Source organism: Heloderma suspectum, chromosome 3, assembly GCF_057233095.1.
Source record: "Heloderma suspectum isolate Gila_16-S chromosome 3, 16-S_ref, whole genome shotgun sequence".
Taxonomy (NCBI): Eukaryota; Metazoa; Chordata; class Lepidosauria; order Squamata; family Helodermatidae; genus Heloderma; species Heloderma suspectum.
In genome coordinates this window covers 225,147,499-225,275,795 of record NC_139460.1, presented here as the reverse complement: position 1 = coordinate 225,275,795, position 128,297 = coordinate 225,147,499, and the positions used below count along the sequence as shown (strand labels likewise).

Here is a 128,297-nt window from a genome sequence, read left to right as displayed (position 1 = left end):
TGAGCTGGGATTCTTTCAAACCAAACTTCAAAAAGTTACAGCAGAAATAAATTTACCACCCTGCCTTTCTGCACAGCCTCTGAAAAAAAGGGCCACTGTCCCACCCCACCTTCAAACACCTTCAAACCATGCAGCACAGAACTGTATAGCTGACAGACACTTCATAGGGTTAGAATTCGCATGCGAACAGCGGTCAACTCCACCCTCTCAGACCCCAGCAATAGACAGGACATGTGGAGATAGGGATAGCAGAATTATATCTGAAGCAACAGGATTCCACAAACAAGCCGCTGTCAGCATTAAGAAGGCTGGTCCATGCTGACTATCTTCCTCTCCACAGGTTGGCACTGCTATTTCTATTAGATTACTCTCTTGGAATGTTGCAGGATGGGCCTCCAAGCTGGTAGATGAGAATTTTAAAAAATTTTGCAGTTTGAAGTTCTTTTTATTCAAGAAACCTGGGCTACCACTACGACTGTTCCCACTTTTTCAGGATACCTTGTGTATACCCAACCAGCTAGCAAATCAGATAGTAGAGGCCGTGCCCGGGGTGGTCTAGCGACTATGGTTTCAGTGGATAATAACCCAAATATTTTACAGCTTGATGTAAGCAATAGTAGTAACAACTTAATTCTTCAGGTGGATTGGCCTTCAGGTCTGACCTTTTTTTTAGTAAATGTATATTCTCCCCCGCAGAATTCAAAGTATGAAGATACCTCCATATGGAATGAACTTGATCGGGCCCTCTCCACCCTATTTGAAATACAGGCTGACCCCAAAATCTTGATAGCAGGTGATATGAATGCTAGAATAGGACAAAACAACTGTAAAATCGGTGAGAAAATGGGACTTACTCCAGACGATCTAGCTTCTCTCCCTACTAGAAATTCTAAGGATTTGGGGCTTAATAAAGCTGGTCAATTCCTCTTTGCTCTTGTTGTTAAGTTTCACTTATATATATGTACTAGGACAGATATAGACCCAGATTCGAACTTGTATACATATTTTTGGCCCAAGGGGCAGGAGTGTGATAGATTTTATGATCCTCTCACAATCGGCTCTATTCTTTTTCAACAATTTTAAAGTCCTTACTAGACCAGAGAGTGATCACATGCCAATTCAGATGTGTCTTTCGTTACCAAGTGGAAAAGTTCCCCTCGTTTTCGCTTCTGCAAATAATTTAATAACCCAGGGAGAAAAAAGACTGTGTTGGAATGGGAAGCTGCAAGAAGAAATAAATTTATTTCTAGCAACCCCCAAGATGTAATCTTTGAGAGAAGAATTTTTTACCTCCCTGGACCCCCTGGGAACTTATGGGAAAATAGTGAAAGAACTTAGACCATTTGTGGTCACTACTAAAGTTCCTTTTCCAGGCCTGCACACTAGTCAAGGCTGGTTTGATAAACGGTGCACTGCCCAGAAACACAGGCTGGCAGGAGCAATCAGGAGATTGAGGCAAGAAGACTCCTTAGAAAATTTTACTGTGTACATCAGCTTGCACGAAGAGTATAAAAATCTCCTGCGCCAGAAAAAGAACGAGTATGTACGACAATCCTGGATGGAGCTAGGGCTGGCAATTCTAGAAAGAGGTTCAACTAGATTCTGGATGTTAGTGACAAAAGGGACAAGGAGACATCATGGCTCTATTGATAATCAAATTACTTCCTCACAGTGGCAAGCTCACTTTTCAGCCCTGTTTAGACAATCTTTTGTTGGGACCCCATCTGATCCCCTTCATGACAGGGATTTTTTGTCTTTCTCTTCCTGCCCTGATTGGGAACCAGTAACCTAGGATGACCCCTTCATGGATCACTGCCTTGTTGTGGCGAAGGGGCTTGCGTAACTCAGTGAAGCCATAAGCTATGCCGTGCAGGGCCACCCAAGACGGACAGGTCATGGCAGAGAGTTCTGACAAAATGTGGTCCACTGGAGAAGGAAATGGCAACCCACTTCAGTATTCTTGCCAAGAAAACCCCATGGAACGTATCACAAGGCTAAAAGATATGACGCCGGAAGATGAGCCCCTCAGGTCGGAAGGTGTCCAATATATTACTGGGGAAGAGCAGAGGGTATTTCCAAGTAGCGCCAGAAAGAGTGAAGCGGCTGGGCCAAAGCCGAAAGGACACTCAGCTGTGGATGTGTCTGGTGGTGAAAAGAAAATCCGATGCTGTAAAGAACAATATTGTTTAGGAACCTGGAATGTCAGATCAATGAATCAAGGTAAGCTGGAGGTGGTCAAACATGAGATGGCAAGATTGAACATCGACATCTTGGGAATCAGCGAACTAAAATGGACAGGAATGGGCGAATTTAATTCAGGTGACCATTATATCTACTATTGTGGCCAAGAATCCCTTAGAAGAAATGGAGTAGCACTCATAGTCAACAAAAGGGTGGGAAAAGCAGTACTGGGGTACAATCTTAAAAATGATAGAATGATCTCAGTACGAATCCAAGGCAAACCATTCAACATCACAGTAATTCAAGTCTATGCCCCAACCACTGATGCTGAAGAAGCTGAGGTTGATCGGTTCTATGAAGACCTCCAACACCTTCTAGAACTAACACCAAAAAAAGATGCCCTCTTCATCATAGGGGACTGGAATGCTAAAGTAGGAAGTCAAGAAATCACCAGGATAACAGGCAGGCATGGCCTTGGTGTACAAAATGAAGCAGGACAAAAGCTAATAGAGTTTTGCCAAGAGAACACGCTGATCATAGCAAACACTCTTTTCCAACAGCACAAGAGACGACTCTACACATGGACATCACCAGATGGTCAATATCGAAATCAGATTGATTATGTCCTTTGCAACCAAAGATGGAGAAGCTCCATACAGTCAGTAAAAACAAGACCTGGAGCTGACTGTGGCTCAGATCATGAGCTGCTTCTTGCAAAATTTCAGCTGAAATTGAAGAACGTAGGGAAAACCACTAAACCATTCAGGTATGACCTAAATCATATCCCTTATGAATATACAGTGGAGGTGAGGAATAGATTTCAGGGATTAGACCTGATAGACAGAGTGCCTGAGGAATTAAGATTGCCGGGAGAATTATCAACAACCTCCGATATGCAGACGATACCACCCTAATGGCAGAAAGTGAAGAGGATCTAAAGAGCCTCTTGTTGAGGGTGAAAGAGGAGAGTGCAAAAGCTGGTTTGAAACTCAACATTACAAAAACGAAGATCATGGCATCTGGCCCTATCACGTCCTGGCATATAGAAGGGGAAGAAATGGAAGCAGTGACAGATTTTACTTTCTTGGGCTCCAAGATCACCGCAGACGGTGACTGTAGCCATGAAATTAAAAGACGCTTGCTCCTTGGGAGAAAGCTATGGCAAACCTAGACAGCATAGTAAGAAGCAGAGACATCACCTTGCCAACAAAGGTCCGTCTAATCAAAGCTATGGTTTTCCCAGTAGTAATGTATGGCTGTGAGAGCTGGACTATAAGGAAGGCTGAGCGCCGAAGAATGGATGCTTTCGAACTGTGGTGCTGGAGAAGACTCTTACGAGTCCCCTGGACTGCAAGGAGGTCAAATCAGTCCTTCCTAAAGGAAATCAACCTTGAGTGCTCATTGGAAGGACAGATACTGAAGCTGAAGCTCAAATATTTTGGCCACCTAATGCGAAGAGAAAACTCTCTGGAAAAGACCCTGATGCTGGGAAAGACTGAAGGCAAAAGGAGAAGGGGACGGCAGAGGATGAGATGGCTAGATAGCATCACCGATGCAATGAATATGAACCTGAGCACACTCCGGGAGAGTGCGCAGGACAGGAAGGCCTGGCGTGCTATGGTCCATGGGGTCACGAAGAGTCAGACACGACTGAACGACTGAACAACAAACCTAGGATGAAGTGCATGATTTGATTGCCTCCCTGCCTCCTAAAAAGGCCCCTGGAGAGGATATGCTTCCTGGTGAATTGTTTAGACCTAATTCTACTTGGTGATGCCCAATTCTTGCTAAAATGTTTACTTAAATAAACCAGCATGGAAAAATCCCCCAGGGCTGGTAAGTGAGCATTGTTGTTCCTATTCACAAAAGAGGCTCTAAAGCAGATCCAAATAATTTTAGACCAATCAGTCTGCTTAATGTTGTTTCAAAATTATATACTAAATATCTTTTACACAAATTAGAGTCATGGGCAGCTGAAAACTTGATTTTAGCTGAAGAACAGGCCAGGTTTGCAAAGGGGAAATCTACAGTAGACCAGTGTTTTGTTCTCCATCACCTAATACAGAAATATTCTCAGCATGATAGAAAAGAGTTATTTGTTACTTTTGTGGATTTTAGTTCAGCCTTTGACCTTGTAGATAGAGATCGTTTGTGGCAAAAGCTATCTGCCACAAACATTGATAGAAGGCTATTTCTTTTAATCCAAATGCTTCACTCTGACACTACTCTTAGAGTTAGGCTGGGGGCAAATGGATTGTTATCAGAAAGCATCCCAACCAATAAAGTGCGTCAGGGATGTTTATTGGCCCCTTTCCTTTTTCGTTTTTATATTAATAGCATTGTACAAGAACTGAGTGATTTGGAATGCTTCCCAACTTCTATTCAGGATGTTAAACTCTCAGTCCTCCTATATGCGGATGATATCGCAATGATTTCCACTACATTAATTGGTATGCGAAGGCTCTTGAGAAAGTTGAGTACATTTTGCACAAGAGAGCATTTGTCTATTAACTATGCTACGATTAAAATTGTAGTATTTGGGAAGAAAAGGAAAACACATATGTGGAAATTGGACAATGAATCCATTGAACAAATGAACAACTTTAGATATTTGGGCCTTAATTTCAACGCCCAACTTTCGTGGAGACAACGTCTAACTGTAATTAAGCTGAAATCATCCCAGTCTACTCAATTTCTCCTTCAGTTCTCTCAATCACAAGGGGGAAGTTTGGTTGCCCCTGCAGTTGAGATATTTCAGAAGAAGGTAGTTTCACAACTGAAGTATGGGGCTGAGGTATGGGGATACACGAATGCCTCTATTTTTGAGGTGGTTCAGAACTCTTTTACGAGATCTCTCTTAACTGTCCCCCGGAGTACACCTGGGGCCCTCCTAAGGGCAGAAGTAGGATTGATTTCAGTTAAAACATCTTTTTACGCTGCTCTCGCTTTGTATTGGCTCAAGTTGACCCATATGAGCGATTCCCACCTTCCAAAAAAATGCTTTCAAGAGCAACTTCATACCCCATCCCAAGTCTTGGGTAAACCTGACCAAACCTATGTTGCAAGCTTATGGAATTGATACCGAGTCCTTTCCTTCTTTCCCTTCTGAGAGAGTAAAGCAGAGGCTTAAAGAAAAAATTTATCTTTATTCTAAGTGGATGGATTTGGTTACAATCTCACAAATGCCTTATTCTTGCTGGTACCCATTATATAAGACATCATTTGGTCTGGAGAGTTACAACTCTGACTGTGCGTCACTTACGGAAATCATTTACAGCATTGCGTCTACAATGCATGCCTTCTGCCTTCTTGGAGGGAAGATTTGACAATACCCCAGTCCATCAAAGACTCTGTATCTGTGGGTCTGGGGACGTTGAGGATGTCTCTCATTACTTACTAAGATGCCCTCTCTATGGCCATCCTAGGCATACATTTCTTGCCATTATTTCCCAGAGCTTCCTAAATAGAACACCTTTAGAACAGATGTGTCCTTCTTTCTGGCACTGATGCTTTCACCACTGCCCAGGTAGCAAAATTTGCCTTGGCAGCAAGGAAAATACATGCCAAAGCCCAAACAGCCTACTAGGGATGATTCTGTTGGATATATGAATTTATGTATATACAAATATGTGACTGTACTGTTTTTTTTCTTTCTCTTTTTAATGTACATTGTGGTGACCTATGGCTTTAAGCAATGAAGTATCGCATCGTATCATACTGACTCATGAACTGTATAGAACTAAACGTTTACACTTCTGGACTAACAGAAGTTATTTAATTGGATTATAAGATTGCTGTATTAGTTTCAGAATACCAAGTAAACCGTTTGCTACCAGGTACCAAGCAGGTTTATTGATTTTGTCTGACTCTCCACACCTGCTTCCTTCAAAATACAGAACTAGGCAGGACATGGATTTGATGCAGCTCATATCCCCAAGCCAACATCCAGAAAAATGAGAGACCAAGCATGTGAAAGAGGTCTACTTCCTGCAGAGGCTATGTATTCTAGGCAGATAGCAGCATGGCAGAATTACTTGAGCACAAACAACACCCTGGCAGAAAGGGTGTGCTTAGAATTCAGATGATTATAAATGGAAGTTGGAAATTACCAATGGAAATTCCCTTGAATTTGTTCTGCTTATGCAACAAGTGACTTTAAAAAAAAAATTCAACCTGCTTCAGATGATTCTGTGGACCCAATAACCACAACTGCAGGACACTCAGCTTTGCAACTGATCCAATGCCATGAAGCCCAGATTGTGATAACTATGGGATAAAGAAACAGAAAATAGTCCGTGTGGGCATTTTTGAGTAGCCTATTCATTTGCAATGATATGGCCATTACACTTTGCACAGTGTTCTTAGTCTCTAGGACTCAAGTTTCTGCCAGGGGTGGGAACCTCTGGCTCTCCAGATGTTGTTGGGAGTCCAACTCCCATCACCACAGGCAATGGTGAGGTGAAGGATGCTGGGGTCTGCAGTCCAGAAACATCCCTGGTTTATGCAGAATCCCACCTTAAGGATAGGTACCTATAGGTATTTGTAGTTTCTCTGGCCCTGCCCCATTTCATATGCAATGGATAATGAACTATGCAGTCTGGGTTCTGCTTTTCTACCAAGACATTCCCTGGAACTATCATATCTGTTTAATTACTCTTTCTCAACTTAAGAGAAATAATTTTGCACAGACTCTGTCAAAATGAAAGAGATAATGTTGTGGGAGTGATTGTAATTTTCTGAGGAGTTTCAACCAACTGTACATTCTACTAAGAACTTAAATTTGGAGAAAACTTTAATGTTCACACCTGATGAGCTCATGAGTGACAGGCATCTGAAGCAAAATCCTTACAAGCTACTGAATACGGTGCAATTAGTATTCCTCTGTATATGATGGAGGGAAAAAATTAAAAGAAGACAGTACTCATTCTGCTTACAAGTTTTATTTACATAGGAACTGTTACTAGTGGTCTTGGATGAAGGCTAAATCCCTTCTATTTACAATTTATATACATGTGTATACTTGAAAAGTAAGAAAACTGTACAAGAGAACCCAAATAGAGGACATACACCGGAACCAAGTAAGTAAATACATAAGAAAAAAAGACATTTTAACTTCAAATTGTATGTTGTAAGTAATATTAAAGTGTAGTTTTAAATCTGATAGCAACATAAATATTACAACATACTGTAACCCAAATCTTTAAAACAGGTTCTGCAACTTCTTTTAACACTTGACAGCTGAAGCAGTCTCACTCTTTTTTTTTAAATGCAATGATAAATTTTTACTTCATTTGCACGTACAGGGACCAGGTACAAAAAAAAATCATAATGCAATTTTATTTACATTAATACTATCAAAATGGACTTAGAAAGAACAAGCATTAGCTGCTCAGAGAGTTTAAGACAGGGGTAGGTAACCTGGTACCCTCCACATGCTTTGGACTACAACTCCCATCAGCATGGCCAGCAGCCAGGAATTGTGAGAGTTGTAGTCCAAAATATCTGGAGGGCACCAGGTTGCCTATCTCTGGTTTAAGAGGTATTCTTTCCATCCCCTCCAATTCAAAAGCCATTTTAAAATGTTTTGGAGTGTGAAGGAAGTTGAGGAGCTTCCATATGTTACCTTTACAGTATGGTGCTGACATAAGATAATGAACTGACAGTACGTATTTGGAATATTCATTATTATACACACTGCCGGTCAAAACCATTCAACTTTGAATTTAAGTGGGGAAAATGTTTAATATCTGGGGACTCAAAACCTTTAACATAACATTGCTTAAAATGTGCAAAAGGACGGTCACTAGCTTATTAATTATACTAGTGTTTATCAAGTATAAGTCACTTTGATTTAAAAAAAAAAGAAAAAAATTCATCTGATTTTCATGGAATAGAAATCCAATTTTCTTGTAAGCAAGCCACCCACACCTAGCAAAACTCTGGAAACCCATCAGTTGCTTACAGAAGCACACTGTCCAAATAGTTTGCTTGGCAACTGCCACCTTTAGGTCAAAACACATTTTGCCAATGACTCCGTGACAAGACTTGGTGCAGCTTCCTCTGTTCTAGCTTACATACATTCAATTAGCTGAAGAGTGAAGCTACAGTTTAAAAGCTCAGTAAGACATACATAAATCCTCCTATTCTCTGGCAAGCATGTATACCCAAACAAAAAACTTATTTGGTCCTAAAGATTTCACTGGTTAATTTTGGAGGTATTTGTACCAAAATGTTTGGTTCAGGTAGCAGTTTTTGGGCCCTACTTTAAACACCAGCCCTCCTCCCAAAAGTGCCTTTGTGGTAATCATAAAAAAGGTATCCCTCAAAATTTTAAGTACCAACAAAAGTTATTACAAATTTTATTGCATTCAACTTTAAATATTAAATATGCATTAGCCACTTTCTCAGTTTCACAAGTTTTTTTTTTATTGTTCTGCTTCCTGGGAAAAGGAATCTTCCCACAAAAAGCTCTTTAATACTGACAGCAGGGTGAAGATTATCAAATTCCACCACTGCATTCAGTCAAATACTGTCTCTTTCTTAGGTCTCCCAAGACGTTTCTCCTTAGTGGTTTTCATTGAGAAGATGTTTAAACTCCTTGAACAACCAAGTGGTTTTTGTTATTCCCATTAAATTTGAAGTTAACTTTTTAGTGCTGGACTATGGTTCTTGTCTCCTTCTTTGCTATCCTTCATTAACGAGGCAAATACCTGCAAATTGATTTTAAGAGAAAGGTTAATGAGCCATACTTATAAACACTGTTCTCTTGCTGAAGATTCTTTTCATTCATCCATCATAAATCACAAGACCATTCCATTCCTCCCACCTCCAATCTCTTTTTCAGTAGCCCAACAACCTAAGTATCAATTCCAAAATGATTAATTGAAAACTACAGGGAACCAAAGCATCATGACTCTTGAAAATGGCTAGTCTCAGAAATGAATTATGCATGTGTTACTACCTTCTGGTCAATGCAATCAGCTCATTCACAATTTCAAACAAACGCAGGTAGTCTCCATTTTAGCCAGCAGAAAGGTCTAATATATCAGACATCACTCTTTTATTCCACCTGCTCTTTTTGGTCTTTTGGTAACTGGACAAAAGGCATCAGTCTGAATAACCAAACATGTATGTTTAAAACAAAGATAAGAATACAGCAACACATTGTTCAGTTGATCACACGTTAGCTCAAGAATTCCAAGTATCGGTGTATATTCTAACAGTATGATGGTTTATGGCAGAGAGAAATATAAGTGTTTTGAATTTAAGACATTGGGTGGGATCCAAATTTAGTCATACTTTGAAGTAAGTGTGACTTAAGTTAGTCATGACTATTTCAAGTCTAACTGAATTCAATGGTTCTACTCCAAGTATGACTAAATGCGGATCCCACCCAGTATACTTATCGTATAATTTAATAATATTTCTGTATACTATTTATAGAGTCTTATGGGTAATAGAACATTGGAAGAGCTTTGAAGGGTTTCTTATAACAGGATGTAGGTCAGACAAATGGAGTTATGTTGCCTCATCACCACCTTCTGTGGCTTATAGCTATGGAAACTCACAGCTTCCTTTACATCTATGGGATTGTCCAAGTTCATAACATTCCCATTCAAAAGGATTCCCAGATATGCACAGGCCCAGGGCTCTTGGGACCAGAGATGTCAAAAGCCAACCCTTTAATGTGTATCAACACATTAATGGTTCTTCAATGATGAATCCCAATAATAAAAACCCTTCAATAAAAACTAGGGCTGCTACCCAATTAAGGGAAGTTTAATTGGTCATATGAGTTAGTTGATCAATTAAATTTGCATAGGATTGCACGTGGGTAAAAATATTTCTGAAGCAAGAAGCATATATTGTTTTTAGATGCAACAAGTATTGTAGGAAGCATTTTAAAAGTGGTATTCCTCCTGTGAGAGGAAGAACGCCTCTTAAGATGATGCTTGCCATCTGCAGTTATGATAAGCGTATGCATTAAAAATAATTTAAACTGTTGCCTAGCTAATCAGGGGAACCTTTTAGTAAATTAGGTGTGTTTAAATTGATTAATCATCCATTTAAATTAAATAAGTTTGATAACCTTAACAATCAGACCTATATGGACCTCACTTTTGTGGAAAGGATATTAATCTTCCTTTCAGTAGTCATACTAATTGGATAAGACTGATTTTCTAGATCCATTTCAACTGGGCCTCAGGCTTCATTTTGGCACTGAAGCTACCTTGGTCACCCTGATGGATGGGAGAAAGACAGGAAGACTGTGACCCTCTTGATTCTCTTGGATCTCAGTGGCTTTCAATGGCTGGGGTCAGACAACACGATAACCCACACTCTAGAGTTGAATGTGAGTTGTCGTTGAACCGTGGGCTGTTATTGAGATGTGGGTTATCGTGTTGTCTGAACCCATCCACAATAACAAACCATAGTTTGTTAACAATGAACAACCCACAGTTCACATCCCAACAACAAACCAAGCGTTATCTTCATGGGTTGTTTGTTATTAACAAACCATGGTTTGTTAGCGTGGATGGGTTCAGACATGATAAACCACAGTTCAGCAACAACCCATGGTGTTATTGTGTTCTCTGAACCCAGTCAATATCATTGACCATAGAATCCTTTGGCATAGGCTGTCTGGGTTATGAATGAGTGCCGCTGTATTATAGGGTTCTGATCCTGCTTGGATGATTGAGTATAGAAGGTGGTACTTGGTGACTAGTGGACACCCTGGCATTTATGCTATCAAGCCTCTCAGAGCTCTCTTGTCTACCATGTTTTTTTTTACCATCTATATGAAATCACTGAATGAGGTCATCTGGAAATTTGGGATGAGACATGATCAAATGCAGATGACACCCTACTGTGTTTATCTTTTACATCTAATTCAGGTAAGGCAGTGGATGTGCTAAATCACTGCCTGGGCACAGTAATGGACTGGGATGAGGGCCAATTAATAAACTCAATCCAAACAAGAGAGAGGTACACTAGATGGGATTGCATTTCCCTTGAAGGAACAGGTCCACAGCCTGTGAGTGCTTCTCAATCCATCGTGTTCGTCACTGGAGGTACAAGTCACCTCTATGACACAAAGCTTAGTATGCTAGGTGCAACCCTAACTGGACAATGTTAGCCTAACCTCAGTTGTCCATCTTCTGGTAACCTGGAAACTGCAGCTAGTAATCCAGCAGCTGTATTTTGGATTAACTGGAACCATATTACACCAGAGTGTTATCAATTGCACTGGCTCAATTCAAAGTGCTAGTTTTAACCTTGAAAGTCCTTCATGGTTGGGACATGTACCTGAAATACCATCTCCACCTGTGCCTGCTAAGACAAAGGCTCTTCCCTGAGTGCACCTGCCATCGGATGCTTATGAAGTGGCTACTGTGGAGAGGGCTTTCTCAGTGGCTGTCTTCCAGTTATGGAATACTGTGTCCTTGGTGGGGCTATTTTTTCCTTTGGGCATCACATGAAGCCTTATTTTCACAGGCTTTGGTTAATCTGTTTTATCCCTGCTGATATTTTTATGCTTCTCTTTTAGAGTGTGGTGCTTTTAAATATGTTTGTATAGGTTGTTTTAATTGGCTTCCCCACCCACAGAAGCATTTCCTGAATGGAGTTCCACTCAGATTGCTCCCACTGGTGGAAAGGGGGTGGTACGGGAAGAGAGACTACTTTTGCTGATTCCTCCCCTCACCCTAAAGCCTCCAGTGCCAGCTCCCCCGCTGTTCCAGAGGGTCCTCCAAGTCTCTGTTGGGAGCAGATTTTCAGTCCCAGGGGGGACTGGGAACTGTAGGGGGAGGAGGGGATCAATGAAGACTGCCTTTTCCCTGGTTCCATCAACAGAAATGCTTCACTGGATTGGAAGATTTCCATGGACAGAATGAGCACTTCCATTCATGGAAGGATGACCATGGATCTAACCCACTGTATTTGATTCTTTGTAAGCTGCCCTGGGAACATGTTCAAAGGGCAAGATAGAAATCAATTGTTAATATATTAATATATCAGTTTATTTATGATAAAAATATATTCAAGCCACATATATTCACTTACCTGAGCCCACTTTTTGTTACTGTTCTGCATCTGAACAAATGTAATACAAGTGAAGAGCTTCTCTGACGTGATGTCTTCAGGTAGCTTTGTTAAAAACTGTGCTATATGAATGAAGTCCATCTGCAGGAGGATATCTTCATACAACCTAAGAATGCCTAATCCAGTTCTGAACAAAAATTCTTCTCCATCCCTACAAAAGACATCCCAGACTCGACAGGCCAGATCAAGGGGTAGTGACTTGCTGTACAAGGTGAAGATCCTGCATTTGAAATAAGCATCAGGCACAGGAGGCAAAGCACATGCCCTTGACTTTCTCCTCTGCTATGAGTGATCATTTTATTTAGAAGTCCAGCAATGCTTTTGATCTGGGAAACTGACACCAATAGACATCCCACTTACACAAGCAACTCCTGCCTAATTTTAGAGGATTCCCTTGTCTCACGGCAGCCAGCCCCTCACTACATTCCAGGCTTTTCCTGCAGGGGAGGGGGGGCACATGCATGGCACAGAAAGCTACAGTAGAGAGAGGGGTGGGAGGGGTGGGATTTCCACTTACATCAGCTTGGATACATCCCATTTATACAACCACATCACAACCAAATAAAAATTATTTTCCCAACTTGCCCACACTACTGGCCCTCAACCACACAGAAGGTGTGAGCCCATTAAGATCTTTCTGCATTTTCAAACTTCAGTTGCAAGTTTCTCAATTTACCATGTGACCATAAAGTAAAAAGGAAAGACTGAACTAATCTTTAAACTTACCAATCTATCAAATATATGTCAGGGGTAAGACTGTAGGATTTAAAATGATGAAACAATTTGGGGAGGTTTTCCTCAAAAAATACTTCAAATGCTGCAAAGTACTTCAGCATCTGTAAAGAAGAAGATAAAAAACCTGAGAATAGTCTGGTTCAGAAAAAAGAGAAATGCTTCAAGCACTGAAGCCTTCAGGGAACTATAACTAGTCTATACAACATATTCTGGTGGTTTAAATGAAGACAGAACATTATTATTGTCCTTAGCTAATGTCTACACTTCTCCAGCAATAAATATAAAAATTCAAAATCCAGCACTAATTTCTCCAGCTCCTAACTTCCCTTGCAGTGTAGACAGTTGCAACTATTTTATTATGCAGAAATTTATATTTTGCTCTTCTAGTGCCCATGCGCCACTCAAGAGTGGCTCACAAAAATTTTAAACTGCAATAAAATATAAAATATATTCACCAAAATAGACTAAAAATATAGAGGCAGAGACCATAGATAAAACAACCTTTAAATAGAAACATTTAGCAGGGAAAAGCCTGCCAAAATACTAATGTCTTTTGCCAATTGGTGAAGACATCCAGAGAGTGGGACATCAGTGCTTCACAGGGCAAATTGTTCTACAATTGGTGTAGCCACTGAGAAGGCCCTGTCTCTTGCCACTATCAACTGTGGCCCCACCCTAGGGGGATACAGAGAAGGGCCTCTCCTTCTGATCTTAGGGAATTGGCAGGTTGGTATGTGAGGAGGCAATCCTCCATATCCTGGACAAAAGCCATCAAAGGCTTTAAAGGTAATCACCAAAACTTTGAATTTGCCTGGAAGCAAACTGGTAACTAGTGCAGATGTTGAAGGATGAGCATGCACCCACTAACATCCTTGCTGCTGTATTCTGGACCAACTGCAGCTTCCGAAGACTCTTCAAAGGTAGCCCCATGTAAAGTGTATTACAGTCCATTCTTGATGTAACTAAAGCATGGGTTAGTGTGCCCTTTTCTCCTTGCTATCCCACTCTCACAAAAGCAAGAGATTGGGTGTGGGTATCCATTATCCCACAGAAAAAGAAAAACAGGAACAGAAACTTCAATAATTCAGTCATGAGTTCTGTAAAGAGATAGCAAAATTCTACCAATGTAATTTCTGCTGATAAAACTCTAGAAGTGAATATTTTGTATGAATGCAAAGCACTGATCTTTAGAAACATAGAAATTCCACTGATTAACACCATTTACCGCCCATTAAAATATGAAATACTAAAAGTTATAGCACTTCAGAATAGCTATATTTACCATGCTGTGATCCACGCGGAAAAAGGCCAGCTGGCATGGCTTATTCAGGAGGTTCGCAAAGGCAATGAAAGCATCTGCCTCTTCCAAATTGAGAATGAGGACTGCAGCAATGAAGGACATTCCCTGGACCTTCAAAACACAAAAATGTAAACACAGCCTCAGTTTTATGTTAGGACAAAGCTAATATATTACCAAGTTAGATACAATTATGACAAAAAGCAGGACAACAAGTTATTGAAATGTACAATTCAGTTTTGTACTGAGCAGGTATCATTCAAATCGTCAAAGCAGTTGAATGAAGGAAGGTAACTTAGGCCTGCTTCATTTGTTCAGGTTTCCATTCAAGGGTGTAGAGGGAAAAAGTGTACATCACCATGAGTGAAAATTGCTTACATCTTTTGTATAGCTCCGTTAGGAAGCTAGCACTAGCAGGTGGTTCCTCCAATGCATAGAGAGGTGACAGGTGCATGATCCCTTCACTTGTCTAGAGAGAACAACATTGTGAAGTAGTGCAATCCTATGCACATTTACTGGGAAATCACAATTAATTTGGTGGAGCTTAGTCCCAAGCAAATATGCATAGGTTTACAGCATTAGAGATTCACCCTTTAATATGGGATATCCCACAGTGCTATAGCTGAGCCACTAACACTAGATGCAGTAGTACAAATTTCCCTTTCTCCTGTCACACTGCCAAGCTATATTGAGATAGTTCATTCAGTCTATGAAAAAGTATTCTTATAAACATGTAGGTATTACACAGATATGAAATTATGGAAGCTCTACACCTATATTCCATCATCTTAAGGAAAGTACTGCAACATGGGGCAGATACTTACGTATCCTACATCAGGTCGGTAACATGTATATGCCCCCAGGACACTGTGCAAAAGATCATGATAAGGGCCACCCTAAATTGGAAACAGTGGATGCAAAATCGTGAGTGCTAGAAAAACAAAAAAGTTATTTTAAATTCAGAAGAACGTCTCCACATACAGATTACATGATGCAATCCTATCATAACTGCAAACCAATGTTACTTCACTTAGCTTTTATAATTACATCAGTGCTAGGTTTGGGAAGTTGTACCAAGTCCTTAATACAAATACTTGTTTCCATGAATTAATGGCCATAAAATTCAACTACAAATCCTTTTAAAAGAAAAGTTACACACTAGGTTCAATCCAGGCAAAATTATGCATCCCTAGTGGGTTTTCATATCTGACAGCACCGCTGAATTTCCTAAAAGTAGATGTATTCCTGGCTTCATGCAACTGTAGCTGTTCCAAAAGGCTCAAAAATCTCAGTGCTCACAAATATGTAAGAGCATGTGTATGTGTGTATGCATGAGAGAGAGAGGTTTGTGCACAGCCTGTAAGGCTTTTATTTCTCCCTCCACCCCAACCACAAATTGTATTTGAAGGCCTCTGAATTTAAAAAGCAGCCTATGGTTCAGCCTGTTAAAAGGGGTCACTATGAGAGGAATGAAGAAGAAAGAAACTACGATGTAATTTTCTGACAAACTAATTTGGGACAGAGCACTGATAATTACTAGTTTCCTTCTGTATTTACTAGTAAAATAGAAATGCTAGGTTATTATATTGATGAAAATTACCAACACATATTGCAATTCAGTAGTAATGATGCAGCCATATTGTCTGTTATTTTTAATAAAGAAAAAATGCTCAATTCTGAACATTTATGTTTCACCCTTGAGTGACTCAAATACAAACTAAAATTAACTTCAGAGTTTGTAAACTGTTCATTTAAGAATGTATTAGCTAAGCAACAAAGAAGGGAAGTACTCAGGCTCAGAGTTTCAGTTTCTGCTTGAGCAAGACTAACTACGTAGCCAGACAGCTCCCTGACTTAGTCTGTCTGGTTAGAGTGCAGTTCCTGGGAATTCACTATACAATGTTCAGCATTTTGAGTTTCATCATGAGCAGAAGGTGAAGACCACTTAGATTCTTCTGTAACCAGTCCCTATATTATTTAGGGTATCGTGTTTTGGGGATCATAAGCTCCTTCAGGGCAGGGACCTCCTGTCTTGTTTGTTACTCTGTAAAGCACCATGCACAGATATAGCACTACATAAATTCTATGTTTGAGGGCCACTTCTTGCATATTATGTACTGGTATGCCAATACCAGAGTTCAACTTTCACAAGTACACAAACATAAGAGGGGATGGATGCATGCATAACTGTGTTTTCCCCTCTGAAATATAAGGCAAGGGTCCAATCCTTTCCCTCACACAGATCTTGCACTGCCAAATAGTTCTTTATAATCTGTTTATACATGTCATACGATTTCAGCTTTTTTATGCTTTCTTTTAAAAAGCCAAATACCTAACCATTTGCAGATCTGTATAAAAGAATAAACTAGCCTTTCTGCTGAAGTTTTACTTGCTATTTGAACAACTTTAGAACTGGCTTACAGAAAGCCACTTTCCACTTGGCTGTGGTGAAGAACCAGGTGATTTCTGGCTGCAGTCACTGCTCCACCCACAGAAAGAAAGACTCGACTGCAAAACCTGCTGTGTTTGCTCAGTGAGGAATGCAATCAGGCTCGCTAGCTGCTTTATATTGCTATGCCTCTGCAGCAGGGAGACACAAATAAATCTCAATGCTCCAACAGCATTCGTCAGCCTGGAAAATGCATCACAGCTTACTAGCAGCTTTGACTCCCTCCCCGTCACCCGTCAGAGAGAAAGACAAAGCTAACTAATCGAGTGCAATGTCATCTGCATTGATAAGACATTTCAAGTGTTAAATTCCTTGAACTGGGGCAGTAAAACATTTCCCCATCATGATCGGTAATGTGTCATAGAAATGATTTCATCCAAACAGCAGGATAAGATGAAATTAAATAGTGTTTACACAGGTTATACAACTATATTTCCTAATTATTTTAAGCTAAACACTTATTAATTAAGCGCAGAATTTATTAACTACACAAAACCATGACAAAAAATCTTATTTCTATAAAAGCTTTCATGAATAGGTTTATTGTTTTTATCAACTTCAGTGGGCAAAATGATCTAACATTTTAAATATACTTATCTCTGAACATAGTAAAAAAAAAGTTTTACCTTCTGAAAAATATAGAGGGATGGAAATGTGCGTGATATATCCAATTTTATTAGCTCCAAACTAGCTTCCCGGTCAGCAACTGATACTCCAGCATCTACAGAGATTAAAGCATGCAGATGTTCTGTAGACCGATTTAACTAATAATGTAGGACTGTGAATGTCATATACAATTTGTCTATTACCTCAGATCAATCAAATATGTGTTTCAAAGGAAAGACCAATTTACTAAAAGCAAAAAAAAGGGTAGAAGGGAACTGGGCAACAATTTCATTTAATTCTCATTTCAACCTGCTACAGCATTCAAGCTGATATGCTCTAGAAATATTAGATCTACTCTAAACTTCTCTAATGATTGGTGTATCACTGCACAAAATAAATGGGATTGCAACAGTGATTAAAGCCATTTCCTTAATTCAAAATGTCATGTTGCCAGAGTGCTCCAGTTGTGACCCCACACCTCAATTTTGTCTGTTTCCATACATCTGTAGCTGGACATGAAGAAAGTATTCTAATTCGAAGTGCCCAGGGACTATGGATCTTTGGACTTACCAAACTCCCCTGCATCCTGATGTAATCAGGACACTTTACCACTCACTGATGATACTAAGTTCCCAACATCCTTTTGTGACCTTCTGCCTAGCACCAAATACACACCACTCCCCCATTCTTCCCCTTTCTTTTAGGATTCTTCTTCATTATCTGACTTATGATTTGTTATTATTGACTTTTAATAAAAAATTGATTTTCTGGGTTAAAAACTGAAGTCTTACCTTTTTTTTCCTTCTCAGGAACTGTATAGAGATGCCCTGTGACCCAAATCAAAAACTAAGTTACCCACATCAGGCTCTTGTTAATTCAGCAAATGTGCTAGTTTTGGAGCTAGCTCTACTGGAATGACAGCAACCTGTCATTCCAGTTTCAACATGCGTAGAGATGCGTGTCCCAAGTAAGCCTGGCAACAGATGATCTTGCCTAAAAATATTGGAAAATAACTATATATTGGAAAATATTGGAAAATAACTATATTGTTTTCTCCATTTTGTAATGCTCAGAAGATTGGATCAAAACCAGCCAGACTTACACTGAACTGTTCTGCCAAGTTTCATTTGTAACATATGAAAGCAACTAAAGTTTTTGAAGAACTAGGCACTATTCAACTTGTGACATGAAGAGTTAACCAGCTAGCTAGAAATAACGTCTTTCTAGCTTCATTATTTATGCCTAATCCACTGGCCCATGAACCATTTCAGAATACTATCACATTTTAAATTGGACTCTGGTGGGAAACCCACATCTCTACTGGCAGAAAATTATTTTACAATATAATACAAGCAAAATGAGATACTGGAGTAGACCTCTGAGCACAGAGCTGAAGACATCCAGAAGTTTCATATGACACAGACTGCTCAGAACTCCATTACTTCTGTCTGCAGATGGAAGACAGTCAAACATGATCCCATATGTAAAACCTACAGAACCCTTCTCCCTGATGTGCTAGTTTTCCATGAGCAGGCATCAAACACATGATCCTCCACTAACTGGTATAGTTCTGGGGGGGCGGCTATACTACATGATTACATTTCTAATGTAGCATTTGGCTCGTAGTCTCTTCTCAATATAATACATACTGTGAAATGCTGTTATAAACAGCAACTGGTACCATTTGGACATACCTTCTGTATCATTCTCAGCACCAGTCTCTCCAAAACTCTTCCAACGTTCCTTGGCTCTAGATAAGAAGATTTCATAGAGTTCTGCAAAACACAGCAAAATTTGTCCAAACGCAAATGTAAAGACAAAATACTGAAGAATTATATGATCTCACTGTAAGGCTGTTTTTATTGTATGTATTTCTGTTATAAACTTTAAAACCAGAAAATTCACATTTGGTGCAATTTTCAGACCTCTTATTGGGAATAGTGTTAACTATTGAAGTTAACAATATACTGAAGTTAAGTAGTTTTAGTTCTGATAATCTCCACTCCCAAAAGTGTAAAAAAAAGGTCAGGGGGAAGAGAAGAGAACAAGTGTGCTTTTGCTATATTTAGTGCATACACACAGTTCTAGACATGCTCCATATTTCACAAAATGTATACAAGTAATAGATGTATGAATTCATATGCTCTTAGAGTTCTTACACTAACAACACTAATCTTTACTGAAAGAGTTGGAATTCAAAACACAGTAGACTACTAGCCAAATGATCCCTTCATTAAAAAATTAGGTCTTAAAACTTACGTATGAAAACCAATAGAGTCGTTGAACTAAAATCTTTCATCAGCAACATGTTATTTAAAGGCAGTTACACACACCATCACCACCACCATTGACAAAATATTTTTTTAATGGCTTCATTTTAAAACTGGAATCAGAAAGTGCACCATTACTTCTTATAAGTGAAACAAAGATGCCATGTTAGTGAAATTTGGTAGCATAAAACAGTTCCTTTCCTCATCAGCAGAAAAGACTATCACAGACTCAGTGAAACCAATAATAGATTACTTCATGTTAGAGAATACCACTCTATTGAGATCAAATTTGCATGCTTTAACACTTGCCAGGAGTGATATTCAGTTCATTTCCTACAGCAAGACTCCAAACCTTCCCACGAACACTTGGAGGTAACCCTTGCCACCATAATTCTCGCACTCTCCTTGTAGAACGCCTATAAAGCAGGAGGAGGAAGAGGAGTGTAATTATTTTTGGAGCTTGGGCAGTTTAGTTGCCATTCCTAGCATTTCCAGGTTGTCCTAGAAACAAAGAACATCAGCAAGCTTTGGCTCCGTGTGATAAGAAGCCAGTGTCTTCTCTTATGGGACTGCCGGCAGTGCTTCCTATTGAGCCGAACTTGGCCTTATAATTTGACAGGGTGCCACACCCAGGCAAGACAGCAGCCCATGGAAGACTGTGACTGTCTACAGGGTAAGTATTTAGACAAACTGCTAATGACAACAGTGCCCCACTACATATTATTTCTGAATGATATTAGTAGATACTAGAAATGAAGTAATTCCTTAGCCCAAAGACACCGTTCAAAACAGAAAGGAAAATATCCAAACTTTTTGAGGGATCTGGAAATCTGTATCAAGCTTATATTACCAAGTCTTCTATACTTACATGCTCTCCCAGTTAGGCAGTATTTCACTGACCCAAATCACCATAGCACTAGCAATGTTCTCCTCTTGCTTGAAGCGTTCTTTCATTATTTTCTTCCTTCTATGTGCTTCCTTAATTTCTATTAAATCCAGAATTTTAAATGCAATGTGATTTTAAAAGCATTGTATTAAGACAATAAAGTTTAGATAATTAGAGTGTGGGTCCCTGAAATGTAAGTCACTTGCAAATTTTCTTACATCTCACCACTTGTATAGGTTAGCTCTCAATAGAAATACTGGGTTCCCCACTACAGCTATTTCTTCCTTTTGTATGCAAATAGTATCTTTGTTACGATCCTGTATCCTCTTTCTCTACCGTCTTTACAAGAAATCATAGACATTTGCAATTTTTAAGACCCAATAAACCATGTCAGATTCCCAGTTTCACTTTTCTAAGCAGACGTGAGAAATGCAGGACTGTTTCCTAAATTCCTAGAATTCTCCTGAAATCGTTTTTTGTTTGTTTGTTTTTTAGCAGAAGAGGTACACTGATTTAAATGTTTTTAAATAACCTCTTAATAAGCCAGTGACCAGGTGGTGGGCAGGTGCCGTGGCGTATCATGCTGTGCAAACTTCACAACAGTGGTTTATGTGAGGCTTAAACAACCCATTGGCTATTTTAGGGTTATGTGAGAGCTATTCAATCCTTGCACAAGCCAGCCTTGCTTGTGCACATGACACAATAAGCCAAGGTGACCACCTACCACAGTTTATTCAAAATGGCCACTGGTACAGCCTGAATTTGAATTATTTAATTGCCACAGACTGTATTTGCATTTCAATGCAATCTAATCCCACAGTTAACAGTTTTATTCTTCTAAGCCCATGTGGATGTGCACACCCATGTGTGTGAACACACACACATACACAGAGTCAACTACAGAATGTACATGTTTATAACCACCACCACTAGTTTGCCTCACACAATTCAAGAACAACAAATGGGGGAAAAGACCAAGTCATGAAGCAATTCAGTATCTACACCTACACTTCTACACCAACTGGCACAAGCTTTGGGGAGCAAATACATACTTTGTAATGTCTAGTTCTAATGTCTGTGAACAATCTCACAGTCTTGATGGCAGGAGGGGACTATTCTTATACTGAAGACAGAATCCACCAAATACTATTCTGAAGAAGGCTGCTGAAGGTTAGGAGCAAGTTATCACCTATATTTGCAGTTGCATCATATAATGATTTCAGAGTACAATACACAAGAACCATGCACACCTCTAAATTGTGACTCTTCCTAGCAAAATTCAAGTTAGCAGACCACTGCTTCAGTTTCTTCTGCCAGCATCAACAGAAAATATATGACACACATTTTTTTTAAGTACAGAGACACACATGTGTGCATACGTTAATGAGTAGCTATATTCAGGATCCAGGCTCTACATACAAACAATGTATGAAGTAATCATGAAGCAATCATGAAAGCTAATAGTTCTAGTTCCTCATTTTCCTTTTCAGTGCACATACTGTACTGAAGTATCAAAATTACAACAGTACTTTGGAACACCGAACTTAAACTTCACTTTAAAAATCTAAACAGGACTGTCTCTATGCGTTAAAAACTTTTAGCCCAGGATCATTCATATTTCATGTTCATCTTCTCATACATAAGCCCCCAAAATTATGCCTCAACCGTTTTTAAACAGGTAGCACTACTCTGACTGTTAAACTAGCCGTACCTCTCTTCTTTGCTTCTGCCACCATTTCATCATATTCTTGTCTGTGACGTAAAGCCTCTTCTACAGATTTGGCAGGAAGATTCCTAAAAAAAAGAATTAAGTAAATTTGATTCAGCCACTCCTATATCTCAGAGTACTGTCTTGTTTCATTTCCCACGCAAAACAAAGGAGTACTTGTACCCTGCTTATTCCCCTCAGGATCTTCCCTTCTGAGTCCTGCAGTGTACCATAACTCAATTAGGGACGGAAGAATTTATGCCTAATAATTCAGGAGACAGACAAATTGTGAACAGGGAAGAGATTATACATTGGCCCAAGTATATTTATACTACAAACCCTTATAATTTGTTTCTAGACACAATTCACGGTGCTAGTCTTGACCTATGAAGTCTGATATGGCTTGTGACAACGATATCTGAAGGACTACCTGAATGAATATGGTTTTATGTATTTAACTATTATGGCTTCCCCCTAAAGAATCCTAACAACTGTAGTTTGGTAAAGGTGCTGAGAATTATCTATTATTGCGTTGAGGAAATTACCATTAAAATAGTTTAAGTCTGTGATTAGATATGGTGCAAAAAACTACAGCACAACCAAGAACAAAGGGTTAGACCACTGTGGTACTAATACCACATCATCGACCTATATGAAGAACTATCACCATCTACAAGATAAAAACATCTTGGGACACAATCCAATGGGGATAGATGGACGCCTCCAAACTCAGAAGTGACCGACTATCCAATGCAGGACAGGTAGAGCATGGAGAAGATCTCCTCCTCCACGCTCCAGCCGCCCTGCATTAGTGGCTAGATGGCCAATTTTGGCTATCTAGCTGGGGCGGGGGAGGCCAGACAGCGCAAAGGAAGCGTCATAACGATGCTTCCACTATCCCCTTCCCGCCCCCCAGGACATCCCCTTTTCCCCTGCTCTGCACTGCTCTTACGACCACAGAGCCAGAGACAAACTGCACCTCTTATGAGGCAGCGGAGGCAGGGAGGCGGACCAAAACATCCTATGGCTGTCTAGCTGCTGTCTAGCGGCCATAGTGCCCTTAATTTTAATTGTTCAGCCAGCCAGCCACATTTGAGGTCTATGTCTTGTATATAACTTAGGGATGGCAGAGGATTCCGCTGAGGACCCAAATGAGGCCGTAAATGACTGCAATTAGGTTAAACTAAGCGCTTTACATCCACAAGTGGTATCCACTACACCATTTGCGGCTGTATTCCTCCCAGCGATACAGTAATGGTGGCTGCCATTACCGTATCACTAGCAATATGGAGCTGGTGTGCGGCTCCGCAGAATCCTCCCGACGCGGAGCCACTCCAGAGGATTCCAGGGGGAGGAGGAACGGATCACCTCCCCTCCTGGGCGGATTCCCCCACAGACCGGAAGGTAGGGAATCCGCCCATCCCTAATATAACTTCTTCAGCACTTAAAGACAAGGTAGCTTTGAGCAAGCAATCCCCTAAGGCAACCTTCCCCAACCTGGTACCCTCCAGATGTGGCTATGCTGGGTGGGAATTATGGGAGTTGTAGTCCAACACATCTGGAGGGCAACAGGCTGGGGAAGGCTGCTCTAAGGCTAGTAGAGTGATATATGAAGGTGCCATTACACTGTAACTTGCCACCCAGTAGCTTGCTTATTGGCAACTGCTACTTGTCTGTATGTGCTCTGTCTATGTAATACTTAGAAAGACTGCTTACCAGAATTAACACAGCAACAGCAAGCTTTAAGAACTGAATGCCTACATCTAGGTTGTAGAAGTATCGAGGTTCTAGTAAGGCTAGAAATCCCATTCCTATAACTCTGGGATGACTTCTTCCCCATTCACCCAGCTCCTCTATACCTCTCATCCCATTTCACCCATCAGGCTCCTAGACAGACCCTAAACCCAGCTGGGTCTAAAATTGTATCCATATTTAGGTGCATGCAACTGAGCTGGCTGAAGTGGATTTCCCCACCCCATCCTCCTCACAGCAACCCCACCAGCCCTCTGAAAATGCTACAAGAGGGCCAGGGAACCCTGTTGAATGGGGTGAACTGTGTGGCAGGGAAAAGAGGGATCCCCCAAAATTGGGCAGAGGTGCCTTTTGTGAGTAAAGTCCCTTCCATCTGCTAAGAGTCAAGCATAACTTACTTGGGATCTAGCTATCATGGGAATGTATTTGGGAATGTTAGCTTACTATTTGACATGAAAATGATGCCCTGCTTGTAAAAGAATCCATAATGACTTACGATGGTCGATCCTCCAGAATAAGAGCAGTAGTTGAAAGTGGCTCAAATTCAAAGTGTCTACGTCTTGCTGCTTGGGGTGCAGGTTTACACACTTTTGCTGTTCGTGCTTCATATTCCTAAACAAAAATTGAATGGTGTGCTTTTAGTAAATCTGTAGCTGTGACAAATTGCATAGTTCAGGCTATCAATGCAGCTACAAGGTGAGTCACTTAGGTAAAGTCAACCTCAGCTTCAGATAAATATTGCTAGCAACCATGCAGTGCCAGTTTTTGACATTCAGGTGGGAGAAACTTTGCATCTGATAATTTTGTGTACATGTGCCATGTACATGCAGCTGAAAGAATAACGTTACGTAAGTTAAGAGCTTGCGGGAAACCTACACAAAAAGGAAGGAAAGGCCCAAGGGAAATAACCTGCTACTTATTGAAAGAGAGTATTGCCTGGTTTCAATGCGATGATAAACAATGGTTTATTGTTACTTGAGGAATCTCAGGCTCCCTTTTCCACTTCTCCTCCAGCACAGTCAGAAGCTCTGAGGTCAGAAGGAGGTCAGAAGCTTTTACCTCCATTTTAGGCTAACAGCAGTTAAACACTGAATCCAGATCCATGGTAAAACTTAACTATGGTTAGTTGCAAGGCAATATCATAAACTATGGTTTGAGGTTGGCTTATTTCAACCATAGATAAAAAATAACTGCAGTTTGTCTGGGTTCAGACATAATGTTTAACTGCAGTTAGTCTAAAATGGAAGCAAATACTCCTAATGTCCTCCTGGCCACGCTGGAGGAGAGGGGAAAGCACAAACCGCACTGCAGCTCATTCCCATAATGATTAATCATAGTTCATCATTAAGTCTGAATGAGGCCACTGACTTTGGGATCTCAGTTGTCAGGAACACTGTAATCTCGAAGAATGCCAGGTCTAACCCTGCTACCAAAATTCAAAAATGTCTGATCAACTTGGGTGTGATGTAGTATGGTAGATTATATACAAAAACGAATGTTAAGCTAAGTGTTTTTACTCATCTATACAAACACACCATTGCTGAATATATAAAATGACGTTAATACTAGCTGTGGGCCAAAACCACACTTTGGAAGACTTGTCTCAAAAAACTGCATCCCAGTGGTTTTGCATTAAGTTCTGCACTTAATGTTTGGTCAATCTTTAGCATAAGGAGATCAGGGCACATTACTGCTGACTAATACACCTTTTACCCAAAGATACCTCAACTACACCAGTAAATTCCACATGCATATCCTATCTGAAATTGCAAAAAGCAACAAATTAGTTTATAACAAAAAGTATGCTTGCCTTTTTAAGGACTGGTTTACTACTACTATAGAATTAGAATCAGATGAACCCAGAAGTATAAATTCTCATAAAAAATTCCTCTGCTTTTAAATACATTGTTAAAGCTGACTTTACTTTGAAACACTTAAATGTAAAGGCCAAAGGCATGCCAACACTGTTTATTCAGAAATACTTTCTGCTGAATTACCACTACTGTATAAGAGGGCTACCAGAGAATGAATATTTCACAACATAATTAAACATTGGTGCCAATTTTTTAAATGGTCTCAGCTTAGCTAAGAGCTATTCTGGACATAACTTGTGGTCTGCTAACATTCAGGGAGTTCGAAAGAAGGTCTGTGGCTTTTTTTTCTCTCAAGCAAAGAATACTACATGTTGGTCCTGGAACAAGAAGACCACTTCATTTAATGTATCCATACATGGACTATCATTGTGGCATGAAATTCATCAGTTCTTATTCGACCAGCTAGCAGGAACAGAGGTTCCCTGCCTTCTGCAATGAGAGTAATATCGGGACTGCAGCAATGATTTGGCCTCAAGCCACAACAGCATTTCTATTGCTTTAGAGAAGGCTCCTCCCTACATTTACATCATAAATGCATATGCCTACGCTATGAACCATCTTACAAATGTTTTTGTTACCATCTTTTCCATATTTTTTGATACTAGGTTAATTCTATTTATGGCAACTGCACTGATAATTTTTCAGTTAAAACTAATATTCAGAAACATAATTCATGTATTTCATCTACACTAAATACCCAAACCTCAGTTATGTAGAATTTAATGACTCACTAGGATCAGTGAGATTTATTTCTATCAAACGTTTGGACTGAAATCTATATAAGACTATTTTATAAACTTTTACATCTCAAATCTATATTCGTAATTTTAGTACTTGGTTAACAGTAATCCAAGGTCTGCAAAGCATGCAAACTCTGCACTGAAATTTAAAATTTGTTTTATAGACCCATTAAAGGGAGTATCAGTCCCCCTGGCCATGAGAAAAGTAAAACAGATGCTTGGACGTTTTTCATAAGGATTAAATTAACAGGATATGAAACTTCATTCAGAGAATGTTAGAAGTAATCAATACATTTTTATTCAAATTGTGCAACAAGATGTGAGAGAAGATGAACACTGTGCCAGTGAATATGTCGAGTTAGAAGCTTGTCAAGTTTATTAGCTGTAGTCAGGGCTATATACACTTCATGCTGTTGGAAAAAAGCTTTTTGCCAGTGTAATTCAAGTTCTGCACCCTGCAGAAATTCCATTTGCTTACTGTGCTGGAGGGAGCAATCCTATGGCCACTAGACACTGTCTAGAGGACCATAGGATATGCTATTTTCTGGGAACCAACCTCAGAGCCCACGCTCCAAGGTCGGTTTCAGAGAAACTGACATCCCCCAATGTCCGCACTGCCTCAGATGCAGCGCAGAGAAGCCCCATCCTCCGCACTTGGAAGAGAAGCGTGGAGTGACTGAAAAGGGGCTGGGGCATTCCAGGGCAGGGAGAGCGGAGCTGCATGTACGACACATCCAATGTGTCGTACGGCAGCCTCCTCTCCCAGTTGGCCTCCCTGCAGCTAAACAGCCGAAAACAGCTGTCTAGCGGAAAATAGCAGGGCAGGAGAGACGCAGAGGGAATGATCCCCCCCGTGCCTCTCCTGCCTTGCTTTGGATAGGCAGTTGCCTCCGAGTTCAGAGGCAGCCGCCTATCTTGACAGATTGCACCCTAAGTGTATCTGCTAATCACAGATGGCAGTAGGGAGCTCTGCAACACAACGCCTCAGCCCATCACCATTAAAAGTCCTACCCAGCCCCACCCCTTTAAAAAAATATTTTATCAGGCACTGGCCATAATATTTCCAAGCTTGTCTTCACAGTCACAAGGATGAGAAGACACGTAAAAAAATTAATTCTGAAATTATCAGGCTACTGAATTCTGCAACCTGTAACCAAATTCTGTGCTTGCACAATGCAATCATTGACTCTACACATAGCTAGCCTTGAAGCATCTCTTTCATATTGATTTCAAGAAGGCTAAGACTGTATACACAGCAATTTCTTGACAACTGCTACTGTCTGCAAGACAGAAAATCAATTAAGAATGCCATTTTGGACACTGTTTCCCTGTGTCAGTACTAGAACACAAAAAGTGCAAGAGAGGGAAGCAAAATTCTGAACACTAAACTCTTTGTTTATTCTGTGGTACGTGTGATAAACTGAAAGCAACCTTGTTTAAATGCTCTGTAATTGTGTAGCAGTGTATATTTTAGACAACATAAAGCTTTAAGCTTATATTGTTGCCTTGTGATTTCTCTTCACTATAATACCAGCCAAGAAAATACTGAATGTTCATGAACTACAGCTGCCTGTGTTGCATAATTTCTAGAAGTACATAAACCAAAAGGAAAAATATAGATATTATTTGCCTCCAGACTGAATGACACACCGGTTTTCGGGGTTGCTAGTTGCTGAATCTTATTTGACATTATTTGAAGCGTGGGGGAAATGCCAGGCAGATGTAACTCAGTGTTTCTCATGAAAATGATATTCATACACGGCAAAAGATGGACTATATCCAACTTTAGGCATCCTTTAGGGCACCCTTTTCCAATCTGGTGCTCTCTAATTATCCCCAGCTGTGCTGGGTTGGGATTATGGGAGTTGTAGTCCAACACATTTGGAGGGCATCAAGATGGGGAAAGCTGCTTTAGGATAGCAGCTTTCCCCATCTTAATGGGCAAGCTGCTTCTTGCCCATTAAGACTGACTGAGAGGCCTGCTCTTTCTATATGTGCTAAAGCACACAATGTCCTTTCAATAGCAAGTGAGCCAACATTAGGATCCTCCCTATCCAAAGGAGCTCACTCCAAGCCCAAGCATAAAAACTTTTACCAAGTAATGCACGGCTGCACAGTGCTTCTTTATAAGCATAATTAAAAACTTGCTTAACACATGTCAGAAGTTAGAGGTGGGTTTATGTGCTCAAATTACATATGTACCTATACATATCAGATTTAACTTTTCTTTACCATAGTTTATGAAGAGACTGTGAGCTGACCTAAAATTTTCTAATAACTGATGGTTCTAAGTTAAATAGTAATAAATTAAGTGTAATTCATAGTGCAATCCTTTTGGAAACATTGTTGACACACAAAAAAAGAGACAGTTGTAAGACAGACTCTCTGACCAGTAGATTCCCTAAGGTTCAGTCTCCATGCTCTGAAAGATTCTGAGGGGGAGATTCCTTGGCCTTTCAGGACTGGGGAGCCAATAGCTTCCTGAAGAGAAATTTCCAAACAAGGCCCAGATATGCCACAGAGAAAGGAAGATATAACATTAATGCACCACATCAAACCAATATGCTGAAGCTCCTCACACCTATAATACAAGTGTTTTAAGTTGACATGCCTGTCTCCCAAACTTTACATATTTACGGGAGAAACACCAGTGCAACAATGGTGTAGTCAAAGCAAACACAATTAGTGTGTAAAGTGTGGAGCTGTTCTAAAATGTTCAGTTAAGAAACATGTAGCAGCATCCTAAGGCTCCCCAACTCCAATTCAGACCTATCTGAGTTGGACATGTTTCTTCATTAGAACTTAAACATCTGATAGTTCTATATACCCTTTCTTCCCCACTGCTTTTTTCCTGTTGTGTTGTGTCTATATTAGATTACACGAGCTGCCTTGTTTTGTTTTTTTAACCTTTATATGTACTTAGTACATTTTAGGCACTTGATAAATGATACATTCTGCAGACCCCTGCACTAGTATCAGATTGTAGATGCCCAGGCAACTAGACAGTTTTCCAACTCTGCCTGGTCTCATCAATAGCTTCACTTCTCTAATAAAACTATGTTACCATCCATAAGTGGATATCCCAAGATAACTGAGGGAAGCACAAAATGAAGAAGAACCTTTGTGCTATAGAAGTATTAACAAAAATGTAGTTCAAGAGATCTCTGGCACAGGAACTGTACCATTCCCTACATCACAGGCCACTTCTAATATCCTACCTTGAGAAACAGGAACATAAGTTAACTGGGAGACAGGAAACAAACAATATGGGTTTAGATATGGAGTGGTGAATCCACTAAGTGTTATATTCAAGATACCAAAATCAAGAGTATTTCATTATTCCTGAAATGGCAATCAGAAGGACAATTGTACTTGGCCATAAACAAATGAGAACTCCAAACCCAAAGATTAGCTCGTCATTTTTATAAGTTCAGGAATTTGCATCAGAGAGAGGAATTGCTGGCACATTAGGTATTAAAAAGCAAGCTTTATAATAAAAAATGGATCTGAAAAAGTAATGATTGAATTGCCATGGTTATGGTAACATACAATTCCCTCAAGAAAGGGAAGTCAAAGATAATTAAAGACAAAGTAGTAGAAGTCAAACTATCAAAATTTCCCACTTTCTCTGAAGAAATTATATCATTTCAACGCTACCAATGTTCAAGTTCCAAGAGATCCAAATGTTATGACCCTAAGGCACTGCAACTGAATGCCACTCTCACCCCAAATAGCAACAGAACACACACACACACACACACACACACACACACACCAAAATTAATTAAATGTCACCCTTGGTTTTTCCATGCTTGTTAGCTAGGACTATCATCTTGGATTGGGGGGGGGGGTTAACTCTTGCTGAAGGCCTTAACAAGACAAAAAATAAAGACAAAGCCAAGCAAATATTTGCAAGGCAGAAAAACAAGCTCAACATACAGAAGATAAACAGGGAGAAAAAGAGAATAACTGTAGCAAACTGAACTCCTGTACGATGTAAGATCTGCCAACATATTCCAATATTAACCCAGCATGTACCTAATTCTGTTACTAGGAGGAATCTAGCAGGGTATTTGATGAAGACAAAGGAACAGTAAGACTCCTACCTTATACTACTCCATTCAAATGCCAATTATTCTTACCCCATACTACTCTCTATTCAAAGCCGCTATCAGTAACTGAATAGTCAGAAGCTGGGAGTGTTAAATGGTTTAGGAGGAAATAAAGCCTAAATGATGCATTAGCTAAGGTGTCCTGAAAAGCTAGTTTCAAATGTATTCTAAGGTGCTGTTTGCATGTAATGACAACCCATTAGTTTAAAAACTGATGGGTTGTTGTGCACGAGCCCCGCTTTTACACAGCAACACACAGTTGGCTCCTTTGTAAGTTGCTGAGCATGTCTGAACCCAGATGTTGGGTTGTTTAGGGGCTAAACAAACCAACGGTTAACCTGACAACAAACTGTGGGTTACTGAGTAAAAGCAGGCAGTCTGCCCATTCTCTCTCACTCATATACAACAACCCACCAGTTTTTATACCAATGGGTTATCATTACATGCAAGCCAGGTCTAAGACTAAATTGGGAGTATAAAACCAGTATCTTGAGCTGACTTTGTTTAATAGACTAGTTAATAAGCACTGATATATAGACACCCAAGTGTTGCTACTACAACAGAAAGATGACGTATAAATTTTCTAACAGTATTATACTAAGCAGCTTGCATCCCTACTTTGGATATGTGTTTTATAACTTTATTAATTAGTTATCTATAAAACAACCCAAGGCATGTTATCTATAGGTAACTAACTAACATAATGATTTATTGTATGATAATTTAAACTTAAGAAGTTACCGCACTCAGCATTTGCTTAAGTCAGGGGTGCTGAACCTCTTTCAGCCCGAGGACCAAATTCAATTTCAAAGAAGCTCTTGGGAGCCACATTCCAGTAATAAGTGGGGCTGATGGGAGGGGGCAGGCCCAAAGGCAAAAGGGGGTGGGCCAAAATACTAGCATATTTTAGCTTAGTTCTTACTGCCAATAACTAAGCCATTTCAGCCTTTTAGAATGAAAAAAAACCAGGCAAAAGCTGGAAAAAACGCCAAACAATCAGGGGGGCATGGAGGAAAAGCAGGAACCCCCTCGTGATATGGGGAAGGGACCATCTGAGGAACCCCAGAGGCCCCAATTGCAACTGGGGGGGGATTTGGCCCCTGGGCTTTATGTTCAACACCCCTGGCTTAAATGATATGGCACTGCAAGTGGCAGAGACACAGACACAGACAGCAACTGGCCTTATAGCAGTGGGAAAATGTTGCATTAGGAGGAAATAATATTTATAATGGGCCCAGATGGTAAAAAAAGCACCTATTCTTGGCTTTCAGAGGTTCTCCTTATACTAGAATATAGTTACAGCCATTGCTAAGCTAAACTCCGTCACGATTTCCCTTCGCCAGCCTAACTGCATTCACCACCTGGAGATTTGGAAACTGCATTAAATTTATCTGATTTCACAATGTAGCCAAAGATAGTGAAGCCAATGAAAATGTGTGTACCCAAAGCCCTCAAGGTCTTAGATATTAAGGAAACACAAATGAATACTAAGTGGAAGCATATTTCATTTCACTACAACAGTAAATCTGAATAAATGTTAAAAGAAAATATAACAAGGCAATTCATATCAATATTTTAAACTGAACATGAGCAATGAGTAAAACTTGCTTTTCAATAATGGTATTCAATGACTTGATGAGTTAGTATTGTTAACTCATGCTACAATTATGTGATGTGCCATCTATTTCAATGACTGCTAAGAAGATCCCATGCATGGCATAGAATGTGATAGAAAAATATTAAATTCCATACCCCTGTGTTTAATAGATTGAGTGTAGATACTGATGCAACACTGCCAGAACTTTCTTCCTAATGAGAAAAACAGAAGTAAATCCTTAGAGAAACATTTGACAGTCATTAATATACAGCAATATTCATGCAGATTTTAGATTAACCTTTATAGTTTATATGTAGCACTGACATGTCTTGCTTATTCAAGCATGCTCATCTACAATTCAGATATGAGTTAAGGTTAGCCTGGACCAACCCCCCGCAAAATCAAATTATGTCAGATAGCAGCCTAAACTCTAAACCTAGAGTTAGAAAGCAAATTAAGCAAACAGAAAATGTAACAGTTGAAATCTTTTTCTTGATATTTTAGTTCAACAAGGTTCCGCTTGTATTTTTGAAGACTTTATGCCAGGGAGAATGCATGCCTAGAGAAGATGTATGCATGAACTTTAATACACAAGCTAGAAAAAAGACTCAGATGTGTAGTTTAATGGACTTCACAAATTTTTATATCTGTGCTTTGGAATCTGAAGGCTTTCCAGGCCCATGTATTATCCTTAATTCTTTCATGGATTTTGCTTCTGCAAAATCTTCTGTATAATCTTTCATCCTCACCCCTACCATTTACATTCTCTGATCAAAATCAGAAAGCTAATATAGCCTAAACTAGTAGCCAAGTGTGTAAATGATCTTTGCCACTGTTTAACAGTTATATTCAAACTTGGATAGGGATACCTTAACCACTGTCATGCACAGGTAATCTCAAGACTGAACTATTGTAATGTATTTTAGCTTCCTACTCTTTTAGCTCTGGTGTTTTAAATCTGTATTTTAAATATCTGCATTGCTGCTAGGTTTTATTCTGTTTGTACTGTTATATTGTGGTTTTATAACATAAAATCATAGGGTTGGAAGGGTCCTACAAGACCACTGAGGACAACCCCCTGCTCAATGCAGGCAGCCCGATTCCCAGGCGGTCTCCCATCTAAGTACTAACCACGGCTGACCCTGCTTAGCTTCCGAGATCAGACATTTTATATTGTTTTATGCTGCACTCTGTGGTTTTAATTTCTGAACCGCCCAGAAAGCTTCAGCTATTGCGCAGTACAGAAATTGAATGAATGAATGAATGAAGCTAGCTCTCTATGTAGGCCTGCCCTTGAGGCTGGTTCGGAAGATGCAGCTAGTGTAGAATGCTAAAATGAGGCTGTTGAATGGAGTGCCTTGCCATGCGCATGTAACATCTGTGCTGAAAGAGTTGCACTGGCTGCTAGTTTACTACCAAGCCAGGTTCAAGGTATTAGTATTGTAAAGCCCTAAACAACTTAGGACCAGGTTACCGGAAAGATGATCCCCCTCTATATAGACCTGTTAGACCACTATAATCTTCAGGGGAAGCCTTACTGTCCATGCCACATTCTGCAGAGTTCCATCTGGCAGCAACATGGCAATGGGACGTCTCTAAATGTTATGTGCTTTTTATAATGATGTATTGTTTTATAGGATACCCTGGATAAGGATACTCTGGATAAGGATACCCTGGAGAAGATGCTGATGCTAGGGAAAGTGGAAGGCAAAAGGAAGAGGGGCCGACCAAGGGCAAGATGGATGGATGATATTCTGGAGGTGATGGACTCAACCTTGGGGAAGCTGGGGGTGGCAACGGCTGACAGGAAGCTCTGGCGTGGGTTGGTCCATGAAGTCACAAAGAGTCAGAAGCGACTGACCAAATAAACAACAAATTGTTTTATAATCTGCTGTAAACCACCGCAGGATTTTTACAAATGGGAAGCGGTATATAAATATTCTAAAATAAATACATATTTAACAGTTGTTACAGACAACCACCTGTGCTTCCTATGTCAAAAGCTACTACTCAAAAGCTCTACTAAGCTCTACTTATCTTACCTCACTAAGCAAGTTGAAGGCACGAGCTGTTCAATATGCCTGTTCAATATGCCAACATAGAGTTCAAGAGGAGAATGATAGTTATGGAAAGAGATCACCATCAGTTCAGGCCTTCAGTCAAATCACTGCTAATCAATTGTCTTCAGATCTTTCCGAATGTAAAGTCTACTCTGAAATGTTTACATTTGTGAAAACATATATGGGGTTTCTCTGGGCAGAATCCAATGTTTCCGGGGCATCCCAAAATGAACAGAAACACTCATTTCTGGAAGAGGGCAAGTCAGCAGAGCTCGCATAAGGGAGCTCTGCTGACCTGCCCCCTTCCAGAAATGAGTGTTTCCACTTGTTTCAAGGCTTGCTCTTGGAAGCACTGAATTGTCGTTCTACAAGTGATAGGGGCTGCATGCATATCAAAATTGGCGGGACTGGCCACAAGCAGACCAGATGGGCAGCAATGGATTCTGCCTTCTGGTATTTATGACTGAAGTTCAGTTTGAAGTTCTACTTAATTACAATAACAAGTTAAGTATTTCTAAAGAGATCTTTACTTTACACACATTTCAGATAGCTAAGGAAGGTTCCTTGAGATGCAACTAGGGAAGAAAATCAACAGTAAATAATCAACATGTTTAAACTCAACTTTAGTGTAACATTAGCATTTTGTTGTTGCTGAAGTATTGCAGCAAAGATGCATCAATGCCACTGCTATCAGGGGCCAATATCCTGAAGTAATTGGCACAAATGCAAAGGAGTTGTGTCACAAATGAAGCAACTTGGACAACACAGGAAGTGGTACTGAAGAGGCTGTACAAACTGACGAAAGCCAAGTCTCCACATTATCAGGTAGATGGTAGAAAACACACAGGGAATACTGGTAACACGTTGATATAAATAATTCCAACCTTACAGTAAGGTGACTAGCCATATGGAAGTGGACAGTGCTTCAAGCCTAGGAAAGATCCCCCTACCACAGGCAGCCAATTCCCTAAATACCAGCCAGAACACTGGTTGGCAGACCACCAGAAACACACAAAGAAAAGACCAGGTTAGGCCTTGCAAAGCTCAACAATTGTTCTCTTTTGCTCTATTTTGTCCTTGGAAGTTTATTGAGACATTCTCCCAGAATATCTGTTTAACTAAGGTCTTTAACTAAAGTACCAGGATAGCCAAATCCTGATAGCCAAATTCCACTTGTGAATATTATCTAGGTAACTTTTGCCATAGCCCTTGGAAGCCCCTTTCTGTGGGGATAAACATTCCCCCTACATTTGTGTCAATGTGTTTACAGGGAATAGCCTCACTTATTTATGAGTAATGGGAGTTACAGAACACCAAGTCACAGGATCAATTGTAATGTTCAAAACAATTTAAATGGAAGATGTCAATTAGCTTCACCTTTGCTGAACTACAGCATCCCAGAGCTTGGGTAGAGGGACTTTTAACTTTTTCCTATGAACAGCAGATCATTGTGCTCTTATCACATTGATTTTGAAAGCCGCCCAGTTCCAGAAGTAGCTTCCTATGTAGCATGGAAGACATTCAAGGATCTCAAGCTTAAAGCCCCTTGGACACCCAGAATTCTTCTGTCCCATGTTCGCATGATGACTACTATTCAATTGCTTTTAAACTAGTTTCACAATATTAAGGAAGTCTGAAAACTATCTAGACATTGCCAAAGAACCTCAAATTACATATGCTTATAGAGAAATTGCCAGTGCATTAAGAGAAATAAAGAAGTGGTAAGAAAAAAAAAGCAAAGCAGATGTTTTTTTTTTAAAAAGGAAGTAGAATTGCTGATTTTAGGGACTGCAATAACTCCCACCCAGAAGGGAAAGTGTTAATACGAAGCTCTACAGAATGTACTCCACCACCTCAATTCTTATATTGGAAAAAAAAAACATGAAGTTTTGCTACTCAATCATATATTTCAGTTTGTACATGTACTTAGAAATGACTGATTATATTTTAAAGTAAAAAGCAGAATACTTCTAGATGACATTTTATGAAATATTTGTTTCCTTAGATATAGTTGAAGCCATATACTTAGTTAACAGCAAACTGTTGTTGCTTTTTTTTCTCCATTGATAACCACTCTACCAGGAAATCATACATATTCCACAGAGGCTTCTTGCTTTTTGAGTCACTACTTCCCAAACAAACTATGTTTAGATAACAGCTGAATGTAGCCACAGTCCTTTCCCCAGAAACTTCAGAAGACTAAAGAAGTCCATGCTGAAAGATAAGACAAGTTGGACAAGAGCAGTTTCTCTACCTCCATAAGCAAAATTTGAGTTCTCTGTCTTCTGGGTGAACCGTATCAAGTGGATGAGGCATAAAGTACATACGTGACACTTTAAAACATGCATTCAGAAGATGCATGACTCTCATGTCTGAAGATAAATGTTAGAACCAGCACAAAAAAGACAATACATAAAAAACCAGCATAAAAAGTTGCTACATAAGTACTATATACTGCAATTCTTATTTATGTTACATAAAAAACTTGCTGTTACTACTTTTAACCATTGTATCGATGACAGTATAAAGGCTACATGTAGCGGTCCAGAGATTAAAAATCCCCGTAACAAAGGGTTGGATCTTTTCTGCAAAGGGACTAAGATCCAGTGACGGCTCCCAATGGCGAAAGGGAGGGGAGGCAATTTTTGCAAACTCCCCTTATTACAGCCCTCAGCACTACCTCCCATCCTGTTCTGGAGGGCCACCAGACCTTCTGAAGCATGTTTTCAGAGGGCACGGCAGGTAGGGGAAATCAGTGAAAATCACCTCCTTTCCTCCAGCAACAGTATTCCATGGGCAGGGATAGTCTGGATCCAAAATCTATCACTTTGCTAAATATATCTATTTTTATAAGTGCAGAACAACAAGCTAGCTTCAATATCTGGAATAATAACACAAGTATTTAAGCTGATGTCATGACAATCACATTTTGTCTCAGTTTTTATCTTAGCATATTCATACTGTAAATAGGTTTATTAGGTGTAAGGTTTGCTTACTGATTGTTTCAAGTGCATGTTATACTATAATAAACTTGCTAAATCACAAAAAAAAAAATAGACCAGAGTATGAAAAATGAGGTTTTGATGTCAAAAGCAACTACAAGAAACTAAATCAAGGAAAAATGGTTTAGAATTTAAAATAAGATTGAAGAAAAATCTCATCCTTACCACAAATGACCAGGCACTTTACCTATTGTTTTTAGTAAACTAGCTACATAAAACAACTTGCATATTTCACTGTTACGCATCCAACAGACAGACCAATCCAACAGTCAGTTTTGTTTGGTGTTTTATGGAATATGTTAAGACTTCTTTAAAAGTTTAAACTCTGATTGGCAACTACAGAACTGACCCATCTCCATGTGCCCCAGAAAGCAAATCAAAAGCATGTACTATTCTCTCTCCATTACTTAAGCAGAAACTGCAAGCAAAGGTAAGAGAACCCTTGCTAAAATACGATAATGGATTACTTTTCCGTTCAGAAAGCACACACAATACACTGTCTAAAAGGCTAACATTGATTCTAGGTATTTATCCCTATTCGTCGGTGTTATCCATTGCTCCGTGTAATTAAGGGAGTGGTAAAAGTCTGGCACCCTGATCCAGGATGCATCCAGGACTGCAAACAACTACACCAAAGTCTGTGATACTGCTTTACAATAAAGTCTGGCACCCCAATCCAGGATGCATCCAGGACTGCAAGCAACCACACCAAAGTCTGTGATACTGCTTTTAATGGGATCAAAGTTATTCAAAGGCAATTAGCAAACAGGGCTATTAGCTTTAAGTAGAAATATCAGTTTAGAACAAGGGCTGAACTCCACATCTCAACCATTATTCACCTATATTCCAAACTGTGCTGGTCAATGTGAGATACATCTACTGTGACAAGCTTCTCAGAACTAGTTTATCAACAGATATCCATCATTATACATGGGAGACATTTTTACCCTGATCTAGAATAAAGACACGATTATAGTGTGATTGCTTTGATTCAGCAACTTTTCCATCAATTACAAGTGTGCATTGGATCATGTGTTTTTGACACCTATAAAGGGAACAGTAGTTCAATTAACAGTATATTTAAACTGTATAAGGTCATTACCATAGGAAACATTTTAGTTTGCATCGGATCTAATTTAGCATGTTTATTTTACTTGTATTTAGTCAGCAAAGATAAAAAGAACCCCATGTTAATTTTTTGTCCCACTACACCACAAGTACTACACCACAGTATTTGATATGAAATATTTGAGGGGGAAAATTAAAGCACACTTAATGTGACTTAAATGTTATATTATGTAGATTTTTTTATTGAAATACTTTTAAAAATTTAAAGGCAATAGTATGTACTTCCCTTACATTGTTTAAATTTCAGGAAGGAAACCAAAAGGTACTGAAAACTGTTAATACACTAATTAATTTTACCAGCCCAAAGAAATGTCCATGATATGCTGACAACCACCCATCTATTTTAATAGAGTTCAACTCTCTTCCACTAAGGCTGTTGGGGCACCTTCAGTTTTGCTGTCACTATGTATTAGTTCCTTTTGATCCTGAGACATATGTAGTTCAAGGACATGTATGTTTTTTCTCACATACTCACTAAGGACAATCACCTGAAAAACATTAATTACAACTTCGAAACTGCCAAGCTAGCCTAATATTGTACTTGCAATACATTCATTTTTACTAATGAGCTTATGGAACGGAATTTTTTTTCAGAATTTTTTTTTCCCCCACATCACTGTTCAAAACTGGATCATGACCATCTAACACATACAATGTTAAAGGCTGGTTTTCTATTTGTAAGGACAAGCTGTAGGGAAATGCCACTAAGATTAAGCATTATAAGTGACAATGTCATGTGGGCTTCTTACTGGACCCAGGGATAAGCAAGTCATCATACGCTTTAAGAACCTTGTGAGATATAGGATGGCTCTTGTGGATCATCCACTTAGCTGATATGGGAGATTCTGTACTTCTTTTGCTTGCCCTCCAATTTCTGCTTGAATTAAGTTCACAATTAAGCTCCTATAAATTTTGATTGACTGGAGTTTTTAGCCTGCACTGTGCTGCTGTTTTATTTTTTTAATTGTTTGGGAATATTTGTATTTTTTATTCTTTGTAAGCTGTCCTGGGAATACGAATTTCCCAGTGAAGAGTGGGGTATACATTTCATACATAAACTACCCAAGTTCTGCAATGTGATCCTTTGAAATTATGAACTTATTACCAAACACACACAGTGGACATTTCCTATCATCTTGGAAGGGCTTTTCCTGAAACGAAGGATAGAAATGCTGGAAATAAAGGGCAGAAGCCAACTGTGCCCTTGCACAGGCGGCCAGGTCCGCAGATCCCAGTGTGTGCGTAACCAACCCTACTGGCCCCGATGCATGTGCGGCCCCTACTGCTAGCATTTGTAATGTAGCATTTCTGGGGACAAGCCCTGAAATGAGCAGAAACACTCTTTTCTGGAAGAGACAGGTCGTGCCCCTTCCAGAAACAAGCATTTCTGCTAATTTCAAGGCTTGCCCCTGGAAGTGCTACATCACAGCCACCACCAGCAGGGGCCACACCTGCACTGGGGCCAGCCACACATAGACCGGGACCAGCACCCCTGGCCACCCATAAAGGGCACAACTGGATACTGCCCACAGTCTCATCGAGAAACACTATTTTATCCAGTAACTACCAACATATACATCCAGAAAGGCAGACATGGCAGGCTGCCCCGCTCTCACACATATGAGCCCCATTCATCCACACACAACCATTCACCTCAATCATCCATTCAGCCCACACTCTCTCTTTGAAACTTGATCCATCATCCATACATGCCTACCTTCTCCCTTCCTTTCTCTTTCTCCACCACCCCATCTCCTTTTTGTCCCCTTCACTCTCTAGTTGCCATCCCATCCTTGGCCCTCCCCTCCCCCTGGCATGGAATTAGGTTTCAAAAAAGTTTGTTTGTTTGTTTGTTTATTTACAATATTTATATACCACTCCACATCAAAGATTTCAGAGTGGTGAACAACATGGAAAAAAGAATAAAACCCCATAATTAAGACAATTAAGTGATTTTAAAATAACTTTTTTTTAAAGTTCCCATTGGTACCAATGGGACATTTTTTTTCCTAAGCCTATTGCCACAGGGGAGGCAACACGGGAGGAGAGGAGGAATTCACCATATACAGGGAGGGGAGAGCTAGACTTTCCTTCCCCAGCTGTTACCTTCTCATAAATCCCCCCACGTAGCATTTGGCTTAAAAAAGAAAGGTCCCATTTGTGCTAAAGTCTAACTGCTGTGGCGGGGGCAAGGCTGAAGTGGGCAAGCTACAGGTTGAATCAAACCAGCAGGTCCCCACTCCTGTTGTAGACAATTACAGCCTAATCTCATGCCTGTTGATTCAAAAGTAAATCCCACTTTGTTCGAAGGGACTTCCCAAGAAGTGGTTATAGGACAGGATCTTTAGGACTGGATCTTGCACAATATCTATGCATGTGTATTGAAAGCACATAAATCTGTCTTGTCTCTAAAGCAATATAATTCTGCAGTGCAAAAGGCATGTCAGCTTCATGACCAAAGGTTTTGGATTATTGCTCTAGATTGTATCAGGTTTAGATACAAAACAGTGGTCAGTACCCATTACTGCCACTGCGCTCCTGCTACATCTGTTGTGCAAGTGGGACCCGCTGCTCACACAACAGAAAGCTAGCAGTTCAAAATACAGCCTCAGAAGCAAGTTCCAGATCGGGACAGGTCAGCGGAGCGTTCTTCTGCAAGCTCTACTGACCTGCCCTATCTGGGCTGCTTTTAGAACTGCTAGCCCCCCAAGTGCACTAGTGGTGGTTCCACCTGGCAGGCTTGAATACTGCTCAATGTATCTTGTTAGCTCTAGCAACTAATTCACATGCATGTTTGTTCAGGAAATATATGAATTTCAAGATGGCAAACCTAATGTAAAGTCAGTCTTTTTTCTTGGTAATTTAAACTGTCTTGATCTGATACAGCTTTCACATCACCTCTTACATGATGTTTGAGAAGCTATAAATGTGAACTAACTCCATTGAAAAGCATTAACTGTACAGCGATAAAGTGTAGAAAAATCTAGTGATGTACAGGAATGTGTGAACTAGCCTATAAAATTCATCTTAAACTGAAGCCATAATCTGGACTCTGCCACATGATCCTATGCCTCATCTTACCCAAATTAAATGTTCCTACCACTACCACATTCTTATAATTATTCATGTTTGTACTCTATAGGGTTTTCAGGGTTCTGATTATACTGTTTAACTGCAAGTGACTGCCACATGGCACTTGCCATGCTATAACACAGTTAGAATTTTATTTGCTTTTCCAGTATCTTGTTAAAGCAAATGCATAGCCAAAACTATTACTGATTACAGTTTCCAGCTATAGTTTGTTTTACTTGTTGCTGGCCTCTCTGGGATCTCTTTGCGGTTGAAGAACAGGATAAAAACAGTCTAAAATAAATAAAAACAATTTACTTTAATCCCCATATCTACATTAAAGAAATCTGCTCTATGAAATCTCAAGGACAAGATGAAAGAAGTTGAATACCACACTATATATAGATATATATATTCACCTGTTGAATTATTTTGGAATCTTTCTGTAGGTTCTCTTTTGGTGGGACTTTTCCAAACAACTTCCAGCCAGGAGCACTGTGGACAGCAGGTTTGAGTTCCTTTGCCCTTTTGGTAAAGAAGTTCCTATAAGAAAAAGTTTTAAAAATTAGATGGATTTGCCATACCAGCAAAACAAAGAGTGGACTCCCTAGAAGCAAACATTACACACTAGTTTAAATTTCTAATTTGACAGCATCTTACTGAAATTTGATCCATTCATTCTAGAGTATACTGGACAATGCTCATTTTCTGGTTTTAGAACTTTGGTGAGAGACATTATCTTCCTAAAAAGGGTTAGATTAACACACCTAGATTACAGACATTAAATTCAACCAAAGGCTTATTTTTAATCTCAGACACCACAAATTGAAGTATCACTGAACATAAGCAAAGATCACCCGTTATTAGAAACACTGATTTCTCAGTATATTTTTCTTCTTACTTCATGGTATACATATCAGCAGAGAAGGAAAGAGCTAGGAAGACACACACTCAAATCATAACTGCCAGTTTGCTTGGGCAACCATAAATACGAAATACTTTTTGGGTCCATGCAGCACTGGCTCCTGAAATTTGATAGCAGTTTCTAAAAGTTTCAGACGTGTACGCACTCAATCCATGCAGAGTTCAGAGGGGGGAAAAGTTCCAGGGAAAACAAGTAATCTAATGTTTAAAAAATATTAATGCTAGTATCGACATATTGCTTCTGAAATCACTTAAAACTGCACTTGTGTAATCAATGCATGTGATTATGTACCTGCAGTTGGTTACATGGTTTGCAAGGAAGTATTTATGCAAGTTGTGCAATTTGCCAATCTTCTGTGGTTAGCAGCAACAATCATCCCCTGCAGAGCATCAAAGACAAACCCCATCTGCCCATACTTTCAGTATGAAGGCTGAAAATGGAAGGTCTTTCACATGCTGTTAAACAGACAGACATTTAACACAAAGAGAGTCTGTTCTGTGTGCACAGCTTCCACAGTGTTGTCCTGACTACATGAGTATTATGGAAGCTGCATATGCACTTGTCAAGGTTCCCCTTATGACCTGGACCCCCTGAGAAACTCCTTAAGGATTTCCTGCTTCCTTAAGAGTCTCACCTTCCTTCTTTTAAACTTCCCCTTCCTAGTAACGTGGGGTTTAGGCTGTAGACGTGGGGTGACTGGCACTTCAGACACCTGAGTGTTAACCATAACAGTTTACTGATAAAATTAAAGCAAGCAAATTACAACTAAATGTATTTACAGAATAGAGCTGAGTGATACACTCAGAGCTGAGTTGCAAAAATGCAAGTTCCTCTACTCTAGCTGCACTTAGACTTCTCCAAGCTGCTTCTTCCTGCTCTGTCTTCAGGCTCTGGTCTCCCTCTCCCTTTATATCCCCTTCTTGCCTAAAACTGAGAGTACTATTTCAAACCTGGAGAAATGAAACCTAACTCAGGAAAATGAAACTAACCAGGGAAATGCAGCTACTCCTCTCAGGGATACCCCCTCCCAACAAAAAAATCCCCCAGCTTCTAGGCGTGACCTTTTTCTTTTCCTTGCCTCTGTAGGCCTCAAACCTTCACAGCAGTTTTTTGTGCTGTTGAGTCAGTAACCATTTAAACACAAAAAGCAACACATGCAAATGTCACAGTGCTGCTCTGCTTTGTGAAAGCTATGCATGTGGCACTCTGAGTAGTGAAAACTCTATCCTGATCACATACATGCACACGCACACATAGCCTCCATAGTACTGCTCCATGTTTAGCACGAAGCAATGATGTGAATGCTGTGCGTAGCACCCATGGCATTGAAGAAGTAACAACAAAAAGGCTAATAGCGCTTGCAGCAGGGACAAGTGGAACGGGGGTGAGGCAAATGCTCCCCCTAGATCAGATAGTTATTTACATGGTTGACCTGCAAGTTCTATGTTTAAACTTTTTGATTGACTACACAGGGATATTTCACACTCTCTTTTCCTTTTGGTTGGCAAATATTGCATAGTGCATATAGAATGCCAGCTGTCATAGAAGAAATATGTCCATTTTGCCTCCAAAGCAGCTGATCCTTCCATATTCTCTATGGGAAAAGTTCACACACACACACACACACACACACACAAACTCCAGGTCTGTGGGAGGATGACTAACATTGTTACACAAACAAACAACCATGGGGGAGAAACCAGCAAAGTAAAACCATGAAAGGACTTCCTCCCCTCCCCCTCTGTTCCTAAAAGCTCCAGATAGTGACTGGAAGAAATCTCAGTCACCCCCATACAGTACAAACAATAAGCCCTGATGAATTTGTGTGTAATCTCAGCCTGGTTACGCAATCCATATTTCTTGCTAAGATGGGGACATCTATTGTAGATGTTCCCAAATACTATTGCTATCTCATCAACATTTTATATTTGCATGGGGTTGGATTCAGACATGCGCTTCTTTGAACAAAAGAGCTCCCTCTGTTCATGGAAGGGCCTCCAATCCAGGAGAGGCTCCCACTGGAAAAAGGCAAGGGGAAGCAATTTTGCTAGTTCTGCCTTCTCCTTGCAGCCCCTGGAGCAACTCCCAACACTGTTCCAAAGGGTCCCCCAACCTAATGAGGCAGCTTTTCAGGGGGCTGCAGGAGAAAGGGGTAATCAGCAAAAACTGCTAATGGGATGCTTCCACTGGAGAAAAGAGGAGAGGCAGAGTCTTGGTCCCAGAAAGCCTGGATCCAACATTAGTGGCTGAATCCTGCCAGCCTGGATCCAGTCACTAAGTAGCTTTTGACTGGGTTCAGGCGTCACGATAACCCATGATAAGTTAATTAAGCCACAATGGCATAATTAACCCATTGTGGATTATTACATCCTCTGGTGGGAGTTTTTTTTTAACTCACAATGGCTTATTTGGCCAAAGTAACCCACTCCGATAGATCTGCAGAGTGGGTTATTTAACCCATCATGGGTGATGTTGTCATCTGGTGGTCACCATGGGTTATTTTGGCCAGCTATAGAGATGTGTGGGAACAGTGGTCAAAACCCCTGCTGCTCTTCTCTTCTCTGGCTTAGTGCTTAGGAACATGTTAAAGTGACCAAGCCAACAGTGTAGATGGGGAGAAATGAGCAGGATTGGTACCAAACCTCATAGTCAGCCTCCCCTACTCAGGAGGCACACAATACATCACCAAAACCCAGTGCCCTGACAGCAATGAAAATCCAAGGTGGCTAGAAAACATTGGGGGGGTTGCAGGATCGGGACCAAACCTCATAAACAACCTCTCCTACTCAGGAGGCACCTGATGCACCCTCAAACCCAGCACCCTGACACTGCCAGCAGGGAAAATCCAAGGTGCCTATAGAACCTTGGAGGATTGCAGGATCAGGACCAAGCTTCATAAAGATATAACACTCAATTCACTAAAGCACTAAAGCACAATTCTCCCCATAGCCAATGATGGCAAAGAGGCTTTAATGTCTTCCCCGTACTGCATTTGCAAATGCACACAATTGTGAATTTGCGCAATTGTGTGAATTCGCAATTGCAGTACTGGAAAGACATTAAAGCCTCTTTGCCAGCAATGGCTATGGGGAGAATAGCGCTTTAGCGCCTTAGCAAATGAGCATTACATGTCTATGAAGCTTTGTCCTGGTCATGCCAGGTTTAATAGCCACCTTAGATTTTCAACGCTGTCAGTGTCAAGGTGCTGGGTTTTGAGGGTGCCTCCCCTACTCCTGAGTAGGGGAGGATGGCTATGAGTTTTGGTCTTGATCCTGCAAACCCTATGGTGTTACAGGCATCTCCTCCCTTTTGCTGAACTTGAGATTTTCACTCCCCTGGGGTAATTGTGCAGGGTTTTGATGGTGGACCGACTAGGAAAGGCTGTGTGTGGAGTTCGGTCTTGATCCTGCAAACCCTCAAGGTTTTTTAGCCACCACCACCCCTTTTATTGCACTCAGGATTTTCACTGCTTGGTGAGTGACTGTGCAGGGTTTCATTGGTGGATCTGGTGCCTCCTGACTGGGGAGGCTGTGTATGAAGTTTTGTTTGGACCCTGCAAACGTCCAGCACTTTAGAGGTGAAACAGCACCGCTGCTCAGGTGGGAGGACTTCAGCAGGACAGGGGGTGGAGGGTGAGTCAAATTACACACAGTAGCTTAATAAGCTACTCACAGTAGCCTATTTGCCCAGTCATGTGGTGGAGCATCATGGGCTATTTTAAAAATGAGCTACTGTGAGTAGCTTGTTAAGCCACCACGGTTGTCGTGACATCCAAACGCGGCCTTTGATTCAACTATCATAGGAATTTATAGTATCTTAACTGGCATTAACACTAGGCAGAAAAAGGTGAAGTCTGATCTTTTCATCATTGCCTCTGCCACTTCAAATGCACCAACATACTGCCAGAGCCTTTGGGGAACTTTCAGCACCACAGATACCCTATAACAGATACAATTAATATCTGACCTTTGAAGAAAGAACCACTATTGCATAGGAGCATTAGTCAACACAGTATTCAAATGAATTCCCTTAATACTTCAGTTGCAAATAAGGTGCTTGGAAGCTATGATTCTGACACTCCCCTCCTGGATTCTTTTCCTCATCACCTGTTCATACACTTCCCTCCCTACCTTTGTTTCAAAGCATTTCTGGGGGGGGGGGAGAGAGAGAAGATGAAAGATGCCATGCATGTCCAGCCACCCTGGTGCTTTATTGTGATTTCTAAGGTAGAGCATTGCTCCCAGAGCTATCCAAGCTGCCAATCCAGGCTTTGAAGCACTGGAACAGAAACTGGAGCATGCCACGGCAGCAAGAGGCTCACTGCTTCAGCTGAGTCATCCCCCACCAAAAAAAAAATAGAGTTCCTAAGGCCCTCCATCACCACTGTAAAGACAATATAAGGCAACAGGTTACATCCTTGACAGCACTTTGGGAAATAAAAGGCTGTAATGGTTTGGTGGGAAGGGGTGCAGAGTCATAACAAGGAGGCAAATTTCGCAGATTGATTGAAAATATCTGTCAAATTTGGGTGAAAGACTCTAACCCAACGTAACTGCTCACGTGATGCTTTCCCTAGTGACAGTCATCCTTGTATTTGATGTGTTCCTTACAGTAGGTAATAATTTAACAGCCATTCATGCAATAACTTTAAACTGAACTCTGAATCCTGAGTCCAAAGGTAAACTGGACAAGTATTTAATGTATCTGACGCACACTGATTGGTTCTGCCAGCTTTTACACATTAGAATGAAAATGTTCTCAACTTGGTTTCATAAAGCTAAAGTTATTCAGAGTGCTTTTATTGCTGTTAATGAAGCTTCTTCTTCATCTATTGCAAGTTTAATCCTGGGTCATAACCTGCCACTCACTTGTGTGGGCAAGTAGCAACTGCTCTGTGGCAAGCACCTGCATAGAAACTACATTGTACTATACAAGCAGGACACTTCAAATGTTCCCTGTTCTAGATTAGAAGAAATTAGAGAACCTAAACCTGCAGCCAGCTCTGTGCAGCTGTTGCAGCCTTAAAGAACTAAGAGACATTTAAAGGCCAGAAGATGGAGAATCAGAACTACATGCTTAACATTACAGTGTTGCTGCATCTGCAGTTTGGACTCTTTCCCAAGGCCCCTGTTCTAGTCCTCACTGAGGTGGTAAGCATATATCTGGGGAGACTGCAGGGGTGTGTATGGGGATGTGACACACATTTCCTTCAAATAGAAAGCTAGCATGTGAGGAGGAAAGGTTGTAGCTTAGCCTTTTCTCTGACATCCTAGCTTTGTATGTGGAGGGAGTTATTTTATATGGAGGAACATTCAACTCACGCAAACCTCAACCTGTGGTCCAGCCCAGACACAAGTTTATGACCTCAGTGAAAACTAGACTTCTACAGTGTTGTGGAATCAACAGGAATCTCGAGATGCTATGCTTGCCTGAGATAAGCTGAAGAATAGGCTAACTGAAGTGTATACAAGACTCATATATTGGTAATTAGCAAGCAACACGGTGTGCGTTCTAATGAGGTTGACAACTGTAAGGCAGGAGCAAACAGACATCAGGCTTGCGAGATCAACTTTGCTCTTTAGTAAAACCCTGAGAGCCACCAACCAGCTCATAATGCAAAACGTATACACTTAGAATCAAAGAATTCTGAGCTCAATAATATGATTTAAGTACCAGAACTGAATGGAGCTCACAGTCCTTCCACACAAAAATCCATTCCTGGTTATCCCAAGCTTTCTTCATTTCAGCAACACAATTTACAGAGGAGGGGAATTAATTTTGTTGCTGCTATTGTTAAACAATCTTTTCCAATCTACTGAAAGCCATCCAGAGATCTACCAGTAGATCCAGATCTACGTTCTGCCCAGACCTAGTTAAAGGTAGCTCTAGTATGCTTGGAATAACCTGTTTCACTTTTGTAGGAATACACAGCAACCATAAACTTTCATATATAGGATGTGATACTCGCAGAAATCTGAGCTCATGTATTCATATATTATACTATGAACATGAAGGCATGTGAAACTGTATACATAGTGAACATGGGAGGAACTGGCTAGAGTGTATTCAAAACAATGCCCAGTCACACAAGGTTGAGCAGTGATGTGCGTTTTCCAGAAAATTCTGAATTGGAAAAATTTCTGGGAAAAAATCCAATACAAATTAGGTCTATTTGGATAGGGTAATTTGCTTAGGAAATGTTTCAATTTGCATTAGAAAATATTCTGTTGCCTGCAGGAGTGGGCAACTTCTGACTAAAGCTGAGGGGAGGTGAAGGCCAAACCATCTGGAGGGCCAAAGACTGCCAACCCTGCCCAACAGAGATCTAATTTAGCAAGTTTATTTTACACATGCTACGTTATTTTTATTTGGGTTTTTTGTCCCAATACACCCACATGTATTTGACCTGAAGTATTGGGGGGGGGGGATTAAAGCACACCTAATGTGATTTAAATGTTGTACTATGTAGATTTTTATTGAAATGCTTCTGAAAATTTAAAGACAATAGCATGTACTTCCCTTGCATTGTTTAAATTTCAGGGAGAGAAACAAAGGTACTGAAAACTGTTAACACACTAATTAATTTTCCCAGCCCAAAGGAATGTCCATGACATGCTGACAACAACCCATCTATTTTAACAAAGTTCAACCCTCTTCTACTAAGGTTGTTGGAGCACCTTCAATTTTGCTGTCGCTATGTCTTAGTTCCATTCAACTCTGAGACATATATGTAGATCACTGACATATATGTATTCTCTCACATACTTGCTAAGGACAATCACCTGAAAAATATTAAACTGAAAGCTTGCCTAATATCGTATTACAATTGGCCTACATTCATTTTTACTAACGAACTTGTAGAACAATTTTTTTTCACATAAAAATAAAGCACTGGAACATTTTCCAGAAAATGTTTCATCCCACATCACTTACGGTGAGATCTTTTACTCTCTCCTTCACAAGGACACAACCTCTAATTTGAAAAACCTGCTGCCTAGCTTCGAAACATACAAGATCACTCAGTTCCTCCTACCGTAGCACAAGTTTGTGCAGAGATAATCACAGGCTGCAGAATCAACTGCCACTACACAATTGAGACAAGAATGATTAAGCAGGACTAGGTAACAAAAATTTAAGGAGGAACACAAAAAAGTGCATGTTTAATTACTGAATGTAAAACTAACTAAATACTCACACTTGTGTATTCTAACACTTATACTATTTGCTGAATGATTATAACTATCTATAGTTCTGTCTTAGGAGCAGAATTAGACATTCACCTATTCTGAAGACTTATGTAATTTCTTTTGCCATTCCTTGTATGTTTTAATAGCATCATCATTGTGCAGAACAAACAGAGAAACCACTTTATAAACACCAGCATTTTATTTTCTCTTTTCTGGCACTTACATGGGTGCTTCTCACATTCCCTCTTTAGCATATCAGTCAAGGGGACATTACAGAAAGAAGCCCCTTAAGAAGCAGAATTCCTCCCCACATTCACGTATAATCCCTAGGAATGACTTGCACAGACAGGTCCTTCAAAGTTTAAAGTGATGGTGGGTTTCTAAGTAAGCAGCTAATGTACTTATAAGCTAATTGAGCTAGAAGTCCTGCTGTTACCAATACACATATAAATGTAACAAGGAGACATGTCCAATTGTTCAGATGCAATTAGGTTAGTGCTACTTTATATCAAGTTCTTTGGCCAATGCTGCGCCACCAAACAAAGTTTTCAGCACAATATTTGTACAATTTTCCTTGTTTTACCAGTAAAGAATTATATATTTAATATACAGAGACAACCCATAAAACTGAACAAGTCTAGTGAGTATAAAAACAGTTACAGGTTTGGTATAAACAACTTGGCCTTTGGACACATGCAATTGCTTGGTGACTTGCTCTGGAAACGTATCTACATATTATTCAATGGAAGAACAATATAGCCTTATCATTAAAAGTGCTTTACCAAATGTGACCACCACCTATGAGAACCAAAAGAACAAAGCAATACACTGATGAAGACCTCCAGTTCCATGACAGAAGACATGAATGATCTTTGAAAATCAGACACTAATCAGTGGAGCTTTTACGTTTACAACGTGCAAGTAGTATTTAGGTACTTAGGATCCCTGCAGTTATAGGGTTACAGAAGGTGTCATTTGTTGAACAGTTTTACACTTCATATACTTGATATCATCAATAGCACTTTAGAACTTACTTAGGTCCTAACATATATGTGGGAACCCCTGGGCCAAATGTGGCATTAGAGAGTTTCTTCTACAGCTTGCCAATGCCCTAGCTGCCCTCCCCCAATTCTCCCCCTACTGCCAAATTTTTATAGCTGGTGTACCTCTCTAGCTTCCCCTGGATCCTAAAACAGACACTAGTCCACTCTAGGTCATATTATGTGGTCTCTCTTTCTCTCTCAATGATAAGATTCTTGAAAGAGAATCTACAAAATACAGAGGACTAGAGCATCTTTTTACATGCTTGAGACAAACCATGGGTTAGAGAGGCCCCCTCTCTTGTAGGGGAAAGCTTAATAGCAGTGCTGGGGGTGATCTTAATCAAGATTGGGGGTGGGGGTGGCCAGCTATCTGTACACATTTGTATGCAGGCGTCTAGGCCCCACTCACCACCAGCTCTGCACATCACTGCCAGCCAAAGCCCCATCCACCACCAGCATGTAGACCCCTATGTACCACATCATGTGGACCTCAAAGCCAAAAAGGTTGCCCACCATGGTCCTAAACCAATACCTGTTTACCATTGCCTATGAGCAATAATTTCAATAGGTTGCACCAGTGAGACCAAACAGCTCCTATTTGAAACAGTGTTGCCCAATATGACATTGATTACTTCTACCTTGCTTTCCGTTTAATGACAACATTCAAGACTTTGTTTCTAACTACAGTTATCTAGGTTCATCTTCTGTATTCTATATACTGAAGCAGACATAAAACACATTATCTATTAACGTTAGAGATTTAGCTTAGCTCAGTTAATGGAATACAGTTAGACATAATATACATCTCCACACAGGATAGCTGCCAATTTGACTCATACCATTCAAAGGGTGTGTCAAGTTCCACCTATACTTCCTCCATTCCCTCTTACCAGCCCACTCCTTGTAAAAGAGAGAGAGAGGGAGGGGGAGAGAGAGGGAGGGGGAGAGAGAGAGAGAGAGAGAGAGAGAGAGAGAAAGACAAACTGTGGAAGAAAGGTAAATGAATGTTGAATATTACAAGGAAAATTAGTAGTGCATAACATCTTGGGACTACAACATTTGCATTTGGGTTATTTTTCTACTGATTTAGGCACTCTAACAATGAAAGAGTCTAGTTGGTACACATAGGGCTGCACTACGGACCCTGGCTACAATCCTACATATTGCTCATTGGTTTCTACAGCCTTGCATGTACTTAATTGTGCCTGGAACTAGAATATATGCTTTACTTGAAATACTTATATCACGCTTAAGATGTTTGTAGACTGGTATCTGTAAATATCTACATATGACCTACAGTTCTGTTTACAGAAAAAAACCTATCTTGTAATAATTTAAAAGATATACAGAAAATCAAAGTTTAAAACCAGGTTTAATAAATCAAATTAGAAATTAATATTTGACCTAGGGGGGAAAAAACATTCATGGCTCCTACTCACTTATAGTGAGTAGTCTCACTCTGGTAGACCAGAACATTTTCCAACACGATCTAGCTGAGACAAAAGTAAAACTGATACCTGTGAAAGTAATTCAGTACACAGATAAGTACCACCTCCACAAATATGAGAGAGAAACATTACATCACACCAGGAAAAACAACTTGAATCTGCAATCAATGTGAATTAAAACTACAGAACATTTGGCTTCAACTATGCTACCAGAATTGCACTAACAAAATACAGTGGCACAAGACCACCAAGGTGATAAGTTATGGCTTTTAACCTACATTTCTGTCAATTTAATTTGTTTTAATTGGAACAAAATTAGATTCCTGAAAAACCACAACTGCAAGCTAGAGCACGGTAAAACATGCCACGGCACATTGGACTGCTCCAACATTCAAGTTTAACAGCTTTTCAAGTAGGTTATGTGATGTCCTATCCCCAAACAGGCTGGTAATTGAATGGGGAAGTGTATCTACATAATCTCCTCTATTCAATTTGGAAATGAGCAAGCAATGTCTAGAACACATTTATTTAAGTTCTCTCTCATAGCACCAATTTGGCAGCATTGGACATGTAAAAAATCTGATGGCCTAATACAGCTTACAGCACAATCCTTTGTACGTCTACTCAGAAGTAAGTTCCATTATGTTCAATAGGACTTAGTGAGATCTAAGAAAATATGCATGAAATATGCTAATACATATTACTGTACTTTGGTACCTGTATAAGAACAAAAAGAAAGGAGAGAGAAGTTTCCAACACTTATATTTTGCTATTTGTGTCTTTTCTTACTGGTCTTTTATCCATATGCTCTAATTTCCATTTGTAATCCTATGTGGTAATGCTCATGAATGCTCATTTATAAGGAAAAAAAGTCATCCTTATGTTAAATTAAAAAATGCATAAATCAAGGACATCAAAAGCCCCTTAGGGCGCAATCCTATGGAGACAGACGGCTGCTTCCGAACTCAGAGAAGACCGCCTATCCAGTGCAGGGCAGGAGAAGCACGGAGGGGATCATCCCCACCGCGCTTCAGCCGCCCTACATTTGTGGCTATACAGCTGATTTCGGCTGTCTAGCCGCGGGAAGGCAGAGCAGGGGAAGTGGCTGCCCGACAGCACATAGGATGTTGTACCAGCATTTCTGCCTTCCACACTCTGGAACGCCATGTTTTCGCCGCTCCGCACTCCTCTTCCGAGCACGGAGCATGGGGCCATTCCGAGCTGCCTCCAAGGCAGCGGGGGGGGGGAGGTTGGCTCTCAGGAAACCAACCTTGGAGCGCGGGCCCCAAGGTCGGTTCCTGGAAACCGACATATCCTATGGCCGTCCAGCCACAAACTAGCAGCCATAGGATTGCTGCCTTACCATTGTTACATAAACTGTCTCCAATACATACCTACATGGCAGAGTACTTAAGTGGCTTGATTAACACTATGATATTTTGAAATTCTAAATTGCTAAATATATTATCATAGTGCCCCTTCATGGATCACTGCCTTGTTGTGGTGAAGGGGCTTGCATAACTCAGTGAAGCCATAAGCTATGCCGTGCAGGGCCACCCAAGACAGACAGATCATGGCGGAGAGTTCTGACAAAATGTGGTCCACTGGAGAAGGAAATGGTAACCCACTCCAGTATTCTTGCCAAGAAAACCCCATGGAACGTATCACAAGGCTAAAAGATATGATGCTGGAAGATGAGCCCCTCAGGTCGGAAGGTGTCCAATATGCTACTGGGGAAGAGCAGAGGGAATTTCCAAGTAGCGCCAGAAAGAGTGAAGCGGCTGGGCCAAAGCCGAAAGGACACTCAGCTGTGGATGTGTCTGGTGGTGAAAAGAAAATCCGATGCTGTAAAGAACAATATTGTTTAGGAACCTGGAATGTAAGATCAATGAATCAAGGTAAGCTAGAGGTGGTCAAACATGAGATGGCAAGACTGAACATCGACATCTTGGGAACCAGTGAACTAAAATGGACAAGCATGGGCGAATTTAATTCAGGTGACCATTATATCTACTACTGTGGGCAAGAATCCCTTAGAAGAAATGGAGCAGCACTCGTAGTCAACAAAAGGGTGGGAAAAGCAGTACTGGGATACAATCTCAAAAACGATAGAATGATCTCTGTATGAATCCAAGGCAAACCATTCCACATTACAGTAATTCAAGTCTATGCCCCAACCACTGATGCTGAAGAAGCTGAGGTTGATTGGTTCTATGAAGACCTACAACACCTTCTAGAACTAACACCAAAAAAAATGTCCTTTTCATCATAGGGGATTGGAATGCTGAAGTAGGAAGTCAAGAAATCACCGGGATAACGGACAAGCATGGCCTTGGTGTACAAAATGAAGCAGGACAAAGGCTAATAGAGTTTTGCCAAGAGAACACGCTGATCATAGCAAACACTCTTTTCCAACAGCACAAGAGGCGACAATACACATGGACGTCACCAGATGGTCAATATCGAAATCAGATTGATTATGTCCTTTGCAGCCAAAGATGGAGAAGCTCCATACAGTCAGTAAAAACAAGACCTGGAGCTGACTGTGGCTCAGATCATGAGCTGCTTCTTGCAAAATTTCGGCTTAAATTGAAGAACATAGGGAAAACCACTAAACCATTCAGGTATGACCTCAATCATATCCCTTATGAATATACAGTGGAGGTGAGGAATAGATTTCAGGGATTAGACCTGATAGACAGGGTGCCTGAGGAACTATGGACGGAGGTCTGTAACATTGTTCAGGAGGCAGCAACTCAATCCATCCCAAAGAAAAAGAAATGCAAGAAAGCCAAGTGGCTGTCTGATGAGGCTTTACAAGTCACTGAGTAAAGAAGGGAAGCAAAAAGCAAGGGAGAAAAGGGAAGATATATCCAACTGAATGCAGAGTTCCAGAGAATGCCAAGGAGAGACAAGAAGGCCTTCTGAAATGAACAATGCAAGGAAATCGAGGAAAACAATAGAATGGGAAAGACTAGAGATCTCTTCAAGAAAATTGGAGATCTCAAGGGAACGTTTTGTGCCAAGACGGGCATGATAAAGGACAAAGAAGGCAGGGACTTAACAGATGCAGATGAGATTAAGAAGAGGTGGAAAGAATACACAGAAGAACTATACAGGAAAGATCTGAATGTCCCTGATAGCCATGATAGTGCGGTCACTGAACTTGAGCCGGACATCCTAGAGAGTGAAGTCAAGTGGGCCTTAGGAAGCATTAGTAACAACAAAGCTAGCGGAGATGACAGTATTCCAGCTGAGCTATTTAAGATCCTAAAAGATGATGCTGTTAAAGTGCTGCACTCAATATGCCAACAAATCTGGAACACTCAACAGTGGCCACAAAACTGGAAAAGGTCAGTTTACATTCCAATTCCAAAGAAGGGCAGTGCCAAAGAGTGTTCAAACTACCATACAATTGCGCTCATTTCACATGCCAGCAAGGTCATGCTCAAAATCCTACAAGCTAGGCTTCAGCAGCATGTGAACCGAGAACTACCGGAAGTACAAGCGGGTTTTCGAAGAGGCAGAGGAACTAGAGATCAAATCGCCAACATTCACTGCATCATGGAGAAAGCAAGAGAATTCCAGAAAAATGTCTATTTCTGCTTCATTGACTACGCTAAAGCCTTTGATTGTGTGGATCACAACAAACTGTGGCCAATTCTGAAAGAGATGGGAGTACCAGACCACCTTACCTGTCTCCTGAGAAACCTGTACGAGGGTCAAGAAGCAACACTAAGAACCGGACACGGAACAACCGACTGGTTCAAAATTGGGAGAGGAGTACGACAAGGCTGTATATTGTCGCCCTGCTTATTTAATTTATATGCAGAGCACATCATGAGAAACGCCGGGTTCGATGAATCACAGGTCGGAATTAAGATTGCTGGGAGAATTATTAACAACTTCAGATACGCAGACAATACCACCCTAATGGCAGAAAGCGAAGAGGATCTCAAGAGCCTCTTGTTGAGGGTGAAAGAGGAGAGTGCAAAAGCTGGTTTGAAACTCAACATTAAAAAAACTAAGATCATGGCATCTGGCCCCATCACTTCCTGGCATATAGAAGGGGAAGAAATGGAAGCAGTGACAGATTTTACTTTCTTGGGCTCCAAGATCACCGCAGACGGTGACTGTAGCCATGAAATTAAAAGACGCTTGCTCCTTGGGAGGAAAGCTATGGCAAACCTAGACAGCATAGTAAGAAGCAGAGACATCACCTTGCCGACAAAGGTCCGTCTAATCAAAGCTATGGTTTTCCCAGTAGCAACGTATGGCTGTGAGAGCTGGACTATAAGGAAGGCTGAGCGCCAAAGAATTGATGCCTTCAAACTGTGGTGCTGGAGAAGACTCTTACGAGTCCCCTGGACTGCAAGGAGGTCAAATCAGTCCATCCTAAAAGAAATCAACCCTGACTGCTCATTGGAAGGACAGATACTGAAGCTCAGATATTTTGGCCACCTAATGCGAAGAGAAAACTCACGGGAAAAGACCCTGATGCTGGGAAAGACTGAAGGCAAAAGGAGAAGGGGACGGCAGAGGATGAGATGGCTAGATAGCATCACCGATGCAATGAATATGAACTTGAGCGCACTCCGGGAGAGAGCGGAGGACAGGAAGGCCTGGCATGCTATGGTCCATGGGGTTATGAAGAGTCGGACACGACTGAACAACATTATCATTGTGACATAATATTCTGACCAAAATTCAAAATCTGTTATTAATCAAGAGTGCCAAATATTGAAATATAACTGATTTCATTGAGCTCTCATTTTAGCAACCTGGATTGTTATCAGCCTCCCCATGCTGAATTGGTAAAGTGATTGTGCCATTGACTCAAGCATGCCTACAAACTGTGACCCTTGATCACAATAAGATGCACAGGAAGTTGCTGTAACTTAATTGTTAGCAAAGTCATGCTCAAGAGACATTCACCAGCATATCTCCAAAGATAGAGAATTACAACCCATTATTAATGCAACTCATGGTTCAGATATTGTTGTTGTTGTTCAGTCGTTCAGTCGTGTCTGACTCTTCGTGACCCCATGAACCATAGCACGCCAGGCCTTCCTGTCCTGCGCTCTCTCCCAGAGTGTGCTCAGGTTCATATTCATTGAATCGGTGATGCTATCCAGCCATCTCATCCTTTGTTGTCCCCTTCTCCTTTTGCCTTCAGTCTTTCCCAGCATCAGGGTCTTTTCCAGAGTTTTCTCTTCGCATTAGGTGGCCAAAATATTTCAGCTTCAGCTTCAGTATCTGTCCTTCCAATGAGCACTCAGGCTTGATTTCCTTTAGGATGGACTGATTTGACCTCCTTGCAGTCCAGGGGACTCGTAAGAGCCTTCTCCAGCACCACAGTTCGAAAGCAACAAGAATTCTAAGGGATTCTTGCCCACAGTAGTAGATATTATGGTCACCTGAATTAAATTCGCCCATGCCTGTCCATTTTAGGTCGCTGATTCCCAAGATGTCGATGTTCAATCTTGCCATCTCATGTCTGACCACCTCCAGCTTACCTTGATTCATTGATCTGACATTCCAGGTTCCTAAACAATATTGTTCTTTACAGCATTGGATTTTCTTTTCACCACCAGACACATCCACAGCTGAGTGTCCTTTCGGCTTTGGCCCAGCCGCTTCACTCTTTCTGGCGCTACTTGGAAATAACCTCTGCTCTTCCCCAGTAGCATATTGGACACCTTCCGACCTGAGGGGCTCATCTTCCAGCGTCATATCTTTTAGCCTTGTGATACGTTCCATGGGGTTTTCTTGGCAAGAATACTGGAGTGGGTTGCCATTTCCTTCTCCAGTGGACCACATTTTGTCAGAACTCTCTGCCATGACCTGTCCGTCTTGGGTGGCCCTGCACGGCATAGCTTATGGCTTCACTGAGTTACGCAAGCCCCTTCACCACAACAAGGCAGTGATCCATGAAGGGGGTTCAGATATACCAGCTTCCAATTCAAATTCCAGAGTGAAAACTCAGCAGATTAAGATTTGTTCTTCTGTTTTTAGGTGTGAAACCAATGTAACTACAGTGCCTTGCATAAGCATTCAGCCCCCGTTGACTTGTTGAGTTACAAACTGGAATTAAAATGCATTTAATTAGGATTTTGTGTCAATGATCTACACAAAATAGTCCATAATGTCAAGTGGGGAAACAAGCTACATATTTTACAAAATGTAAAATACATTTTACAAATAAAAAAACAGAAAAGTCTGGATTACATAAGTATTCACCCCCTTTGCTGTGACACTCCTAAATAAGCTCTGGTGCAACCAACTGCCTTCAGAAGTCACAAAATTAGTTGAATGGAGTCCACCTGTGTGCAATTCAAGTGTCACATGATCTCAGATTAAATACACCTGTTTCTGGAAGGCCCCAGAGTTTGTTGGAGAGTATATCTAAACAACAGGGACCGCGGTGGCTTAGTGGTTAAGACGCTGAACTGCAGACTGGAAGGTCGGCAGGTCAGCAGTTCGAGACCCGAGTGCTGCATGATGGAGTGAGCTCCCGTCTTCAGTCCCAGCTTCTGCCAACCTAGCAGTTCGAAAGCAAGAAATTGCAAGTAGATAAATAGGTACCGCCTCGGCGGGAAAGGTAACAGCGTTCCATGCACCTCGGTGTTCAGTCATGCCGGCCGCATGACTACGGAAGCATCTTCGGACAGCGCTGGCTCTTCGGCTTAGAAACGGGGATGAGCACCGCACCCTAGAGTCGGACACGACTGGTTGGGGACACCTTTACCTTTTTATATCTAAACAAACATCATGCAGACCAGGGAGCTATCAAAACAAGTCTGGCATAAAGTTCTGGAGAAGCACCAATCAGGGTTGGGTTATTAAAAACATCCCAAACTATGAACATCCCTTGGAGCACTGATAAATCCATTATTACAAAATGGAAAGAATATGGCACAACCGCGACTCTGCCTAGAGAAGACCGTCCACCAAAATAGTGACCAGGTAAGAAGGTCAGAGAAACAACCAAGAGGCCAACAGTAGCTCTGAAGGAGCTGGAGAGATCCACCGCTGAGATGGGAGAAACCGCCCATGGGACAACTATCACCCAGACACTCCACAAAGCTGGGCTTTATGGAATAGTGGCAAGAAGAAAGCCATTGCTGGGGAAAAAAAAAACATATCAAATACCATTTGGATTTTGCCAAAAGGCAAGCGGGAGACACAGCAAACATGTGAAAAAAGGTTCTCTGGTCTGATGAGATCAAAATTGAACTTTCTAGCATTACCACAAAATGCTATGTGTGCCACAAAGCCAACAGTGCTCATCGCCCTGAGAACACCATCCCCACAGTGAAGCATGGTGGTGGTGGCAGCATCATGCTGTGGGGAAGTTTTCCATCAGCAAGGACTGGGAAACTGGTCAGGACTGAGGGAAAGATGGATGGAGCCAAATAGAGGGCAATTCTAGAGGAAAACCTTTTTCAGTCTGCAAGGGGGCTGGGGTAGAGGCTCACTTTCCAGCAGGACAGTGAACAAAAGTTACACTAGAGTGGTATAAAAACAAGAACCTGAATGTCTTAGAATGACCCAAAGACCAGACCTCAATCCGATTGAGAATCTGTGGCAAGACTTGAATATTGCTGTTCATCAGTGGCTCCCATCCAACCTAACAGAGCTTGAGCAATTTTGCCAAGAAGAATGAACAAAAACTGCAGGATCCAGATGCACAAAGCTGGTAGAGACTTACCCCAAAAGTCTCATAGGCTTACCCCCAAAGACTCATGTAACTGCTGCCAAAGCTGCTTCTACCAAGCATTGACTGGGGGGGAGGTATTTATGCAACCAACAAATGCTAGTTCGTTTTTGTTTCATTAACTTTTGTACCACAATTAAAAATATTTTGCACCTTCAAAGTGTTAAGTATGTTGTGTAAATCAAATGGCAAAAATGCCAATTAAATCCATTTTAATTCCAGGCTGTAACACAACAAAATGTGGAAAAGACAAAGGGGGGTTAATACTTATGGATAGCATTGAACATAAATCAATCTACAAATAATATCTTCTTTAAAATTTCAATAACTCCCTTGTTTTTTTTATATTCAGGAGAGGGTGCAATTGTTCGTATTACCCAAACAGCACCATTCATACAAAGACTGAGTCTGCACAACACAATTAGCCACGATGGTTTATTTTCTGAATTAGCTATGATGGTTTATCATGTCATCTGTGAGCGGTTTTCCCCAACCATGGTGGTTTATTTAGCCAAAATAAGCCACCCTGATAAGCCATGGTCTGCAGTGAGGTTTATTTTAACCATCATGGCTTACCATGTCATCTGGCACTCCAGAATGGTTTAAACAGATTGCCTACAAAGTCACCTGGCAAGAGCGGTCAAAACCACAAAATAGGATCTTTCTCAATAGCGATTTAAACTTTGATTTAAATTATTAAAATTGAGGCCTACCCAGAAGCGATTTAAATCATGATTTAAGTCTATTTGATTTAAATCAAATCAACCCTGAGTGATGGCAGTGGGGGTGCAGATGGGCAGGGGGAAAGGAAGAAACATGGAAATCCAGCTGTTAAAAATCAGACAGTTGGAATAGAAATTACGTGAACAGTCCAATGAAATTTTTAGGGCAGGTTGCCAACTGCTTAAAAGAAAAACAATCTGGCCTGATCTTATGCATCTAAGAGCAGCATGGCATGAATAAATCAGCAAACAAATAATTTCTCATCGTGGCAATAAGTAACTGCTGATGTTTGCACATCAACATACTGTTAAAGGTAGATACCCTCTAAGCGCACAGCCAATTAGAGAGAGGAATATGATGTAGCTGCGGCACGAGGGTTGGCAGGGAATGGTATCCAGTGCAAAGGAAGGTGGGATACCATCCCAGCCAGGTGGGAGGACTATAGTAGGAGGGGGGACGAGGGGGGAAAAGATAAACTACTTTGCATAGCTTATTTGTCAGATTGTGTGAGGAATCACAGTAGCTTATTTTCCAAATAAGGTACTGTGAGTAGCTTATAAACCACCATAGCTTAAAGTGACGTGAGAACCCACCCACAAGAGAGAGGTATCAGCAGGACACAGGAAACCCCAAGGTTAGCAGAAGTACAGAAGAAACTAGGGAAAAAAACTTTAACTGAATGGGGGGCCCCAAAAACATTCAAATGAGGACTGAGCATGCTCAATGGTCACAGAATGCTGGCTGACCATTGGGGGAAACAAGCCAAAACACTGAGGGAGAGGGAAGATGGAGTGGCTGGAACCTTGAATAGGAGCACTTCACGCTGCAACATTTTGTTGAAAGTCCCACGTCTACAGAAGTAGCATCAATGTGATTTGCAGGTGATAACCCAAGCAATTGTATTAACATCCCATTTCATATGCTCGGAGGCAGAAATATGGCTCAATCAAGCTCTCAGTAGGAATTTGCAGCATCTATATAAGAATACGTTAGTATAACGCTTATTACTAAAGATCTACCAGACCAATTTTGCTCTTTTTCTTTTGAACTTCAGCTGTGTAGACATGCAGAAAATGTTGAAATTTGAAAAAGTTGAAAGCTCAGGCTTTAATAGCAAAATAGTATGTTTACTTGCTGCACACCAAACACTCTCCTATTGCTCTACGATTCAGTGCTGGTTTATTTGCTCCATGCCAAACAGCACGAGATCTGACATCACATGTTTTCAACCTGAAACTTAAAGAAATGCTAAATGATCTTTTTAAAAAGAATGCGCAAAACAGTGTCTGATCTGACATCACATGTTTTCAACCTCCATTACCTGCATCCTCCCACTTTCCTTTTTTTCTGTTTGAGCTTGTTTTTATTCATTTTACTTCACTGGCAGGTTTTGTGGGTCACTGCTAGGCCTCGGAACAGTTGCTAGGGGAAACAGCCACACCCCCTCCAGATTGTTTTGAATAAGATGAATCAGACAGAGGGAGGGGTTTCTGCTACTCCTCCCATAATGCCCTGCGCACAGGTAGGGTTTGTGTATGCGCGCGTGTGTGTGTGTATGTGTGTGTGGGGGGCGGAGAGGATGGGGCCAGTGGGAGGGGTGATGTGGCAGGAGTTGGTGGGGCGCAAGACCGGTGCCAAATTAGATGGCAGGTGAGAGAAAGATGGCGTTTTTTTCTTCTCCCCCACCCCCCAGTCTCACCTTTTGTTTTTCAGGTCCAGATTAAGGTGGGGGTGGGGCTTCTTAGGTGGGGGCTTGGAACATTACCTTTCCCTGGAACAGAGGAGGGGTGGCTCTGTCCATGTTTTCATGTAATGGGAGGGTGTTGTTAATGGAAGGAAGGAGGCTAATTGTGTGCGTGAATGAGAGGGAGGGAGGTGGGTTGGAAGAGCCCATTTGTTATGGAGTGGGAAGAGGGCCTATTATTAGGGTGCTCACTGAAGGGAAGTTGATGCAGGACATAATTGGAAAGTTGAAAGAAGAAGAGGAAGGGAAAGAAGGAAATGTCCCCTGGAAGTTGTTCCGGTCTCAAGGGAAACAGCCAAACATATTTTCATCCAATTGTTCTCAGACTACTAACGCCCATGGAGACATGGGCTTTACACTAGTATGCCTATAATTTACATGCTCAACTAAGTCAAAGTTGTAAGGCAACTCCAGAACTACCTCTCTTCCTCAGGGTTCACTAAAAATCCAAAGAGGAAATGTGGCTTGCTCAGAAGAAGACACAACTCACCATTCACATAGTACAGAAATGGGTATTTCTTCCTTTCAGAAGGTATTGTATTAGGTGCCAGCAGGGACACAAACCTAAATACCATAGTAATTTTCCACCTGTTGCTTGTCAACGTAGCATGTGATTAACTGGGATACTTATTAATGTAGAGGAACAGTAAGCAAGTCATGCACCCAAGTGTTTACATATTTACATCTTAAGTGGAACAATCCCTTGAGGTTTTCTTCCACTAGAGTAGCATGTAAGCTTCACACCCCTGAGAAGTAGGCATAAGAAGTTGCAAAGAGCACTCAAAATTATTCCTGGTGGTTCAACAAAACATAATCTGTTTTATGAAGAAGGCTTGAAACTACATGTACTTCACATCACCACCTCTATTTATAACAAGACCTGGATGTATGTGATGTTTCTTGAAACTACTCACAGACTTCTTGTATTTGAATAATTTCCAGAGGAGTAGCTGTATTAGTCTGTTGCAGCAAAAACAAAAAAGTCTTGTGTCACCTTAAAGACTAATGAATTCATTCTGGCATAAGCTTTTGTGAAGCGGACAGTATCCACGAAAGCTTGCGCCAGAATAAATTTGTTAGTCTTTAAAGTGCCTCAGTACTCTTTGTTGTTTGCATTTGAAGAGCTTTCCTAATATAATTCTACTCATCATGACTTTGCTACTGCTTAGGAAATGCAATTAGAATGAAATCAGTGGGGGATACTGAAGGAAGTACTACAAAGCAGACCAGATTGGAGTTCAGGAATAGCAACAGTACAATCCTACATTCTCCTATTGTGCACTTTCTCTTACATTTCCCTAGATGCCACAAACATCTTCATCTGCCACACAAAGTTATATTTTGAGGAGGTGAGCATTTCAGCTGGAATAGAGGGTTGCTTATGGAGAACTTCTGAAACAGCAACCGGTACATTTCAAGAACATTTGAAATGTGGCAAGAGCCAAGACGAAGACAAAGAAGAAAATCTTATTAGCAGCAAATAAAAAGATGGCATCTAATTGTTACCCAACCCAAGGACCACACAGTGATGCTGAATTTTCAGTATGTAACACTCTCCCCACCAATTCTTTGCTCAGGGCAATGACATAACAGTTACATCAGCAGACAACAGTCTGTGAGATATTTCCGTCAGCTTTGTCCATTAGAGCTCCCTTCTCTTCCTTTTTCTCACACATCCACAACCTCACTGCCTCTCTTTCAGTTATGTAAGGCCTAAGGAAATCAATGGCAGGGGCATTTAGGGGAGTGACATCCAGTCCAAAGTACGGTGAGAAGGCTGAACTATCCTAGCACACATTATTTCACATAGCACCAAGAACTCTAAGATCTGCATTGAACCCCCTGCCCTTTACGATGCCTAGTAAGACATAATTTCAATAACCAGGAATCAAATGATGTTTTGAAGATGAGGGAACTCAAATCCCTCTTGGAACATTAATAAAGTGAAATTGTTATTATCTGCATTCCACCCAGCAATGCCAATACCTATCAAGTGTTCCAACACTGTAACTACAAATAAGAATGTTCGTTCTTCAAGTTCAGCTTCATTCAAGATGAAGCTGGACAGCCACTTGTCAGGGATGCTTTGACTTAGATTCCTGCATTGAGCAGGGGGTTGGACTCAATGGTCTTACAGGCCCCTTCCAACCCTACTACTCTATGATTCCAAGTGTGGCCGATAACATCGCCAACAATGACGTACGGTTTCGTTCCTAGCAGTTGCTCAACTTGGAAAATGTCATACCTGCCGGCAGAACAGCGTAAAGCTGCAACACTGGCTTATAATGGGAATACTTTCTTCCCCAGTCCAGAAATTTAAAATTTTGAACCTCAAATGCAGTTAATATTATTAATGAAAAATAATCTGTTGCCTTACAGAGAAATGTGCAAGAAAGCGAAAATTAAAATTAGCATTTATGGCGCAATCCTATGGCTGCTAGACAGCAACTAGATGGCCACAGGATTTTTCTGTTTTCAGAAACCGACCTCGGAACCCACATTCTGAGGTTGATTCCCAGAAAACCATCTCCCCACCACCTCATAGGCAGCACGGATCATCCTGGGCTCTGGGCTCAGAAGAGCAATGCAGAGCTGGAGAAAAGAGGGCATTCCCATGGGCAGGGAGGGGCGGGGTGGCAGAAGCGTCATTACAACACTTCCTATGCATTGGCCAGCTGGCCCCACTCCCCACTCCAAACCACGCTGGCTAGACAGCCGAAACTGGCCATCTAGCTGGTAATGCAGGGAGACCAGAACGTGGAGGAGAAGACCTCCTCTGCGCTCCGCCTGTCCTGCACTGGATAGGCAGTCGCCTCCGAGTTCAGAGGCGGCCACCCATCCCAATAGGATTGCTCCCTCCACTAGTTAAAATATGCCTTGTTCTAGTGGCTACTCAACTGTTCTTCAACACTCTAAAAAAATGCAGAGGGACTGGATAGGCCCAATCAAATAAGTGCTAGTTATTTATCAAGGTGTGTTCTTTAGGACATCATAAAGAGCAGTCCTACTCTTAGGGTGCAATCTTATGCATGCTTAGACAGAAAAAAGTCCTACAACTCCTAGCATCAGCCAGCCATGACTGCACTCTTAAAGAAGGCTATAACGTGTGCTTGTTTTGCAACATCTGAGAATAATATTTTACTGAATATTTTACAATACACTAACAGAGCAGTATATAGATTTTTGCATCACCATGCTTTTGAAAAGTCTGCCTATATTTTCTAACTAGCAAATTCTTCTTTAATCAAACAGAGTTCAAATCCATTATAGCCAACAAAAGATAGCTTTGACTTTCAAGATGCTGTGTGTAGCAATGCAATGAACATGGGATTCCACTATTTAGCAGATCATCTTGTACAGAACCCTACCCCAATTCCCTCTCCACATGGCAATCTTCTGTTCAGAAAACAGATTACTGTAGCCCAGAAACATAAACACGATATTGCAGCCTCATGTTTAGGGATAGATCCGCAACTTGGGACATGACTGAGTTGAGAAAAAAGCATCTCTAAAAATATTGACCTTGGAGATCGAGCATTAAATAAAGGAGTTTAAGAAAACCAGGAATTGGTAAATTTAGGCTCAGTAAAATAAGGACACCTCCTTTACACATATTCAGATGTTTAAAGCAATTCTCCTTCTCAATCCTTTCCATAGAAATCAATGGGCCTATCATAATGAGTACTCTAGTATAGCTTGACCAAGCATTTCCTTCTTCTACAAGCATTTGACCAAGCATTTCCTTCTTCTTTTAATTTTTAAAAATCTGTTCCTTACCCCAGATCAGTCCCATGATAAGTAAACGGGATATACTGAACTACCATGATATTACCCAAAAAGCTGTACCTGGCCAGTTTTCATGGGAAAGGTAAGGGACCTCATAATTAAGATCTCCATTACTCCGTAATGGCCACAAGCAACAAATTGTAAGTAATGCTAAAGGGATTTAGCATTCCCACCCACACATACTTTCAATGCGTGTTTACAGAAACCGTGGGGGTTCTAGCTGGCGTTAGTGGCAGCAAGCTCAGAGCCAAGAGGATGGCTGTTGTTCCGGTTCAGCTACCGAGAACAAGGCTGACATCTCGTGCATGCAGCACACACACAATACCTTTTCCCTAGGAGCATCAGGGAGCTGGAGTATGAGTCATTTACCTCGTGAAGAATTCGGCGAAGCTGGACCCAGCGATGACGCCCAGTCGTTTGGCCCGATCCCCTTCCTCTGGGCCGGCGACAGCTGCACTGGCGCTGTCCGCGGGGGCAAGGGTGGGTGGCTGCTGTGGCTGCTGCGGCTGCAAATGTTCCGGAGCGCTGCGGCGGCGGCTAACCTCGAAGGTGTTGCGGGAGTTGAGGTTGATGTCCATGAAGGCCAGCGAGGGCAGGCAAGGGAGCGCCCTCGCCGGGGAGGACAAGCTCTCAGCCTCCTCGGAAGCCGGCGAAGGGCTCCCCGAGGAGGAGCAGCAAGAGGGCGACGGCGACATGGCTGGAGCTGCTGCGGCAGCCCCCGCCAGGCTGCAGCTCTTCAGCGGCTCCTCCAGAGCCGCCCCGCTCTGGGCCCCCGGCAGGAAGAAAGCGCAGCCGCCGTTGTGGAGCTTCTCCTCCCCGCGCCCCGAAGCCGGCGGCTCCTCGCAGCTGGGCGGCGGGCCCTCCTGCGGCGGTGGCGGCGGGAGCAAGAGGAACCCGGCGTCCCCGTTGGTCATCCTCCCTGCGCCGCAAGCGTCCCCGTTGGGCGGCCTCTTGCCAGCCAAGTAGCGCTGCAGCCGGGCTCCGGGGCCCTCTCGGCTCCCATCCCGCTCTCCGTCCGCTTCCGCGTCGTCGTCGTCCTCCTCCGCCGTCGCCTCCGCCTCCTCCCTCTCCCGGCCCGAGGGAAGCAAGGCTGCGCCGCCCTGAGCTCCGGCATCCTCCGGCCCGACCATTTGCCGACGCAGAACCCCAGGGGAGCCAGCGGCGCGGCGGGGAGCGGGGAAGGGGGAGGAGGCGGGCCGGCCCCTCACGGCGGCGCCGCGGCGGCACCCACGGGCGGGGAGAGGGCGGGGCGCCGGCTGCCGCTGCGCCCGCCGCCGCCGCTGCTGGTGCTGCCGCGTTCCTCGGCTCCGCCGGTCGGTACCGCTCCACGCATACGACTCCGGCACGGCTGCTAGCGGCGCTGGTGGCAGGGGCGGCCTAAGGGGGCCCGGCTCGCGCAGGCGCTTAGAGCCCCATCAGCAGGCATAGCCGCGGCCGCCGACCATAGAGACTGTGTCACTGGTGCGGAAGCGCAGCCGTGTAAACATCCGGTGCGGTACCGATGCCGCGCGTCACACCCAAGGCCGACCGACGGAATCCTCTCGTTGTACCGTATATCTTCTAAAGCCCCCGCGTGAAGCTGTATACGACTGCATATTCCGCTTGGCTCTTGGTAGCGGTTGAACAACACCTGTTTCCGTATTCCGTCTGAACTACGCGTATATAGAAAAACAAAATAAGTCATAGAATGGTTAGGGTTGGAAGGGGCCTACAAGGCCATCGTCATTCTTTACCAGTAACCACGGGTGACAGGCGTTTTACAATGACGGACACGTTTTGGATGCCAGCGAGCCAGCCGTTTTTCTTCTTTATTAACTGAGGGCACCATCCAGCCATCAAACCCCATTGACGTGGGGTTGGATACGAACTAAGTTTAGAGTGCAATCCCATGTACGTTTAGACAGAAAAAGCATGGGTGGCTGAGGCATGCTGGGAGTTGTAGGACTTTTTTCTGCCTAAACATTCATGGGATTGCACTCTTAGAGCGCAGTTCTATTCAGGTTTATACAGAAAAAAGCCCTACAGCTCCCAGCATTCCCCAGCCAGCAAATATAACATAAGCAAATGCTGGCTGGGGAATGCTGGAAGTTGTGGGGCTTTTTTCTGTCTAAATCTGCATAGGACTGCACCTTTAGTTACTTGAACTTAGTTCCTATTGAACTAAATACACGTCTATTCACTGGTAAGCCCTACTGAGTTCAATGGGACTTACTCCCAGGTAAGTATGTATAGGGTTGCAGCCTAAGTTAGTGGAACTTAATAACCATTGAAATCAGTGGGACTTAAGTCATTACTAATTTCCCAATTTATTTCAATGAGCCCTAAGTCCAGCTAATGTAGTCTGGATCCAGCCCGCAGTACTGAAGCACATGTTCAAATTACTCCCATGAAATCAAAAGTAGTTGGACTACATATGTATAAGGTGGCAGGGCCCTGAGGTGATAAGAGTGGAAAGATAGCATTTTAATGCTCCCCATTTAAAAAACCAAAACATGCTCTGCAATTAAACAAACATACAAATCATCATAAGAGAAAAGGTTCTAGTTCAGCCCTTTCCTTGCTGTTCTAATTCTCTATTTGCAGAAAGTATTTTGTTCTGATTTTCAGAGGGATAGGGTAGTTGTGTTAGTCTGTTGCAGCAAAAGTGACACAAGAGCCTTGTGAGCCTTAAAGATTACCATGTTTATGCTTTCACAGACGTCAGTCTACTTCATCAGATTCATGAAGTGTTATCATGAGTTCCACGTATATGTGGTTGGGGAGAGTGGGGATTGAAATGCAGAAAATACAGACAGCAATGATTACTGACCAATTTCAACTGAAAGCATCTCATCCAGAGGTTTAACTACTTTATCTCCTGTGGCTTTAATAGGGATAGAGGATTTTGTAATTCATCACACTCACCAATGCAAGGATGTCTACGTTAGCATTTTCCAAAAATTGTGGGAATGGCGTGCAGTTCAGTGGCCAATGTTAAGGTAATTATCACTGTGTATTTTTTGGCCACTGTGCTCTCTGCATTTCAGTTCCCTCTGACCTCCCTCTTTACAATCCCCCCACCCAACCATGTATGTATTGGAACTCAGGATAACATTTCATGCATGAAGTGGACTGTAGTGCACAACAGCTTAATAAATTTGTTTGTATTTAAGATCCCTCAAGACTTAGTTATTTTGGCTTTTTGACATAGGGAGCATTAAAAAAAAAAAAAACTCTGTTACCTTAAATTCTAAAGTAGTACATCCGTTCTCCCACATCAGGACTTGTATTATTTCATTTCAACCTTGTTCTGATGATGTGCAGGCCAGGATGTAGGGGTAATTGAATGCAAGTCTACTTTTATGTCTGATTTATTTATTGCACATTCCACTTACACATCATTCCCACACAATCTCATATCAGGCAACATTCAGGACTAGCCCCACTTAGCTTCAGCAAAACAAATGTATCTGGTGCCTCCAGACAACTTGAGTATGTAAATCCCATTGTACATCTCAGGTATGATCTTGTGTATGTAACACCATAAGCCAAGTGCAGACAGGATGAGAGAGAGAGAGAGAGAGAGGAGTGGGGAATGAATATGGAGTGATCATTACAGCATGATGTTAGAGATATTCTCCTGGATCTGCTGGAAGAGGCATAGGAATGTCCTTACAACCCCCTTATTCCTCTGTATCTGGTCATGCCTTCACTCATCTGGTTCTACGTGGACTAGTGGAGCAGTTCTGAAACTCATGCCTGCCTGAAAGTTCTGTCCCAAATCCCAGATATTTGTTGGGGAAGGCTGTAGTATACTTAGAGTGGAGGACAGGGCACATTCTCAGAGACATCTTTAATTATCGCTGCTGGTCCTCTACTCTAAAGACAGAGGTCTGACATTCAGCACACAGTTAAACCCTAGCAGCCCCGGCTTAAATGAAGCCCAGACTCTTTTTCACTTTATTCATAACTAACATGTTGTGGTGGGCCATAACTCTTCACTATACTAGTTCTTCAGCCTGTCCCCATATACTGCTGCCCTAAGTGATCTTGCTCCCTCCTCCAGGCTTTCCAAGTCATGAGGGTAAAACCACTGGAGAGACTGTGGCTCAGTGGTAGAGCACACGCTTTGCGTGCAGAAGGTCCCAGCATCTCCAGGTAGGGCTGGAAAAACTCCTGCCTGCAACCCTGGAGAGCCACTGCCAGTCAGTGTCAACAATACTGGGCTAGATGGACCAATGGTCTGACACAGTATAAGGCAGCTTCCTATGTTCACTGCTACAAATTAACAGGCAATGCCAGATTTGTCAGTCATAAGCTGGTGACTGTAGTGGCAGTGTGATCACAGTAGTGCCTCAAAGATGGTACTTCATGCACATATCATGTGTATCAGGATACAGCAGCACAGGTGGATTTAAAATTTTGCCGTTAGCATTGCACCCATCCCCAAACTACCACCTGAAGCAGGGCTTCTATTTGACTTTATATCAGCCTGGCCTTGGCTACAATTCTGGTGCTCAAGCAAGAGTTACCTACTAGTATCTAGTAGTTAGCTACTGATAAGTTTTGCTTTGGTTGATTTCAGAAAAGTGGTATAGAAATTGTTGTTGTTGTTGTTCAGTCGTTCAGTCGTGTCCGACTCTTCGTGACCCCGTGGACCACAGCACGCCAGGCCTTCCTGTCCTGCGCTCTCTCCCGGAGTGTGCTCAAGTTCATATTCATTGCATCCGTGATGCTATCTAGCCATCTCATCCTCTGCCGTCCCCTTCTCCTTTTGCCTTCAGTCTTTCCCAGCATCAGGGTCTTTTCCAGAGAGTTTTCTCTTCGCATTAGGTGGCCAAAATATTTCAGCTTCAGCTTCAGTATCTGTCCTTCCAATGAGCACTCAGGGTTGATTTCCTTTAGGATGGACTGATTTGACCTCCTTGCAGTCCAGGGGACTCGTAAGAGTCTTCTCCAGCACCACAGTTCGAAAGCATCAATTCTTCGGCGCTCAGCCTTCCTTATGGTCCAGCTCTCACAGCCATACGTTGCTACTGGGAAAACCATAGCTTTGATTAGACGGACCTTTGTCGGCAAGGTGATGTCTCTGCTTCTTACTATGCTGTCTAGGTTGGCCATAGCTTTCCTCCCAAGGAGCAAGCGTCTTTTAATTTCATGGCTACAGTCACCGTCTGCGGTGATCTTGGAGCCCAAGAAAGTAAAATCTGTCACTGCTGCCATTTCTTCCCCTTCTATATGCCAGGAAGTGATGGGGCCAGATGCCATGATCTTAGTTTTTTTAATGTTGAGTTTCAAACCAGCTTTTGCACTCTCCTCTTTCACCCTCAACAAGAGGCTCTTGAGATCCTCTTCGCTTTCTGCCATTAGGGTGGTATCGTCTGCATATCGGAGGTTGTTGATAATTCTCCCAGCAATCTTAATTCCGACCTGTGATTCATCCAACCCGGCATTTCTCATGATGTACTCTGCATATAAGTTAAATAAGCAGGGTGACAATATGCAGCCTTGTCGTACTCCTTTCCCAATTTTGAACCAATCGGTTGTTCCATGTCTGGTTCTTACTGTTGCGTCTTGACCCTCGTACAGGTTTCTCAGGAGACAGATAAGGTGGTCTGGTACTCCCATCACTTTAAGAATTTGCCACAGTTTGTTGTGATCCACACAATCAAAGGCTTTAGCGTAGTCAATGAAGCAGAAATAGACGTTTTTCTGGAATTCTCTTGCTTTCTCCATGATCCAGCGAATGTTGGCTATTTGATCTCTAGTTCCTCTGCCTCTTCGAAACCCAGCTTGTAATTCCGGTAGTTCTCGGTTCGCATACTGCTGAAGCCTAGCTTGTAGGATTTTGAGCATCACCTTGCTGGCATGTGTGATGTGGTATAGAAATACCAATAAATAAATAGTATCTGATCTTAGGTGCCTTGTTCTGTTCTATTATTGTACTTAGTATAAGCCATCTATTTGAGTATATTGGTACAACAAGGGACCAAAGTTAATTGGAATTGTATACTTCCAGTGGCCAAATTAGACTTGATTTCTATTAGTCTGTGCAGTCAGAGGCTCCTCAAACAAAAGCATTTCTCAATAATTCAGTAGGAAACTGAATCTGCCACAATTCCGTGTCTGAAACCATCTTTCCTGTCTCTCAGTTTATACACTGGCATGTGCACTGAAATTGTTAGGATATTTTCACAACAGAAATCTGAAATTTAGTATACATGGAATGTAACACTCGGATTATTAGAAAAATCTGAAAATGCATCCCCTTTCTCTCAAAATACGACAGCCTTATAACAAGAACCAGCACTCAGGTGCATAGCAAGACAAATCATAGATTAGACAGGATATAATGATAGGCTGTGGGAGATCTCGCTTCACCCACCTGAAGCCCACTCAGACTGAGGGAGAAGGCAAAAACTGGGACAAGCCACACTTTGGGCCAAAATAGATATTACCTTAAATCCATACCTAGCAGCTATGACTTTCTTCCTTTTTTACTCTCACGTAGGTACAGGAGAACTGATCCAGATCTTAAAAGCCCCCTTATTCCCCACACTAGGGAATCCAGATTGGGGGTGGGTGGTTCTGCCTACTCTAGAGTAAAAATGAAAAAAGTTGTAGCTGCTAGGTACAGAGTTAAAGTAATGTCAGGTTTGGCCCTATGCGTGGGAATTCCCTGTTCAAATGCTTTAACAAGCCTTGGATGATGGGTGGTGGGGGGATTTAAAGTAACGGCACTTCACATGGAGCTTTTATCCTGCGATTGAGATTGCTCCCTCACAGAAGTTTGTGGGCTCTTTACATGACGCCGTGACCTTCCAGGGCGTCTCCTGCACTAAATGCCCTTTGTTCTGTTTTTAAATAGATTGCAGATAACGGGCATCTCTACACCAGCCTAAAATCCTACGTTTAAAACGGCTTTCTGCTTCCATGTTAAATGCAGGATCATGACTCCCTTTTTCACCCACTTCCTTTTCCCCCTCCTCTTTCCTTTGATAGTTCCTTTGATTTGATAGCTCATTGGCTTTCTTCACACAGAGCTTTTATCCTGCATTTGAGATTGCTCCTTCACTGAAGTTTGCAGGCTCTTTACATGAGGCCATGATAATCCAAGGCATCTCCTGCACTAAATGCCCTTTGATCTTTTTTAAATAGATTGCAGATAATGAGCTATCATATTACCCCATTGTGTTCCACTTGAGTTCCTTCTGTGAAAAGAGGAAAAGCGGCAAGAAGAGGAGTGGGATCAATGGAAGATAATGGAAGACTCAGATACGGGGAGAAGGAGGGGGAAAGGGGAGGGGGGAAAGGAGGCAGATGAAAAGGGGAGTTGTTGTGATCCTGCATTTAAAACGGAAGCAGAAAGCCTTTCTGCTTCCATTTTAAATGAGGAATTTAGGGTGGTGCAGAGATGCCCCTAGTCCGTGCTTGCAGAATGCAAGTTGTACTGGTTGTGACCAGGAAGCAACCACCTTTCTTCTTTCCTATAGACTGCTGGCTGAACTGTAGTGATGTCACGGAATATTCAGGAAGGGCATTATCCAACTGTCAGTCCATTAGCACAAATGACATTGTACTTGTGGAAACTAGATTTCCTATACGCAAGAGAAGAATCCAACTAAAGTTACGGTTGTGCAAGTGCAGTTGCACAAGTGGTTGTGCATTGTGCTTGCGCAACCTGTTGTGGAACCCATTGTTCATAACTCTTGTACAATCTATTGTGCAACATGTTGTGCAACTAGTTGCGCATTCTGCCAGCACAACCCGTTGTGCAACCCATTGCACAAGCACAATGGGCAACCACTTGTGCACCGGAAAGATTCAGTGGAGCTCCACTAGCATTATTTGAGTTTGCTGAATGACACTGTTGGATACTGCCCTCAGTCATAGAATGTTAACAAATGCAGCAATGTCTATGAAGAAAATAAAAGGTTAGTTGGGGTGGGAAAAGCTTCACACAGGAATAGTAAGAAGGAACAGAGAGAGGGCACACGCCCAAGAAGACATAACACTCAGTCGCCTGTATTTTTCTCATCACCTTCTTTGTCTTTTTTTAAAAATACAGTTGCAGACACAGGTAGGTTTTTTAATGTCTTTCCCTTCTGGAGGTTTTTCTGCTAACCCCCCCACCACCCAGCTACTTTTCACCACATAGGAGAAAAAGCAGCTGGGAGGTCATATTTAACAGAACCCTGACCAGGAGATAAAAAATTAAGACGCTCCTTCCCCCATGCAAATTGTTGCAGCCAGGGCCAACCTAAGACATTTTGCTGCCTGAGATTAAGAGCAAGATGGCACCCTGTACAAGACTGACTGTACTGGCAGTGGAATATTTCTTCAACACTGCCAATGGCACAGCATCCTCCATCACACTCGAAGCAAGCTAGCTTAGGGGACACAGGGCAGGCTAGCTGGTACACAGCTCATTCCTCCAACACTTCGTTGCCACCTCCCAGAATCTGCTGCCTGAGATAACTGCCTCAGTCTACCTAATGGTAGGGCCTGCCCTGGTTGCAGCTTTCACATTTAGTTAAAAAAGGAAGGAAAATAAAATGTCTGGAGGGAAAAAACTAGACATGTAATTTTGCCTTCAGAGATGCTGACCAGGCCAGAAAGTTGAGTGGATAGTTCAGAAGGTAACGTCGTAAAGAGTTAGAGGACAAGGTAGCATAATGGCTGAAGGGGACAGAGGAGACAGCGGGCTGAGGAGTGACTGAGGGAAAGATAGAACGCTAATGTAACATGAGGTGAGGCAGGGAGTTCATAGGAGAAAAAGCCAATGAGAAAGGGAAGGCTGGGGGAAAATCTCACACAGAGATACAAGGACTATTGTCCAGGGAAGGAAAGAATGCAGAATGTGGGGGTCTGATATAACCAAACAACTACAAAGCTTCATCACTGATTGAGTCACTATAACCAGCACCATATTTATTGAAGGTTTCTAGTTTAAAATGATCTGAAATACAAAAAAAACACACCCCTCTTTGCCATGGGAACTTGGCAGCGTGATCCTATACTATTCAGAAGTGAGAACATTGTGTTCAATGGGGCTTACTCCCAGGAAAATGTGCATTGGATTGCATCCTTAAACTTTTGTAATTCAGCCCCCCTTAGCACGATTTTGTAAAAGATTGGGGGGAGAGAGAGAGAGGAGACAAATTGGCGGACAGACAGGGTATAGTTTAGTATCGAAACAAATGCATTGGAGAAAGGAATATTCTATTCAAGATGTCAGGCCAACTTAAAAGTATTCCCCATACACTTTTAAATTGCAGGGAGTATCCTATTGCAGAGACCAAAACAAGTTTATCCAGTCCTAAACCAATCTTGTGTGACAAACTCAATGTCAAACCCTTCTTTTGTTTATACTTCATCTAAGAACCTTTTTATCCTTCATTGGATCTCTTACCTTGTCATTTTGGATCTGTTTGGTTTTAATATTACAAAGTTCTGTTTCCACAGGTTTATAACTCAACCATAAAAGTACATTCCAGAGTGAAACTTGGCATGAAATGTCTCCATCTGGAAGTTAAATATTTCACAGCAAATTTGGAAGCATTCACAGTTGCCTTTTTTTTTTTAAGGCTCTTCAAGAGTTAAATGTTTTCCATTATTGTGCCCCTTTTAATTCATCTTAATTCAGTTTTGGAGGTCTCTGTTAGGAGATCCAGGGTTCACTTGGGAACTTAGGGGTCCGATAGGAACTATGGGAGGGTCCATAACTCAGTGGTAGATCACCTGCTTTGCACATTGAAGGTCCAAGGTTCAATCTCTGGCATCTCCAGTTCAAAAAACCAGTGATCATGTAGCAGGTGATGTAAAAGATGAGAGCAGCTGTTAGTTGAAGTACACAATACTAGGCTAGATGATGAATAGCCTCACTGAATATAAGGCAGCTACCTATGGGTAGTATCCAATGCTGCCCATGCACTAGCAGGATTTACTGCTAGCGCAATGGGGAGCAAGCACCAGTTCCTGAAGCAACCAGAAATGAGCCGACATGCTAGTTTCCAGAATGGGGCAGGTCAGCACAGCTCACAAAAGGGAGCTCCACTGACATGTCCTGTTCCGGAAACTAGCGTTTCCGCTTGTTTCCATGGTTGCTCTAGGAATCACTAGCTTCCTGTTGTGATAGCAGTGGCACAACAGAATGAGCAGAGGTGCACAGCAGTTTTTTTACGTATAAGAAATTACCTGCCTTTTTTCCTCTTACAAGGAACCCAAGGTGGCTTTCATGATCATCCTCCTTTCCATTTTATCCTCGCACCAACACTATGAGGTAGGTTAGGCTGTGGGTCAGTGACTGGCCCAAAGTCACCCCACTTCATGGCAGACTGGGGACTTGAACCCGAATCTCCTGAGTTGGATACTGCCCTATGTTCCCAGGAACATAACTTGGTAAGCTGTCCACAGCAGCTCAGGCAACAAAGGGAAAAGGGATGTACAATATCAATTCCTGTAATTGGCAAGCAATATGAGGCTGCTGGTCTGGTACGGCCCACCAGTCTCCCTTTAACTGGGTAGTTGACATGCTGCAAAGTGAAGCGCTGGCCTCCAGCATCATATTTATTATGAAGTATACCTCTGGTCTCCATGTGACATTCTTGTCCAAGTTACTTGCCTCTGAACTTCATCAGTTTGTGCAGAAAACTGGGATCAAAAGAATGGTTTTGTGTTTGGGAACTCAGACCCCACCTCTGTCTTGTACTTGTTCTTGGGTAAGTTACTTTGCTTTGAGCCTTACTAATCTGCCTTCTGGGAATTGGGTGTTTTGTTACTGGCCACACCCACCATGGCAGCCATTTTGTGAATGGCCAGTCATCCATGGCAGTCATTTTGTGAGAGCACCTATAACACTCTCAAAATTCCAAATATGCCCATCAACCCAAAAAGCTTGGGGACCCTTGTTGTTGGGTATGGTGACGTCACAAGCACTAGATACCACTGATAATCACAATGGCCCTGCCTGCTGATGGGGTGACAAACTATTTTAGCTTAAGTGCCAGGAAAATACAATATCCCTGCACCAGATGACAGGATCCCATGCAACATGTCAGTAACAACTGCATATTTATTGTGCAAAAAACCCAATACATATCTGGAAAGGCCCACATTCAGACTGTACATTAACCTGGGAGAATGGAACTTATTTCTGAGTAGACGTGCCTAGGATTGCAGTGTCAGTCAACCTGTCGTCCCCCCCACACACACACACACACCAGTAGTTAATACGTATCTACCATTGTACAGTTAATTAAGGCCCACAAAACTGGCTGGATTCCTTGATTCAAAAGAGGTTGAACACTTGCTTCTAGGACCTAGGGCTGCTGGCCACTGAACGCAACTAATTATGCATTACTAATGTTGGATAAGGGCCCAAATGCTCTATCACTCAAATAAGAATTCCCTACATCAAGCCTTCACATTCTTTCCACCTAAAGCAGCCTATATTTACAAGGGTTCCCCTTTTCCTGTAAACATTTACAAAACAGCATTTCAGCAAAGTCAGTGGAGATATTTCTAGAAACTAACCTTGAACTACCAATACCCATTCAACTCATACATTATTAATTGCGTTAATTACAATAGTGCATCTAACTAGGATCCAGTCTGTTTTGTGCTACGATAACACACACAGCACATACAGTTCCTATTTCAAAGGTTGGTGAAGCAACAGTATTAAGTTCTCGCATGAATTTTAATTCCCTGCTCTCTTGTTTCTGCTCTCCTGAGTCTTCATCCATCTGTTAAAATTATGATGAGCTAGAAAAGAAGCTGGTGTGGTCCAGACAAGTGCTGCAGCCATTTGTATTAAAGCTGGTTCCAGTTTCCTAAATTAGCAGCTGCCTCTGCAAAAAACGAAAGGAAACCTTAGTTTTTACTGACAACAGCAGCAGAAGCAGCAGAAACGTGCATATATGATTTCCAGAAGGGTAGCTGTGTTAGCCTGTTGTAGCAAAAACAACAAACAGGCTCAAGCTGCAATCCTATACGCACTTATGCGAAAGTGAGTTTCCTTGAGCTCAGTGGGATTTACTTCTGAGTAGACATGCACAGGATTGCACTGTTAAAGACTGAGGGTGTAATTCTATGCATGCTTAGACAGAACCCCCCTCCCCCCCCCTACATCTCCCAGTGTGGCTGGCTGAGGAATGCTGGGAGTTGTAGGACTTTTTTCTGCCTAAACATGCATAGGATTGTGCCCTAACAAATTTATTATGGCATAAATTTTCATGGTCCAGGGCCCATTTCAGGCAGTGGGCGGGGTGTGTGGGGTGTGGAATTCCTTGCACCAGCTCCAGGACTGGTGTAAAGTTGTGCCATTAACAGGGGTGTAGTTGTGATCTGGGGGAGTACGGGACATGTCATAATTGTTCTCCTTCTGTCTGCCCCCCCGCACATGAGTGTTCCACCAGTGTATCCAAGGTGTTCCACTGACATATCTTTCATGGCGGAGGTGTATCTGGTGTTGCAGCAGCGTAGCGGGGCTTTTCCCATATCCTGTATAGCCCATCGGGTGATGCAGCTGAAGTTTAGGATTGCTCAGTAAACAACACGTTATGTTCATCTGTGACAAGGAAGACTAATGACTAAGAGCTTCTCCACGTGGAGCTTATATCAACAATCAAGATTGGTTGCTCATGGATGTTTGCGGGTCCTTTACATGACGCCGTCAACCTCCAGGGCCCCTCCCGCAGTTCATGACCTTTATTCCACTTTTTTAAAGATTGGAGATAATGTGATAAAGGACGTTAATCCAATCTATTGCCTGTGTGTAATGATGGCTTTGCGCTATAATCACAGCGCCATCTATTCACTGTAAAATGAAACACATAGAAACATAGAACTTGCCGAGAAAGGAAATCCTCAATTCAAAGCACATGTCCACCCATGTAAAGGAGCTGATCTTAATCCCGCAAAGAATCCGGAAGCAGAAAGCCCCAGTAAGGATGCAGGATTTCAACCTTGTGTGATGAACCCCACAGTTGTTGTTTAACTTCCCATATTATGTAACTTTGGAAACAATAAGACATAAATATACAAGATCATATTTTATGTTTGTGAGGTTGAAATACGGTTTGTAATGTATTTCTCCTTTAATTACAGGGTACTAGATGGTGTTTTTTTTAAGTTAAAATTCAAAGAACAATCAGTCTCAATCAATCTTAACATGGTAGGAACTGATGACACAGATATTGATGGCTGCATCTTTTGTTACCACTGACCTCATAGACACTATTTAGGTACCCATGTCGGCCACACAGCCAGGATCAGCTTCAGGGATCAGCATGGTCAAGCAGCAGCCATGGGCCCATGGGCTCAGAATGGCCCATCCCTGATTCTGCTGACCCCTGAAAGTAAAGTTCCTTGGCAGGCAGCAGGGAGCCAAGTCAGTGCGCTTAGGTCCTACTCACAGTAGCTGTCTGCCCTGTTAAATAACCCCAAATGCAATGTCCAACCTCATGTCAACAGCAGGCCAGGCACTGCATTTGGGGTCATTTAATATTGTGGGCAGCTATTCTTGGTGAAAACCTAATGCCAGCTCAGTTCCCAGGCAAAACTGCTGCTGCTGCCACCCCCGCCACTCACCTTTGCCCCAAACATGTTTCCCTAGAGGGTGGTGACAGGAGGAGGGCTAACGTTGTTCCTATCTTCAAAACGAGTAAAAAGGAGGAACCTGGGAACTACAGACCAGTCAGTCTGACATCAATCCCTGGGAAAATTCTGGAGCAGATTATAAAACAATAATCTGAAACAATAATCTAATCTTTCCATCTGAAAGCACCCTGAAAACAATACAGTGATGACTCGAAGCCAACATGGATTTGTCAAGAACAAATCCTGCCAGATGAATCTGATCTCATTTTTGATCAGGTAACCTTCCTTGTGAACTGTGGGAATGCTGTGGATATCATATACCTCAACTTCAGCAAAGCTTTCGACAAAGTGCCCCATGATATCCTGATGAGCAAACTAGCTCAAAGTGGGCTAGATGAAACAACGATCCGGTGGATCCACAGTTGGCTACAGAATCGGACTCAAAGAGTGCTTATCAATGGGAGCTTCTCAAACTGGGGAGAGGTAACGAGTGGGGTACCGCAGGGCTCAGTCCTGGGCCCAGTGCTCTTCAACATTTTTATTAATGACTTGGAGGAGGAGGTGTAGGGAATACTGATCAAACTTGCAGATGACACAAAATTGGGCAGGATAGCTAATACTTTGGAAGACAGAAACAAAATTCAAAGTGATCTTGATTAGGGGTGTACAAAACCCTCTTAGCGTTCCGGTCTGGGTGTCCGCGGGTTGGGGGAGGCGATCCATCCCTCCCCCTGGAATCCTGTCCGGCCGGCTCTGCTTTGTGGTGAGTCCGCTGCCAGGCTGCAGCCCCAAACGGCGTCCGGCGTAGGGGACGCCATTTGAGTTCCTGCTCTTTTCAGTGATAGGCTACATAAATATTTACGTAGCCTATCATGGCAAAGAGCAGGGACATAAATGGTGTCTGCTACGCTATTGGCATCCCTGCTCTTTGCCATGATAGGCTACATAAATATTTATGTAACCTATCACCGAAAAGATGATGGCGTCCCCTACACCGGACGCCATTTGCGGCCGCAGTCTGGGGCAGCGGGCGGACGGCCGCAGTGGACAGACCCGGACTGGCCGGCAGCAGGTAGGGTCCATCTGGGGAGGATTTGGGGGGGGGGAATAGTCCATTCCGCCACGGACTCATTGGAGTCCATGGTGGATTTCTCTGCCATCCCTAATCATGATAGACTGGAGCACTGGGCAGAAAACAACAGAATGACATTTAATAGGGATAAATGCCAAGTTTTGCACCTAGGAAAAAGAAACCAAATGCACAGTTACCAGATGGGGGATACATGGCTCAACAACACTACAAGTGAGAAGGATCTTGGAATTGTTGTCGACCACAAGCTGAATATGAGCCACCAATGTGATATGGCTGTAAAAAAGGCAAATGCTATTTTGGGCTGCATTAATAGAAGCATAGCTTCCAAATCCCGGGAAGTACTAGTTCCCCTCTACTCAGCACTGGTTAGGCCTCATCTGGAGTACTGTGTCCAGTTCTGGGCACTGCACTTTAAGAAGGATGCAGACAAGCTGGAGAGGGTTCAGAGGAGGGCAACAAAAATGATCAAGGGACTGGAAACAAAGCCCTATGAAGCGAGACTGAAAGAACTGGCCATGTTTAGCCTTGAGAAGAGAAGACTGAGGGGAGATAGGATAGCGCTCTTCAAGTACTTGAAAGGTTGTCACAGATACTTGAAAGGTTGTCACAGAGAGGAAGGCCAGGATCTCTTCTCGATCACCCCAGAGTGCAGGACATGGAATAATGGGCTCAACTTACAGGAAGCCAGGTTCCAGCTGAACATCAGGAAAAACTTCCTGACTGTTAGAGCAAGACAACAATGGAACCAATTACCTAGGGAGGTAGTGGGCTCTCCCACACTGGAGGCATTCAAGATGAGGCTGGACAGCCATCTGTCAGGGATGCTCTGACTTGGATTCCTGCATTGAGTAGGGGGTTGGACTCGATGGTCTTGTAGGCCCCTTCCAACCCTACTATTCTATGATTCTATGACAGCATTTTTGCATGGAAGCCAAGTCAATGCTTGGCTCCCACCTACACCTCCCACCCACTATGTTAAATGACCGCGAATGCAATGCCCAACCGGATATCAGGATGGGAATTGCATTTGAGGTCATTGAACATGGTGGGCAGCCAGGGCAGATGGGAGCTGAATATGGCTGGGCTCCCATGCAGAATTGCAGCTACTGCTGCCTGCCAAGACAACAAGTGGACATCAATGGTGTAGTGGAACGAGGGCTCACAGGGATGCAGCATCACCACTTTTTTATTAGCAGGGATGCTGACATCATCTGCCACCCCCTAAGAATTCCCTGTTCCCGCTGAGCTGAGCTGCAATGCTCACAGTGGCTGAGGAAAAATGAATTTTCCCAGCAACAATATATTGTTCCCTGTGATAATGCAAAGTATTTTGTGGTGGCTTGGTCTTGAATGGGCAATTAAGACCCATTAGCCTTACAAAAGACCTGCTCCTGGTGGAGATGAAAACTGCTAGGACTGGTTTGTTCACATGGATCAACACAGCTGCCTGCATGTTTGTATGCTCCCTGGGGGCATGGCTATGGGGACTGTCATGATGAGCACGAGCACTTTGAAATTTACCACTACACTCCTGTTTGACATCTGGTAAAGCGAGTAATTGCTGGGCTGGTGGCAGTTGCAGCAGCAGTGGCAGACATGCAGACAGGAGAGAGCCCCCTAATCAGGAGGGGGGCAATAGACTGGGGTGGGGGCATCAGCAGCACCAAGGGCCCCCTGAAGACCTACAGAAAACCACTTTGTACACCACTGTCAATGGATGCACCAGCTGTCGCTTCACAATAGCAGCAATTGCGGTTTCAATGTGGAGTTTCCTGCAAGAGAAGCACAGCCTGGAAGGAAGACCTCTATATCCCCAGCAATCAAAGGGTTACAGGAACATCCTCATTTCTCAAATAATTAATTGTCTGTGAAGGCCATTTCTTTTGTAACAGCCCAGTTTCATTCTTTGCAGGAATTTTCCATTACAAAATATAATAAAAAGCTTTCTTAAGATACAGAGACAGATGTTGGTTTTGTTTGGCTCTCTCTCTCTCTTTTAAATCAGGACAAAATTTTATTAAGTCACAAAATAATTTGACAAAAAACTTAGCCTTCAAACTTCACCAATTCATTCCCCTTTACCTTCAGATTTAATGCTGCCTTTTATATACCAACCACATTGTCCATGCCAAGTAATAAAAGGAAATAGAATTGTTTGCAGACAGGGGTCACAAAGCGGCTTTTGTTCAAAGAAAATGACTACTCGACAATGCAAAATTCCAAGCCTCAAAGCATCCTGGAGAAGCAGACGATATGAGGCTGCCTGGCTATGAGCCGGGGCTGCCTGCCCAGAGTGCTTATACTACTGTGCAAAAACAGCTGGACCACTCAGCTGGAAAATAGCCCTGCAACATTCTGAACACGTGAAAGATTCTGGTGCAGCTTGGTGGCTGAGCAGATGATTGGTGAACCAGAAGTTCCTGCTTCAAAGTTCAACCATTGGCCACTGATCAATGGCCCTTTAGGCAACCTGGGGGTGATGTCAAGGACAGGCATGGTTGGGTACCTGCTGAGGGCCCACACCGAAGCAGGAGCCCATTGACAAGAGCCCCCTGGACTTGTTCCTCCACTTCATCATTGCAAACTCCTTGTTCACTTGTCTCTCCCTCTGGCCCAAGGAACGGTGGTGGTGAGAAGAAGGAACAATAGACACCTCTGCTGACTTGCTCACTAGCTCTGTGCCTGTCAAGCAAGGAAGCAGTAGCAATGATGACAGAGAGGAGGCACAGTAGCAGGTGGTGACAATGGTGGTGAGAAGGTAGACTCCCTGAGGGACGGGCCCACTGAGGGTGTCTTGTCAAAGGGACCATAAAATCCTGGTGCTAGCACTGAGGCAAACCACCCTCTCTCGGGCTCAACTGCCCCAGCCCCATCTGTAATATGGGGATAGAATTCTGGTGACAAAATTGTAATAACAATTACTAGAATAATATATCTGATTTGCTCTGAACACATACAAAAAGCACAGTATAAAAGAGACTTTGTTACCCTTTTATCCCATCGATCCTCCAAGGACCTCAATATATGAGCAGTGCACAAGATTCTCTCCCCTCCCATTTTATCCTCACAGCAACCCTGTGAGGTGGGTTAGGCTGGGAGATAGGGACTGGCCCTGGTCACCAAGTGAACTTCATGGCTGAGTACAGATTTGAACCTAGGTCTCCTGGTTTGATACTCTAAGCACCAGACCAGACTTCTCCAAGCTGGTGCCCTCCAGATGGGCTTGAACATTCCCATCATTCTCAGCCAGAAGTTTAATACATCTGGAGGGCACCAGGTTTGGGAAGGCTGCAACAGACCATTGGGAGAGCACAGCCAGGATCTGAAAAGCTACTTTAGGTTCACCCCAAAGTTTGGGCATGTCCAGTGGAATTTTTTCATTTATTTTCTCTGAATAGCAGCCTGGCCCTCATGCAGTATCAGAACCTGCTTTGGCAAAACTCCTCAGTTGAAAAAGTAGTTTTCTATATGGCCAGAGGTGGGGAAAGCTGCTGTTTTAAGGAATTCAAGCCCAAAGCCAAGATTCTTTTGATCCCAGCGCAGGTCTTCAGCAGCTCTGTAGCTTCTACTGCCTGACCATGTTCCCAACTCGCTTGTGACTACTTGGCAACCCTGTATATCAGGGCTGGGAAATCAGTTTTAGGTGGGGGTTGTCCCCAAAGAGCCCTCCATGGGCCAAATAACAACAGTGGTTTCCGCAGCACAATATATGTATTTAGAGAGTATTGTGTGTCTGTGCATGTATAGATATATATAGATAAAATCATACTTTGTATAAGTATTTTTCATTCACTTAGAAGGGGTTGCTAACTCCACTTTCAAAAGAAAATTATTATGCCTTTGATACTTGTACAGCAGAGAGAAGTCTGGAAAGTGCTTAATGCTGCTGTGATTACTCCCCTTCAAGGTCAGCAATACTTCCCTCCAATCGAAACTCATTTTTGTGCAACACTCTTTAATGCGCAATGTGCCCAGAGGATAACTGCAAAATATGTAGAAAATAATAAGGAACTGCGGACCAACCCAACAGAGCATCCAGGAGAGCGTCCTCTACACAACAGCATTGAATCGCATCCAGCCCAATGCTCACCTTGAAAGCAAGACACTGTCAAGGGCATGTGTCCCCACCAATAAAATCCAGTTGGTACGCACCCATGCCTGTGTCTTACACCCACAGAAAGTTTTGGGCCAGACATGAATCAATGACATCCTGAAGACAACACTCTTCCGGGAATATGGGTGCATGATTTGTGGTGTCCTGAAGCTTACTCTGGGTCGCACAGCCTCAATTACTTTTTTTCTACATATTTTGGCTATTATTGGCATGTTACCACACCCAGACAGTATCTTGTGCCCAAATAAAATGTTGGATCAAATCCAATTCAATGGCATCACATAGAGGACACTGTTCTAGACATGTGGGTGTATACTTTGTGGTGATCCAAAGCTTATTGTGGCCTGTACAGCCCTAGTTCTTTATTCTTTTTGACATATTTTGGCTATTATTAGCATGGGCACGCACCCTTCACAGTGTCTTGTGCCTAAACGAAGCATTGTGCTGGAAATGATGCAATGCCACCTCATAGAGGATGCTCACCTGGATGTATGGCTGTATGATTTCAGGTAGCCCAAAGCTTATTGTGGGGTACACAGCCCCAGTTTCTTCTGCTTTTTGACATATTTTGGCTATGATTGGCACAGGGGCACCATGCTTGACCGTATCCTGTGCTCAAACAAAGCATTGTGTCCAGATACGATTTCATATCAGGTTGTAGAGGAGGTGTGGGTGTATTATATGGGGTGGCCCAAAGCTTATGCCCAGTTCCTTATTTGTAATTGTCATTTGGACTCATCACACATTAATGGGTGTTGTGCAAAAAATGATGGTTTTCACTGGAGAAAATTATTGCTTAGCTTGAAGGGGACTATCTCCTTAAATATGGAGATATATAACACGGAGTAGTCCAAAGCCTAGTTTGGGGTTCAGAGGCATATAAACGGTAGGTCCTTATTAAGTCTACTGGTTCAGCTCAGCTTCAGCATTGTCAGAAGTGAATTCCGTGGCAGCCTTGAGCAACAGGAAGAGCTTCCTCTTTCCCAAGAGGCATGGAACCCTTCCTATAATATGAGCAACATGTTGAGGCTTCTCTAAACTATTTCCAGATGGCAGTTGCTGCACGCAGGGAGCTGTTTGTGTCTCGGTTCATCAGATGGGTCAGCCCCACCATGTGCTGTGCATCCACACCACAGCCAAACATGCTTTGTGGCAGCAGGAGTCAACCCACCAGCTGAGAGCTGAGCCACCTTTAGAAGCCGTACACACAAATAGGCTTAGGGCACAATGCTATGCATGATTAGACAGAAAAATGCCCTGCATCTCCCAGCATGCCCCAGCCAGCCATGCTATGCTGGCTGGAGCATGCTGGGAGTTGTAGGACTTTTTTCTATCTAAACATGCATAGGATTGTGCCCTAAGTCAATGGAACAGGCACCACAGAGAAACACTTCCAAGAAACCTCTGTATGGCAGCCATATCATGATGTGGCCCTAAAACAAAGGTACCACCTCCCAGCCAGGAGCTGGAACACAAGAGTTGGATTTTGAAAAAAGAGCAAGTTCACACATGACATTATTATCAGCTATGAAATTAATAATAAGTGCTGCTAAGCTGAAGGACCTGAAATTTGAAGAGGCAAGATTTCAGATTCTGAAAAAGTGGGGGAAGGTTTGGGAGGGGCACTGTGATAAAAGATGGCTTCCTGATTTTAATTTTTTTAAAATGCATTTTGTTACCACGGGTTATTTTTATGTGGGTTTAAAAATATTTTTTCAAGTCACTGCCAAAGTACAGGTTTAAGAAAAAGAAAAGAAACTGTGACTGCTCACCACCACAGTAAGCTTTCCCCAAAATCATTTCAAAATTGTCCCTCCAATAAACAAAGTGCATGCCAATTTGCCACCTGCAAATGGGGTGGCAAATTGCAGGGTGGGGTAGAGAATCATCTCAGCACCAAAATCTTATAATCATATGATTAGTCAACCCAGGTCATTGGCTGTTATCATATTACCAACAATGGAAACAAAGGTGAGAAGAGATAATTCCATTGTGTTGGTTCTCATGAAGCATGGCTGGCTGTTATTTAAAGGGAACATGTGAAAACTCAGCCCTAAAACAACATTACATTTGTTAATTTCCTTAGGGGCTCCATGGGCTTCATCACACAAGGCTAAAAATCCTGCAATTTACCGGGGCTTCTGCTTCCGGAATCTTGTGGGATTAGATGGGTCCTTTCCATGTGCCTTTTAAAAAAAACTAAACTTCTCAATAAAGTGTATATGTTTCATTACAAAGCCACTAGGTAGCACTGTCGTTTAATTTGCAATAAAGCGTCTTTAAAAAGTATACCCTCATTTACATCGACTCCATGGTGGGAGGAGGGAAAATGCTGGACTTTCGCAGTCATGGAAAACAACACAATGGAGCTCACTAGGGCTGGATCTACACTTACTGCCTTTTTTCGCTTCCAGTGAGGTTTCACCGCCCGCCTTTCACACTACGCAATACCCGCCTCGAATTGGAACCGGAATTTCCCACTTCCGTGCTCCCGCTTTCAATACCCTGATACCCTGATATCCTGGTATTTCCCCTTAATATGCTCTGATTTTCCACCTTCACTACCATATCTGGTTGTAGTCCCCTCCCCCGCCTGTCCATATATGGAGGTGTTTGTATTTCTCTCCTGTCCAATCACAGCTCTCGACGGCCCCATGCCATCTTCCGGCTACTGAAGCATAGCTTCCTCAGCAGCCCCCATTTCCTCAGCAACAAGCAAAGGGCTGGATGTGTGTGCGCTTGTCTGATCTCGAAAGCTAAGCAGGGTTGGCCCCGGTCAGTAGTTGGATGGGCGACTGCCTGGGAATCAGGGGGTTGTTCTCTCCCTTCAAATGAGACTAAGTTTTACCCCCTCCTATCCCCCGCTCCGGATGTTTTTTTTTAAAATTAAGGCGTTATCCTCGCAGAATCGGGGCTTCTCCGCGATGTTTTTTTTCCTAATTCAGGCATGATCTTCGAAGATTCGAAGTTGTGAAGCTATTCAGATTATGTAGCCTGTTTTTCTCATTGACAATGGCACAGTATCTTTTAAACTTTCACAGTATCCCAATGGTGGATGAGAAGGTAGAGGTGTGGGGTAAACTACAGGAGCTTAACTCAGCACTTCCAGTAAACTTCCCTGAGTAGGGGAGTGTGGTCAGGGGCAGGGAACAAGCCTTTATCATTTGCTGAGCAGTAGAATCATAGAATCATAGGGTTGGAAGGGGCCTGCAAGACCATCGAGTCTAACCCCTGCTCAGTGCAGGAAGCCTGATTCCCAGGCAGTATCCCATCCAAGTACTAATCAGGGCTGACTCTGCTTAGCTTCCGAGATCATTTTGCTTCTCATTTGCACTATCCACCTTCCTCCCTCATCTTGAATTTGTGCCTACCACGCAGCTTTTAAGAGACTTGGGGCCGATCTACAATGCGCCTGCCATCTCAATGAATTCGGTGTTCCGTCGGGTTAAACACTCTCGTATTAAAACGTGATTATTCACACTCACCCATTTTCCCTGTTGCAGTGCTTCATCGAATGCACGAGCTCGGTTCACACTCGAGCACTGTGCTGTTTTCCTGCACGCGCTTGTCTCAAAGTTGTGAAGCTTCGAAGATCATGCCTGAATTAGAAAAAAAAAACATCACGGAGAAACCTCGATTCTGCGAGGATAACGCCTTAATTTAAAAAAAAACATCTGGAGCGGGGGATAGGAGGGGGTAAAACTTAGTCTCATTTGAAGGGATAGAACAACCCCCTGCAGGAAGCCTGATTCCCAGGCGGTCACCCATCCAACTACTGACCAGGGCCGACCCTGCTTAGCATCCGAGATCAGACAAACGCGTGCAAGAAAACAGCAGGAAAACAGCACAGCGCTCGAGTGTGAACCGAGCTTGCGCATTCGATGAAGCACTGCAATGGGGAAAGTGGGTGAGTGTGAATAATCACGTTTTAATGCGAGAGCGTTTAACCTGATGGGACACCGAATTCATTGCAATGGCTGGCACAATGTAGATCGACCCAAAGGAGGTGCCCTGGAGGAAGACTGCGTAATATACAGGACCCGCAAACTTCTGTGAGTAAGCAATCTCCATAGCAGGATAAAAGCCCCATGTGAAGGAGCCCCGACTATATTGCCAAAGAAGAGTAGCGGAGAAAAACGTTTTTTAAAAGCTTCGACAGCCCTTTGGTGACTGCCTCATGCCAGGCAGACATCTAGTGGTCCACAATCCTTTATAATATTTGTCTTGCAAATTGGCCACTACTGATATTCTAACACAGAGGAAATTCAAGAAAATACTTGTCAGGATGGTGTAACTACTCCTTGTTCCTCCACCAGTGCCATAAATGTTGAAATATTTACCAGATGGTTGTGAAAATCTCCACTGTTAAAATTGTAAGATTTATTTTCAATAAAACATGCATTAAAAAATTCCATTGGTCGGAATCAAGGAACATGTGCTGGGGAGAGACACAATGGCTCAAGATTATATTTATCTTTTCTAGGGTGAAATCCTATAACGGTGACATTTATTTCCCAATAAACATATTTTGAATTGTGCTGCTAGTATTCCCTCTCTCTTGAGTTGGAAAAGGCGGGAGGCAATGTTATATGTAATTGCAGGGCTAATTTTCTTGTTGTAGTGTTTGCAGAAGTATATACTGTCTCCTCAAAGGTTTCACATAAAAGCAAACTAGTGTTACTTCTTGACTTTCATATCTGTCTAAACTGATTTGTAGTTTCAGTCTGTCTACTAACATTTAAGATCAAGACGAACTAAAAATAATAATAATTTCCATTTTTTCTAAGTCTTAACCCAGAATATGAATAATTTAACAAGAGGGCTGATGATTGTCAAGAAACCAAGTATCCAGCCAGAATCACAGCAAAGGTATTTTTCATAAAGCTCTGTCCGCCATCTACTGGTACAATAGGAGATTTGTGCTTTTCATTTTGTCTGTGATTTTGTGTTTTCAAATCAGTGTAAAAAGATATACACCAGCCTTGCCCAACCCTTCCTTCTAAAGGAAGCAAAAGCCGAGCGTAGCCAAACATGTACCCTGGATTTTAGGCAAGCCAATGTTAATAAACTCAGAACAATGATAGGTAAGGTTCCATGGCAAGCGACTCTAATGAGAAAAGGAGTCCAAGATGGGTGGGAGTTTTTAAAAAAGGAAATTTTAAAGGTACAATTACAAACAATTCCAACAAGAAAAAAAGGTGGAAGACAACAGAAGACGCCAATGTGGCTTCACAAAAAGCTTAGAGATGACCTGAAAACAAAAAAGCACACATATAGGAAGTGGAAAGAAGGCCAAGCAACAAAGGAAGAGTACAGGTAGGTAGTACAGAATTGCAAGGATGGCCAGGAAGGCTAAAGCTGAGAATGAGCTGAGGTTAGCGAGGGATGCTAAAAGCAACAAAAAGGCTTTCTTCAGATACAAACATAGTAAAAGATAGAGGAAAGAAATGGTGGTTCAACTATTAAATAAGGATGGCAAAATGATAACAGATGACAAAGAAAAGGCAGAAGTGCTCAATTACTACTTTGGCTCAGTCTACTCCCAAAAGAGGGTCTATGACCCCCCCGCCAAAGGCGAAGTACACGCTAAAGGGGCAGGATTGCAGCTTGAGATCGATAGGCATATGGTCAAGGAACACCTAATTACTTTGAATGAGTTCAAATCTCCAGGGCCAGATGAACTGCATCCTAGAGTAATAAAGGAACTGGCAGAAGAGCTCTCAGAACCACTGTCTACTATCTTTGAGAAATCATGGAGGACGGGTGAAGTGCCAAATGACTGGAGGGGGACAATGTTGTCCCTATCTTCAAAAAGGGCAAAAAGGAGGAACCTGGGAAGTACAGACCAGTCAGTCTGACATCAATCCCTGGGAAAATTCTGAAGCAGATTATAAAGCAATCCATCTGTAAGCACCTTGAAAACGATGCAGTGATTACTCAAAGCCAACATGGATTTGTCAAGAACAAATCCTGCCAGACGAATCTGATCTCATTTTGGATCAGGTAACCTCCCTTGTGGACTGTGAGAATGCTGTGGACATCATACACCTCGACTTCAGCAAAGCTTTCAACAAAGTGCCCCATGATATCCTGATGAGCAAACTAGCTCAAAGTGAGCTAGATGAAACAACTATCAGGTGTATTCACAGTTGGCTACAGAATCGGACTCAAAGAGTGCTTATCAATGGGAGCTTCTCAAACTGGGGAGAGTTAATGAGTGGGGTACCGCAGGGCTCAGTCCTGGGCCCAGTGCTCTTCAACATTTTTATTAATGACTTGGAGGAGGAAGTGCACGGAATGCTGATCAAATTTAAAGACGACACAAAATTGGGCGGGATAGCTAATACCTTGGAAGACAGAAACAAAATTCAAAGTGATCTTGATAGACTGGAGCGCTGGGCAGAAAACAACAGAATGACATTTAATAGGGATAAATGCCAAGTTTTGCACCTAGGAAAAAGAAACCAAATGCACAGTTACCAGATGGGGGAGACTTGGCTCAACAACACTGCAAGTGAGAAGGATCTTGGAATTGTTGTCGATCACAAGCTGAATATGAGCCAACAATGTGATGTGGCTGCAAAAAAGGCAAATGCTATTTTGGGCTGCATTAACAGAAGCATAGCTTCCAAATCCCGGGAAGTACTAGTTCCCCTCTACTCAGCACTGGTTAGGCCTCATCTGGAGTACTGTGTCCAGTTCTGAGCACTGCACTTTAAGAAGGATGAAGACAAGCTGGAGAGGGTTCAGAGGAGGGCAACAAAGATGATCAGGGGACTGGAAACAAAGCCCTATGAACAGAGACTGAAAGAACCGGGCATGTTTAGCCTTGAGTTTAGCCTTCTAACTCCTGTTCTCATAATCCCACTATCTAGATGTAGCTTCATCAAACCCTAAGGCTCTGTCTCCAAACCCTATCTCACCAACTAACTGTCTGCTCCTGCCTTTTATAAAGTCAGTCTCCTCTCTCTCTCTCTCTCTCTCTCTCTCTCTCTCTCTCCCCCTCTCTCTCCCCCCCTCTCTCCCTCTCTCTCTCTCTCTCTCTCTCACACACACACACACACACACACACAAGCCCCTCCCACCTATCACTCCCTCTCTATGGAACAATTAGCCCTAACTTACCTGGGTTCTATTTAACACAGTAAACACATATAAACATTAATATAGACTCCACATGGCAAGCATTGCGATTTTATCACAGGTAGCTTTAATTAATGAATTCTTTAATTAATTACATTTCTAATCCGTCCAAGGACCAATGTTCTCTGACTGGATTACAAACAGTTAGAAGACTAAAATGCCATCGAAACAGTTAAAAATATAAAATACAATACACATAAGTTCAACTAATCCAACGTAACACCATTACTTTCATTGCAATTCTGATATATCTGCCTGGAAAGAAGTTTTATTTGTGTCAATGGAAATTGTTGTTGTTCAGTCGTTAAGTTGTGCCCGACTGTTCGTGACCCCATGGACCATAGCATGCCAGGCCTTCCTGTCCTCCGCTGTCTCCCAGAGTATGCTCAAGTTCATATTCATTGCATCAGTGATGCTATCTAGCCATCTCATCCTCTGCTGTCCCCTTCTCCTTTTGCCTTCAATCTTTCCCAGCATCAGGGTCTTTCCCAGTGAGTCAATAGAAATTACTTTCAGGTAAATTGTGGCCTCTGAGGCCCTTCCAAATTCCATTTGTCCCTTCCAATTTCTAGACCTCTCCAGAGGTAAGCACAGTACCAGATATATCAGAGGAGTCCATGGGTATTACCACCTGTCTTGTTTATGAATCCTTTTAAGAACATTCCCCCACCCTTTTGAGGATGTTAAGACATTTTTATTTGGCCCTTTAAATTGTGAGTAATGTTGTTTCAATATCATTTTAAGATGGTTTAGAGAGCAATCCTACGGTCCCTGGAGAGCATTCCAGGGGCCATAGGATTCTTTGGAATCTCCCCTCTGAGGCTGTAGACACTGCTACGACCTCGGATGGGAGACTCTGGTATCCTATCCCTCCCCTTTCCCTTCCCCCTCACAGCTAATGCGGTAAGAATGCAGTGCTTACATTATGAGGTCGCAAAAGTGGCCTCAGAGGATCTCAGAGAGTGAGAAACCCTATGGGCTCCCCAGCCCCAGCACCACACCTCTGCTAGATGGGCTCAGAGCCCGCCAAAACCAAAGAGGACACAGAGGTGAAAAGTGCCTCTGTTGCTGCTCCTGCCATGCCAACAGCAGCCTGACAGTGCACAGGATACTCAGAGCTCCGAAATCAGAGGCTTCGGTCCAACAAGAGTGCAACTCATAGGATCGTACCCTTAATTGCTTTTATGTCTTATGCATTATTGTTTTATTTGAATCATTGTACACTGCATTGATGACATTTGTGGAAAAACAGTATATAAATATAATAAAATAATTAAACGGACAGACAGACAGACAGACAGACCGACACTGCAGAGGCACATGCTTACCATTTCAGTAAGAATTCAGCCAAGGTTGCAACAGCCTCAGACTGCAAACTTAGAACCAAACCAGATGTGATGTGCTCACATGGATAGGTTGGGGTGGCCACTTGTGAAATGCCAAAAAAGAGGACATGCATCAGCCAAAAAGAGGACAGAGATTTGCGTAAAATGTGCATATGCTCATTTATATGTATAGATGTAATTTAGAAATAATTATTTTAATGTAAATAGAAAAACAATACACCTCACCATTGTGTGTAAGATTGTAACTTGGTGACCTCTGTGCCTTGCTCAGTTTGCTGTCCAGGTGATGGGCCACTTCAAGGCCCAGCTGTTCTGATGGTTCTTAATCTTTAAACAGGTCTTGGACTGGACAGTCGTTCAAATTAATTAATTAATTACATTTCTATACCACCAATTAGCAAAGCTCTCTGTCAAAATAGACGGTAGCCCTTCAAACAGAGGACTGTCCTCTGTAAAAGAGGACATATGGCACTCCTAGCATGGGCAAGATCATACTTTAAAATGAATGTGTGGGAAAAAGCCACTGCACTCTTTCCCTTTCTATCCCCAGCTCCAATACTGGAAGAACAGAGAAGACAGGCTAGAGCAATAGGCCTTGACCCATGTAGTACTGAGGTTCCAACAAAGATTTCAGAGCCGGACTAAACCTCTGCATGTGTGGATTTGTTTAGGTCTTTTTCTAGAACCCTTGTCTTTGATTGCCTGGGATGGCTTACACTGGGAATCATTTGAGTCCCTTGCCCTGAATTCTGAGCCACAGGGACTACAATGGTGAAACCAAGTTGTCTGGATCTCTGACATGGTTATAATTACTAGCTTTGGATTGTTTTGGAATTACTTATGGAGCATATAGCCAATTGTCACCAGCTATATGATTTCTGAAAAGTGTAACCATTAAGCTTGCAGGAACGCAACCAACCACGTGCCCTCTTGATCCCTGCCCCTCTTGGCTAATAAAAGCTAGCCGAGAAGGTATGACTGGGTGGGTTCAGGGAATGATAAATGCTTCCCTGCAGGAAGGGGTGGTCCCTGCTGTCCTTAAGGAGGCAGTAGTTCGGCCACTCCCCTTCATGGATCACTGCCTTGTTGTGGCGAAGGGGCTTGCGTAACTCAGTGAAGCCATAAGCTATGCCGTGCAGGGCCACCCAAGACGGACAGGTCATGGCGGAGAGTTCTGACAAAATGTGGTCCACTGGAGAAGGAAATGGCAACCCACTCCAGTATTCTTGCCAAGAAAACCCCATGGAACGTATCACAAGGCTAAAAGATATGACGCCGGAAGATGAGCCCCTCAGGTCGGAAGGTGTCCAATATGCTACTGGGGAAGAGCAGAGGGTATTTCCAAGTAGCGCCAGAAAGAGTGAAGCGGCTGGGCCAAAGCCGAAAGGACACTCAGCTGTGGATGTGTCTGGTGGTGAAAAGAAAATCCGATGCTGTAAAGAACAATATTGTTTAGGAACCTGGAATGTCAGATCAATGAATCAAGGTAAGCTGGAGGTGGTCAAACATGAGATGGCAAGATTGAACATCGACATCTTGGGAATCAGCGAACTAAAATGGACAGGCATGGGCGAATTTAATTCAGGTGACCATCATATCTACTATTGTGGCCAAGAATCCCTTAGAAGAAATGGAGTAGCACTCATAGTCAACAAAAGGGTGGGAAAAGCAGTACTGGGGTACAATCTTAAAAATGATAGAATGATCTCAGTACGAATCCAAGGCAAACCATTCAACATCACAGTAATTCCAGTCTATGCCCCAACCACTGAGGCCGAAGAAGCTGAGGTTGATCGGTTCTATGAAGACCTACAACACCTTCTAGAACTAACACCAAAAAAAGATGTCCTCTTCATCATAGGGGATTGGAATGCTAAAGTAGGAAGTCAAGAAATCACTGGGATAACAGGCAGGCATGGCCTTGGTGTACAAAATGAAGCAGGACAAAAGCTAATAGAGTTTTGCCAAGAGAACATGCTGATCATAGCAAACACTCTTTTCCAACAGCACAAGAGGCGACTCTACACATGGACGTCACCAGATGGTCAATATCGAAATCAGATTGATTATGTCCTTTGCAGCCAAAGATGGGGAAGCTCCATACAGTCAGTAAAAACAAGACCTGGGCTGACTGTGGCTCAGATCATGAGCTGCTTCTTGCAAAATTTCGGCTTAAATTGAAGAACGTCCGGAAAACCACTAAACCGTTCAGGTATGACCTAAATCATATCCCTGATGAATATACAGTGGAGGTGAGGAATAGATTTCAGGGATTAGACCTGATAGACAGAGTGCCTGAGGAACTATGGACGGAGGTCCGTAACATTGTTCAGGAGGCAGCAACGAAATCCATCCCAAAGAAAAAGAAATGCAAGAAAGCCAAGTGGCTGTCTGATGAGGCTTTACAAGTAGCTCACGAAAGAAGGGAAGCGAAAAGCAAGGGAGAAAGGGGAAGATATACCCAACTGAATGCAGAGTTCCAGAGAATAGCAAGGAGAGACAAGAAGGCCTTCTGAAATGAACAATGCAAAGAAATCGAGGAAAACAACAGAATGGGAAAGACTAGAGATCTCTTCAAGAAAATTGGAGATCTCAAGGGAACGTTTTGTGCAAAGACGGGCATGATAAAAGACAAAGAAGGCAGGGACCTAACAGAAGCAGATGAGATTAAGAAGAGGTGGCAAGAATACACAGAAGAACTATACAGGAAAGATCTGAATGTCCCTGATAGCCATGATAGTGCGGTCACTGAACTTGAGCCGGACATCCTAGAGAGTGAAGTCAAGTGGGCCTTAGGAAGCATTAGTAACAACAAAGCTAGCGGAGATGACAGTATTCCAGCCGAGCTATTTAAAATCCTAAAAGATGATGCTGTTAAAGTGCTGCACTCAATATGCCAACAAATCTGGAACACTCAACAGTGGCCACAAGACTGGAAAAGGTCAGTTTACATTCCAATTCCAAAGAAGGGCAACGCCAAAGAGTGTTCAAACTACCGCACAATTGCGCTCATTTCACATGCCAGCAAGGTGATGCTCAAAATCCTACAAGCTAGGCTTCAGCAGTATGCGAACCGAGAACTACCGGAAGTACAAGCTGGGTTTAGAAGAGGCAGAGGAACTAGAGATCAAATCGCCAACATTCGCTGCATCATGGAGAAAGCAAGAGAATTCCAGAAAAACGTCTATTTCTGCTTCATTGACTACGCTAAAGCCTTTGATTGTGTGGATCACAACAAACTGTGGCAAATTCTTAAAGTGATGGGAGTACCAGACCACCTTACCTGCCTCCTGAGAAACCTGTACGAGGGTCAAGAAGCAACAGTAAGAACCAGACATGGAACAACCGATTGGTTCAAAATTGGGAAAGGAGTACGACAAGGCTGCATATTGTCACCCTGCTTATTTAACTTATATGCAGAGTACATCATGAGAAATGCCGGGTTGGATGAATCAGAGGTCGGAATTAAGATTGCTAGGAGAATTATCAATAACCTCCGATATGCAGACGATACCACCCTAATGGCAGAAAGCGAAGAGGATCTCAAGAGCCTCTTGTTGAGGGTGAAAGAGGAGAGTTTAAAAGCTGGTTTGAAACTCAACATTAACAAAACTAAAATCATGGCATCTGGCCCCATCACTTCCTGGCATATAGAAGGGGAAGAAATGGCAGCAGTGACAGATTTTACTTTCTTGGGCTCCAAGATCACCGCAGATGGTGACTGTAGCCATGAAATTAAAAGACGCTTGCTCCTTGGGAGGAAAGCTATGGCCAACCTAGACAGCATAGTAAGAAGCAGAGACATCACCTTGCCGACAAAGTCCGTCTAATCAAAGCTATGGTTTTCCCAGTAGTAATGTATGGCTGTGAGAGCTGGACTATAAGGAAGGCTGAGCGCCGAAGAATTGATGCTTTCGAACTGTGGTGCTGGAGAAGACTCTTACGAGTCCCCTGGACTGCAAGGACGTCAAATCAGTCCATCCTAAAGGAAATCAACCCTGAGTGCTCATTGGAAGGACAGATAATGAAGCTGAAGCTCCAATATTTTAGCCACCTAATGCGAAGAGAAAACTCCCTGGAAAAGACCCTGATGCTGGGAAAGACTGAAGGCAAAAGGAGAAGGGGATGGCAGAGGATGAGATGGCTAGATAGCATCATGGATGCAATGAATATGAACTTGAGCACGCTCCAGGAGAGAGCGCAGGACAGGAAGGCCTGGCGTGCTATGGTCCATGGGGTCACAAAGAGTCGGACACGACTGAACGACTGAACAACAACAACAACAGTGCGGCCACTCCTGAAGAAGCCCACCCTGGACCCAATGGTATTAGACAACTACCACCCAGTTGCAAATACCCCCGTCTTAGGGAAGGTATTTGAGAGGGTTGTGGCAGAACAACTGCAGGAACTCTTGGAGGATACTGATTATCTAGACCCATTCTAGTCTGGGTTTTGATCTGGTTATGGGACTGAATAATCGTTGGTAGCCCTGATGGATGACCTTTATTGAGAGAGGGATGGGGGGAGTGCAACCCTGTTAATTCTGCTCCACCTCATATTGGCTTTTGATACCATCGACCATGGTATCCGCCTGGATCGCCTCCATGGGATGGGTATCAGAGACACTGTGCTACAGTGGTTCCAGTCCTACCTACGAGGCCAATTTCAGAGAGTAACATTGGGTGACTATTCCTCGGCCCCTTGGCAATTCACCTATGGGATACCACAGGGTACCATCTTGTCCCCAATATTGTTTAACATCTATATGATGCTGCTGGGAGCGGTCATTAGGGGATTTGGAGCGAAGTGCCATCAGTATGCTGATGACACACAGTTCTATCTCCCTGTGACATCTGAATCAGGAGAGGCTGTGCAAGTCCTGGACCAGTGCCGGAACTCAGTAATGGGGTGGATGCGGGCCAATAAACTGAAACTGAATCATGGCAAGACGGAAGCCCTGTGAGTGAGTGGTTCCAGAGTCTGGGAGATAGGCTCATTGCCTGTTCTGGATGGGGTTGCACTCCCTCTGAAAGATCAAGTCTGTAGTTTGGGGGTACTCCTAGATCCATCATGTTGCTGGAAGCTCAAGTGGCCGCTGTGGCTCAGAGTGCCTTTTACCAGCTTTGGCTGGTTTGCCAGCTATAGCCTCTCCTGAGCAAGGATAGATTGATGACGGTGGTACAGGCATTAGAAACCTCAAGACTGGATTACTGCAATGCGCTCTACGTGGGGCTGGTCCGGAAGCTGGAGCTAGCATAGAATGCAGCAGCTCAGCTGTTGTCAGGAGCTGCTCGTTTTTAGCATATAACTCCTTTGCTGAGGGAACTGCACTGGCTGCCTATTCACTACTGGGCCAGTTTTAAGGTATTGATACTAGTGTACAAAGCCCTAAACAACTTGGGACCAGGATACCTGAGAGAGCACCTCCTTCTTTACCAACCTGCCAGGTCACTGAGGTCATCGGAGGGTTTGGTCCTGGTGGTACCACATGGACCTTGGAGTCCACCACAAAAAGAGCCTTTAGTGTGCCCCCCCCCCCCGTGGAATTCCCTGCCTTTGGAGGTCAGGCAGGTGCCAATTGTGTTCCTTTTGGAGCCTCCTGAAGACATTGTTATTTCAAGAGGCCTTCCCTGAGTGACCAGCTGCAGTTTATTAAGTTCAGAACCTGTTCTTTCAAAATGTTTAAATTGTTTTAATTATGGGGTTTTATTAATTTATCTTGTTGTTAACCTGTCTGAAATCTTTGATGTGGAGCGGTATACGAGTATTGTAAATAAATACATAAAAATAAATAAATACGGTTTCACTGTGGAATTTGCTACAGTAAGAGTCTCACTGATTTGGGGTGTCCTTTGTCAGAATGCCAGAGTGTGTGCTTGAAGGATCAGGCCCATGACACCTGGCTCTGGTTGGTGGACCTCAGAGCTCTAGCAAAAAAAATTATGTAGATCCTGCAAGCCTAAAGTCTGCCCACCCCCTGCTCCACAGATAATGCTTTCTGAGGATGTGGGCTGGGGCAGGAGAAAAAGAAAAATGGGAAAAGAGAACCACCAGTCACTAAAGACAAATTCCTACCTCTAATGAATGACTTGTAATCAACAAGCAAAATATTTCTTCCTGGGCCAGTTTAGATCTATGAAACCTGAACATGGTGTTTTATTCAGATCTCTTTGAGTTGGGTTCATTTGTGCAGTTATAATGAGGCAGTTGCTTTGCTCTGCATAAATGACCTTGTTGCAGAGAAGAACAATGCTCAGGACTTTTCCAAAATACGTTCCCTGCATTTGCGGCTACTAACACAGTAGAGCTTAAATCTAATGTTAGATGACAAGCTTAATTGGGCCATTTCAAAAATGTTGCTTTGCAAAGTAAATTCTTTGTGATTAAGTTTTCCCATGGCTGTGCTACACTGCAAGTTACATATTAGTGTTTCCAGCAAGGCCCTTCTTTCCTGTATATTTAATACGTTTTATTTATGTTAGGAGGGACTCACAATATATCTAGCCTAATTATAAGTACTATTTTAAGAAACAGTTTGTTCTTCCAAATTTGTTTTCTGCAAAATTACAGAAATATTTCACCACCATTCTTTTTTATTTTATCCTCAAAATAGAATATTTCAATAAGAGCTTAAAACCTTACCAAATAAATATTTTTTTTAAAGTAAAGGGATTTAAGTCCTTAGTTTCTGAATGCATATTATTTAAGATTAGAGATTTGTCTGGTTATTTAAAATCAGGCTAAGAATTTAACACTGCCCACTTTCTTTCTCTGGATAAATGTTCCATGCCTCCCCTGCTCCCCTTGCCACCAAACACCATCTTTCCTGTCTTTATGTGATGTTGTCCAGTTTCTCCCTCTCCGCTCTCTCTTTGAAGATATGCAATGGAGGGAAAGATCCTAGACAGTGTCTGCAGATAGGATAGTTTGGATTCCCAGATCCAAGGTCGGAGACAGTACTCTGACCTCAGAGACAGTGCTCTGACCTCGGAGCTGGGAAACAGAGCTCTGCCCCCCTCCCCCTTGCAGTCAGTGCAGAAAGAACCATGCTGGCTGCTCTCCGAGGCTGGAAAGGTGGCATTTCGGTGGGTGTGGAGGGAAGGAGACTGAAGAGGCCAGGATACAACTACTCCTTTGGCCTCTCCAGCCTCCTTCCCTCCTCCTCCAAGATACTTTTGCTAGATGGGCAAAAAGCCCGTCTAGTGAAAATGCAGGGCAGGAGGAGTGGCGGAGGCAAAGATTGCCCCCGCCACTCCTCCCGCCCTACATAGGATGAGTTTACAGTCATTGCCATAGGATTGCGCCCTAAGGCTGCAATCCCATACAGGCTTACCTGGGAGTAAATCCCACTGAACTAAAGCAGGGGTGGGCCGCATGTGGCCCTCAGCCTAATTTCATGGAGGTGGAAAGAGCCCAGAGGGAGAGGAAGAGGGCAGGAGGAAAAAAGATGGGGGGCTGAAATAGACCCAAAAGGGGAAGGGGGGAAGCCCTCTGCAAGTGGTCAATTCAGACCTCTGACAAGAGTGATCTGTCACTCCCCCAGCACCTTATTTGGCAGGGAAAAAGATGAAGAGTGAGCGCACAGACAGTGGCATAAAGAGAGCACAGGGGTTGGCCCACTCAATTTTTGTTCTGTTCTCACCCACCATCCGCATGCAGCCCCCAACAGATTACTCCCAAGGGAATGCAGCCAAGAAAGAAAGAAAAGTTCCCCACTCTGATGAATAAGATTGCACTGTAAGGGGAATATCTAAATAAGAAAACATAACCAAAAACGCTAAATAAGTGAAATGTACATAAAAGGTATTTGCCTCAGGGAACTCCTAAACAACCCACGTAGAACCTCAGAGTCCAATCTTGCCAAAGTTAAGGAGTTTTAAATCCCACTTACTTTAATGGAAGAATGGCACACATACTTCCAAGTCCCATTTATTTCAGTGGCAGAGACTTAAGAGCGTTTCACTCTGACTTGATCATGCCCTAAGTATCTAAACAGAAACACAGTTAAGAATGCAACTCTGAAGCAAGTCCAACCAATTTCAGTGGTACTTCCAGGTAAGTGTGTATAGGATTGTAGCCTAAATATACAACACTTTGAACACCAAACAGCAGCAGCAAGCAATATTTCAGCTACAGAACATGTATCTCATCAAATACTGTGACAGAAATGTAGACCATCTCTACACCAGCTTAAAATTCCTCATTTAAAATGGGGCTTTCTGCCTCTGTTTTAAATGTAGGATCACAATGGAGTGCCTTTACACATGCTTCCTTTCCCCCCTTTCCCCCTTCCTTTTCCCCTTTATCTGAGTCTTCCATATGTTTCATTAAACAGCAGCGAGATGGTGCTGTGGTCTAGCTCCTCCTATTGTGGGCTTTCCTCTTTTCATGAGGGAACTCAAATGGAACTCAAGCACTGTAATTTGATAGCTCATTAACTCCAATCTTTTAAAAAAATGGAATAAAAGTCATTTAGTGTGGGAGATGCCCTGGAGGTTGACGACGTCATCTAAAGGACCTGCAAACTTCCGTGAGTAACTAATCTCAAAAGCAGGATAAAAGCTCCATATGGAGAAGCCCTTACACTCTGCTCAACAAATTAAGAGCATGTGAGTCGGACACGACTGGCTGGGGATACCTTTACCTTTTTACAATCAAGAAATAGATTTCCTAACTGAATACAATTTTCCAGGGAATAAAGAGTTAACTTCTTCTATAACAGAAGAAAAGTTGGCGATGTTCTTTCAGGTTTTGGTAATTCTAAAATGAACAACATCACTATTGCTATTGCTTCAATCCCCCATAACAGAATGGCCAGATACAAAGGAGGATAGGATTCCTGCACTTTTAGTAGTTGTATAGAAGGGGGAATGTAGACCCCGCATGACAAATTAGTCCTGCTGAAATTCCCTTTTCTACACAACTGTTAAAAGTGCAGGAGCCCTGTCCTCTTTTGCATCTGGCCATCCTGCCTGATCAAGGGGACTGAAAAAAAGAATGGGATAAAACAACAGAACCTAAATAATTGGTGGTATCCAGTGTTAGTTCTACTTAGTGTAGACCCATTGAAATGAATGAGATTTAAGTCAGACTGACATTGGATACAACCCAACATTAGCAAACTATTAATTTCTAGTTTGGCTTTATATCACGTTTGAATTTCTAAAAGCTACCATTTGCCAAAACTATTATTATCCCTGCAGTTTTCTTTATGCAATGCCCCCATATACAACCATTAAGATCAAGGGAGCTGCCTTACCAAATTCACCTAAAGTAGGGTTGAGATTTTTTTTTTACAGTGCAAGTTTATACATGTCTACTCGGAAGTACATTCCATTGAGTTCAGTTACACTTACTTCCAGGTAAGCATGTATAGAATTGCAGCCTTCAGGTGCAATCTTATACATACTTACCTGGGGCTAAGTCCCACTGAACCCAGGGGAACGTATACTGAGTATACACACATAAGATTGGGCTACTAGTCAAGTAATTGCTTAGGCTAATCAATTAAAAGATTTTGGTTAACAAAATATGAGCCCAATTAGTTGCTTTGCAGATTTTTCTTTAAACATTAATAATTAATTAAATATTAAGTACATATAAAAACTACAGATGGCATGGGCCATTTCAAAAAGGGCATTCCCTCTAGTATGAATCACAGGTTTTCCAATATTGCTTGGGATAAAGGGGCAACTTTTCTATAAACAAATGCAGTACATTTTAATTTATCCAGAAATAAAGTGAGTAATATCAAGTATTTTTATCATCATAAATTTTTGTTGTTGTTCAGTCGTTCAGTCGTGTCCGACTCTTCATGACCCCATGGACCATAGCACGCCAGGCCTTCCTGTCCTGCGCTCTCTCCCGGAGTGTGCTCAAGTTCATATTCATTGCATCGGTGATGCTATCTAGCCATCTCATCCTCTGTCGTCCCCTTCTCCTTTTGCCTTCAGTCTTTCCCAGCATCAGGGTCTTTTCCAGGGAGTTTTCTCTTCGCATTAGGTGGCCAAAATATTTCAGCTTCAGTATCTGTCCTTCCAATGAGCACTCAGGGTTGATTTCCTTTAGGATGGACTGATTTGACCTCCTTGCAGTCCAGGGGACTCGTAAGAGTCTTCTCCAGCACCACAGTTCGAAAGCATCGATTCTTCGGCGCTCAGCCTTCTTTATAGTCCAGCTCTCACAGCGATACATTACTACTGGGAAAACCATAGCTTTGATTAGACGGACCTTTGTCGGCAAGGTGATGTCTCTGCTTCTTACTATGCTGTCTAGGTTGGCCATAGCTTTCCTCCCCAGGAGCAAGCGTCTTTTAATTTCATGGCTACAGTCACTGTCTGCGGTGATCTTGGAGCCCAAGAAAGTAAAATCTGTCACTGCTTCCATTTCTTCCCCTTCTATATGCCAGAAAGTGATGGGGCCAGATGCCATGATCTTAGTTTTTTTAATGTTGAGTTTCAAACCAGCTTTTGCACTCTCCTCTTTCACCCTCAACAAGAGGCTCTTGAGATCCTCTTCGCTTTCTGCCATTAGGGTGGTATTGTCTGCATATTGGAGGTTGTTGATAATTCTCCCGGCAATCTTAATTCCGACCTGTGATTCATCCAACCCGGCGTTTCTCATGATGTACTCTGCATATAAGTTAAATAAGCAGGGTGACAATATGCAGCCTTGTCGTACTCCTTTCCCAATTTTGAACCCCTCGGTTGTTCCATGTCTGGTTCTTACTGTTGCTTCTTGTCCCTTGTACAGGTTTCTCAGGAGGCAGGTAAGGTGGTCTGGTACTCCCATCACTTTAAGAATTTGCCACAGTTTGTTGTGATCCACACAATCAAAGGCTTTAGCGTAGTCAATGAAGCAGAAATAGATGTTTTTCTGGAATTCTCTTGCTTTCTCCGTGATCCAGCGAACATTGGCGATCATAAATTTAGGAAGGGGAAAAAAGAAGAATGATTTGCACAGTATCTTATGGGCATGGGGTGACCTGGGAAACATGGGAAGAGCAATCCTAATTGGGTAGGGTGCTTCCTCCACCATTTCCTAAGTCCAATTAGCTCATTCCAGCCATTCTTGCAGGGGATACATCGCCTAGGCTATGCCGGTTATGCCAGGTTGGTGTAGCCAAAGGACCCAATCCTGGGGCCCCTCAGAGGGACAGAACATCTTTGGACCCAGCGGATCCAAAGCTGCCAATGCCCTGCCTGTGGGACACCCCACTGTGGGACCTACCACCAGTGGGACCCTCCCCACCCAGCAGAAGTTGTACATCTGTGGAGCTTGCTGTGGGCACAGTGCCTCACCCCTGCCCCATCCTATCCCCCCTCAGACAGCCATCCAAGGGTGTTAAGATTGCACTGAAATTGAATCCAAATCATAATTAATTTCAGAACATTGAAGCTGCAAGCCTAAACCCACTTAACTCAAAACAAGCCACATTTAACTAAATGGGACCTATTTCTGAGCTGACATGTAAAGGATTGCACTGTGAGGCTTATACAAAGGTTAAGCAGGCTCAAGCAGAGGTTGTGTTTTGCAAATCTTAGAGGTCTATTTCAGAGCCATTGCTTAGATGTGCAGCCATTAAAACACGAAGCAGAATTGTGCGTGGGTTTTTTCGTTGACCATGTTATTAGCAACCCTCACATTCAAATGAAATCCAGCTGGCTTCTTATTTTAAAGCCAACAGATTTCACAAAACAACATATCAGTTTCACAGCTCTAACATTTTAAAAAAACTGGGGCAGTATCTGTTTTAGTCACCAAAAGAGATGTGCTGGAAAGTGATACATCAGACATATATTATGCAGTTTTTATGGTAGCACTGATGGAGAATCAAGCCCCAGGGGGAAAGCTGCTTGAGATTTTTTATGTGGTAAAATAAAACCTACATATCATTAGTTCATACAATAGAACAGGAGTGGGCAACTTGTGGCCCTCCAGATGTTTCAGCCTACAGCTCCTATGATCCTTCACCATTGGCTATGTTGACTAGGCCTGATGGGATTTGTAGGCCAAAACATCCAGAGGGCCACAAGTCTCCCCCCCCCCAAATCATAGAGTTGGAAAGGACCTTGGAAGTTCTGTAGTCCAATGCAAGATCTGTGAGGCAGGCTGCAACTATAGCATTCTTGAATGGCTGGCCATCAGCCTCTGCTCCAGAACCTCCAGTGAAGGTCCACCACCTTCCAAGGCAGTCTGTTCCACTGTTGGATGACTCTTACCATTAAGAAGCACTTCCTAATGTTTAACCAAAATCTGCTTCCCTGCAATTTCCACCCATTGGTTCTAGTCGTGCCCTCTGGAGCAACAGGGAACAAATCTGTTCCAACTTCTGACAGCTAATATTTGAAGACCACTATCATGTCTCCTCTTAATCTTGTCTTCTCCAGGCTAAACATACCCAGGGAAAGCAGTCAAGGAGGCTTACTACACCAATAGGCCAGAGCATGTCAGGTGATACCTCCTGACTGCTATAAAAGCTTTCATCTCAAGCCTGCCTGCTGGACTGGACAATGAAAGAGTGAGTTGCTCTGGCTGCTTACAGGCAGCCTCCTGCTTGACTACACAAGAGCTGAGGTTGACACAGAACCACGTTTCCCATTACTATTTATTTTATCACATCATGGATTTCAGTGCATCCATGAGAATGAGCAGTGGCTGGGGGACTGATATTTTTGGTCATTCAAGCCATTTGAAGCCTGCCGCATCCGCAAGGATTGAGGCGGGTAACAATATAGTCAAATCATGTAACAGACATTAGTAAATACAAGTAAACACATTTAAAATAGCCTTGGAATAGAAGATGCAAGCAATGATAGATAGGAGGAGTGCCCTTAACACTATGTGCATAGTGTCTTTCCTTCCCCACCAAAGAGAACCCACATCTTGAATTGGGTTCAAATTGGGATAAAGGGGGGCTATCAGGTAGGGTCGCCACCTTTCTACTGGCAGGGTTACTGTGCCTTTAACAGCTGTGTATAACACAAAGGCGACGCTCTTTTGAGCACAAGCACAGCTTGTCCATGTCAGAGAAAGCTGTACCTGTAGAATTTCTGCCCATTAAAGATATAGAAGGCCGGGGGTGGAGGGACGGAGCGGGGCAAGAATGGTGGCAAGTAAGAGGACATGGCCAGCAGCACAACAGCGCGGGAAAGCAGGTGAACCTATTTGGGGGTCAGACGGATCGCAGAAGTGAGGGACTGGATACAGCCGACTTCGACTGGCAGATATAGTTGAGCGCTGGGATCTTTTAACTTGTTTTAGCCGGTAGGCCTCGCTAAGTGGCCCCGAGCGAGCAGAGAGCCTTCCCTAATCCTTGAGACAAGACAGTCACCACAGGCAAGCAACTCACGCGCAAAATAAAATTTAGAAGCCACACACGGGATTAGCCCCCTTGGCTCGTGCGTCCTTCCAGCCTGCTGCTACTGCTGCTGCGCGCGAGGAGGGAGCAAGCGCCTCGATCCCGGAGCATCGCCGACGGACTGGGCGAAACCGCAGCGCCTCTCGCGCCACCCACTTCCACAACCCGAAAGGCGCCGACATCCCCACGGGAGGGGATCTCGGGCTGCCCTCGCCGGTGCTCCCGCGCTCTCAGTTCCAGCCGAGATCGCGAGAGGAAGGCGGCGAGCGGCGTCGGAAACTTTTGCAACCGAGTCCGGGCAAGGGGAGAAGGCATGCCGGAGCCAGCACGCCCCGGATCCATCCAGGCGCGGGCGCTGCGTGTGCCTGAAGCTCTTGACGCGCGCTGCCCGTGCTCCGTATCGCGCGCTTCCACACGACGCCTGCAGGAGTCAGCCCCGGACGAGCTTCGCTGAAGGCCGAGCAGCTGCAGGGACCAGGCTTGCGAGGCAGGCAGGAAGAAGAGGACCTTCTTCTCCGGCGTGAGAGCCGCTGGGAGCCAGAGAACGCCCTCGGATGGAGAACGCCTCCAACGACAGCCGGGGGCCCTTGGAGCAGGTGGGCGCAGGCAGTCGTGGTCCCAAGGAGGTGCTGGCGGGTTGCTTGCTGTCCCTGCTGGTGCTGAGCACCCTGCTGGGCAACAGCCTGGTCTGCCTGGCCGTCCTCCGCTTCCGCCACCTGCGGGCCAAAGTCACCAACTGGTTTGTGCTGTCGCTGGCCGCGTCCGACCTCTGCGTGGCCCTGCTGGTCATGCCCTGGAAGGCGGCCACCGAGGTGGTGGGGGGCACGTGGCTCTTTGGCCGCCGCTTCTGTGACACGTGGGTGGCCTTTGATATCATGTGCTCCACGGCCTCCATCCTCCACCTCTGCATCATCAGCCTGGACCGCTACTGGGCCATTGCCAGCCCCTTCCGCTACGAGCGGCGGATGACCCGGGCGCTGGCCTCGGCCATGATCGCCCTGGCCTGGAGCCTCTCGGTCCTCATTTCCTTCATCCCTGTCCAGCTCCACTGGCACAAAGCCGAGGATCCGCCGGATCCGCCGCTGCACCACTGTGACGCTCGGCTCAACCGCACCTACGCCATCGCCTCCTCCCTGGTCAGCTTCTACATCCCTGTCTCCATCATGATTGGCACCTACGCCCGGATCTACTGTATTGCTCAGGCTCAAATCCGCCGCATCTCGTCTCTGGAGAGGGCAGGGGGGCTGTGCTCGGCCCAGGGGAAGGAGCCCACCTCTTCTCTGCGGAGCTCCCTGTGCAAGGAAACCAAGGTGCTCCAGACTTTGTCCATCATCGTGGGAGTCTTTGTGTGCTGCTGGCTGCCGTTCTTTGTGCTCAATTGCCTGTTGCCGTTTTGTGGATCAAGGCCTGATGGCGGCAGGATTTCCGGGCAGGTCCCCTGCATCAGCCAAACAACATTCGATATTTTCATGTGGTTTGGCTGGGCCAACTCCTCGGTCAACCCAGTGATCTATGCTTTCAATGCAGAGTTCAGGCGGGCATTCAGTAGCCTGCTGGGCTGCCATCACGTCTCTTGTTGGGCTGCCCACAGCTCCCCCATGGAGAGGGTCAACTTGAGCAATGAGCTGGCCTCCTATCACCATGACTCCTCCTGCCACAAGGGTGGGAGTCTCCCAGTTCCATTACCTCCGCCCGTCATTGCTGCCTGGAGTCAATCGCTGCCCCATGCAGTGAGCTTCCCAGGAGACGAAGAGAGCTCTGGAGGACCCCTGTTAGAGAAAAAGGCACTGCCGTCCGTTCAAGTTGCTCATAGAAGCAGTGCCAGAAATCTTAACCTGCCAGCCTTGCTCCCCTTTGAATGTGAGAATGAAATATCTTCAGAGACGATTACTCCTTTTACAGAGATTACTGGACATTAGAATCTCTGCACATGGATGGATGGGACCATTCAACAGGCACACAGAAACACAATCACATAAGAACGTAAGAAGAGCCCTGCTGGATCAGACAAAGGCACTATTTAGCCCAACCTCCTGTTTCCCACAGTGGGGAACCAGAAGGCCACAAGGAGGATCTGAGGGCACTAGCCCATTCCTGCTGTTGTTCCCCACAAACTGGTATGCAGAGGGAGATGCTGCCTTGATTCTGGAGGTAGCCTATAGCCATCATGACTATTCTTCATGGATTTGTTTAATCCCCTTTTTAAGTCCTCTAGGATTGCAGCCATGATCAGTTTTCACTTTCCTAGTGAGGGTTGCCACCAGCTGGCAGTTGGTATGTCCTGTTCTCTTTTGGAGGCCTGGTTCTCACTGAGATGGTGAACCTGAGTCTGGGTCATCCCAACTTGCAGGTGGGGCTCACATGACTGAATGCCGTTTCATACAAACATATACAGACAACTCCTTCCATATACAGAATTAGTCGTCAAGAGGAAGAATTCTAGCTTAGCTTTCCTCCTGACAGGCTAGTTTTCTATATGGAATGTTATATTTCAAAGTGCATCCAACTGTATGAGTCTCCAGCTGCAGTCTGAAGTGGTACAGTCCAGGATCAGATTTATCACAAATTGTGTGTTGTACCAAATTCTGCATCAAAAAGAAATCTAAGGGAAGAATTTCCACATCAAATGTTAAACTGATAAATCACATTTCTGTAAATGTGTACTGAATTAGACATCTTCTATTTCTAATATTTCTGATGGTGCCCAGCTTGAGCAGTGTTCAGTTATTTACATAGCAGCCGAAAGTTAAGAGTATATTTTAAACCATGGGGACTTTTATGTATTTATTTGGTTTTAAAGTGGACTAGATATGCTGCAGTGATTTGACATGGAATGTATGGTGCAAATCCATCTATGTGGCACCTATGCTTTCAGTTTGCATGTTTTGTGCTAAACGTGCTATTGCAGCTTTGTAGGATTTGCATTTATAATTGTTTAAATATTTCCTTTGCCAAAGAACAAGAAGATAGGTACATATGGGTAAGTGATAGGCAACAGCTAGGGGTCTGTGATGGAGGGGTATATAAGAACTGGAAGCAGCACACCATGTATTCTTTTACAGGGATTGCGGTTAGCTTTTCTGTAACCATACGGTAGCCTTACCCAACCAGGTGCCACCTAGAGGTGATGGACTACAACTCCCAGAACCCCCATGACAGAATATCCAGTGGCGGTGCATCTGGGGATCACTTGTTGTAACGCTGGAGCTGTGCTTCCCAACCTGTGCTTGTGAGAAGGGCTGAAGTGTGCCTTGAAAAATGGAGCCATCTTGAATGCCTCCACTACTCTATGGCAGTGAGTCCCTCTGCAGACTTGAGCCTCCCCCACCCTTCACTCTGCCAATATATATTGGCACTGACATCATCCCAACAGAGTGGGTATAAAAGTGCAGTTGCAAGGAAAGTGCAGTTGCAAGGATTTTGTCCATCCATTATTCTAGCAGTGGGTGGGTGTATCTGAGTATAAAAGTGAACTGTGCCTCCAGTTATTTAATCCAGAAAAAAAAAAAATTTGATTCAGGTATCAAAGGTTTGGGAAACACTTTACTAGATGGGCAGGGCAATTCTATGGTCTAACATTTCCATCAGTCGCTAAATTCATAATATTTTCAGGCTGTGCAAGGGAGTTGGCATCCTATCCTTGTCTAGTTGGTACCAGTCAAGGACTGGATGGCACTGTAAATTCTGGAGAAGCTCTATAGTTGAGGATTAGACTGAGAAAAGTACAGCTTCACTTGAAGGGATGAGAAGATGGATGAACAATAGATTGTTTCTCTATCTTTCTGTCTGTACATATGCACGCACACACTGATATTATAATGAGGCTGTGTAAATTATGTCCTGGCATTATTTGGTATTTTTTGTTTTACTGTGCTTCCCCAAATTTTCACGACTGTACAATTTCTACAGTTAAATCTTCTTTAATTTTGATGGTTATTGAACGTCATCATATAAAACACAATGGAAGATCAGTTTATTTTTGCCTTAATGTTTTCTGTGCACATATCTTTAATGTGCAAAACCCTTGAAGATTTCTACTAAAATAACTCTCTGCAACGTAAAATGCATCATGTGGGCATGATTACTTGGGCACTGTGTATTTAACAAAGCTTGGAGTCTGTGTTTAAAATAATATCTATTGTGTTGGCATTTAAGGTTGTATAAGCTACTGTAGGGCCACGGTGGCTTAGTGGTTAAGACGCTGAACTGCAGACTGGAAGGTCGGCAGGTCAGCAGTTCGAGACCCGAGTGCTGCGTGACGGAGTGAGCTCCCAGCTTCTGCCAACCTAGCAGTTCAAAAGCAAGAAATTGCAAGTAGATAAGTAGGTACCGCCTTGGCGGGAAAGGTAACAGCGTTCCGTGCACCTCGGTGTTCAGTCATGCCGGCCACATGACCACGGAAGCATCTTCGGACAGCGCTGGCTCTTTGGCTTAGAAACGGGGATGAGCACCGCACCCTACAGTCGGACACGACTGGTTGGGGACACCTTTACCTTTTAAGCTACTGTAACACATTTTGATTATGTTGGTCTTAAGAATGTGAATTCAGTGGGGCTATAACAATTCTAGTGAAGATCTGATTATACAGGAAATGTAAGTATTTGTTTCTTATTTCTTCTGGTACTGTTCAGCTTCCTGGAAAATAAAACTTTCTGGCAAAAATAAATTTCCATAAAGGGAAAAATCAAGTCAGTTATTAAAGGACATTGTTCTTCTTCTGGTGCCAGGTGAAGACCTTTATATTCTCCCAGTATTTTAGCTTCTTAATCTTTTAGCTTTGGTGTTTTAAATCTGTATTTTAAATCTCTGCATTGCTGCTAGGTTTTATTCTGGTTGTATTATTATATTGTGGTTTTACGCTTTTATATTTTATATTGTTTTATGTTGCACTCTGTGGTTTTAATTTTTGTGAACCGCCCAGAGAGCTTCGGCTATTGGGCGGTATGGAAATGAAATAAATAAATAAATAAATAAATAATCTTTAAAAGCTCAGTATGGTTTTGTCGAAATTACATCTCTTTTATTTGAACCCAGTATAATTATGCACCCACGTCAAGCAGACATACTATTTTCCTACTCTTGTCTCTGTGACAAAATTCCTGTGAACAACAACCATCTGCTCATATGCATTATTAGCTCTAAATTCTGTAGCATTTGTGCCAGATAGAGTAGCCACTTACACATCACCACAAAAAGAGGAAATGCATCAGGAAAAAAGACAACAAAAGAGGACTCACATTTTCATAAAATGCACGTGTGATAATGTATATGCGTAGATGCAAGCCAGGAAAGAATGACTGTGATACTAGAAATACACCTTACCACAGTAGCAAAGACTGTGATCAGGTAACCCATGTGCCTGTTTAGTCTGCTGTCCAGGTAGTGACTGCTGATGGGTAATTTCAAGGCTCTTCTCCCTTCTGATGGTTCTTGATCTTTAACTGGACTTGGACAGCCCTTCAAATAGATAATTATCTTCTGTTAGACAAGACACATGGCCACCCTGTACAAGGGCCAGTCGTAGTACCTGGCATCCTTGGGCAGCTGCCCAAGCTCACCTATAAGGTCCATGGTGCTGCCATTTGGCCTGCCTCCCAGCACCTTGGGTGGGGGCTCATGGCAGTGGCAGCAACAGCTAGGAAGCCAGGCACCATTTTTATATTCCCACGATGCCCTGCAGCACCCAAAGCAGCACTCTCAGACCCAGCCACTGCTGCCAGGTAAGCCCATGACCAGGGCAGTGAGTGGGTGGGGAGGGGGCTTCTGTCATGGGCTGAGGACTCTACCCTAAGGCACTTCGCCAGGGGGGCCCTCTCTAACTTGGAACTGGCCCTGATTCATGCAACAGATACAAAAATTGATTCATAATTCAGTGCAATATAAGAGGAAGTGTTCTCAGGAGCTATGTCAGACACAGTTCCTTTTACATTAAGGGCAAGGCAGAGGGAAAAGGAGGCAATGGCTATTCATAGCCAGAAAGGAGCCTTCATGGCTCTGGCCAACATTCAAACATGACCCTTGAAGCCTTTCTAGAGGTTGGAGAGCACCTGACCCACTCTGACCTATAAGTTAACAGATTAAAAATTGGCTTCCTTGCTGGTCATACCGCTCCCTTCTTTGGATGGTGATGTACAGTAAAGCCTGATTCCCTGCTTGATCTCCCTCAGGTCACCAGTTTCAAGACATACTCCCTCAGGCTCTTGGACTGGCAGATGGATTTTTACAACACTCTGATCTAGCAACTGTGATTGCTAGATAGGAGTAAACAGTGCAATTCCCACTGGAGCATGTGCACCTCCCAAAGCTGGATTTTGGATGGTATGTGTAGTGCTGATCAGATTGATGGGAATCTGGCATCAGAGCCAGAGAGCCTTTCTACACGGGGCATTTATTGTGTGCTCGTGATTCCTCATTCATGGTAATTTATGGGTGCTTTACACGGAGAGCCAGTGTAGTGTAGTGGTGAGAGTGACGGACCGGGAGCCGGGAGATCCGGGTTCTAGTCCCCACTTGGCCATGGAAGCTCACTGGGTGACTTTGGGCCAGTCACAGACTCTCAGCCCAACCTACCTCGCAGGGTTGTTGTTGTGAGGATACAACGGTGAGGAGGAGGATAATGTAAGCCGCCTTGAGTTCCTTGCGAGAGGGAGAAAGGCGGGGTATAAATGCAATAAATAAATAAATAATAAATAAATGTCATCCTCTTCCAGGCCTCTCCCATGCTTTGCAACCATTATAGCAGGTTTTTTTTTCCTAACGAGGAAAGTCTGGTATTTCTGTGAATGTTGGCATAAAATCCTGGTGTATTTGTGCAATTACGATATACCACAGCACCACCTAGTGTTTGTGTAATGGAACATATAGAAAGACAGTGAAAGACACCCCCCCACACACACAAAAAAACATGTGTAAAGAGCCAATCTTAATCCTACAAAGGATTCTGGAAGAAGAACCCTTGGCAAAGTGGCAAATTAAAAACCTCATCTAGAAAAGCCCAGAGTGAGAAAAACAGTCTACTCCAAATATTTCCAGCATGCTGGAGTGGGTCTTCAAAATTGGTGCTGGGTATGTGAGGACTGAGTCTGAACAGGAAAGTTCCCTGTTTCAGACTAGTCAGCAGAATCCAGTGGGAGCGTCCACCAGAGCAAAACTCATTGTCCTAGTGGAAACGAATGTGAGCATGATGCAGAGTTAGTGCTTGCTAGTGCAACCCTGAAAACTAGCCCAAACTGGTGCCATTGGAATGCAACAAGTCAGCAGAGCTCCTGTTTGTGCACTCTGCTGACATGTCTTATTCTAGAAGTGAAGTTAAACATAACTGGAAAACGCAATTCAGTGCAATTATGGATACATCTGAAATGAGTTAAAGAAAATGTGTTTATTATCTGCTACTTAATACACATGTTACCAGTCGCAGGATTTATTCCTGGAGACATTTTTTCAGAGATCTCTGCAGGCTATATTTTAGATTTAAGTATGTATACACAGGCACTACTGCAATATGTATATGCAGTCTAATAAGATATTTAAAATGTTTTGTTTATAAATGTATACTAATGTGTTGTATTATCCATTTTTTGTATAGCCCCTGAAGAAGGTCCACAAATATACAGTACAGGGCTGAAACGCTTTGGGCTACTTTGAAGAATAAAAACTCTAGTTTGTACATCTTTAGACAGTCCTATTGATAGCTCCCTCAATGATGGGAAGCCTATGAACTTGGAGGTGTCCCATCATCCAATGCAGCATGAGAGGCGCAGTGGAGGTATTCTTTGCTTCCCCATCCTCCTGCCCTGCAGATTTCGCTAGATGGGCTTTTCTGCCTGCCTAGCTGGGGAGCTTTGGAGGGGGAGGAAAGGAGGCTAGAGGGGCCTCAGGATAGCTCATATCCTGGCCTCTCTGACCTCCTCCACTCCTCTCCCTGCCCAGTGAAACGCCCTCTTTTCCCTGTTCTGTGGTCAATTTTCCAACCTCAGAGGACAGCCGGTGCGGTTCTTTCTGGACCAGCTGCAAGGGGTCGGGGAAGGGGGTATGGTTCTCCCACTCCCACTTCCAAGATCAGAGCGCTGTCTCTGACATCAGAAGGGAGAATCCCCACTATCCTGTGACCCCTCAGACATTATCTAGGTGCCATAGTATTACACTCTTCATCTTTCCTTTTCATCAGGTCATTCCAAAAGTGCAAATTTGGGCTCGTTTCCAGTTGTGCTAGCAAGCACTAGCTCCCTGTTGCACTAGTCAGTGTTTTTGCTAGTGCTGCAGCAGCCTTGGATACGGCCCAGTTTGTCCTGGCAGGATCCTAGCTACGTTCATAGGACTGTTTTTCTGATGATGGAAACATGAGTAAAAACATATCTAACTATTTGAAACTTGGAAAGATATTTATTTATTTATTTCATTTCTATACTGCCCAATAGCCGAAGCTCTCTGGGCGGTTCACAAAAACTAAAACCAAACAACACACAATAAAACAATTTAAAATATATAGAACATTAAAACCACAATATAACAATACAACCACAATAAAACCTAGCAGCAGTACAGGAGTTTAAAATACAGATTTAAAACAGCAAAGATAAAAATTTAGAAAGCTAAAATGCCTGGGAAAATAAAAAGGTCTTCACCTGGCGCTGAAAGGAGTACAATGTAGGCGCCAGGCGAACCTCACTAGGGAGCTCATTCCAGAGCCGGGGTGCCACAACAGAAAAAGCCCTCCTCCTAGTAGCCACCCGCCTCACTTCCTTTGGCAGGGGCTCACGGAGAAGGGCCGCTGATGATGATCTTAAGGTCCGGGCAGGCACATATGGGAGGAGGCGATCCTTCAGGTAACCTAGAAAGGATGGATGACAGATAGTGCAAATAAATCTCTCCTCCCCCCTTCACTTCCAGCTCTTTTCATATTTGCAAAGCTTCTTTGAAGAAGATTGCTGGATATTTCATTTATTATGTCTGTTGAACGCACTCTGTCAACATCTGTAACAGAGAATATAATAATGGGACAGCAAAATCTAAAACTGGTTTTCATGAGACAGCAGTATTCAGAAGTAAAACAATTAAAAGTTTTGGCTGGAATCAGATTATAGAATACTATCAAATCAGTGAACTGGATATACTCAGCTAAATGTTTTATAAATCATAAAAGGCTTGCAAAACACTTGCAAAATTGTTGCCTACTTTTGAAGAAGTTGAAAATGGACATAGTGTTGTGCTTATTATCAATTTCTTTCATAAAATATAGTCACAAATGCTGACATAGCAACAAGATCAATTGAATGGATATTTGTTCACTATAATTCCATGGAGCAGTTCAACTTTATAATTGCGTAACCATAAAAACAAGTATTAGTCAGGGGTGGATGGGGTGGAGCATGCACGGAGGCAATTTCTCCTGGGCAAACCATGGGTTGTTTATCTGGCTTGGAGGAGAGACAAGCCAGAACTCTGGGTTTGTACATCATGCTAAACCAAGGTCCGTGGTTTGTTTAGCTGCTCCTGCACACAGTGGGAGCAATCAGGCAGTTGCATGGGCATGCTGCCCATACAGGATAAGTCAGGATTCCTCTGGAGCCCTGGTTTACTGTGACATGTGAACCAGGTCACTATTTTTTCAAAAATATGAATAACTGACTTATGGTAAAGTCATCTGGAAGTTTTTTTTAAATTATTTGCGTGTTTTAACTTACAAGCACATTGTATCATGAGGCTAAAAAGCACCCATAAAACTGGCATTATTTTCATGCAGGTGTGTGTTGGCTACAGTTGCACTACATCTTAGGTATCAAATGTTAAAGCTACGTATACATAATTTTAACAGGATTTAAGGGCTACTCTATTGTGGAATGGGATAAGGTTACAAGAGGTGATTTGACCCGAAATAGTTATTTATTAATGTTGTTGTTGTTAACATTTATATCCCGCCTTTCTGCCAAAAATGGTACTCAAGTCAGCGAACAATAATAAAATTAAGAATAAGAACAAATACTTAAACTGTAACATAAAAACAATTAAAACACAACCATAAAAGAAATAGCACCCATCCAGTTCAACCCCTATTCATCAGCAGACCAGCTCACATACCAAAGGCGTGCCTGAATAAAAATGTTTTTGCCTGCCAGTGGAATGACAAAATACAGGGAGTCAACCTAACCTCTCTTGGCAAGGAGTTCCAGAGCCTGGAGTGCAAGAATATAGAATCTTCATTGCTGTGGAGTTGAAAAAACACAAAAGTTCTTTCTGGATGGAAAAAATAGGCTGAGGACCTTGATATCTTTTGATATGACTGCTAGCTGTTTCAGCAAACACTTCCAATTTAGCGGAACAGCAAATTTCAACATGAACTCTATTTTTAGAGGAATTGAACAGTGATCCCTAGACCTAGGTTCTGGAAAGTTACATAGCCAAACTTTTAACATTCCATTTAAACCATAAGAATTTTATTTTAGTAAATTTGAAATAGGAAACAAATAATTATCTAGAGTTTCAATATTTGTTTCTAAATTATGCAATGTTATGCTTCATTATACAGTTCCAAAATAGCAGCATTTTTTGATAGAAGAATTGTTGGTTTATCCATCTGCTTCACTTGAGCTTAGAATGAACCTCTTGTCAAGAATCCTGCCAACACCTAAGCTACAATAATTTGTCACTTTCCCCCTTCTCTGTCCAAAAGTGCATCTGAACATAATCCAGACATATTTATTATTAAACCCAGCCCCCAGCCCCACCCCCGGAGTGAAAATAAAGCATAGTAGCAAAGCTATGAAATGGTTCGTTACTTATCACCTGACGAAGATTTTATATTTTTTTAATGGAAAGCTCTTCTCAGGTGCATACAGGTGTAACATTATTTCAACAGTTGGGCTGCTCTGGAAGTACACTCACTGGGTTTTAGTTAAATGAATCATTTTCCATCTAGGATCAGGGAACAAGTTCTGCATGTTTGCAGCAGAATTCAGCTGAGCTCAGCAGTGATTGGCAGGCTCCTGTGTATCGTAAACACCCTCCCCAGAGCAGTTGAGGTCAAAGAGAACTGGGTTCAAATCCTCAACTCTGAGATGTGGTGGGTGACTTTAAAACAGTCACTATCTCTGAATCCAACATAACCCATTGGGCTGTTGTGAGGATAACAGCAGAGAAAACCATTCTGATCATGTTGGAGGAAGGGTGAGAGGGATATATATTTTAGTGGAGGTAGTGGGGGCGATAATTCTGCCTTGTTTGCTAAGATGCCATTGGTTCCTCTGAATTCAATATGGCAGTTTATGTAACACAAGATGAGAGGGACAATAGGGCCATTCCATCAGCCCTGTGAAAGAAGTCCCCGTTCCTCTCCCCTCCCCATTCCTTTTTCCTTGTGTGCCGTGACTTTTTAGACTGTAATCCTGAAGGCACGGACTGTCTTGTTTAATTTATTATATGTAAGCCGCTTTGGGAGCCTTTCTGGCTGAGGAGCAGCATAAAACAACTCCAAACAAACAAACAAACAAACACAAGTTCAACCTGCAGGATAACAATACTTTAAATAAATAAACAAACAATGTTGCTGTGTATCATCACTTCCCAGCAGGAGTGTTCCTGTTCAGGTATGCCCTCTTTCAGGATACCATTCCATCCCAGCACTTCAAAAGGTCTTTTCCTATTGACACTTATCATTCCATGGCTACTGAGCTGCATGCTCTGTCTTTATTGGTTTCTTTATTTCCTTAGGTTTCTTTATTTCCTTTCCTTGTATTTGTTGTATTTCTGCAAACCTCAGGGTTTCCCGAGGATGCTGATACCTCCCTCTCATTTCTCAGTGCCCCTACTATGGCTCCATTTCTATCAGCAGCCACTACTTGAGTTCACTGTTAGAATGAACAATGTCTTTTGTGAAGAGCTACGCAGACATGAGACTAGACACTACAGCTCTCTTCACACCTGTTCCTTCCACCAGGAGCACGTCTTTGGTAAAGTGAACAGGTCTGAATTTCCCTTTCCAGACCAAGTCATCCCAAATACTTTGCATCCCAACATGGAAAAATATATTGTTGCTTGGAAAATTCATTCCCCCCACAGCCACAGTGAGGATCGCAGCTAAGCTCAGAGGGAACAGGGAATTCGGGGGGGGGGGGCAGATGACATCACAGTCCCTTCTAATGGAAAAGTGCTGGAGCTGCATCCCTGTGAGCCCTGCCTCCACTACACCACTGCTGCTGGCCCCTTACCCCCCCTCTACTGATCACTGGTTCCTGTAACATGATTGATGCTCTGCCTGTCCCTCCTGCCTTCCTTCTTTCCTGCATCCCCTCCTTCCTTATCTGTCTTCAGAGCTGGCTTCAGAGGTGGCCCTTATTCTGCCTTCCCATCAACTGGCTTGTTTCACACACACCCCATGCACTGTTGCTGCTTCCCCCCACCCCTTATTCTGGCTACCCAACAACCCTATAAGGTGTGCTAGGAGAAGAGATAGTGGCTGCGTCCCCCCCACCCTGCTGTTGTTGCTGTCCTCCCTTATTCTGGCTTCCCAATGACCCTGCAAGGTGGGCTAGGAGAAGAGATAGTGGCTGGCTAGGTGGGAGGGAGTACTATGGAAAACCACCTCAGCATTACTGCCTTATCTAAAACAACTCCACACACAAAAAAGAAACCATTAAAAATGACCATTCCAAGCTCTGCATGATGAATTTATTCAGGGGAGGAGAAAAGGCACCCATTTTAATACCCATTGAAATCCTAACTTTCAAGCTTTTCTCCTGAGTGGCTGAGAAGAGAGATTCCCCCATCCACTCTGGGAGGAAAAAAGCCCATCAGTCTGGTGAGCAAAAGGGAGATAAAGCAGTCCATGAAGTCAATGGGAGGGGGAGGTTCAAAGTAAATGCATTGAAGGGGATGAGAGATCTTAAGACTGATACTCTAAGTAGACTTACAATGCACTCCTATGCATACCTACTCAGAAGCAAGCCACACAGATTTCAGTGGCACTTACTCCCAGGAAAGGAAAGCCTTACAGACAATGAATTTACTCAGAAGTAAGCATTGCTGTGTTCAGGGGGATCTCAGACCCCATAGTGGAATGGGAAAGAGGCAGAAAGGTCACTGGAAGTGTGGTCAGTGACCTGCCCCCCCTTCCCACCAATTTGTTGTCATGACAATGTTATTCAACACTGCCCAGCAACACCCCTAGCACACATCCACACAAAGTGGGACAAAGCGCTAAAGGGGAAATACACAGGGGGGAAATGATGATTTCAGTCACAAGCACAGAAAATGCCAGGGTTTCCCCATTCTCAGATAACACAGGGAGAGGAAAGGAAAGTTGTGAGATAGCAGCAGGAGAGCAGCGGTGGTGTTTAAAGCTCCAGTGAAAACCAGTGATTACAGAAGAACGATCCCGCTAAACAACTCAGGTGTGAAGAGAGCTCAGTGGCCTCTCATGTTCCTATTCCCAACATAAATAGGAATTAATACAAGTCCTGGAAAATATACATTGGGAGTGGTAGTATGCATATTGATTTCCTTCCCAATGCACACAACAGAAAGCCAATTAGTGCAGTGGAATGGAAAATCTCACAAAGGAACAGAGGTTCTTTTCCCCTGTATGGCTTACATGTGTTTCCTGACATGGATGTTTATACCTGCTATTTGTACAGTATGAAATGATTGACAGAGGAACAATTCTTTTTTGTGTAGGGACAAGTATAGAGTTAGGTGCACATTTCTTTTAAAACTAACAAAAGGACAGCCCCATCCTTCCCTGGCTACCACTTCCCAAATATTTAAAGACACAGGCATTTTATATTTTGTACTTGGGTATATTTAGCTAATTCCTCTTTATTTCAGTGGAAGAGTTACAGTCTACAGCTGTGTAGCCATGTGTAGGAATCCTACACATGGCTACACAGAAGTCTAATTGAATTCAGTAGGGCTTACTCTTAAGTAATAGGATTGTAGCCTTAAGCACATGACTTACATTTCTCCCCATGAGGACATAGAAGTGCTTATCTTTGGATGGATCTTGCCCCTACTATTTTTGGTAACCTTGATTTTTTTTTTCATTTGTGCCATCAGTGAGTTTAATTACTTTTGCCAGACCTTTTCCTTTCAAGCGGCATTTAAAACAAGCTAATGTTAGCCTATAACCCCAGCCAGATTCCTAAGTAAGAGTCAAAATTGGTGCCAACCCACGCATTTGAAAAGCAATATAGGTTGCAACCTACACACTAAAAATATTTTTTTTAAGAAGTGGCAAGTTAAGAAACCAGTACCAGTTGCAACTAAACAGAATGAGTTGATTCCATTAGAATAGACCAGGAAGGCAATGCGGGGCCCATAGACACCAATGCGTCCCCAGCCACTTTTCTTGGCACCCACCAATCTTTTAAAAATATTAACATATTTTCTTACCCGCAGCAGAGATTGCTGTGAAATAGGTTTCTGTTGGTGCTGAAAACTGTGGGTTCAACAGTTTAATGTGTTGGGGGTCAGAGCCCACCTCTGCCTTGTACTCTGTCTTTTGGGCAGGTTACTTGTCCTTTGCCATACCATCCATGGCAGCCATTTTGTGGTGGTGCCCAGGACAGTTTCTAAAATTGCCAAATGTGCCCATGGCCCAAAGGTTGCCTATCGCTGGAGTAGGTCTGTTGAAATCACTGGGGCTGAATTTAGGACTACTTTAAGTCTCATTGATTACAGTGGATCTACTGCAAGTTTGACTAAAGCCAGGGCCAGCCCAAGTCATTTTGCTGCCTGAGGCAAACATAAGAAGAGCCCTGCTGGATCAGACCAAGGGTCCATCTAGCCCAGCATTCTGTTCACACAGAGGCCAACCAGCTGTTGACGGGAGACCCACAAGCAGGACATGAGTGCAACAGCACCCTCCCACCCATGTTCCCCAGCAGCTGGTGTACATAGGCATACTGCCTCTGATTACTGAAAGAGGCATGGAGGCATCAGGACTAGTAGCCACTGATAGCCTTCTCCTCCAGAAATTTGTCCATTCCCCTTTTAAAGCCATCCAAATTGGTGGCCACCACTACATCCTGTGGTAGGAATCCCATAGTTTAACTATGTGCTGTGTGAAGAAGTACATCCTTTTCTCTGTCCTGAACCTCCCACCAATCAGCTTCATGGGATGACCCTGGGTTCTAGTATTATGAGAGAGGGAGAAAAATGTTGAAGGACAAGATGGTGCCCCTCTCCGTTCCATGTACAGAAGCTGGCAAGATCGACAGTTGAATCTTACTTCAGCACTGGCAAAGGGACAATGTCCACCACTGCACCTGAGTTAGCAAGCTAGTTTAGAGGGCCCAGGGCAGGTTGTGTGGCAAAAATTGTTCTGTCCTCCAACAAGAATAACAGCCAAGGAGTCCAGGAGGAACAGCTGGGAAGCTGCCACTACTGTCCCCCAGGATCTGCTACTTGAAGTGATTGCCTCACTCTGCCTAATAGTAGGGCTGGCCCTGGTTAAAGCTAGTTAACCATATAAGATATGGTTAAACCCCATATCTTTAATTCTGTTCATATATTGGTGTCACTATTAAGCTAGATATATGTGCCATGCAAGAGCCACTATGTTATTCCAGCAAGAATGAGGAAAGCAGGCTCCTCTCTTACCCACTTGTAGAGCATCCTGTGGGCTGATACAAATGTCTGCCAACTATTTTTTTTTAATAAGAAAAGTTTCCTGGAAAGTAGGTCAGAGACAGCAGCTGTCTGCACATTGGCTGCACAAGCACAAGTCTCAAAACATGGGCAACTTTGGTTTAAGCCAACCCATAGGATCAGATGCCTGATCTTCAGAGTTTCTTGCAAGACTGAAGCTATCTACACACCTACCCAGTACATCTTGGTGTCTCACTTTGGTTAGGTTCTGTGCATGCACAATGGGTAAATGGCACAGTTTCTCAATTGTCCCATTTTTCACTAACATTTACCTGCAACAGTATGGATACATTTCGTACAGAAGACATTAAAGCCAGCAACTGAACATATTATTGGCAGTTTAGGGTGCAATCCTATGCATGTTTAGACAGAAAACAGTCCTACAACTTGTAGGACTTTTTTCTGTCTAAACATGCATAGGATTGTGCCCTTAGTCTTCTTTTTTGCTATAGCACTGATATTCATTAATTTTGGCCGTCATAGGAGTCCAAGACGGGTGGGAGCTTTTAAAAAACTAAATTCTCAAGGAACAATTACAAACAATTCCAACAAGAAAAAAAAGTGGAAGATAACAGAAGAAGCCCATGTGGCTTCACAAAAAGCTTAGAGATGAACTGAAAACAAAAAAGTACACATATAGGAAATGGAAAGAAGGCCAAGCAACAAAGGAAGAGTACAGGCAGGTAGCACAGAACTGGAAGGATGGAGTCAGGAAGACTAAAGCTGAGAATGAGCTGAGCTTAGCGAGGGATGCTAAAAGCAACAAAAAGGCTTTCTTCAGATACAAGCATAGTAAAAGACAGAGGAAAGAAATGGTGGTTCAACTATTAAATAAGGATGGCAACATGATAACAGATGACAAAGAAAAGGCAGAAGTGCTCAATTACTACTTTGGCTCAGTCTACTCCCAAAAGAGGGTCTATGACCCCCCTGACAAAGGCGAAGTACACGCTAAAGGGGCAGGATTGCAGCTTGACATATGGGCAAGGAACACCTAATTACTTTGAATGAGTTCAAATCTCCAGGGCCAGATGAACTGCATCTAGAGTAATAAAAGAACTGGCAGAAGAGCTCTCAGAACCACAGTCTATTATCTTTGAGAAATCATGGAGGACGGGTGAAGTGCCAGATGACTGGAGGAGGGCTAATGTTGTCCCTATCTTCAAAAAGGGCAAAAAGGAGGAACCTGGGAAGTACAGACCAGTCAGTCTGACATCAATCCCTGGGAAAATTCTGGAGTAGATTATAAAGCAATCTATCCGTAAGCACCTTGAAAACGATGCAGTGATTACTCGAAGCCAACATGGATTTGTCAAGAACAAATCATGTCAGATGAATCTGATCTCATTTTTTTTTTATCAGGTAACCTCCCTTGTGGACTGTGGGAATGCTGTGGACATCATATACCTCGACTTCAGCAAAGCTTTCAACAAAGTGCCCCATGATATCCTGATGAGCAAACTAACTAAAAATGAGCTAGATGAAACAACTATCAGGTGTATCCAGTTGGCTACAGAATCGGACAAAGAGTGCTTATCAATGGGATCTTCTCAAACTGGGGAGAAGTAATGAGCGGGGTACCGCAGGGCTCAGTCCTGGGCCCAGTGCTCTTCAAAATTTTTATTAATGACTTGGAGGAGGAAGTGCACGGAATGCTGATCAGATTTAAAGACGAAACAAAATTGGGCGGGATAGCTAATACCTTGGAATACAGAAACAAAATTCAAAGTGATCTTGATAGACTGGAGCGCTGGGCAGAAAACAACAGAATGACATTTAATAGGGATAAATGCCAAGTTCTGCACCTAGGAAAAAGAAACCAAATGCACAGTTACAAGATGGGGGATACATGGCTCAACCACACTACAAGCGAGAAGGATCTTGGAATTGTTGTCGATCACAAGTTGAATATGAGCCAACAATGTGATGTGGCTGCAAAAAAGGCCAATGCTATTTTGGGCTGCATTAACAGAAGCATAGCTTCCAAATCCAGGGAAGTACTAGTTCCCCTCTACTCAGCACTGGTTAGGCCTCATCTGGAGTACTGTGTCCAGTTCTGGGCACCACACTTTAAGAAGGATGCAGACAAGCTGGAGAGGGTTCAGAGGAGGGCAATGAAGATGATCAGGGGACTGGAAACAAAGCCCTATGAAGCGAGACTGAAAGAACTGGGCATGTTTAGCCTTGAAAAGATAAGACTGAGGGGAGATATGATAGCGCTCTTCAAGTACTTGAAAGACTGTCACAGAGAGGAAGGCCAGGATCTCTTCTCAATCATCCCAGAATGCAGGACACGGAATAATGGGCTCAAGTTACAGGAAGCCAGATTCCGGATGAACATCAGGAAAAACGTCCTGACTGTTAGAGCAATGCAACAATGGAACCAATGACCTAGGGAGGTAGTGGGCTCTCCCACACTGGAGGCATTCAAGATGAGGCTGGACAGCCATCTGTCGGGGATGCTCTGACTTGGATTCCTGCACTGAGCAGGGGGTTGGACTCGACGGTCTTGTAGGCCCCTTCCAGCCCTACTCTTCTATGATTCTATGATTCTATGACCTCACTGCAACAAGCTTGTTGTCAGTGGGGCAATAAATCTGCTCTGAGTTTCAGTCAGAACCAGTCAGAACTCTAAAGAAGCTATCCAAGGCGCTGAACCTATTTGGGGGATTGGGTTCAGTACCTTGGATAGCTCCTTTAGAGTTCTGGCTAATATCTAGAGTGGATTCATAGCCCTACTGACTTTGGAGCCACCAGCCTCCACTGGCCTTACGATCACAATTTTAAAACTCCTGGGATAATAAAAAGATTTTCACCTGGCACCAAAATGTCTCCAAAGAAGAATTTAGCTCTCACATATGAAATCCATCATACTGCACCAACCCTTCAAGAAAATTAAATATATTATCAATGTAAAGTAGATGATTTCTGCGGGGTTTGCACCTGAGCTTTTATGTAGTCATACTAGATACTAACAGAAAGTGAATTAAATTGTTGTTAGTCACAGTTACTCTCTGGAAAACCGTAGCTAGCTTCCCATTTTTGTTAAAGTTTGAAGTAAGCAGAGAAGGCCAAGACACTTCGTTGCCTGAGCTGGAGTGGCAAATGGAACCATCCTCCTGAAAGCTGAGGTACATAGTGCCCAAGAAGTAAAACAACAGTTATTATACATTTTAAAAGCTAACAACTTCCTGCCCTTGTATGACTCCAAAGATCAGCTGCTTGAGGCATCAGTCGCATTCTGTCTAATGGTAAGGCTGGTCCTGGCACTAAGGAACCGTGGGTTGCTCGGTGCATTGTTTTCTAACCATTTTGGCAAGTAGGCCACAAGACAAGGCCAGATGTGAAACAGTGCCGCTTGAGGGCGTGCGCTACAATCTGTATGCAGGCCTCAGTTGGTGCAGTTCTCACCAGTACACTGAGCCAGGAAAGGGCAGCAGTGCAGCATGGGAGAGGCTGCCAATCATCTGGGCCTGATTCTGTGTAGAGCTGGGCCCACAGGCCTTTGGGCTGTAGTCCAGAGTGCTGCAAACTCCCACTGCCTGGACCAACCTTGGCACTCATGTTGCAAGTTTGCCACCCAGAGGGTGGCTATGTGTTTTGCTTCACTGAGGACAGTTCTCTATTTGAAGGGCTGCCCATTCCAAGCCTGGTTTAAAGATAAAGAAATATAAAGAGGGAGATCAGGAAGGGCCTTGAAGTTGCCCATCAACAGTTAGTACCTGGACAACAGACTGAGCAGGCACACAAGCCACCTGACCTTCCTCACTATGGTAAAATGTACTGAATTTCTATTTAAATTACAGAAATTGGGTTGGATCCAGATTTAGGCATGTTTGGAATTCCCTGTCCCCTCCTCTCCACAGCAGTCTTTCCAGCTGCTTGAAAATGCTTTACAGAGGGGTCAGGGAACCCTGCTGAGTAGGGTGAACTGTGGTGTGGCGTGGAGGTGGGATCCCTGAAAATCAAGTGGAAGCACCCTCCTTGAGTGGAGCCCTTTCGTCAACTGAAGGCAGATCCTGGATCCAACCCACTATTTCTAAGTGTGTACCTATACACATAAATTAGTATTTGCAAACACTATTTATTTATTTGTTTGTTTGTTTGTTTATTATTCCAATGTGTATACCACTTTCCACAAAGGTATCAAAGCGGTGAACATAAAATACAACGGGCATAAAAACAACAATAAAAATAACAATAAAAACAACACAATACAAATTAATCAGCAATAAAATTGCACACACTACTGTGTGCTACAAACTATAGCTGGCTGGGTCACACTTCAGGGAAAGCCTCTGTAAAGAAATGAGTTTTAAGAAGATGTCTGAACATCAGAACTGCAGGGGCCTGCCTAATGTCTGAGACTGACCCCATAGGTAGGAATTGTCAAGGGCTCCTTGGAGGGCTCTCAGTCTAATCCAGTAGCCAAGTCCAGACGCAGACAAAGGGATTCTTTTCAAAGCTTTATTCTTCTTTTACAACTTCAGTTCTACAGGTAGCAACTAGATCTGAGCAGCAGAATCCCTATGCCCTAAGTTAGAACAGTTGGTCCCCGTTTGAAAAGCAATTACTGGCAGACCCCTGAATATAAGGACTAGGGAGAATCCCTCCCCTTTTCCCTTGGATCCTCTGGGCGCAACCGTTCTTTGAGCGCCAACCGGGCACTATGCCTCCTTTCCGCGCTCTCCATTTGGCGCCGCTCTCTGCGTCTGCGCCGCGCACCAGTCTGCTATCGGTGCTGGGTCACTCCCTGGACTGCTTTCTAATCTAGGAATGTGGGTGGGAGGAAACTCTGTCAGCTGCGGGCCCTGGGAAAAAGGGGCGCGCTCCTCTCCCAGGAGCGACTGCTCTTCCTCCGAATAAGAACTACTCTGGGATTCTATGGGCTCAGTGTCCACCCTGACATCATCCCTGCTCCCATGAGCCCCCCCCTCCTGCTCCTCCCCTGGGGCCCCAGGCTTGTGGGGGTACAGCTGGTGGAGCGCCACAGCAGCAACGGAGCATGCACATTTTCTGCGGGTTCCCAGGATCGCTCATCAGGCCCGTACCCCTTCCAGTCAACCAGATATTGCAAGCGGCCACGAGAAAGGCGGGAGTCCAGAATCTCCGCGATCTCAAACTCCTCCTCCCCCTCCACCAGCACTGGCGGTGGGGGGGAGCCGACTGAGCAATGAGGATCGCCAGAAACCAGGGGGGACAGCAAGGAGCAGTGAAAAACAGGATGGATCTTCATGGAGGGGGGGAGAGCCAGGCGAAAAGCAACAGGGTTAATCTGGGCCGTAACCTGGAAAGGCCCCGTGCGGCGAGGCGCGAGCTTCCGTGTGGGCGAGTGAGAGGGGAGGTATTGGGTAGACAACCAAACCCAGTCCCCCAGTTGCAGAGACGGACCCGGCTGGCGCCGCCGGTCTGCCGAGGCCTTGTAGGCTGTCTTGGCTTGCTCGAGGGAATCCCGTAAGAGGTGGTGTACCGCTCGCAACTCCTCTAAAAAGTCCTGGGCCGCTGGCACCGAAGAGGGAGCTAGGGTGGACGGGAAGGCCTTGGGGTGGTAACCAAAATTGGCAAAAAATGGAGTTTGGTGGGTGGAAGCATGGCAGGCATTGTTATAAGCAAATTCTGCGAGAGGCAGCAAGGAAACCCAGTCATCTTGCTGGTAATTGACATAACAGCGCAGATATTGTTCCAGAGTAGCATTGGTGCGCTCGGTCTGACCGTCCGTCTGTGGATGGTGGGCGGAGGAAAGACGGAGCGTCACATGGAGCAACGCCAGTAGCTCCCTCCAGAAATGGGCAGTGAATTGGGCCCCCCTATCGGAAATGAGGCCCTCGGGCCATCCGTGGAGGCGGAAAACATGCGTCACGAACAGCTCCGCCGTCTC

General features: G+C 43.1%; 2 protein-coding genes across 8 annotated transcripts; one reads left to right on the top strand and one right to left on the bottom strand.

Moving 5' to 3' along the window:
• Positions 1–7,105: 7,105 nt before the first annotated feature.
• Positions 7,106–67,624, bottom strand: TBC1D12 (TBC1 domain family member 12). 7 transcript variants are annotated; one of them, XR_014789422.1, is made up of 16 exons: positions 66,513–67,505; positions 41,990–42,113; positions 32,467–32,523; positions 24,485–24,600; positions 22,240–22,322; positions 20,511–20,628; positions 19,952–20,058; positions 19,067–19,147; positions 18,164–18,199; positions 17,393–17,487; positions 15,142–15,213; positions 14,303–14,431; positions 13,012–13,121; positions 12,247–12,505; positions 9,143–9,293; positions 7,106–8,891 (listed from the first exon to the last, which is right to left on the bottom strand). XR_014789422.1 is itself a non-coding variant. In XM_084845831.1 (15 exons), the coding sequence occupies exons 1-15, from the start codon at positions 67,271–67,273 to the stop codon at positions 8,823–8,825; spliced, it is 2,217 nt and encodes a 738-aa protein (XP_084701957.1). In that variant the 5' UTR covers positions 67,274–67,551; the 3' UTR covers positions 7,106–8,822. The 7 variants fall into 7 exon arrangements, 4 of the variants coding, with proteins under 4 accessions (XP_084701957.1, XP_084701955.1, XP_084701953.1 ...); XR_014789423.1 differs by lacking the exon at positions 18,164–18,199 and having other exon boundaries at positions 66,513–67,597; XM_084845831.1 differs by lacking the exon at positions 9,143–9,293 and having other exon boundaries at positions 66,513–67,551.
• A 39,710-nt stretch (positions 67,625–107,334) lies between these two features.
• On the top strand, positions 107,335–108,699 carry LOC146350829 (D(1) dopamine receptor-like). The gene has a single exon (XM_084841921.1). The coding sequence runs from the start codon at positions 107,335–107,337 to the stop codon at positions 108,697–108,699; it is 1,365 nt and encodes a 454-aa protein (XP_084698047.1).
• The last annotated feature ends 19,598 nt before the right edge of the window (positions 108,700–128,297 follow it).

Bases quoted from the DNA above. Each gene is read 5' to 3' on its own strand.
- TBC1D12 (XM_084845831.1), bottom strand. From the start codon at position 67,273: ATGGTCGGGCCGGAGGATGCCGGAGCTCAGGGCGGCGCAGCCTTGCTT. The intron at 20,629-22,239 runs GTACGGCTAGTT...TGGATTTAATAG, and splicing joins GGCAGAAGCAAAGAAGAGAG to AAATTAAGGAAGCACATAGA. The intron at 18,200-19,066 runs GTATGTCCAAAT...TTTGGGTCACAG, and splicing joins TGCTGAGAATGATACAGAAG to GGCATCTCTATACAGTTCCT.
- LOC146350829 (XM_084841921.1), top strand. From the start codon at position 107,335: ATGGAGAACGCCTCCAACGACAGCCGGGGGCCCTTGGAGCAGGTGGGC.